This window comes from Macrotis lagotis, chromosome 1, assembly GCF_037893015.1.
Source record: "Macrotis lagotis isolate mMagLag1 chromosome 1, bilby.v1.9.chrom.fasta, whole genome shotgun sequence".
In the NCBI taxonomy this organism is placed as follows: domain Eukaryota; kingdom Metazoa; phylum Chordata; class Mammalia; order Peramelemorphia; family Peramelidae; genus Macrotis; species Macrotis lagotis.
In genome coordinates, this window is record NC_133658.1 from 510,011,486 (window position 1) to 510,133,637 (window position 122,152).

The 122,152-nt window shown below is 35.3% G+C and overlaps 1 long non-coding RNA gene across 1 annotated transcript; it reads left to right on the top strand.

Annotated features, from left to right (window-relative positions):
- The first annotated feature begins 46,818 nt into the window (after positions 1-46,818).
- On the top strand, positions 46,819-121,427 carry LOC141506923 (uncharacterized). The gene is made up of 3 exons (XR_012474017.1): positions 46,819-46,894; positions 48,414-48,524; positions 117,428-121,427. It is a non-coding gene; the product is annotated as an uncharacterized LOC141506923 (long non-coding RNA).
- Positions 121,428-122,152: the final 725 nt, after the last annotated feature.

Here is a 122,152-nt window from a genome sequence, read left to right on the forward strand (position 1 = left end):
GAAATCAGGACACAATACTTCAAAACCAAAAGAATGAAAAATTTAGAAGAAAATATGAAACATCTCATTGAAAAAAACAACAAATATGGAAAACAGATTTAGGAAATATAATTTAAAAATTATTGAAATACCTGAAAGTCATGACCAGGAAAAGAGCTTTGAAATCACTTTCAAAGAATTGCTACAGGAAAATTCCCAATATCCTAAAAGCAGAGGGCAAAATAGAAATGGAGAGAATCCACTGATCTCCCTGAGAAAGAGATCCAAAAAAGAACAACCCCCATGAATATTATAGCCAAATTCCAGAACTCCCAAGGCAAAGAGAAAATATTACAAGTAGCCAGAAGGACACAATTCAAATATCATGGAGCTACAGTCAGGATCACACAGGACTTAGCAGCAACTACATGAAAAGCTCATAGGGCTTGGAATATAATATTTCAGAAGGCAAAAAGAGCTTAGAATGCAACCAAGAATCAACTACCCAGCAAGACTGAATGTCCTCTTCCAGGGAAATAGATGGACTTTCAATGGACCAGGGGGAATTTCAAATGTTCCTTTTGGAATAGCCAGAGCTGAACAGAAGGTTTGCTCTTCAAATACAGGACTCAGGTGAAGCATAGAGAGTGGAGGAGAAGGGGAAAATATGAGGGACTTAATGATGATGAACTACATGTATTCCTGTATAGAAAAATGATACTGATAATACTCATATGAACCTCATTTAATAAAGAAGGTAGAAGGAGCTTTTATAGAAGAAGCACAAGAGAAAGCTGAATTTGAAGATATATTGTGGTGTAAAAATGGAGTAAATAGATAAAAGAGAAATGTAATGGGAGAAAGAAAAAGCAGAGGAGGAATAGGCTAAGATATTTCATATAATAAGATTTTTCTTTATTACAATGAGCTATTGCAATGATATGGAAGAGGGAAGGCAAGGGGGAATGAGGGAATCTTTGCTCTCATCAGAGGTGGCTAGGAGAGGAAACAGCATATATACTCAATGGGGTATAGACATCTAGAGTAAGGAGAGAAGGGAGATAGGGGGAAGGGGGGGATATTAGTGATGGAGGAGAGGATGGACCACAGCGGGGAGAGTGGTCAGATATAACACATTTTCTTTTTTACTTCTTGCAAAGGGCTGGGATTGGATGTACCATTCAGGATCATAGGGCCGGGTGGATTCTGGGCCTAAGGGGTGGTATGTGGGCTTGTTGTTGTTGTTGTTATTTTGCAGGGAGGTTTCAGGGCAAATGGGGCTGGATGGCCTGCCTGGGGCCACACAGCTGGGTGATTGTTGGGTTTCTGGGGCCAGATTTGGGCCCAGGTGCTCCTGGCTCAAGGGCCAGTGCTCTGTCTGCCACCTGGCCACCCTTATTATTATTATTATTATTATTATTATTATTATTATTATTATCATTATCATTATTACTATTTTATTTTATTTTGGTTCCTTTTTTTGGTTTTGGCAGGGCAATGGCATTGGGGTGAATTGCATGGAGTCATACAGCTGGGTGATTGTGGGGTGTCTGAGGCCGGATTTAGGCTCAAGTGCTCCTGGCTCCAGGGCCGGTGCTCCATCCACTGCGCCACCTGGCCATACCTACAGTTGTTGTTATTATTATTACTATTATTTTTGTTGTTGTTGCTATTATTATTATCATCATCATTATTATTATCATTATTATCATCATTATTATTTTAGTTTTAATTTTTGTCTCTCCCCTTTACTTTATCACTCATGCGGGTCTATACTTTTTTGAGGGAGGGAGTATTATGTTTACTCTTAAACAAGAATATTTTAGTAATGTATAAAAAACATTATTTGTACAAAATAAGAATAAATAAATAAATAATTTTTAAAAGTCCACTATAAAGATCTATTGTGATAACAGAACTCTTCAAGGCACAAACTTAAGAAAAGAGAATGACTCCAAAAGATCTCAAAGCAGGTCCTCAAAGAAAATCAAAGATTGGATACAAGTTCTACCAGAATTTCCAGAAGAAATAAAGGAAGATTTAGTAAAAAATTGAAAATTTATTTATAAATAAAATAAGAATACTAGATTAAAAAATTGTGGAAAATGAGAGTTATTAAAGAAAGACTTGAAATTAATTGCTTATCACAAATGATAATTAATTTTATCCAAGCAACAGAATCCTTGAAAATTAGAATGAAAAGAACAGAAGTTAATGTTTCCATTAGAAAGTAAAAATAAGGGTGGCTAGGTTGCGCAGTAGATAGAGCACCAGCCCTGGAGTCAGGAGTACCTGAGTTCAAATCCAGCCTCAAACACATAATAATTACCTAGCTGTGTGGCCTTGGGCAAGCCACTTAACCCCATTGCCTTACAAAAAACTAAAAAAAACAAAAGTAAAAATATTAAAATGATAACAAAAGATTGGAAATAAAGAATTTAAGTTAGCTCATATAAAAAATAACTGACCTGGAAATCATATCATAGAGAAATAATTTCAGAATCATTACATTACCTTAAAGCTATGACCAAAAAAGAGGAACCTAGTTCCTTATTTCAAGAAATCACAAAAAGGAAATTGCTCAGATTTTTATAAGCAGAGGGCAAAATGAGTATACTCTCATCACCTCAAAATGAAATCTCAAATCTCAAAATGAAAATTTCCCAAGAAAGAAGTCTCAAAAAGAAAATTTCCATAGTTAAATTCCCCAGATAGTCAAAATTCAGAGTTTTGGTTATAGAAATATATACTATAGACAATAAGAAAAAAATAATTCAAGAAATAGAGGGCCATAATCAAGATGCTGTAAGACTAGGTAATTAGAATATAAGAAGAAAAATATCTTAGAATATAAATATTATAATCAAGAATAATTTATCATGCAAGATCAAGTATAATCCTTCAGTGAAGAAATGGACTTTTATTGTAATCAAGGATTTTTAAGCACTATAGACCAGAAACTTTGAAATGCAAGTAACAGAAAGCAAGAGCCCTCTATAAAAAGCAAATATAATTGAATAAGAGGAAGGTACTAAATGATGATGAAGTGATTACATTCTTTTTTTTGTTTTTTTGAGGTTTTTCGCAAAACCGTGGGGTTAAGTGGCTTGCCCAAGGTCCCGTAGCTAGGTAATTATTAAGTGCCTGAGGCTGGATTTGAACTCAGGTATCCTGACTTCAGGGCGGGTGCTCTATCCACTGCGCCACCTAGCCACCCCAAGTGATTACATTCTAATGAGGAAACAGAAACATATCCCTTTCAGAACCCTAAGGTCTTCAAGAGTCATAGAGAAAGCCAAACAAAATAAGGTCTGACTCTGGACAAAGGATAGTTCAAAGAAGGAAAAGCACATTTTTTCCATTTCAGATCTCTAGTGTTGGTCAGAGTTCTTTTCTACCATCTTCTTTGTGGGGTTTTTGCAGGAACTTGGGTTTTTGGGATTTTTTACAAGGCAATAGGGTTAAGTGACTTGCCCAAGATCACACAGCTAGGTAATTATTAAGTGCTTGAGGTGAGATTTCAACTCAGGTTCTCCTGACTCTAGGGCTGGTGTTTAGTCCACTGTGCCACTGGTTGCCCCTCACCATCTTCTTTGTTAAAATGAAGGACAAAGAGAAAAGAAAGTAAAAAAGAATATGGTTGTGGGAACACTATAACAATCATAACAATGAACATGACTAGGATGAATTCAACATTAAAACTGAAGATGGTAGCAAAATGGATTAAAAATCAGAATCCAGCAATATACTGTTTACAAGAAATAATTGAAATAGAAAAAATTCATTAAGATTAAGATTAAGAACTGAACTAGAATATATAGAACTTAAACAACATCAAAGTCAAAGCAGTAATCATGATTTCATGTAATTCAATAGACAATTAAAAGAGATAAAGGGGAACTGTATTTATTGTTGAAAGTACTATAAGAATGAAATATCGATAATTAATTTTCATGAAGTACATCTCATAACTCATATTCCCTTTCATAGCTAAACAAATTAGCAAAAAAGATAAAAATACACATTTGAATATTTTATAACATCAGAGCTTTGATTCTATGATATATACAAGTGAACTAGATTTAAGTAAGGGAGGGGTTGGACAGAACAAAGTCACCAGCCTCACTCTTCTCCTTAAGCTTAAAAGGTCTCCCACTGCATCCAGAACTATCTCCAGTAGTCATGATCATCATCTGGGCATTAAACCCAGATAACCCCAGAGGAGAAAGTGAGGCAGAAGAAAAAAGATTTTCCACATACAATATAAACAGCACATTAGAAAGATGTGTAACTAAGAAAGGAGGTGAGTTGAGTGCAAAGAATAACTAATGGAAAGCTCCTGTACTTTACTGGAACTTTTGTATTGTTAAGATGTCCATAGGAAGGTCCTGAACATGTTTATTGGAGCCTTTGAAGACCTAGAAAAAAAATTATACAGTAAAAGAGGATATAGATAGTCTATACCATTGTAAGAATACCTTAAATAGATCACAGATTCCATCAAAGTATTAAAATATCAAAGAATAATCAAAGATAATTTTACCTAGTATTTAGTGCTTTAACATTTACAATTAACAGCACAATTGGGGCGGCTAGGTGGCGTAGTGGTGGGGCGGCTAGGTGGCGTAGTGGTGGGGCAGCTAGGTGGCATAGTGGATAGAGCACTGGCCTTGGAGTCAGGAGTACCTGGGTTCAAATCCAGTCTCAGACACTTAATAATTACCTAGCTGTGTGGCCCTGGGCAAGCCACTTAACCCCGTTTGCCTTGCAAAAATCTTAAAAAAAAAAATGCAGCACAATTATAATCATTCTTTTTATTATCATAACAACACTTCAAGGCAGGCGTTATAATCATCTCTATTTTACTGATGAAGAAATTGAGGTAGACAGAAGTTAAGTGACTTGCTCAGGATCACACAGCTAGAAAGCATGTAAAAATGGATTTGAGCCCATATCTTTTTTAATTAATTAATTTATTGATTGATTTTTCCAACTACATGCAAAGATAGTTTTCAACATTCATTTTTTCTGTAAAGTTTGAAGTTCCACATTTTTCTCCTTTCCTTCTTTCCCTCCTCTCTTCCCTTGACAGAGAGTAAACAGATATAAATTAAAAGGTACACCTATGTTAATATATTTTCATAGTAATCATATTGTGAAAGAAGTAGAACAAAAGGGAAAAAACCTGAGAGGAAAAAAATCATAAAGAATAAAACAAATTTTAAAAATTAAAAACTGTATACTTTGTTCTGCATTCAGACTCTCCATAGTTTCTTCTCTGTATGTGTTTGATATATCCCTTTACAAGTGCTTTAGAATTATCTTTGATCATTATACTGCTGAGAAGAGCTATGTCCATCATAGTTGATTATCACACAATGTTGCTGTTAATGTGTACAATGTTCTTCTGGTTCTGCTAATTTCCTATCAGTTCATGCAAGTCTTTCCAGGTTTTTCTGAAGTCAAACTGCTCATGATTTCTGATAGAATAATAATACTCCATCACAATCATTCACCACAATTTATTCAGCCATTCCTCAATTGATGGGCATCTCCTCAATTTCCAATTCTTTGCCAATACAAAAAGAGCTGCTATGAATATTTTTGTACATGTGGGTCTTTCCCCCTTTTTCATGATCACTTTAGGTTACAGACCTAGTAGTGGTGTTGCTTGGTATACAGTTTTATTGCCTTTTAGTCATATGACCACAGATCTTCTTGACTCCAGTTCTGGTGCTCTATCTTCTGTACCACCATAAACAAGGAATGATACAGAATGGAGTATTCATATAGAATAAGTTGTGACATGATACCCATTATTTGAAAATATAATAGGGTCATACACATTGCTAAAATGTTTAGGTTTTATCATGATCCAGTTCATGTTTCTGACATATGACAACTGTCCATACTATAACCTATTGTAACTGGCAAATTCACTCTGGGACCCCAGGGTTGTATCCTTTGTTTTAGAAGTGTGTCAATGAAAGGCAGGAAGAGTGAACTAGAGTGTGTAAATTTTGTAAAAGCTGACACAGGATAAAAGATCAAACCTTTCTTGACTGATCAGGGATGCAAAATGATGGCAGATCACCTATCCTCTCTGCTGAGTCATCAGTGGGTGTCATAGGGAAGGGAGAGAATGGGAAAGGAGCTGATGAGTGACTATGCAGTGACAATAGGTGGGCTGAGATTGCTCTGAGGCATATTGGCAGGGAGCTACCTAATAAGATGCCCTCAGAAACCCTTTTTTCCTTTCCTCTCTATTACTGGGAAGCTTACTTTATGGAAGGCAGTACATATTACCCATTTATCTGTCCTGAGAGAACATGAAGGAGTAAGATAGAGAGTCAAGGGGATCTAAGAACCCTCCAGGGTGGATTATTTTGCAGCCTGCAATTGTGAGTCTGGAAAGGAAAGAGAATAAAAGGGATCCATTCACCTGGCTATGTTACTTGAGCCTGAATCTAAAAGCCTATCCCTTTTTCTATGATTATTAGTGTTTATGTTATATAAAGCTGCTATAAAACCATGATCATATATTATGGTCTGTGTTTAAGTTCTTAAGTGTGGGATTTGAAACTGAGAGAAAATTTACATGAGGAGCAAAGAAGTCTCTCTGTTTCCCCTTTGAAGACTGGTTAAGGGTAGGACTCTATACACCAAAACATGTTTAGATCATATCACCTGGACATTGTGAATGACAAGGTAGAAAAATTGAAAGGAAATGAGTCCTAGTTGAGTGGAGAGGTATGGGGGAGCAGTTGGTAAAGTTATAGTCCCTTCCAACCTTGCCTCAAGTGTAGGAGAATACTTCTGGTTCATGTATCCTCAAGGTCCCAAGCTCTTGAATGAGGTAAAGGAATGATAGTGCTAATGGATCCAGCAGGGACATACCATTCCTTTATCAAAAGAACCTTTAACATGCATATCCTTGCATGCATATGCACTCATCTGCCCCTACATGCACACATCCACACATATATGCTCATACACATGCACACATACACACAGGCATCTCATTTACAAATATTATTCAAGTTCCACCACGTTTCTATTACCTCATTCCTTTTGCATAATACCTTTTTCTTTTCCTTTCACATTTTTGGCAGCTGGATCTGGTTATGCTACTGTATAGTATACAATACTAGGAAATGCCAACCCATGAATTAAACTCTTATGAGGCAGTACAATAAACTTCCCTGTGTAAGAACTCTGGACATTTTTTTGAACAAAGGATGTCATTTTTAACCCAATGTTTAACTCAAAGAAATAAATCTCTAATAACAAAATTTCAGATGTTATGAGTGATGATATTTTAGAGTAAGTGGGACCCAAAGAATTGTATCAGAAAGGGGTTTCACTGTACATTGTTTTGGGATTTTTTTCTAGCTCAGTTTTTAATGTTGTCCTTTTCCTTCTTTTTAATCTCTTAGCAATATCTATGCCATTCTGTTTGTACTCTGACCATTATCTTTCTTCTCCTAACATTGGAATGTTAGACTCTGGTTCTAGGATAATGAGCTCTTTCCTTACCTTTCCTCAGATCAAGGTTCTCCATCACTTCCCAGCTGACTCTACACCATGTCATTGAATGTATACATATCTCACTTTCCATCTTCCCCTTAAAGTTCTATTATTCTTTTATTTAAGAGGAGTGCTTACAGAAGAGTTCATAGATAAGCAATACATGTTATTATTATTTAGCTTTGTCCAACTCTTCATGATCCTGTAGACTATTTTGTGCAGGTGATTTTCTTGGTAAAGATATTAGAAGAGTTTACTATTTCCTCCTCTAAGTCATTTTACTGATGAGGAAGCTTGAGGCCAACAAAGTTAAGTGATTTGATGAGGTTCATATGGCTAGTAAGTGTCTGCAAACAGATTTGAACTCACTTCTTCCCAACTCCAGGTCTAGAGCTCTATCTATCCATTAAGTCACCTGACTCCTGGGCAAACAGAGGTTAAGTAAATTGCCCAAGGTAAGTATATATTATTGTTGAATAAAAAAATTTTTTGCAAGGCAATGAGGTTAATGACTGCCTAAGGTCATACAGCTAGATAATTATTAAGTGTCAGAGGTCAGATTTGAACTCAGGTCCTCCTGACTCCAGAGCCAGTGCTGTATCCACTGTGCCACCTAGCTGCCCCAATAAAAATATTTTTGAACAAGATTTATCACATTACTACTGTTAGAGGCCCCCAAAGTATAATGTTAAGAATCTATTATCTGACTTACTCAGATTTAAATACTTATGCATATAATGGCCAAGTAGTGTGTTTATAAGAATTATATTTGAATAGGATAGAGAATTTTATTGATCCAATATTGATCCAATTGATCCAATAATCCAATATAATGATGAACAACTTTTATAATCTATAGGTATATATAAGATACATTTTTAAAATACTAAGATGTATATATTCAAGTAAAAATTTTCTTTGAAGCTAATAATGTTTGGAAGTGACACACATTAAATCAATGGCATGGTTGCTCCAAACATGTTTGCAACTACTCTTGGAGCATGCCACATTTAAAAAATATTCTCTCTTATAGTAATTTTTCATCCTTTAAGGATGTGTTCACTTTTGGAAACAAGCAGCAAGGATACAAAACCATTTCTGAGGACCAAATTAAACAATATTTTTTTATCAAAAACTGAATGTGACTATAAGACTGTCTTGTGCAGCTGATGAATCAATTGTGAAATTTATCAGATAGATAGATAGATAGATAGATAGATAACACATTTATCTTATGAAATGAGAGTCTGGTATACAAGATATTTAGGGAATGAACACAAGAGTAAATAGAGAATATTCATTCTTTGATGGATTAGTGATCAAAAGATATGAAAAAATTTTTTCTGAAATTATATTTCCATAGTAATTTTACCTTCATATTAAGATCATACAGCCTTGTGGAGTATATTATTATATATAGTGTAAGATGCTGATTTAGAACTGTTTCCTGTCACAATGTTTTCCAGTATTCCCATCAGCTTTTTTCAAATAGGGAATTCTAGTAGTTTATATTATTGGTTTATAAGTAACACTGCTCAAGGGCTTCCTTGAAATTCATAATTTCATAAGTTAAGTAATGGGGCTGGACAATTATTCTCAGGCTTAAAGGTACTTTGTGGATTCAACTCCTAAAACTATTCTTTACAAGCCCTGAGTAGCACACTTACTTTCTTTTTCTATTTTTATGATATGATATTTTATTTTTCCAATTACATGTTATGAAAATTTTTCAACATTCATTCACATGCATTTTCATGTTGCACAATTTTATTCCATCCTCCCTTCCTACCCCCTTTCCTTAGCAGAGAACAATCTGATGAACATGTATACTACATGTACATTTGTGCTTAAGATGTTTATATATGTCATTTTCTATATGAGGAACTAGGATTAAGATGAAAAGAAAGAAAACCATAGGATAGGAAGGAAAAACAAGAGAATTTTTTTTAAATGAACATAGTATTCACTCAGATTCTGTAGTTGTTTTTGTGTTTTGTTTTGTTTTCTTCATCTGGATGTGGATGACTTTGTCCCTGTCAGGTCTCCCAGGATTGTCCTAGCTCTCTGAATTGCTGCATCCATCAAGGTTGATCAATTCACAATGTTGTTAATGTGTACACTGTTCTGGTTTTGCTCCGTTCATTCAACATCGGTTCCTGTAATTCTTTCCGTGCTTCTCTAGCATTTGATTATTCATGGTTTCTCATAAAACAATAGTACTCCATAACATTCATATAGCATAACTTGTTCAATAATTTGTCAAATGATGGGCATACCCTCAATTTCAATTCTTTCTAAAACAAAAAGAACTGCTTGTGAATATTTGGGAATATGTGGAATTTTCCCCATTTTTATGATTTCTTCTGGATATAGTCCTAGTATTGGTATTGTTGGATCAAAATGTATCTCAATTTTATTGCACTTTGGACATAGTTCCATAATGCGCTCCAGAATGGTTGTAGTTCACAACTCCACCAACAAAACATTAATGTCCAATCCTCCTGTAACCTTTCTAATGTTGATCATTTTCCCTTTTTTGTCATCTTAGCCTGTCAGATAAGTGTGAAGTGGTAACTCATACTTGTTTTAATTTGCATTTTTCTTATCAGTATTGATTTGGATCATTTTTTCATGTGACTCTACATGACTTTAATTCATTTATTTGAAAACTGCCTGTTTATATCCTTTGACTATTTATCAACTGGGACTTTTAACCTTGTAAATTTGATTCAACTCTCATATATTTTAGAGTAAGACCTTTATCAAAACTTTTAGTTGTGAAAATTGTTTCCCAGCTTTCTGTTTTTCCATCTAATCTTGACAGCATTGGTTTTGTTAGTGCAAAACGTTTTAATTTAATATAGTCAAAAATTATCCATTTTGCAATTAACAATGTGCACTATTTCTTATTTGGTCATAGATTTCTCCTCTTTCAATAGATCTGACAAATAGAGTACTTTTTGATCTGTTAGTTAGCCTATGATATTGCCCTTTATGTCTAAATCTTGTGCTCATTTTGACCTTATTTTGGTATAGAATGAAAGGTGTGGGTTTATGCCTAGCTTCTGCCATACTATTTCTCATACTATTTCCCAACAATTTTTGTCAAATATTGAGCTCTTATCCCAAAAACTAATGTCTTTGGGTTTGTCAAACAATAGATTACTATAACCATTTACTAGTTATTTCTTTTGTACCTATTCTAATCCATTGATCCATTACTCTGTGTCTTTACTAGTACCAGGCACTTTTGATGACTGACGTTTTATAGTATAGTTTTAGATCTGGTACAAGGAGGCCATCTTTCTTTGTATATTTTTTCATCAATTCTCTTAATATTGTTGATCTTTTGTGGCTTCAAATGAATTTTCTTGCTATATTTTCTAGATCAGAAAAAATAGTTTTTGGTAGTTTGATTGGAATGACATTAAGTAAGTAATTTAATTTGGGTAGAATTGTCAATCTAACCATGGGCAATTGACATTTTTCCAATTGTTTAAGTCTGACTTTATATGTGTGAAAAGTGTTTTGTAATTGTATTCATACAGTTTCTGGGTTTGTCTTGGGAGGTAGATTTCCAAGTATTTTATGTTGTCTGCAGTTACTTTAAGTGAAATTTCTCTAGCTCATGCCCTTGGGCTTTGTTGTTCACATATAGAAATGCTGATGATTTATGTGGATTTATTTTATATCCTGCTACTTTGCTGAAGTTGTTGTTTCAAGTAGATACTTTTAAGGTGATTTTCTAGGGTTCTTTAAGTATTTGATCATATCATCTGCAAAGAGTGAAAGTTTTGTTTCTTCATTGCCAATTTTAATTCCTTCAATTTCTTTTTCTTCATTTATGGCTAAAGCTAACATTTCACATACTATTCTGAACAGTAATGGTGATAATGGGTTTCCTTATTTTACCCCTGATCTTATTAGAAATGTTTTTATTTTATTCCCTTTGTATATAATTTTTTTATTTATTTAGATAGATATTGCTTATTATTTTAAGGAAAGCTCTATTGATTCCTATACTCTCTAGGATAGAGAATAGAATAGGAAAGGATTTGTATTTTGTCAAAGGTTTTTTCAGTATTGAGTATTATTCAGTATTGAGATAATCATGAGGTTTCTGTTAGTTTTGTTATTGATGTGTTTAATTATGTTGACTTTTTTCCCAATATTGAACCAACCCTGCCTACCTGGTATAAATCCTACCTGACCATGGTATAATGTCTTTGCTAAAGTTTTATTTAAGATTTTTACATCAATATACATTAAGGAGATTGGTCTATAATTGTCTTTGTTTTGACTCTTCCTGGTTTAGGTATCAGTACCTTATTGGTGTCATAAAAGGAATTTGGAAGAACTCCTCCTATTTTTAAAAATAATTTATGTAGGGGCAGCTTGGTGGTGCTGTGGATAGAGCACTAGGTGTGGAGTCAGGAGGACCTGAGTTCAAATCCAGCCTCAGACACTTAATAATTGCCTAGTTGTGTGATCTTGGGCAAGTCAATTAACCCATTGCCTTAAATAAATAAAAAAAAAATTTAAATAATTTATGTAAAATTGGAATTAATTGTTTCTTTAATGTTTGGTAGAATTCACTTATAAATCCATCTGGAACTGGAGTTTTTGTTAGGGAGTTTATTGATGTTTTCTTCAATTTCTTTTTCTGAAATAGGATTATTAAAGTGGTTTATCTCCTCTTCTGTTAATCTGGGTACTTTCTGTTTTTGTAAATATTCATCCATTTCATTAAGGATGTAATTTTATTAGCATACAATTGGGCAAAATAGCTCTGAATTATCTCTTTAATTTCTTCATCATTGGTGTGAGTTCACCTTTTTCATTTTTGAAACTGGTAATTTGGTATTCTTTTTTTTTAAATCAGATTAACCACAAGTTTAACTATTTTATTGATTGTTTTCATTAAACTAACTCTTAAGTTTATTTATTAGATCATTGTTTTTTTGTTTTCAATTTTATTAATCTCTCCTTTAATTTTCAGAATTTCTAATTTGATATTTAATTGGGGATTTTTAATTTGTTCTTTTTCTAGCTTTTTAAAGTGTATTCCCAATTCATCGATCTCTTCTTTCTCTATTTTATTCATATAAGCATTTAGAGATTTAAAATTTCCCCTAAAAACTATTTAATTGCATCCCATAAATCTTGCTATGATGTCTCATTGTCATTTTCTTGAATGAAATGATTATTTCTATGATTTGTTGTTTTATCCACTCTTTGTTTAAAATTAAGTTATTTAGTTTCCAATTAATTTGGGGGTTATCTTTCTATTGCCCTTTATTGCATGTAACTTTTATTGCATCATGATCTAAAAAGTATGCATTTAAGACTTACTTTTTTTGAGTGTAAAATTTTATGCGATCAATTTTGATATAGGTGCCATGTACTGCAGAGAACAAGAAATATTCTTTTCTATCCATTCAGTTTTCTCCAGAGGTCTATCATATCTAAGTTTTCTAAGATTTTATTCACTTTCTTAACTTCCCTCTTATTTATTTTGTGGTTGGCTTTATATAATCCTAAGAAAGGGTGGTTGAGGTCCCCCATTATTAAAGTTTGCTACCTGTATCTCCTTGTTCAGTTTCTTCTCTAAGAATTTAGATGCTACATCACTTGGTGCCTATATGTTTAATAATGATGTAGCTTTTTTGCCTATGGTTCCTTTTAAGAAGATGTAGTTTCCATCCTTATCCCTTTTAATGCAATCTATTTTTGCTTTTACTTTGTCTGAAATCAGTATAGCTATTCCTGATTTTTTTAGTTCCAATGAGCATAATATATTTTGCTCGAACCTTTTAACTTTGCCCTGTGTGTATCTCTCTGTTTCAAATATGTTTATTGTAAACAATATATTGTAGGATTCTGGTTTTTAATCCATTCTGCTATCTGCTTTTGTTTTATGGGAGAGTTCTTTCATTTCATATTTACATTTAAGATGACTAATTCTGTGTTTCCCTCCATGCTGTCTCTGACCCCATTTTACTTTTTTCTTTCCTTTCCTCTTATTCCTCCTCACCAATATTTGCTTCCTTTCCCCTTTAACTTTTCTTTAAAATTTAAAATTTAAGTTTGCTTTCACTTTTATATTCTCTTCACCCCCACCTCACTTCTCTGTGGGGTTGGATAGATTTTTAAACCCAATTGGGCATATATGTTATCCCCTTTCCAAGCCAAATCTATTGAGTAGGATTTACTCATATTCACACCCTCCTCTTTTCCCTATACTATAATAGGCTGTGTCTCTTTACGTGAAATTGTTTTTCCACTAATGCCTAACCTTCTCCTAGTATTGTTCTTTTTATGTTGGTACTGTTTTAACCCTGTTTTGTATTTACATCCCCTTTATCAAAATATATTCATTTTATCTGACCTGATAGAAGTACTACTCTCAAAAGTTTATTGATTGCTTACTTGCTAGATTGATAAGCAGCATTACTTCATAGTCATTAAGTGCCCTCCCCTCTTCTGTCTCACTAGAAATAACATCTCAAGGGTGATGAATCACATCAAATTATAATTACTTCATACATTACCCCCTTTTCTTGTACCCTCCATGGACACACAATTCTCATGAGCCAAAGCTTCATACAAGACCAAATCATTTCATGAACCATTTTAGCCAAAGCATCAAGCAAAGCAAAATCTCTTCATGATGTTTTCATGTCTAGTCTCTTTAAATATACTCTATACCTCCATCTCTATAATACTCCAACCACAGCCCTACAACCCTCCCCAACCAAAGTATCAGGTATACTCTCTCCCAGTGTCCCTTTGGCACCCTAACCAACTAAAACCCTTGAAAAATAAAGTATGAATTAATACAAGATCACTTTCTAATTTGTTTATGTCTAAGCATTCTAAGTATGCTCCCACCCTCAACCCCATTGTACTACAAACCTCTAGGTATCCAGTAAGGAAGTCACTTCTGATTTGATTATATAGAGAGTTTCTAAGTACTCTAAGTACACTGGGACAACCTGAAAGTTTCTTTTTAGAACTTTTGAATTGATTGTAAGGCATGGGAGACACTGGCATAGGACCAACCAGTATAGGGTGCTCTCATCAGAGAAAGTGCTGAGTTCTTTGAAGAAGGTAGAGTTAAAGTAGTTCAAAGGAAAGGATGCATAAGTTTAGAGTAAACATCCCAGGTGTTCACTGCCACTATTTGTACCTGACCTGTAGTAAAGCATTCTGAGCTCCAATTGGTCTGATCAGCCACAGTTGGATGCATTGTAATTTGTCTCAACATAGTGATGACATTTTGGGCTTCTTTCATAACAAAGGACAAGAACCAACCATACCCATACCCTCTAAATCCAATCTCTTCAACCATATTCAACCCTTTAACTATCTTAAGAAAAATACAAATCTCAAGAATTACAAGTGTTATCTTCCCTTGTAGGGTTGTATACAATTTAATGTTCTTGATTAACTTTTTCCCCCTTTCTGTTTACCTTTCTTTGTATCTCTTAAGTCTTATATTCCACAGGGTCATAAATTCTTGGTTGTAATCCAAGGTCCTTTGCCCTCCAAAATACCATATTCTAGGCTCCCTGACCCTTATCAGTTAAAGCTGATAAACCCTGTATAATTCTGATTGTGATTCCTTTGTATTTAAATTGCATCTTTTTTTTGGCTGCTTGCAGTATTTTCTCCTTTATTTGAGAATTCTGGAATTAGGCTATGATAGTCCTTGAAGGTTTTAACCTGTGGTCTCTTTCTGGAGGTGCTCTGCATATTCTTTCAAGCACTATTTTGTCTTCTTCATCCAGTATATTGGGATAGTTTTCTGTGATAATTTCCTGAAAGAAAATTTCCAGACTGTTTTTCTTAATCTAGGTTTTCTGGTAGAGCAATAATGCATAAATTATCTCTCCTGGATCTATTTTTCAGATTGTTTGCTTTTCCTAAAAGGTAATTCACATTTTCTCCATTTTTTCAGCCTTTTGACTTAATGTGATTGAACCTTTATGTCTCATTAGTTTTTATTTACTCAATTCTAATTTTTAAGGTTTTACTTTCCTTAGTTAGTTTTTGTATTTCCTTTCGCTTAATATTACTTTTTCCTGAATTGCATTCTCTTTCCAGTTGGTCAAGTTGAGTTTTAGATGAGTTGCATTCCTTTTCCAGTTGGTTGATTTTACTTTTTAAAGAGTTACATTCTCTTTCCAGTTGATTATTTTTACATTTAAAGTAACTGATTTCTTTGGTCAGTTTTTCGTAATTTTCCCACATGGCTCTCATTTCTTTTTTCCATTTTTCTTCTTCCTCTCTTCTTTGATTTTTAAATTCATTTTTAAGTTCCTCCAAGAGGTTTTGGATTTGAATCCAATTCCAAGACTTCTTTGAGACTTCCCATTTAAGTAATTTGTCATTTTTCTTCTTCTGGGATGGCATTTTTATTATCTCTATCTGCACAGTAGCTTTCTATGGTTAGCACTTATTTAAACTTTTTTTTTTGCTCATTTTGATTGTTAAGCTCTGCTCCTGGGGTATAGGAAGCATGGTCCTGAATTTTTTGTTCTGGGCCTGGGGTCTAATCCCTGACTTATTACTTGCCTATGCAGTCCAGGCATCATTGCCTTTTCAAAGGTTTGTTTCTTCCTTTATGTCCAGGATCAGCCTATGCTGTAGTTTGTTTCCAACCCAGTCCTCTCTTTTGCCACAGTGTTCCCAGGGCTCAGACTTTGTCTGGGGTTAGGATCCTTACTGCTGGTTTGCTATCTAGCTGTTATGACCTGTGCTGCATGGTATTTGGCTTCCCCGCCCCCATCTAGCTGAACTTGTCTTCCCCTTTTCCCTTGAAGAGACAGACCTTCACATGTTGTCTTCAGTTGAAACTTATTTAGATTTTTTCATGACATCTGTAGCTTTAATGTGTAGAAGCTTCATTTAATGTTGTATAAGGAAAAGCTCTGAGAGCCTGCTAGCTTCATCTTGGCTCCACCTGAGTATATCTACACTTACTTTTAATAGTCAGCCAGTAGACACAATTAACTTCAAATTAACTTGAAACAAAATAATTTATTAATTTATGAGGATAATTCCTTAAACAAGTTGAGAGGTTTTATAGTGCTTTGATTATTACATGAAAGCAGAAGATGCCACATAGGAAATATCTTTTGATTGACTGAAAGAATTAGACATGCCTTTTTTTAAGCTTTTGCAAGGCAAATGGGGTTAAGTGGCTTGCCCAAGGCCATACAGCTAGTTAATTATTAAGTATCTGAGACCAGATTGGAACCCAGGTACTCCTGACTCTAGGGACGGTGCTTTATCCACTACGCAACCTAGCCACCCCTAGACATGCCTTTTAAAAGATCAATTCATCTAGTTTTGTGTGTGTGTGTGTGTGTGTGTGTGTGTGTGTGTGTGTGATTAGGAAGTGTGAATACAAACTTATAGTACATTTCTAATACTATTATCTCTGGGACTGAAGGATATTGATATCCTTTCTATTTCATGGTGTCCTCATGCTGCTTCTTCCTAAGCATAATGTCTCTGTTGGGCATGTCACTCACCAGAACGATTCTCAAATTCACCAATAATTTTCTTTTGAATCTACAGTCATCTTGCTTATCAAATACCAGAGGTCATGATCCTGGTTACTGCTTCTGGCCTGAATTTCAGTCTATCCATCTATCTATCTATCTATCTATCTATCTATCTATCTATCTATCTATCTATCTATCTATCTATCTATCTATCTACCTATCTATCTATCTATCTATCTTCTCTACCTGTCTTTCTCTCCTTCCCTTTCTCCTTCCTGATGTTTGTTTTTTAAGGGTCACAAGGGTTGTAATCCATTGTTAGTCAGTCAATAGTAAATTTTTCACCCTACTTCAATCAAGGAAGAATCTTTCACACTTTGGAAAGGGGAAAAGACTTATCCTTACACTTCTTTTGACACATTAGCATTTCCTAAATCATGTCAATTATTTGCTCTTACTTTCTATGAGACCCAAGGTGAGAACTCCCCTCATCTACATACATAATTTCGGCCTACTATGTTTGCTTCTGGGTATTGTTTATCTAGTCTTTTCCATCACAAAAATGAGGTTTCTGAAAGTAATCATCAAGAATATATTGGAGAAGAAGAGAGAACATGTAAAAAATTAGTACGATATTCTCTTTTATCATTGCATGGCATGCTGTTCAAGTAATGAAATGTACTCTTCATGGACATATTTAATGTGGATTATATATTTTTCTTCTTTTTTGCTATAATTGCAAAATAATGCAAAATAATGCAAAATAATCTATATTCTCTATGCAAATGCTTATGTGTGTATGTGTGTATAATCTTCCTAAACACAATCAATTCACTTCACATGCCCACTTCAATGGGCATGCAATTATGTGCAATGTCCTATGCTAAAGTCCCAGATAAAAAGCTAATATTTTTTAAACTGTCCCTGACCCTAAGGAATCCACATTCTACTGCTGAAAGCAATGATATGACAGTGAAAAAAGTAATGAATTCGTAATCAAAAGGTAAGGGTTCAAATCTATGCCTGGCTTCATACTACATGTATGTCTGTAGACAAACTATTTAATTATCATTTAAGGGCTTTATTTCTCATCTGCAAAATGAGTGAATTGGACCAGATGGTCTCTCATATTTCTTTTGGCTCTAAATCTGATTCTATACTATATTGCATTCCTTAAACAAGTTGAGAGGTTTATAGTGCTTTGACTATTGCACAAAGGCAGATGATGCCACATAGGAAATATCTTTTGACTGACTGAAAGAATTAGACATGCCTTTTAAAAGATCAATTCATCTAGTTGTCAACTTAAACAAGGGGTAAATGAGTAAATCAGAGGAAGAACTTTATTCCTAGTCCCCCTCATTAGATACAGACTTCCCCCAAGACTGAATCTGGTCAAAATCATACATTTAGCTACAGAGCATGGAGTGACAGAAATATGCCAGCTCCTGGTAAATCCAACAGTTACCTAAAGTTAGACTAGCATGATAGTCAGATAATGTTCTTCTTTCCTCGCTTTCTCTTTCACCAATTGTAAGCTGGAGTGCTTTCTTCCCTTTAAACTTTCCATCATTTCCACTTCAGTAAACTATTTCTATATATTAGTGGGCATTCAGAAGCTTCCTGAACACAATAGAATTTGCCTTCATTCCTTCCATCACATTTTGAAGCATCCAATTATCATTAAGGCAAGTCAAGAAATTATTTTTTCTGCTTTGAGAGAGAGACAGAAAGATTTGATTTTAACAGATGTCTAGCTAAGTTTTAGTCTAAGAATCATCACTATTATATAAGACTCCCTGTCATGCTTGTGATCTGTTTTCTGAATTTTTCATTAATTTAATATTAGACATGCCTTTTAAAAGATCAATTCATCTAGTTGTCAACTTAAACAAGGGGTAAATAAGTAAATCAGAGGAAGAACTTTATTCCTAGTCCCCCTCATTAGATACAGACTTCCCCCCAAGACTGAATCTGGTCAAAATCACACATTTAGCTACAGAGCATGGAGTGACAGAAATATGCCAGCTCCTGGTAAATCCTGTCCAGATAATCTGTAGCATGCTTTGATGCAGAGCCATAACTAGCAATTCTTAACACCCCAAAAAACAATTTCTCTATGGGAGGAAGTGTAGAGATTTTTCAACCAAACATCAGCCAGGAGCACTCTCTAGGATAGGGTGTCACTATAGCTATTTAAATAACTTATTATTTAATATGTCTTTTAAAAAGGGGCAATATGTATTAATGGTATGTAGAAAATGTTCAGCTAATGTTCAACCTATGTACCAATCTTTCAAATAATATTTATATCTATATATGTATAATATACAAATTTAATGTATATTTGCACATATATCAATTTATCTAGCAAAACTTATCTTATTTGAGCATGTTATCTATATTGTTGTTCTTTGTCCTTCATTTTCAAAGAGGACCAGTCACATCATGGATGACGTCTTGACTTGTGTATGAATTGAATCAGTAAGGCAAAGTTGCACAAAATCATTAGCCTTACTCTCTCTTCCAGAGTAATCAAAATCCAATGGCCAAATAAAAGTTAAGACAACTGTGGACAGCCCAAGATTCAGTAGATGATCTTGGAATCTTTAATGTCTCATCAAGTTTTAAGTCCTCCACATCACCTCCTTCAGTTTCCTTCATGATGAACCAATTTTTCATCATCTTGTCCATTGGGGGAAAATCTTCACGTACTTGGGGTAGACACATCCCTAACTCACTGACTAACTCACCTCCACTGTTTCTTCCTACTCTATTCTTTGATAAATATGTGGTCAATCTCCTCTCCAAAACTAATCTCACTATGTTTTTTTTTCTTTTTTCTTTTTTTTGCAAGGCAATGGGGTTAAGTGGCTTGCCCAAGGCCACAAAGCTAGGTAATTATTAAGTGTCTGAGGCAGAATTTGAACTCAGGTATTCCTGACTCCAGGGCCAGTGTTCTATCCATTGCTCCACCTAGCCACCCGGAACTATGTTTCTTTAATTACATCCTATATTCCCTGGTGGACTACCTCCTCAACCATCACTTTTCTATCAATCCTTTGCACCTAAATTTCCGACATCATAACTCATTTAAAACTGCTTTCACCAAAGTTAACCAGTAATCTTTTAATGGTCAGAGTCTGTGACTTTTTTTTCAATCATCAGTCGTCTTGACCTTTGCAGATACTAGCTAGCCATATGACTCTAAGCAAATCATTTAAACCTCTGTCTGCCTCAGACTCTTGTATTATATGGAGATAATAATAGGACCTCCTTCTGTATTTGGTCTGATGCTCCTTCCCTCTGACTCCAATACCTATTCAATCTCTCCACTGGGCCTGGGAACAGTTGGTTCACATCTTTGGGGCAGTTCAGTCCCAGGGAGTTCAGCACAAGGACTTGGTTGGGTTGGGGACTCACTAGATGCCTTTCTGTTATACACCCCTAACACTGCCTCACTCCAGGTCTGAACCTTTTGACTAAAGGATGGAAGGAATAAAAGTCATTGTTGAGACAACTGTATAGCACCTTGCACATGGAAACACCTATATAAATGGTATCTATTATTATTAGCATTACTGTTTGCCATTATTATTTGTCATTGTTGACTGATTTTGCCTCTTGCATAGTTTTTCCTCTCTGGAATTTTATGACACTACTCTATCTCGGTGTTCCTTCTATTCCTTAATCCTTTTTGTTAGGTCATCTTATGCCCACCAGCAGTAGTGTATCCTAAGACTCTGTCCTGGAGTCTATCCCCTTCTCTTTTCTCTCTATACTCTCTCACTTAGTGATCTCTCTTCAATTGTCATAAGTTCAGTTTCCATTTCAATTCAAACAAAGTCCACTCCTTATCCCTCAATTCTCTCCTGAATTCTAGTTCCCATATCACCATCTCCTCTTGGACATTTTTGAACTGAATGCCCTGTTTTGTTGTCGCTGAATCAACTCTTCATGACCCTATTTGGGGTTTTCTTAGCAAGGATGCTTGAATGATTCACCTTTTCCTTCTCTAATTCATTTTATACATGAGGAAACTGAGTAGCTGATTTACACAGCTAGTAAGTTGTCTGAGGCCAGATTTCAGCTCAGAAAGCTGAATGTTCCTGACTCTAGTCTGATACTCTATCCACTATGCCATGTAACCCTTCAAAATGTTCTATTGGCACCCTTAAACTCAACATTTTCAAAGCATACTTCATTATCATCCCACCACAATTCATAAAACCATCCTTCTTCCAAATTTCCTATTTGCTTTGTGGATACTACCATCCTTCCAATTGTTCAAGGTCAAAACCTTGCTGTCAGAGACTCAATTTTACTCATTCTGCATATCTAATCAGTTGCCAAATCTTCAGTTTCTACATCTCTTCTTTCTTGGTACTTTTCACATTTAACAAATATTTTATTCATTCATTCTACTTACCTAATCCCCACCCTAGTTCATAACCTCATCATCTCTTTACTATTTTCCTGTGATAGCTTATTTAATTTTAATTTATTTCTTCTCATTTTAAGCCATTCCCCTAAAGTGATTTGATAAAATTCAAGTCTGACTATGTCACTTTCCTATTCAATAAACTCCAATGATCTCCTGTTGCCTTTATTATCAAATATAAGCTCCTCTAATTAGTTTTAAAATTTCTTTATAATCTGACTCATCAACCTTATTATACATAGCTTCCTTTTTCTAACTCAACAGTCCAGCCAAACTGGTCTATTTGCTGTTATTTTAAATACAATACTATATCTCACAATGTTGTTTCTTTACACAGGCTGCCTCCCATGACTGTGAAGCATTCCTTCTTTATTTTCACCTTTTAGAATCATGTTTCTTTAAAAATTCTGCTAAAGTAAGATGTTCTTCATTAAACCTTTCCTGATCACTCAAGGTTCTAATGCCTTACCTTTTCCAAAATTTATACTTGCATTAATTTTATTTTTTTATTTTTTTTTTTGCAAGGCAAAGTGACTTGCCCAAGGCCACACAAGCTAGGTAATTATTAAGTGTCTGAGGACGGATTTGAACTCAGGTACTCCTGACTCCAGGGCCGGTGCTCTATCCACTGGGCAATAGCCAATAGCCACCCCTATTTTAAAAAATTTTTATTTTTATTATATTTCCCGATTATATGTAAAAAAATTGCATTTATTAGTTCTCTCTTGAAGCATTTTTTTTTTATCATTTTCTTGGTCAGAGTAGCTAAGTATTTCACAATTGACTATTCATACAATATTGCTTTTGCTGTGATCAGTGTTCTCCTGGTTCTGCTCACTTCACTTTGCATGAGTTCATATGAGTCTTCCCAAGTTTTCCTGAAATCATCCTGCTCAGCATTTCTTACAGCACAATAATATTCCATCACAATCATATACCACAACTTCAGTCATTCTCCAATTGATGGGCACCCTCTCAATTTCCAATTTTTTGACACCACAAAAAGAGTTGCTATTAATATTTTTGTACAATTAGGTCCTTTTTCCTTTTCTTTCATCTCTTTTGTATATATACTTGGTAGTGTCATTGCTGTACCGGGGCAATCATAATTTTATAACCCTTTGGATATGGTTCCAAATTGTTCTCCAGAACTCCCTTAACAATACTGTTTTTTATTTGTTTGTTGAATGATTTCAGTTGTGTCTTAGTCTTCATGACCAGGTTTGGGGGTTTTCATGGCAAAGATACTGGAGTGGTTAGTCATTCCCTGCTTTAGTTCTTTTTACAAAAGAGGAACTGAGGCATCTGTCATTTTCCTTTTCTGAAATGTTGGCCGATCTGATAGGTATGAGGTGATTTCTCAGAGTTGTTTTAATTTGCATTTCTCTAATCAATAGTGATTTAGAACATTTTTTTCATGTGACTATTAAGAGCTTTGATTTCTTCTTCTGAAAAACTGCCTGTTGAGAATGGTCCTTATATTTTATGAATCTGGATCAGAGCCCTTTATATTTAAGAAATGAGACTTTTTTCAGAGAAATTTAGTGCAAAATTTTTTGTTTCTTTTTTCTTTACAATTTTGTCTCCATTGATTATGTTTATGCAAAAGCTTTTAATTTCATGTAATTAAACTTATCTATTTTATTTCACATAATCCTCTCTATCTCTTGCTTGCTCATAAATTTCTCCCTGGTCCATAGATCTGACAGGTACATTTTTCTATGCTCCCTTGATTTTCTTATCAGCCTTTATGTCTAAATCATTTATCTATTTTGACCTTAACTTAATATATGGTGTAAGGTACTGGTCTTTCCTGAATTTCTTCCAAACTACTTTTCAATTCTCCCAGTAATTTTTTAAAGTTTTTACCCCAAAAACTTGGATTTGAGGTTTATCTAAAACTAGATTATTATAGTCATTTACTACTGCATATTATGTACCTAATCTATTTCATTGATTAAACATTCTATTTCAAAGTCAATATCAGGTTGTTTTGATTATTACTACTTTGTAATATAGTTTGAAAACTAGAACTGCTAAACATTTTTTTCATTGATTCTCTTGAAATTCTTGACATTTTGTGTTGAGCCCTAGTTCTGACATCATATGTTCAGTCCCTTTCTGGATTCCCTTATCTTTCCCAGGCAAGTGTTGGAGGGGTGAGAGACAAGGTTGGGAAGTTCTCCAAGTTCTCCAAGGTCTCCATTTATTGAACCAAACACTAGTGCTTAATATCCTTCCCAGTCCCTAATCCACTCCCACTCCCATGGCACTTAGTAAAACACTTAGTGCTCAAGGACACCAGTTGATGATAGTTTACAGTGCTCCCACATACAACAGTCCCTAGCAATTTTGTTCTTCTGAAATTTTTTTTATAAATTTTCTAGTTCCACATATCAATTCTTTGGCAGTTTGATTGGTATGGTGGGGGGGGAATTAAATTAAACTAGGTAGAATTGTTATTTTTATCATATTTGCTTAGTCTGCCCATGAGAAATTAATATTTCTACAGTAGTTTAGATCTGACTTTATTTGAATAAAAAAAATGTTTATAATTGTGTTCAATTTAATCCCTGGAGTTGCCTTAAGGTGGATTTCCAAAGATAATAATATATAGTCTGGTTATCTTAAAATGAATTTTGATTTCTCTCTTGCTACTGGGTTTTGTTGGTAGTATAGAGAAAGGCTAAAGATTTATGGGATTTATATCCTGCAACTTTGCCAAAATTAATTGTTTCAACTAGTTAGTTGATACTAGTTAGTTGATATTTAGTTGATAGTCTAGAATTTTTTAAGCACATATCATATCATCTGCTAAGAATGATAGTTTCATTTCTTCTTTGCCTATTTTTATTCCTTCAATTTCTTTTTCTTGTCATTGATATTATTAGCATTTCATATTAATAATGCTGCTAATCATGGATATCCCTGTTACACTTTTGATCTTATTGGGAAGAATTCAGGTTTATCCCCATTACAGAGAATCTTGCTCTTGGTTTTAGATAAATACTATCATTTTAAAAAAGGTTCCATTATGGTTATGCTTTCTGCTGTTTTTTTTTTAATAGTAATGGGTATTGTATTTTTCAAAGACTTCTTCTGCATTTATTGTTTATAATAGTTATTTTTGTTATTTTTATTGATATGTTCAATTATGCTCATAGTTTTCCTAATAGTGAACCAATCCTACAATTCTACTATAAATCCCAACTGTCATAGTGTATGACCTTTGTGATATATTGCTATAATTTACTTGCTAGTATTTTATTTAAATTTTTTGCATCAATATTCATTAAGAAAATCTGTCAATAATTTTTTCTCTGTTTTTTGCTCTCCCTAATTTAGGTAATCTAGGTTTTCAAAACCATATTTGGCAGGACTTCTTTACCTAATTTTTCACATAGGTTATATGGCATTAGTATTAATTTTTCCTTAAGTGTTTATTAGAATTCACTTATAAATTCACTTGGTTGTGGTTTTCTTAGGGAGTTTATTGATACCTTATTCAATTTATTTTTCAAAGGCTGCATTCTTAAAGTATTTTATTTTCTCTTCTATTAATTAGTTTAGTAAATATTCATCCATTTCACTTAGATTGTAAGTTTTTCTGGTATATTATTGTACAAAATAACTCATAATAATTGTTTTAGTTTCATCTTCAATGGTGCATTCACCCAATTAAATTTTTAGAATTGTATTTTGGTTTTCTTCTTAAAAAACATTTAGCCAATAATTTATTTATGTTATTATTTTCTTCATAAAATCAGTTCCCAGTTTTATTAGTTCAAAGTTTTTTTTTAAACTTTCAATTTTATTAATCTCTCCTTTGATTTTCAGTATTTTATTTTGGTGTTTAATTGAGGATTCTTAATTGTTTTATTCTCACTTTTTTTTGGTTCATGCCCAATTTATTGATTTGATATTTTTCTCTTTTATTGGTATATACACTTATATAAAATTTTCCCTTAGTACTGCTTTGGCTGCATACCACAAATGTTTTTAATTGTCTCATTTTGTCATTATTATTATTATTATTATTATTATTATTATTATTATTAAAGATTTTTTTGTTTATAGGACTTGATCTTTGATAATTCATTCTTAAGGATTAGATAATTTACTTTTCAATTAATTTTTTTAGAGTTTTTTTGCAAGGCAATGGGGTTAAGTGGCTTGCCCAAGGCCAAACAGCCAAGTAATTATTAAGTGTCTGAGGCTGGATTTGAACTCAGGTACCCCTGACTCCAGGGTCTGTGCTCTATCCACTGTGCCACCTAGCTGCCCCACCAATTAAATTTTTAATCTATACTTCAAAGGCCTTTATTGAAAGTAATATTTATTATAAATTAGTATGAGAAATATAGGAAAGCAAGATCAGAAAAAGCCAAGATTGAATGCAATCCAAGAGGGAAAAGAATAGCTCTAGTACAAATAGGAGAAGAAGATTTTAAATGCTGTGGGCAAATATTAATAAAAAATTTATGAGAAGGAAAAGTTACAGAAGAAAGTATTTTCACAACTAGAAGCAGAACCCAGAAGGAGTGAGGGTGGGAAGACTGCACCACACCTACAAGAGGACCTGACAGAATTGACAACTATAAGAGGACCTGACAGAATTGAAGCAGGAAATTAAAAAAAAAAAAAGAGTCTGAGAAAGCAGGGGGGGGGGTGGTTATGGAGAAAGAATGAATAGTTTAGAACAGAAAATGAAAAATTTTGTCTTTTAGCAGATTCCAGGAAAATCAGAATAGATTGATTAAACTCAATGGTTCTAAGAGAAAAGAACTATTATAGCAAAATCAAAAAATTGAAAATATAGGAAAAGAAAACAATTTACTAGAAAACCAGACTGAGGAGAGATCATTTAAGAAACATCAAAAATCCCTAAAACCATGATTTTAAAAAGCCTAGATACTATATTTCAAGAAATTAGAAATAAAAACTGACCCATTTATTTTAGAACCAGAGGGCAAAGTAAAAATAGCATGAATCCACTTTATAAAAGAAATCCCACTGTGAAAACTTCTAGAAATGTCATAGGCAAAAAAACTTAAAGGCAAAAGAAAAAAAGTATTGTAAGAAGGTAGAATGTACTAATTCAAGTACCAAGTAATTGTGGTCAGGATTATACCGAACCTGACAGCTATTTAAACACCCCTCTTATGACTTATTTGTACTCATATTTGAAGCTGGGTTTCCAGGGGGTAACTGCTACCTGGAATACTAGAGGTAACATGTAGGGCCTCTATTCCTAATAATATTGCTCATAAGTCCTCACCAGTGTACCTTCCATTAAAAATCATCTAATAGACAATTAGTTTTTGAGAAAAGCATTTAATAAATCAAAATTATTTGGTATAAAACATTCCACTCCAAAGCATAGAAAACAATCTTCCATAAATATGCATAGATCAATGAAAATAATAGGTTCAGAATGAGTGTACAATGGTAGCAAAGGATGTATAGGATACATATGTTGCAAATGGCAACTCACAGCTGCTGATACCTAAACCTGGAAGGGAAAGGAAGGGGGAGGAAGCCTAAAAATCTTCTCATACTGCCCAAGAGCAATGTTCTCTCAGAAATCTGGTTTTTCCTCTCCTCTTACCTCCAGCTTTTGCATGATAAATTAAAACTAGAATTCTTTCATGGACATACTTACCCAAAGGTAAGTAATTCTACCAATGACATTAGGTTTTCTGCATGGTGTCATTAGTCTCCATTGATTGACCAAAGTTCTATAATCCTTTCTATTAATTACAATCTCTTTCATATATTATGGTAGGAAAATTCCAATACACATAATTTATACTTTGTGATCATGTTTTTACCGCCATTAATTTGCTAGTTGATTCTCTGACTTTTCTCAATTTGGGTTTTCCATGATAACATTGACTTGGGGATGGAATGCCCCTAACTCTCTCACATTTTAAAGGATGTGATATTATAAAAGGAAAAGTTACAACTTAGAATAATTTTCCCTTCAAAATTGAATGTATTCCTACCAGAGGAAAAGGGACCTCTAATGAAAGAGAATTTTAATGTAAATACTAGAGCTGAGTGTGCACTTTGAAATGTAAATATAGGAGTGTAGAGAAACCTAGAAAAGATAAACACATTTGAGCAACTGGAAGGTGTTAAGCAATGATGAAGTGTGTATAATTTAATAGGAAGAGAAGAAACAAGTATCTCTTAAGAATCCTAATGACTACAAGAATCATAAACGTAATTTAAAAAGATAAATAGAGGGATTAGAGGAGATTTTGTTATGTTTTGATGGTCTTGAGAGGAAAGAAAAGGATATGATGAAGGAATTCACTTGTTGAGAACAACAAAATAGAGGACTTACTATCTCTTCCAAATAGAGTCACAAAAAATACTATATAAAAAATGAGTAATAGAGATGACAGAGTGGGCATTGCAAGAATCTCATTATTATACATTAGACAAATAGAAGTTGAACACAAGTATATATACATATATATGTATATATGTATGTATGCACAGTTTGGTGTAGTAATACATTAAAGTTTACAGTGAAATAGGCAAATATTGAGAAAAGAGAGTGTTAGGGTTTAAGAGAGAGAATAAAGTCAAGGAGGAAATAAACACAAGTGAAACAAACTTCATTTTTTTGAGAGTACATCCTAAGGGAGGCTTAAAAGGAAAGAAAAGACAAAAATTAGTTACTTAAGTTTAGGCAAGGTAAGAAAGGAAGGGTAGTAGATACAGCAAAACCATTTAACTTTAGTGGGTCACTAATATTGACAATATTTCTTCTCTTCCATTAATTTCTTTTCTGTAAAAGGGTGAAGGACAAAAGTGGTATATGATAGAGCAAAATATACAATTAGCAATCACAGACATAACCAAGATTTTTTCCCCCAATGCTTGTGATTTCTCAGAACTTCCCAAAATAGAAGTGATGCACAAGAAATAACGAAATTGTAGCTATCTCCTCAGGTTAAGAACTCTAAAGAGCTCTAATGAGGTAATAAATAACCTGATGAATTAATAGCAGAGAAGTCTTATCCAAATTCCTAAAGTGCTCAATCAGCACTTCTTTCTCCACCAACCTCCACACTCTAGCAGGGCAGCAAAATAGGACTTAGGAGCTTCTGCTCAGATCTTCAGCAATCTCTAATGAAGGATATGAACCTATGAATTTCAAAGAGAGTATAGGCTCATAGAATGATATTATTAAAGGACTGAATAGGGAATTAAGAATCATAGCCTAAACAAAAGAAATATTTCTCAAAACAGAAAGACTTTGATCTATTGTGGTGAATCTCTCTGAACTAAAAATAAAAGGGAAAACAATTGATTGGAAATACAAATTCAGAGAAGTGATGGACAATCTGGAAGAAGAGAAACAAAATATAATAATGTCAAAAAAGGCTTGATGGCCATACAAGCAAAACATATTGAATATAAAACACTATGTATAATGACAACTCAAGAATTATTGGTCTTCCAGAAGAATGTTGCAAGTCAAAAAATCTAAAAACCTTAATGCAGATAGGAAAACTGCCCAAAACTTCTGATTATAGAAAAGAAAGTGTCAATCAAAAGAATTCATAGATAGAATATGGAAAATAAAACAAAATTAAATTAGTTTTTTAAGAACCTCTGCTGCAAATTTCAAGATATAGAATAATTAAACTTAACAATTTGTTGATAAATAATAAATCTTGCAAGAAACTAGGAGAAAGACCATCAAGTATAAAGAAAGGAAATTAAAATAACAGATTATTCTATATCTACCAGCTATCAAGGAAGAAATGGAATTAGATATTCTGAAGAGCAAAGGAGTTCAAGGTGCAATCCAAGGTGATAAATCTTGAAAATATGGGTCTAATTATCAATGAAAAGGATGGATAATCAATAAGAGAGAAGCATTTGAAGCATTACTACCAAAAGAAGATACTGGGGATTATTTGCTTGAAAGCAACAGAAATAAAAGATAAATGCAACATCCAAGCAAAGCACAAATAATGAAATAAATTACCCCTGAAAAAAGTGGAAGACTAGAAAGAGAAATACATATATATACATACAAAAGAACAATAGGAGCACTAAAATTATTTTCTAAAAGTAGATATGAAGATAAATATTGGAATCAAAAGTTAAATAGAAATGATGACATGACCTGTGAAGAGTCATTTGAGTTGAAGAGTAATTCATCCATCACTAACACAATGCCCTATAAGTGAACTTTGTGATAATCCTCAGGGGAAAAGGACTTTGAGACCATGCACCTTCAGAGCATAGATGGCTTTGTTCACATTTGTGCTAAATATGTACCCCACTACCATTCCCATGGATTCTTGTTGTATTTTGGATGAAATACTTTGTAACTACATTTTTCCTATGCCATGTCAGTATTGGGTTTTTTGCTAGAAAAAAACAGAAAATTTAAGTATACTGACTGATTTTTAAGGGAAAGCACACCAGTAAGAGTTTATGATCTAATGTGCCAGGAGAAATGTTATGCATGGGATGACTCCTCAAACATTGAAAAAAATAATACTATTCCTCTGGGGATTCAAGTTACTAATGGCAATGTGATTTGAAGTCCAATACACCAAAAAATATTTGTTTTTAAAACAGGCACATAATGGTGGAGCTATGAATCTCCATTCCAATCTGGAGAATAATTTGGAAATATACTAAGAAATTGATAACAATGAACATACATTCTGATCAAAAAATACAAAGTAAAATAAACATAAAGAAAATGATATACATGGTAACCATAACTTGTCTGTAAAGAATAACAAAAGAAGAAACTTTATTCTGTTAAATTATAACAACCAGGTTTTATCCCAACAAAGCAATATGAGAAGGCAGATCTCATTCGTTTTTGCAAAAATGATGCATTAGAATAATGCAGATAATATTGGAAATGGTTGCTGTGTTCATGTGTTTTACTAAATTTTATTCATTGTATTAAAGTTTACAAGTACTGAATTTACTAAATTTTTTTCTTTTCTTTTTTAAACAAGAGATGATGGTCTGGGAAGGTGAAGGGATATATTTGAAAATTCAGATGATGTAGAAACAGAACATCTCATTAAAAGATTTTTTAAAATGTGTGTAGAGGGAGACAGAGCCAAGATGGCATCAGGAAAGGACCTTCTCTCAGTTGCTCTGTAGCAAACTTATAAACTAAGGACTCTAACTACATTTCTGAGAGACAGAACCCACAGAGGGATCCAGTAAGGCAATTCTCCAATGCAAGGGTAACCTGGAAAAGAGCGGAAAGGCTCAGCTCCACAGGATCAGAGGGGTGGCCCACCAGAGGGGTGACTCACCAGAGTAAGGAGCTTCAGCCTCCTGGAGGCAACCCCAGGGATCTGGGAGCTGTGGCTCACAGCAGCTCACACCACAGGGAGCACCAAGCACAACTTGGGCAAGCAGGGGACCTCTGCCAGAGTGAGCACGTGAAGCCCAGCCTTCAGGGCACACAGCAAGCAGCATGGCCATGGCAGCCCAGATCCAGGAACCAGAAGCAGGTGGAGCCAGTAAGCAGGAGCCCCCAGGGAAGGAGCACCCTGAGCCTAGGGAGGGAGGTGGAGAGAGACTACTGAGATCTGTCCTCTGTCCCTGGAACAGGACTCTGGGGTTCTGACCACATTCAGATCCTGAATGCAGTCTAGGCCGCCCATAGAGCAGCAGCCCCCCCCCCCACCTCAGCCCCATGGCAGACCAGGAGGGAAGACAAAGCCTCACACACTCAAAAGCTCAGGAAGCACCCCAAAACCAGGCACAGGCTGGAGAAATGATTAAGCAGAGAAAAAAAAAGAGAGGAACACCATTGAGAAATACTTTGCCTGTGATCTCAAGAAGGATCAAAACACTCAGCTCCCGCATATAAAAACCCCAAGAAAAACAGAAATTGGGATCAGGCTATGACAGAGCTCAAAAAACTCTTTGAAAAATCAAGTGAAGGAGATAGAAGAAAAACTGGGAAAAGAAATGAGAGAGATGCAGGAAAAACAAGAAAAAGAAGTCAGCTGCTTAGTCAAGGAGATCCAAGAAAATGCTGAAGAAAACAACATGTTAAAAACCAGTTTAGGTCAAATGGACAAAACAATTCAAAAAGTTATTGAGGAGAAGAATGCTTTAAAAAGCAGAATTGGTCAGATGGAAAAGGAGATAAGAAAGCTCTCTGAGGAAAACAAATCCTTCAGACAAAGAATAGAACTCAGTGGGGCAGCTAGGTGGCATAGTGGATAAAGCACCGGCCTTGGAGTCAGGAGTACCTGGGTTCAAATCCAGTCTCAGACACTTCATAATTACCTAGCTGTGTGTCCTTGGGCAAGCCACTTAACCCCATTTGCCTTGCAAAAACCTAAAAAATAATAGAACTTAGGGAGACTGCTGATTTTATGAGAAACCAGGACTCAATACTTCAAAACCAAAAGAATGAAAAATTAGAAGAAAATGTGAAACATCTCATTGAAAAAACAACCTATATGGAAAACAGATTTGGGAAAGATAATTTAAAAATTATTGGAATACCTGAAAGTCATGACCAGGAAAAGAGCTTTGACATGATTTTCAAAGAATTATTACAGGGGGCAGCTAGGTGGCACAGTAGATAGAGCTCTGGCCCTGGAGTCAGGAGTACCTGAGTACAAATCCAGCCTCAGACACTTATAATTACCTAGCTGTGTGGCCTTGGGCAAGCCACTTAATGACATTTACCTTCCAAAAACCTAAAACAAAAAGCATTATTACAGGAAAATTGCCCTGATATCCTAGAAGCAGAGGGCAAAATAGAAATGGAGAGAATCCACCAATCTCCCCGAGAAAGAGATCCAAAAAAAAACAACAACCCCCAGTAATATTATAGCCAAGTTCCAGAACTCCCAAGTCAAAGAGAAAATATTACAAGCAGCCAGAAGGACACAGTTCAAATATTGTGGAGCTGCAGTCAGGATAACACAGGATTTAGCAGCAACTACATAAAAAGCTTGTAGGGCTTGGAATATAATATTTCAGAAGGCAAAAGAGCTTATAATGCAACCAAAAATCAACTGCCCAGCAAAACTGAACATCTTCTTCCAGGGAAAAAGATGGACTTTCAATGAACCAGGGGAATTTCAAATGTTCCTGTTGGAATGGCCAGAGCTGAACAGGAGGTATGATCTTCAAATACAGGACTCAGGTGAAGCATAGAGAGTGGAGGAGAAGGGGAAAATATGAGGGACTTAATGATGATGAACTACATGTTTTCCTGTATAGAAAAATGATACTGAAAATACTCATATGAACCTTCTCATTTAATAGAGCAGGTAGAAGGAGCTTTTATAGATGAAGCACAGGAGAAAGCTGAATTTGAAGATAAAATATGGTGTAAAAATGGAGTCAATAGAAAAAAGGGAAATGTAATGGAAGAAAGAAAAAAGGAGAGGAGGAATAGGCTAAGATATTTCATATAATAAGATTTTTCTTTATTACAATAAGCTATTGCAATGATATGGAAGGGGAGAAAGCAAGGGGGATTGGGGGAATCTTTGCTCTCATCAGAGGTGGCTAGGAGAGGAAACAGCATATATACTCAATGGGGTATAGACATCTAGAGTAAGAAGGAGAGAAGGGGGACAGGGGGAAGGGGGGGGGAATGTGAGTGATGGAGGAGAGGATGGACCCTGGGGGAAGAGTGGTCAGATATAACACATTTTCTTTTTTACTTCTTGCAAGGGGCTGGAATTGGATGGCCTGCCAGGACCATAGGGCCTGGTGGATGCTAGATCAGGGGTGGTATGTGAGTTCGGGGCCTCTTGGCCCCAGGGCCGGGGATCTGTCTGCTGCACCACTCAGCTACCCTATAGCAGAGTCAAAGTGAAAGGAGAGAGAAAATATAGTACATGATAGTAGAGAAATACAAAAGGAGAGAGTTGCGATCAGCAATGGCAATGGTGGAAAAATATGGAAGTAACTTTTGTGATGGACTTATCTTAAAGAATGTGGTCCACCTGAGACAGAGCTGGTGGTGTTGGAACACAGACTGAAACACATTTTGTTATTATTATTATTATTTTCAGAGTGGGGGTGTTGCAGGACAAATGGGATTGGATGGCCTGCCTGGGCCCACACACCTGGGTGATTGTTGGGTGTCTGAGGCCGGATTTGGACTTGGGTGCTCCTGGCTCAAGGGCCAGTGATCTGTCTGCCACTCAGCCACCCCTACTATTATTATTACTATTTCATTTTATTTTGGGTCTTTTTTTTCGTTGTTGTAGGGCAATGGGGTTGGGGAGGCTTGCATGGGGTCACATAGCTGGGTGATTGTTGGGTGTCTGGGGCCAGATTTGGACTTGGCTGCTCCAGGCTCCAGGGCTGGTGCTCCGTCCACTGTGCCACCTGGCCATTCCTCCTCCTCCTACTACTACTATTACTATTATTACTATTATTATTTTAATTTTAATTTTTTCTCTCCCCTTTACTTTATTGCTTATGTGGGTCTACATTTTCTTGGGGGGAGGGGGTATTATGTTTACTCTTAAGAATATTTTAGTAATGTATAAAAAAACTATTTGTACAAAATAAGAATAAATAAAAGACTGACAGATTGCTTTCCGTGGCGGGGTGGGGGGAAGGAAGTAAGATTTGGAAAAATTGTAAAACTCAAATAAAATCTTTAATAAATAAGAAAATACAAAATAAAAAATAAAAAAATGCATGTAGATAAGCAAGCATAAGTTTACCAGACTTGTCATGCCAGTCCTTTAAACCATGGTATATCAATCCAAATACCATTATCAGTTATTCAATTTCCAAATCTCTCTTTTTCTTCTAAAGCTCTTGCCTTCAATCTGCAGAAGTGGATAAAACACTATCTAAGCCATTACAATCTTTGGTTCATTGTCCAAACCTTCAAAAATCTTAGTAATTCTTTCTAAACTTTTAGCAATATCATTTTTGCCATATGAAAGCCTGCAAGTGAGTAGTAGCAATCTGATTTAACAAGCCTTAGGAGTTTCTCTGTCTTATCTCATGTATATATCTTGAGAAGATTGCAGATTACTCAGTCATCTGTAGCTTCTTCTCTGTATGTCCTTTGCCAGATGATCCTTCAAATTCTGCCTAAGTTCAAGTCAAGCAAAAAGAATTTGTGGTAGGTTGGGAGCAAGGACATTGTGCTGCATTTTCTGGCTTAATAGCAGTACTTTGCACTATCATATAACATTGCTTGGAGAAAGTAAGGAAGTTCTAGATGGCATAATGGATAGAGTACTGTGTTTGGAATCAGAAAGACTTGAATTCAAACCTGTGACTCTAGGCCATTCACTTAAACTGCTATTTGACTCAGTTTCCCCCTTTGTAAAATGGGAATAATAATAGCATCTGGCTCCCAAAGTTGTGAAGACTAAATGATATAATAAATTATAAAGTACTTAATATATCATCTGGAAACTAGTAATAATTATTATTAGTAAACTATTTAAAAATTAGCTAGCTAGTTAATTAGTGGTATGTACTTATTGCATTTAGATAAAGGTTTAGGTAACATAATTTCATAGGACAAGACTCATTATATGATTCAATTAGAATACAAAAAGATCTAGACAAGTTACAATGTTGGGATGACTCTAACAAGTTGAAATCTAATAAGGAAGCATGAACATGTCTACAATGTGGATGAAAATTTCACATATAGAAGAAGGGGAGGCATGGATAGACAGTTCATCTGGACAAAAAAAAATCTGGAGTTTGTAATACCATTAAGCTAATGCAAACATAGGCAGAATTAAAAGAGGCATAAAGTCTAACTCTAGGAAGTAATAGTCTTGAATAGTCTTCCTTGGTCAGTTCACTTTTGGAAGATTATGTTCAGTTCTAGGCAACATCTTTAGGGAAGGACAATGCTAACTTGGAGGGGATAGAGAGAGGGGTGATGAAGAAGGTGAAGAGGCTCAACATGGTGCCATGCAAGAATTGGTTAAAGGAATTAGAAATATTTTGCTTGATGAAGAGAAAATTTAGGAGGGGGAAGAATACTAGGGGCTTTCAAGTGGGAAAATGATTAAATTTGTTTTTGCCCAGAACATAAATTAGGGAAAATGGGTACAGATTAAAGAGTAGAGGACTTAGATTTTATATAAAGAAAAACTTCTGCCCCATTAGAGCTATGGAATGTGGAATTTCATTAGAGTTAGTGAATGTATAATGTGCTGCATTTTGTGGAAGTGGACTACCCTCTGAACAGAGATCTTTAGCAAAGGCTAAAGAAACATATCTAGTATCTTATAAAACAGCATCCTGTTCGGGAATGGGCTATGCTTGTCTCTGGGCAATCTAATGAGATTCTCTGAATTCTTTTGTTCTAAAAATAACTATGAAAGCAATGGAGAACTAATTTTGGGGGATGGTATGAGAATCGTTATATACTTCTTGTTCTTTGATATATCTGTGTGAGCTAGATTGACTCAATATAACAGAATTGGCATGAAGATCCCAATCCATTTCTTCTCTTGGATGGGAATTTGAGGACAAATTCCTAAGGTTTTTTTCTTCCTAATCCTTAGCACAGTGGAGTCAACCTGAGAGTGAAATATGTCCTTTCAAAGCATCACTGTACTATTTAAAGTTGTATTTAGGTTATAATAATGCAAATTTCCATATACATTTTTAAAAGTTGAGTTGAAATGATGATGACTAATAGTCCACATTACATTAACTTTCCATGTGTGAAAATATATTTTTTATGACTTTTTGTCACTTTTATCATTAAAAAAAAGAAAATCATGGGGTGACTCATAATTACAGTTGGCAAATGCAAAAGACTTACTGGAAGCAAAAGATCACATAGAATTATAGAATACTAGAATTTTTACAAATGATTTTAGAATCTAGAAGTATCATATTGATGCAATATATAGAGCATTTTCCTTGGAATCAGGAAGACCTGAGTTCAAATACATCCTCATATGCTTGCTAGTTGTATGACTGGTTAAGTAACCATTATATTATTCTATTACCTCATCTATAAAATGAGGATAATAATCATACCTTCCTTCTCGGACTGTTGCATGGATTAAATAAAACACTTTTGTGAATCACTTTGGAAACCTTAAAGCATTATACAAATGCTAGTTAATGATTTTAAAATAAATTATTTTTACTTCAAATTTTTTTCAATTACATGTAAACATTTTTGACTTTTAAAACAAATTTGAGTTCCAAATTTTCTTTCTCCCTTTCAACCTTTCTCCATCCTTGAGAAAGCAAGCAATGTGATGGGGGTTATATATGGTACAGTCATACAAAATATATTTCAACATTAGCCATGGGACAAAAGAAAACAGATTAAAATAAGAAAGAAAAAGAAAGTTTTTAAAAAGTATGTTTTGATCTGAGTTCAAACTCCATCAGTTCTTTCTCTGGAGGAAGACAGATATTGTATATATATTGCTGAGAATAGCTAAGTTATTAAGAGTTGATCATCATACAACATTGCTGTTACTGTATTCTGTTTTTTTAGTTCTGCTCACTTCACTCTGCAACAGTTCATGTAAATGTTTCCAGGTTTTTCTGAGCATCCTGTTCATCATTTCTTATAACACAATAGTATTCCATCACAATCAATAATATGACTTATTCTGCCTTTCCCCTCAATTTCCAATTCTTTGCCACCACAAAATAAGATCCTTGTCCCCTTTTAAAACAATCTTTTTGGGATAGTTGGAAATTAATGCTATCTATTGTTGTTATAATTTAATTCAGTTCCTTCATTTTACAGATAGGGAAATTGAGGACAAGAAATGAATTCATTTTCCTAAGTGATGTTAATAGTTAGTTATTGGCAGAAACAAGCCTAAATTCTAGATCTCTTGACTCTCAGTCTAGGTCACAGTCTTCATCATGCTGGCTCAAGTTTCTTAGGTCATTAACAATAATTGATGTTATAGAAATGGGTTCAAAGATAATGTTCAAAGATGGAATAATGGTGTATGAGGATATATTAACCATGAAGATTGCTCAAGGTAAGGGTTATTTTTAGTTTATGGTTTTAGATATTTTTAATATTGTCAAATTCTTTTCAATAAAACAAATATTACACACTCATCCCCACCACAAACATACCACATCCCAGTGTCACATAAGTGCAAATATTTGTTCTATGCACTTCTATAGGCTCTTTACAAAAATGCTAAACACAGGGATTATCTGAAGAGGCTGAATTCTTGTTGTTTTTGCTCTGCATCTCACGTGTAACCTTCACCTAGTTGGGAAGAATGGAGAAAAAGAAGAGAATACAATACTCTCTTCAATCTGACTTGAGACAAGATCTAAAAGCTATTTTTTCTCATGTTTTTAATATGTATTTAGACATTATTTACTCATAGCCTGCCAAAAGCCATTTAATTACTATAACAATTATGTTTACTTGGTTATATTTATAGAAATTGGTAGTTAGGGGCCAAGCTCTAGGGTGAGAGCCCAGTTGACATTATGTCATATAAATTTGTGGTGGACCCAGGCAATATAGTTTGTTATTTTTTTTTTTCTATCTTCATTTGGTGATATGTATTTAGGAGTAAAGGCAGCAGATGATGGGAGGGATCCAAGGTTATCCATAATGATATGAGAAGGGGGCAAGGGAATCAAGAGAAGAGGAAAGCATAAAGTTGAACTGGTTCACCAAGGAATAAACTCACAAAGGGAGACTGGCTGGTGTGACCTGGTTAATAACTGAGCAGTCAAAGGACTGAAGGCCCCTTGTGTGGATGAAGAGCAAAATTTTAGAGTTTATAAATATGGAGCTTGGTGATGGCAAGATCAAGACTACAACATTCTTTTTATGTGGTTGAGGTGAGTTGGAGGAGTCAATCAGGGAAAATGACTAAATTGATAAAAATGGACATTTAGAATGTTTGAAAGAGTATAAATATATTTTGTTGACACCCTCCCATGTAGAAGGACAGTAGTAGGAAAATAAAGAAAGATCATTCTTAAGAATATTGTGGGGACTCTTAAATTACAAGGATAAAGTAAGATAAAAAACAAGAATGTCTGGAAAAACAATTCCAAAAGGAAGAAATTATTACAAAATTATCTGAGAGTCAATGAAACTATGCTTAATATGAAGAGATTAGCATTCAGTTTCAATCCTGATGTGACTCTCAATCAATTTTTTTTTTTATTAAATGTCTATATCTGAACATAGGAAGCTCTCATAAGCCTTTAAAGATATTTGCAGTCAATGGAGCACAATACTTCCATTTTTTTTCTAAGTTCTAAATTGAGTAAATAATTAGGTTAGTCTTGAAAATGAATGGAGATTAATAAAGACTTAGTAACAGTGGCAATGTTGAATCACTCTACCTTCTGAATATCAGTAAAAAATTCTCAGCAGGTTAGGAACTTATATAGGGCATACATTGCAATGTTTGGTCCCTGGAGTATATAATCTTTGACAGTGAAGATATTTAAAAACTATTTAGATTTGCTCTTTTCTAAGATGAAATGTCTATGGGATCACTGGTGATATTGTTAATCTACCTTTGTCCAGATTAGAAAAAGATCTGCTCTTTAAAGAAACAGAACAAAGTTTAAAAAAAATTCCTTTTGTTTTTAAAATAGTTAATACTCAACAACTCCTTTCCCTTTACAAAGAACATTCCTCAAAATCAGTTAAGCAAAAATATCATAGCATCATGGTGACTGATGGCTCATCACTTTCCATTTCTTGATTATTAGCAGAAAGATAAAGGTAAGTTTTAACTATAAGAATATGGTGTTCATGTTGTTGAGTTATTTCAGTTATAATCAACTCTCCCATTATAGTTTCACTATTTCTCTCTATAATTTAATATTCCTATTAAGAATGTAGATGCTCTGCATGAATATGTATAACATTTATATATAACACATATAACATGAATATATATATATATAACATTTAATCTTATTTTTTACTATTATATGTCTGAGATCACAATTTTTACCCTCGATCTTTGAGTTCAACTGAATACTAGATTTTGCACCAAACTTTTATTTTAAATCTGTATGAATCATTCTTCTGTTTCTTATAAACAACATTTTGTTATGTTATCTCTTCTGTCAATGGATGTTTATCCATTTCCATGATTTTTAATATTAATTATGTATTTTCCTCCATCCTTTCCTCTTATTCAGTTTTCCTTTCTCTTTTCTCCCATTCTTATCTTTACAATAAAGATAGTGAAAGAGGAACATCCTTAATGTTGTGTTGTGTACAATCATTTCTCAGTCACATCCAACTCTCCGTGACCCCCACCCTTCACATGCATTAGGGATTTTCTTGGCAAAGATATTGGAATGGATTGCCATTTCCTTCTCCAATTCATTTACAAGTCAGAAAACTGAGGAAAACAGGTTTAAGTGACTTGCCCAGGGTCACACAACTAGTAAATACCTAAGGCTAGATTTGAATTCAGGAAGATGAATTTTCCTAACTCCAGGCCTGGCACTCTATTTGCTGTGCCATTACTAGTGAATTGTAATTGAATTAATCTCTTGGAATTTGCTTTTTCTCTTTTCTTTTCTCATTGTCTTGACCCTGGTTCTTTCATTCTTTCCTTATAGTCTCCCCCCCCCCCCTTCAAAATCCAATCCACCTTCCAATGTTGGAGTTTCTTTTGCTTATGACTTGTTCCTCACTGATCTTACCTTCCTTTTTAAAACTATTCTCTTTTTTATTTCCAATTATTTCCTTGCTAAGCTTAATGCAATTCTATGGCAAATGTGTGTTTTTTGTGTGTTTGTGTGTGCGTGTGTGTGTACTTGTTCCAGTTCAGATGAAAGTAAAGTTCACATAATGCCTGTTCCTTTCACCCCTTCCTCCACATTTGTATATTTTTTATCTTGTAAACTTTGTTTATGTGGTAGTTCTTTCTTCTTTTCCTTCTTCCCTGGCCTATCTGTCTTTTCCATAGTCTCTTAAAACCATCAGGGATAAGTCAAATCATCTTCTTTGCACAAAACTTATAAATTATATACAAATATATACCTATAGATATTAGATGTTTTGTCTTTTAAAATTTCTTTTGTCTCATATCTGATTACACATGTTTTGGTTATTTTCTTTTATTTTAAAAATGCTGTGGCTATATTTAGATTGCCTTTCCACTCAAAAATTATATGGAATATGGTATAAGATGCTGGTCTAAATCTAATTTTTGCTGGATGAATTTCTAGGTTTTTGATTTTTTTTAGGGTTTTTTTTTTTTTGCAAGGCAAATGGGGTTAAGTGGCTTGCCCAAGGCCACACAGCTAGGTAATTATTAAGTGTCTGAGACCGGATTTGAACCCAGGTACTCCTGACTCCAAGGCCGGTGCTTTATCCACTACACCACCTAGCCGCCCCTGTTTTTGATTTTTTGTAGAGTTTTTTTTTTTAAACTTCTTATTAAGGAATTCCTTCTTGAATAGTAAGTGTTCCTGATTAAGTGAACCCAAGATGACTGTGTAAACTTATTTCTAAATCTTGCTTATCTTGTCTAAATGAGTTAAATCTGGGTCACCTCTTTGCTTATGCTTAATAAATTTTATTGACCTCTACTTTGTTAATTAGTTTCAATACTTATAGACAATTTTATTTTATGATTTTCTGAAATATGATGTTTAGTCTTCCCTTTTCATCATGTCTTTTTCATAAAGAAGAAAATCATTAGACTGTCCCATTCAGGTTTGCTGAAAAGAATAGTTGTCTTTGTAGAAACTTCTCTCATTCTTCCAAATATGCTATTTCCTGAAATATTTTTGAGCTGAATTCTCCAATCAAATTTTTAGCATTTTCACTGCTTTATTATTAAAATAATTTTTTGTTCTGTTCACTTTTCCAAACCATCAAGTTTTCCTTTGAACTTTTCTTGAAGAACTTTAATTTCCCCTATCTCTTCCTTCAATTCTTTTTATTATTACAACCACCAATTCTCACTATGGTGGTCCACTGCCTTATGATGGTCAAGTTAGGTATTCTTAATGTCAAAATCCTTGTAAGTAGCACTCTCAATAACCCATAACTAGAAATCACAACACAATAGAAAAAGAAGATAGATTCCCTGAATCCAAAGACAACTGAATTATCATAGACTTCATTTTATAGGTTCTTTACCTGTTAGGAGATTTATTAGATATTTTTTTTTTTTGCTAAAATGAAATAAAATCACCTTTGGCTTAATCTTTCCTCCTTTTTTTGTTCTCTAAGTCACCAAAATGGAATGAAATAATTCAAGTTTATGTACTCTGAACATATAAACCCCACTCAGAGACACACCATTTTCACCCTTTGAATACAAAGATAATGCCAGACAAAGAGTTTTTACTAAACAATGCCAGAATATCTCTTTTATTTAAAGGACTCTGAATTATGTTGTTCCTTACCATCAGGACAATAAAAGATCAGAGTACAGGGAGTAGTAAACTCTATGTTTAAATCTTCATTTTAAAGATGAAATGGTTGGAGAAAATAGAGAAGTTTGGTTGTTTGTTCAGCTTCTTAGACACAGTTCCTTTCATCCAGAGGCAATGTTTAAATGTTCTCCTTCCTCCCTTCTTCTGTTCTTTGCTGCCTAACCACCTCCCTACTTCCAGTGGCTTTTTTCTCTACCTGTTAAAAAAATGCTGTTGTTATTTTTTTAAATCATGCTATTAGTTAAAATAAGTCAAAATTTAAAAAATCCCCAAATTCTTGGCTATTATTAAAAATATTTACTCCTTAAGGCCTTCAATACTAGTCCTGGAGGAGAAGTTGGAAGGGAAAAAGAATGGATAAATTATTATACCAGCCTTTTCATTTCATCTGTGGGTTTTTATATCATTCTATTCTCTTTTCTGAAGTTCTAGGTGTAAGTATTACTAAATTAATCTCTTCTTTTGAAGGTTTCCTTTTGTATCCTTTTAACCTTTAAGAACTTTTCCCCTCACATTAGACACTTGACAATGAATATTTTTTGGCTTTCTAATTTCTTTGGCTTTCCTCCTCCTAACATATTCTTTTCCCTCTCCTTCATTGACTGTTTTGAAATGAAAGAAAACTGGATTTAGATAAAACCCAGTCATCTTCCCTTATCTTTTGAGCATTTATTTTTACAAATTATAGACACTCAAATTTTTTAAACGCCTAGTGATATTTTTCCCTGTTAAAACATTACCTGGAAAAGTATTCTTTACCTTCTGGTTGTTAAGTTAGATTGAATCTTAATGAAAATATCAGAGAAGATTAATAACAAACGAAGAAGATGGAGGTCAGCAGGCTATTGGAGTATAATTTCACTGTCCAGTGTAAATAGTTTGGAAGACCATAGATTTAGTCCTAGAATGGATCTAGGATATTATCCAATTTAACCCTCTCACTTTAAGATGAGGAAAATGATGTGAAAATGATGTGGCTTGCATCACAGAAATAGTTAGTGATGGAAATAGCATTTGAACCGAAATCCTCCTGACTTCACACTTTGCTTTTATTGTCCCATGGTCCCACTAGTTATCTCAAGAATAAGTGTTTAGTAATATAAGAAAAATGAACCATTCTTCTGGGGGGGGGAACAGTTGTTCCTTCTTTGTTATAATTATCTTTCTCACTGTTTTGAGAAATTGTTTGATAGATTAGTTACATAGTAGCTCATTAGATAAGGCAGCTAATTAGGCAATATTTTAAAGTGTTTCAAATCTATATATATATAAAAAGTAAGTCAAAGGTCAGTTTATACTGACTATAATAACGAATACACATCTTGAAAGACAAGACAGCTGTTATTAGGCATTCTTTCTTGTTAAAATTTTATGTTTAAATATAATCAAAATCTAAAGTCTGAAATTAAATTCATCTGAGGACATTTACTTGAGTCAAAAAATAATTTTTAAAATGATTATTACTATTTGGCTTGCACATAATTGATGTTCAATATATGAACAAGAAATGAAAATAATAAGAAATATGAACAAAACACTACATTCAAGGATTATTTTTATGCCTGACTATCAAAAGGAGAAAAAATTAAGTATATCTAAGAAATCAAAAGTATTATTTAGCCTTTGACCAATGGTTGAAGAAGAAGCAGAGAGCACTCAGTTATTGGTAATGAACATCCTTTTTTAGTGATTGCTTTTTTTGCTTTTAAATTTCTTCATTAAGAATGTACAGTTTGTATCTTCGTCCTGAAAAATAGTTGTACACATTTCATAAGTAATTTTAATGAACTATTTACAATTTAAATTAATATTTGCTAATGTACAAGACAATGAAGTAACTAAGAGTAGGATTTAGTTTGATGAAAATTTTTTCTTTAAAGTTCCGTTTTCAAGTGTCAAGTTAAACATTTGTTAATCACTAGTTAGTGTAAATATTTCCATCCGGTGGAACGGCTACAATTATTTTTCATACCTCATTTTACAATAAGGATAACCTTTGGATAGGACCTTAAATTTTATTTGAAAGAAAATTACAAAGAAAACCGTAATGGTAGAAAAATAATGAAGCAAATATTACTAAGTGAATAAAAAAATGCAAAAGTTTTTCTTGGGTGTTAAAAAGCTACAGTTCTATGTCAAGTCTAAAAACCAAAAGAATGACCCTAAAGTGGGGGAGGGGCATGGGCAGATCTATTTTTTTTTTCAAAATGGCTACATCAGTTAATGATTCCTATTAAAATGAAATGTTGGAACTATGGCAAGGAGCACGCACGAAGGCTTTAGTATCTCAAAGCCATGGTTCCAAAGTCAATATTCTTTTTAAAAATCACTAAAATACACTTAACCCCCCCACCCTAATTAAAATAATTATAATGCATTTCAAGTAACATATTTGTAAGATCTGTTTCTGCAAAACACAGCTGTTCTGTTATTTATATTTTGCGAGTTAAAGAAATAAAATCGTGGTTCCAACAATGTATATTTTAAGGAAAACTTTTTAGAAACCTTAATCTCCCATAGGAGTCGAATTTAAAATCTCCTTAACCCTCAACCGCAAAATTGAAAATTGACCAAAAAAAAAAAATACAAATGCACCTCAGAATTGCTCCTGGCATGTTTAAAAAATGGAACAGATCATTCGTTTAGCACCGCCACGGAAGAGAGGCAGAAACTTGTGCAGGAAGGGGGTGCTGATTTCTCTACCCTCATCATCACCATCATCACCATCATCACCACCATCTCCATCATCACCATCAGCAGCAGCAGTATACCCCCCCCCCCCTTTTCTTCTCCAAGGATGCACTCTTTGCCTTCCAATCAAAAGGAGGCAGAGCCGACCTTCAATTTATTTGAGACTAAGGAAGGCTGGTCTGGAGCGAGGACGAGGGCACGGCGGAGAAAGGGAGGCGAGAGCCAAGGCTGGGTGGGGCGCACAGCTGAGTGGGCGGGCGGGCGGGCTCGCGGGCGGGCTGCCGAGTGGTTGGTGGGCTCTGAATATTCTGCTACAAAGGAGGAGGGAGGGAGGCGGTGGGTGGAGCAGGGCGGAAGCCCTGACAGGTGGGCCAGACGGCGTGTGCACGCTGCCGGGTGGGGGTGGGGGCGGGGAGTGGCGAGGGGCCGCGGCGCCAGCCCGCGCCGCGCCGCCCCGGGCATGCCGGCCGCGCGGGCTTCCCCTCCGGCCCGGGGCAGGGCAGCGCGCGCCTCGGCCGCCTCCTCGCTAGGAAGACGGGCTAGGTGCCGGCGGCGACGGGCGCGGAGGCTCGCTGTAGGCTAGGTGACGGCGGGCAGCAGCCGCCCGTAAGGTAGCTCCCTACTCGGGCGGAGGAGGGGAGGAGGAGGAGGAGGCTGCAGGAGCGCTCGCGGCTTCACCACCCGCAACTCCGGGCGCGGCGCGGCGCTTGGGCTGCGGGCAGAGGGGCGCCTGCCCGGGCATCCTCCGGCCGCGGCTGCCCCTGGCCCCGAGTGCAGCGGCCGAGGAGGGGCGCGCTGCCCGGGCTGCGGCGGGAGGAGGCGGCGGCCGGAGCGGGGCGCCGGCCCGCCGGGCGCAGGTGGGCTGCGCTCGGGCGCAGGGACGGCGGCGCCTCCTGGCCGGGCTCCGGCAGGCACGCAGATACTTACTTTCCTGCCCCCCTCCTTCCTTCCTTCCCCTTCCTTCTTCCCTTCCCATCCTTTCTTTGCTTCCTTCTTTCCTTTTATTTTTCCATCTTTTCTTTCCCTCCTCCCCTTTCTTCCTTTTTTCCTCCCTTTCTTCCTTCTTTCCTTTTATCTTTCCTTCCCTCCTTGCCTTCCTTCTTTCCTTCCTTCCCTCTTTCCTTCTTTCCCTCCCTCCTTCCTTCCTTCTTTCTTTCTTTCCTTTCTTCCTTCTTTCCTTTTATCTTTCCTTCCTCCCTTCTTTCCTTCCTTTCTTCCTTCTTTCCCTCCTTTCTTCCTTCTTTCCTTCCTTCCTTTCTTCCTTTTTTCTTTTCCTCTTTCCTTTCTTCTTTCTTTCCTTCCTTTCTTCTTTCTTTCCTTCCTCTTTTCCTTCCTTCCTCCCTTCTTTCCTTTTATCTTTCCTTCCTTCTTTCTTTTCCTCCTTCCCTTCCTTCTTTCCTTCCTTCCCTCCTTCCTTCTTTCCCTCCTTCCTTCCTTCTTTCTTTCCTTTCTTCCTTCTTTCCTTTTATCTTTCCTTCCTCCCTTCTTTCCGTCCTTTCTTCCTTCTTTCCTTTTATCTTTCCTTCCTCCCTTCTTTCCGTCCTTTCTTCCTTCTTTCCCTCCTTTCTTCCTTCTTTCCTTCCTTTTCTTTTATCTTTCCTTCCACCCTTCTTTCCCTTTCTTCCTTCTTTCCTCCTTTTCTTTTATCTTTCCTTCCTCCCTTCTTTCCCTCCTTTCTTCCTTCTTTCCTTCCTTCCTTTCTTCCTTCCTTCTTTTCTCCTTTTCTTTTATCTTTCCTTCCTCCCTTCTTTCCCTCCTTTCTTCCTTCTTTCCTTCCTTTCTTCCATCTTCCTTCCTTTTTTCTTTTCCTCCTTCGCTTCCTTCTGCCCTCCCTCCCCTCCTTCTTTCCTTCCTTCCATCTTCCTTGCTTCCTTTCATCCTTCCCTCCCCGCTCCCTCCCTCGCCCCCTCCCCCGGTGCGGTGTGCGCGCGGGCAGGTGTCGCGGCGGAGGTAGGGAGGTGTGGGGAGGAAGACTCCACGGAGAAACGCGCCTCCCCGGCTCTGCAAGGCTAGCGGGGCAGCCCGGCCCTGGCCGCCGGCCCTCCCGGCCCTGGCCGCTGTTCTTCCTCCCCCGACTCCCCGGATTTGAAGCGCCTCGGGGGCAGCAGTTCGGAAACATGAAGTTTGGGGTGGCGGCTGGCCCGCTCCCCGCCCACACCGGCGGCCAGCAGCAGCAGGAGCAGCAGGAGCAGCAGGAGCAGCAGCACCCGCAGCCGCAGCCGCCGCCTCCGGAGCCCCGCGCCGCAGCCAGGCGGAGGAGCGCTCTGCTGCTGGGAGGCCGCCTCGGGCCGCTCTGTGAATGCTCGGGGGAGGCCACCTGTGCTCACTTCTCCTGGTAGGCTTCCTACTGATTGACTGATCGATTGAAGGCGATGCTTTTGTACCTGTAGGTAGTTTTGGACTATCGGGAACTAATTTTGAGTGTGGAAAGAAGTAGGGAGTGGTGCGGAGGGGGAGGATTTATTGTAAACATTTCTCTATTGCGCCCTAAAAATCTGATATATTTCAAAAGAGCAAATTGTTAAAAGGGGGACGTCATCCCTAGTGGTGATAAAAATGCTGCCTTTCCAACTTGAGCCGCTTAGTTTTGATGGTACTAAGTGCAGTTTACATTGATACCTGTGTAACCTGCAACTTCTTAGGTGACTCCTTTAAGAAGTAACAGTTTATGGACTAAAGCTCACAGACCTGGAGTAGAATTGCAGATCGGTGGCCTTCCTGTGTCATTGCTTGAGAGGAGCAATTAGACATGTGCGGCAATACTCTCCTTACGACAAATAGACTAAATAATGTGGAACATGTCTTTGTTTACCTGGCAGTTGCTTCTCATTTTTATAAATTTACCTATAGCCCAATTCTCTAATAGAATGGAACACGCCTGTACTAAAATAGAATAAGACCACAGAAATGGTTAATTTACATGGTTTAGTGACATTGTTTGGGTGTTGGGGAAAATTTTATGGTATTGGCTGGAATTAGTTAACAGCTATTTAAAATGAATTTGTTAATCATGGATGAATGTTTTCAATTTTTATGAGAAAAAATATTTTAAATAATCAATTAAATAATTTTAAATATCTATAAATATCTATCAATTAAATAATTTTAAATAATCAATTAAATTAAAACTTCATTTTAAGTTAAATTGTGAAATACCTTAAAATTCAAGTGCAACCATGCTCTGTAAAGACACAATTCTTGACGTAGTTATTTTTAAAATACCCAATTACTAATATATGTCATATTAGGAGGCTGAATATATCTTTTTCCATTATGTCTAATTGAGCATTTTAATAAGCCAGCCTTCCTTTTTGAGCATAAAGTCACTTAATCTCTGTCTGCCTGAGCTTCCTCCTTGTATGATGAGGATCATAAATAGTGCAGATATCACAGGGTTTGTTGTCAGGATCAAATGAGTTATTTATAAAGCATTAAGGTGGTACAATGGATAGAGAACCAGGCCTGGAGTCAAAAAGACTCATCTTCCTAATTTCAAATCTGGTCTCAGGCAGTTTACTATTGTGTGACCATGGGCAAGTCACTGAACCCTGTCTGGCCTCAGTTCCTCCTCTATAAAATGAGCTAGAGAAGGAAATGACAAACCATGCCAGTATCTTTGCCAAGAAAACCCCAAATGGGGTCACGAAAAGTCAGACATGACTGAATAATGACTGAACAACAACGTTCAGTAGTTGGCACATAAAGGCTCTTAATAAATTCTCATTCCCATGCCTCCTTGGCCTAAAGGTCATATAAATGGGAAATTTAATATCAGATCAGTTATTTTGCTATTTGCTCTGTAAAAGAAGGATTCTAAAGGCATAATACTTTTTTCTTCTTCTAAACGACTACAGGTGGCACTATTGAAACCAAGAGTAAGAAAGAGTTGCTAGAAGTTAACAGAAAAATCAAAGAAAATAAGAGTAAAGAAAGATGATTAAGCACAGAAACCTGATTACCCACAGGTATGTAAAACAATTAAACCAATCATCTATGATCTTATAATTGCCTTTCTACTATTATGAACATATTCTGTTTTATCAAAGTTTTAAAAGTTCATTGTTCTGACATTGTTTAAAGAAGTATGAATAGTACAGTGAAACCTAATTTGCAGTATTCTCAGATGATGAATAAGGCTCTTGTCATAGTCTAGTGATTATTTAAACTAAAAAAATCACAATACACATAAGCACACAAAATCACAATAGCACTAAATTTCTTGGTCCCTTGCATAATTGAAGTGCATTGTTTCTTTGGCATAATAATATATTCTCTCTAATTGAAATTCTGTTTCCTTTAATGAAAATAGCTTTATATTTATAGTGGCCAATTTTTCAATATTAGGAATCAATCAATTTTAGTTAACATTTATTAAGCTACTATTTACCAGGCACTGTGCTAAGCATTGGGAATACAAAGAGACAAAAAAGTGTCCCTGCCCTCAAAGAGCTTAAAAGGGAAACAATATACAAACAAATAAATTCAAAGCAGACTTACATACATGATAAATAGGACATAATTAACAAAAAGGAAGGCAATATAATTAAGAGAATTTGGGGATGACTTTCTATGGAAGATAGGACTTACATTTGGTACATATAGGAATGAGTACTATTTGGAAAACAATGGGGAATTGTGCCTTAAAATATTTCTCAATATGCAAAACTTCATTGTAAATATTTTCTAAAATGGAAAACAATTTGAATAATTGATAATAGAACATTTTCAACAAAATGGAGAAAATTGGTACTGATGATCTGCTGGTAGCTATTTTTAATAAAAATGCAAACTTTTTGTGTAACAAAGTTGATTCAAATAAACTGACTCTATAAAGACAATTTCCCTTAAACAAGTTTTTATCTTCTTTCTTCTCTTGCATATTTTTCCTCATATGTCTTTTCTCCAAGCTCAAAAACAGACATTCATTGGCTTTCATCCTACTTGGATCTTCCTAATTAAGCAAGAAGGGAATAGGAAATAAGCATTTTTCTAGCCCCTACTATATTCAGGCCCTGTGCTAAGAGACAAATATAGAAATAGGATGCATTGAATTTTAAAAATTTAATAGAATTTACATTTTTGTGGGTGTGACAAAAAGTACAATCGTCAGATGTAACTATTTTATCACCATTCAAGTGAACTGACATTAGTCATAATCAAAATTCATGTATTCATATTCTAACATCTTCTATAGTCACAGTTGGGAAGAGCCCTGGGATTAGAGTCAGAAGCCCTTGCTTCTAAACTTGATTGTCTACTACTTTTCCAAGTGTCTTGGTGGGTTCATTTCATCCCTGTTAATTGTACTTAAAATGAGTCATCTGGACACCTATTTGTAATAGTTTCAAAAATATAAATTATATTCACAGTGAAAACTTATCAGAGGAAAAAAAAAATTTTTCTTTCTGTCCTAATAGTAAAGGATAATTTATTTTTCTAGGAAGACAAACAGAAATAATCTATCTTTTATGTCAAAAAGGGGGATAGAGTGAACTGAGAACTTATTTGAATATTGAATTATATAAATGGTATATAGTGGGAAACTATTAGGTGCTTTAGAATACATATATATATGTATATGTATGTATATATATATATAAAGAAATTTGTTGTTGCTTCTTGTTTCTTACCAAAATTTGAACTATTTAGGAGTACCAAATTATATAAATATTTAGTAATATATATTTGAAATACCAAAAAAATATGAAAACCTATTTCAAATAAGTTAATTGAACCCCAGATATGTAATAGTATTTACCTCTGAGATTGGGGTACAGTTGAAGGTAGGTTGTACAAGGAAGACTTTCCAGACTTTGAATCAAATTCTGAGTTTTGCACTGAAAATTTCCAACTGTTTTCATTGAAACTACCTAGTAGCTATTTTCCCAATGCCAACTGTGCCTATCTTCCCATATCATCAAATACTTGACTCCCCCCCCCCCCCCCCCCCCCCAGAGTTGAGAGAAACTCGGAGAAAAGCCAGAAATGGAATCATGGTGCAAGTGAAACTTGAGTGGGATTAATAATTAGGTGTCTGATTATCCTACATTTTACCCTTTTCCTGTTCATAGTAGATATGGTATCCAGAATTGTTGACTTGACTTAATTCTCCCTGAGACTAATTCAGTTTTAGCCTATCCCCTGAAGTACGAAATTAGATAAGATTGGATCCAGGTCTTGCCACTGATCAGAGAAATCCAGTGCAGTCCAGCCTGGTTGAAAGGACTTCTTGGGGTGGGTGGGGGGAATTAAGACCTTATATCCTTATAGCTTGGATCAGGTAAAACTGACCCTAGGATCTCTCTGTTGTCCCCAAAGATCTTGTATAGCCTCAGTCTCTTTAGGACCCTTGAAATCAAGAATGTTGGTAGTAACTCCAACACTACACTGTCTTAGGGTTCAATATTGGAGCAAAAATGAAGGACTCAAAAGTCATTGAATAGTTAACAGAAGATTTATTTTTGCCCTGATCACAACAAGAATATGCAACAAGGATACAGTGACCCTTAGCTTCTCCACAGGGAAAATTCTTCTCTACAGGGGAGAATTTGGTGGAAGACTCAGTAACTTACATGGTTTTCAGAAATCCACTATGTCTGATGACTGGACTCCATGTGGCTAGAACTTTTTATGACCTTAGATGACCAGGAGGCTGTATCAGAGGAACTGGGGTCAATTGGGTCTCAAGGGAAGCTGGCTTCCATCATAAGGGATGATGGAGAGATGATTGGCTGATTTCCTTTGACTACAGAGTAGAGAAATGATCCTTCTAGTATGGTATGCCCAGAGTCAGGGAGAGAGGAAGAAAAGAATGTGATCATTGTCTGCCTCCTTCTCTTTCTCTTTTTTCTCTCTTTTTCTTGATCCCCTCCCCCCCCAAATCTGCCACTTGGATATACCTGTGAATACTCATTAAGCAACAGGGACTTTCCTCCTGTGGGAAATCCCAACTCTCTTCTTCAGGGCAAGGAGGAACCTTTTGATATTAATTCCATTGAACAAATATTTGTTGAGTATCTATTCTGGTTAAGAGTATTGTTTTAAGGAAAGGGGGGGGACTGGGAGGAGTAGAAGAAAGTATGTAAAACTTTAAATCCAACTTGGGTGTTCTCATTTAGTCATCATTGTCTCTTGCTTCTCATCCATCCAATCGTTGTCAGGGCCTGCCAATGTCACCTTTGCAGCATCCCTTTGATATTTTCCCTTCTATTCTCTGGTGCAGACCTCATCACCTCCCACCTGAATTGTTGCAATAGTTTTGGTAGGGCTGCCTGCCTCAAGTCTCTCCTTTTTCCAGTTCATCTCCTATTCAGCCACCAAAGTAATTTTCCTAAAGTGCAAATCTGATCATACCACCCCCTCCTCAATTATCTCCCCTCAGTAAATACTGGTGCTTCCAAAATCACTTATAGAATCCTCTGTTTGGCATTGAAAGTCTTTTATAACTGACTTCCTCCTACCTCTTTGGTATTGTTATACCTTGTTTTCCAACATACTCTTATATATAGTGACACTGAGCTCCTGGCTGTTCCACAAACAAGACGCTATATTTCTCAACTCTACTCTCGGACATCCCCTAATGTCTGGAATGCTTTCCCTCTTCTGCTCTGACTACTAATTTTCCAGACTCCCTTTAAGTGCCAACAAAAACCCCATCTTCTAAAGGAAGTCTTTCCCAACTCTTTAATTCTAGTCTCTTCCCTCTCTTGATTATTTCCTCTTTATCTTGTATATAAATTATTTGTATATATTTGCTTGTTGTTTTCCCTGTCAGACTGGGTGCTTCTTGAAAGCAGGGACCATATTTTTGTATATCTCTTTATTGACAGGTTTTTTAATCTTTTTATTTTTTCAGTGCTCAGCACAATTCTGGTACATAGTAGGCCCTTAATGTTCATTGACTGATTATCTCTTCCTCATCTCAGAGCTGCCTTGTGGGTTTTGTGAGAGGTTGTGATTTACCCAGGACCACATACTCATCATCATCAAGACTCAAACTCAAGAACCCAGACTTGAACCCAAGTCTTCCTGACCAAGGCTGACTTTCTTTCATTACTCTGCCTCTCATTCCTAAAAATTCAGTTTAAAACATTATTTTAAAAACCTACTTATCTTTATTATGTACATGTTGCTTTTTTTTTTTAAGTTTTTGCAAGGCAAATGGGGTTAAGTGGCTTGCCCAAGGCCACACAGCTAGGTAATTTATTAAGTGTCTGAGACCGGATTTGAACCCAGGTACTCCTGACTTCAAGGCCAAGGCCAGTGTTTTATCCACTATGCCACCTAGCCGCCCTGTTGCTTCTTTTTTTGAAAGGAAGTCTTCCTTTGGTTCTGATAAAAATGGGACAGTTCTTAATTAAATTGGTTCTAAAATAAAATCTTATTTGCTTAAAGTAATAACATAAAAAAGAGAGGAAGAGAGAAAGGAGAGAGGCAGAGAGAGAAAGAGAAAGAGAGAAAGAATGAGAGGGAGGAGAGAGTAAGAGAAAACGAAGAGGAAGAGAGGAAAAAGAAAGCAAGAGTTGAGAGAAAAAAGGAAAGGAAGGGAGAAAGAAAGGAAAAGAGAAAGGAGAGGGAAGAGAAGAGAAGAGAAAATGGAAGAGAGGAGAGATGAGTGGAAAGAGGAAGAGAGAGAAAGGAAGAAAGGTGAGAGGGAGAGAGAACGAAAGAGGGAGGAGAGAAATAGAGAGGAAGATAGAGAAGGAAGAAGAGAAAGAGATCACCTGCCCTTCATTGGTAGCTGGCTAACTAAAGGGAATGTCCTTGACTTGTTGCTCTGATAAAAATGGATATGCAGTGTGGCATAGAATGAATAGAACAATGTTGGAACACTTGGGTTAGAGATACTAGTTATGTGACCAAGTTCACAACTCCCCTGAACCTGCTTCTTCATCTATAAAAACTGAGCTGATATTTGCACATTTTGTTTGGGGAATGCACTTTGTATGGTATAAATGTCAGCAATTGTTAATGATAATAAAACAAAAACTGGGGGGGGGGGGGGTTCCTTAACTAGGAAAGGAGATGGAGAAAGGGACTGCAAGTTTGTCAGCAAGTTGCTAAGCCTTTGAGTAAAGAAGAAATGACTGTGTTACACTATGTCACATCAGATTTAACAGGAGACCAAAGTTGTAAGCTACATTAGTCTTCAGAACAGTAGAAAATGATCACATGTTGACATTTTCCTATTTTAGGAAGTTAAAATGGTAAAGGTCTAAGAGCACATATTCTAAATGAATAAATTCAAAATGATAAGGAACTTATTATTATTAATAATAATAATAATTTGGCTTTTGCATGGCAATGAGATTACGTGACTTGCCCAAGATTACACTGCTAGATAATTATTAAGTATCTGAGGCCAAACTTGACCTCAGGTCCTCCTGACTCCAGGCCCGGTGCTCTAGCCACTGAACTACCTAGCTGTCCCTGAGTCTATATTATTCAGCTAGAGATCAGTTGTTACCCTTAACTTTGAAAGTCAGTTCTGTGTAATGATTTTTTTCACCTGTAACAGTTCCCATGCTGTCATCAGGATTTAATCCTTAAGTTCATCTTGATAGTGCAGTCATTCCATCATTGGCATTCTTATTAATATTGTATGGTTACTAGGGCTTAAGATACAATTCTTGGCGCTGACCTTCAAGAAACACTGAATGTGGAGTGTCTTATTTGCCCAGATGAGGACAGTGGGTCTTTTAGAGCATTAGGTCATATAATTTAATAATAATTCTCATGTATAATTTAATTAGGATAATTATGCATAAGGATACACACACACATATACATATATAAGAATTATAATCGTATTTGCAAAGTACTTTACAAATACCTCATTTGATCCTCATAGCAATGCTGGAAGATAGATGCTATTCTTATTCTAATTTTACAAATGAGAAAACTGAGGCAGAGATTGGATGATTTACCCAGAGTCACATAGCTAGGAAGTTTCTAAGTTTTGCTTAGAACTCTGGTCTTCCTGCTTCCAGGTCTAGCCACCTAGAAACTTCTAACAGACAGTATATTCTTTTGAATAATACAAGAAATTTATTAAATAATAAAAATGGCAACCACTGCCACTAATTTTGACCCTTGGGACCTGAGAGATCATGTTCACAGGGGCAGAGCCATAACTTGTAAGGGGTTAGAAAAGCTTTTCATCAGGGTGAACATCTGAGTTGGGAGCAAACTTCTTTCACTCCCTACAGTTTTGACCTTTATAATTTAAGACAATGTATTATAATAGAAAAAGAAAGAAGGAAGGATGGAAAGAAATAAGCACCTAGAGTATAGACATTGTACTACACATTTTACAAATCTCTTATTTGATTCTATTATTATTCCCATTTTACAGATGAAGAAACTGAGTCAGGTGAAGTGACTTGTCTAGAGTCTCACAAAGAGTCAGTGGTTTGAGTCTGGATTTGAACTCAGGACTTCCTGACTCTAGCCCCAAATGCTCTACCCTGTGCTACTAGCTGTCTCTTATAACATTATGGGAACCAGAGCTAGCTTTTTCTTTCTTTATTCTTCTTTTTGAAAACTAGACCCCCACATATACGGTGAATAGGTTAGGAGAAAGATATCCATTGGAAACTAGTGAGATGATTTAGGAGAATGATGGGGTTAGGGACTCACAATGCTTTACCTTTTTTTCTTTTTAATTTTTTTTTTTTTTTGTGAAGCAATGGAGTTAAGTGACTTGCCCAAAGTCACACACCTAGGAAGTATTGTGTTCATTGATTGATTGTCTGTTCCTTATCTCAGAACTGCCTTGTGTTGTGAGAGGTTGTGCTCTATCCACTGTGCCACTTAGTTGCCCCCTCCCATGATACTTGCTAAGGAAAATGATTGAGTATAGGAAAGGATTTCCATTTTCTTTTCTCTCATGAGACTTCTTAATAGCTTTTAAATCTGAAAATATATATGCATAATATTTAATATTTAAATACTAAAGAAAAACTTGAACAGAATGCAAGTTTTCCATTTTTAAAGTATTATCTTTAAAAAAATGTTTTTCTACTGAATTCTCTGAGTGCTTTTCTTTTTTTTAAAAAATCCAATCTATAACGACAGGAGTGGGGCAGGAATTGATAGAGGGAAAAGAGTCTTAATTTTCCCATTGTAAGACCCTTGGCAGAATTTGGAAATTGGGCATGCTAATGCATCTTGAAAGACAATTTTTTGAATATTATTAGAAATAATTAAGTGTTCTCCTAGGTGTTGTGCCAAATGAGATAATACCCAGAATTTGACCCCCAAAGGACATGGATATTGTCTGTGATCTCATTAAATAATAGTCACATAAGAACTTTCATGGGATTTCTTCATAAGTGAAAGAAAACTGGTGGTTTGGTTTTTAAAATGAGAATCTGGAAAAATCACTAAAAATGTGTGAACAAAGAGTCATGTAAAGAAACTGGCTTTTTTAGATGATGTGATTTTTATCATTCCCAGATTGATAACCTAGCTCCAACCAAATATTTAAGTTAAGGAATAATGGAACATTAAAGTAATATACCTCTTGGAATTCTTGTTCTGTTTATAGTTGATATTTGTAATGTAAACAACATTTTTTTTGGTTTGCCAAATTAAAAGGTTAAACCTTTCGCTGGGAGGTCTATTACTACATTAGACTACTTTTTTTTTCTGCACTGATGCTATTCAAACAATTCTCAGTGGTAAATAATTATGTAATAATTATAGGGATAGACTGGGTCTTTAATTTCATTGGTATGAGAAGATCCCACTTGAAGAAACTTGTATCACCAAAGTCAGTACCTTCTTTACATCCTAGGCCTTGGGGTTGAGAGACTAACAGACTGCCCCAGGATTGTAAAGCCTCAACATGTGACAGGTATTGTTAGAACTCTTCAGTAGACTATGCTAGCTATATCATGAATTACTTAAAAGAAGATATATTTTCATTCATATCACCTGAAGAACTTTTGTTCAGTTCCCCCAAAGGAATGCCATTTAGTTTAAGATATTCTATTGTACATTTTTATATTTACTTTAATAAGAATTGCTCTATTTTATTAATGTATACTATAAGGCTGGCCTTTACAGGAGAGCAGATCCCTGCAAAGTGATTTTTTTCTTTTCCTATTGTATGTTCATTAGAAATTCAATTGTTTACTTATAAAGGAATATAGGACTCAATAGGTAGAAGACAGGAACTTTTCCATAAGTTTAATATTAAGTCAGTCAAGAAACCAGCTATGTCGCTAGCAAAAGACAGTCCCTGCCCTTGGGGAGCTTACAATTGAATGGGAGGCAACATGCAAACAAATATATACAAACAATCTACATTTAGGATAAAAAAAAAGGAAATGATTAAAAGAGGGAAGGCCCTAGAATTAAAAGGACTAGGGAGGCTTCCTATAAAAATAAGATTTTAATTAGAACTTAAAGGAAACCCAGGAACTCAGAAGGCAGAGCAGAGGAGGCAGCCCATGGGGAAAGCCAGAAAAAAATGTGAGGTGGAGTGTTTTGTGGATAAGTACTACAAAATTTGTGTCTTTGAGTGTCTAAAAAGGCCTCTCATAATTTAACTTGGTATAAGATACATAAACTGCCTTCAGTTTAACAACATGCAATATTTTCCATTGCCTAATCTGCTGTTCTTAGGGATTCTTCTCTTTAAGCATTAACAATATATTCAACTTCATGAAAAAGTAAATTTTAATAGCATGCACTTGCTGATTCATTGTGATATGTCCAAAATGGGGAGGATGAGAACACCTTGATAACGTGGTTCCCTTTACAATACTGTTCCTAAATCCTTTCTTTGCATCATATGATGGCTTGTATCCTAAAGTTTTAACTTGAATAGTTATTGTGTAGGTAGACCTTGGCAACGCATCGACCTTTAAGTTCATTTTCTATTTCTTCTATAACATAATGATCTATGGTTCCATTTCTAAATGTTTTCTTCATATTTTGTGTGAATAATTTGTTCCAGAGAATCCAAGTCATATTAGCAAGACATTTCCTATGCCAATTGTATATTTAGAAATGAGAGAATAGGAAGCTTAATATTTTAAAATGTGAAGCACTTAGAAGTAGTTATTCTTTTTGTTTGAATTTTTAGTTCAATTTCTATTCAAGATGAATAGATATGAAAAATAAGCACTCGGTAATATTAAAACACTGTATTAGTCAAGAAAACTCTGAGCTTTGGATCCCTCAAATATAAAATGAAGATTATATGATCACAGATTCAGAGTTAGAAGGGATTTGAGAAGTCATGTAGTCTATACCCCTCATTTTTACAAATGAGGAAACTGAGGCACAGCATAGTTATGTGACTTGCCCAAAGTCACATGTGGGATCTGTGGGATTTTAACCCTAATCCTTTGATTTCAAATCCTGAATTCTTTTTCCTATACCACATTGATTAAAGTTCCTTTCAGTTCTAAGATTTTGATTACTCTTATTTTAGGAGATTCATAATTAGTTAAAATATACAATGTTGCATTAAATTAAAAGAATAAAATATATTGTTAATTTACCTTAAGCGTTATGTGTATAGTGATACTATGTATAAAATGTATTATTGACTTAAGAAACCAAAGAGGGAGTATTTTTTGTAAAAATTATTGATTTAAATGGAGATCTCCCTAATTAAATTCAGCTGTTCCTGAGAAATCAATCCACAGGTCTATATTAAATACTCACTTTTTTGCTGGTTGAGATAGCAGGGATACAGATAGAGTGTGAAACAGTATTTACTTACAAGGGGTATATAGTCTTTTTTCTTCTGGTTTTTGTGAGGCAAGGGGGTTAAAGTGACTTACCCAAGTTCATGCAATTAGTAAATATCAAATGTCTGAGCTCAAATTTGAAGGCAGGTCCTTCTGAATTCAGGCCTATTGTTCTATCCACTGTGCCACCTAGCTACCAGGGGGCTTACATCCAAGTGATGAAGACAAATACAGTTCTTGCTCTACATAAATTTGCATCACAAAATTTCGACTTTATATAATTCTGAAAGAAATCTAAATGAGAATTCTGACAGAGGATATGATTGAACTGTTAGCTGCAAAGATTGCGGAGGAAGATAGTGAAGCTTCAGAACCCAAGGCTGAACCAACAAAGATTCACAGCAAAACAGATAACAGAAGCAGTTTATCATTTGAGTGATTTTTATTTTTGCATTGGAAAAAATGGATCCAAATAATTAAATTTTTAAAAAAAAATTCAAAAGTTAGTTGAGGTTGTTAACACTTTCCATCCTCAGATAGACAAAAGGAAAAAAAAGAGCCACTGTCCATATATGGTCTCTCAATAGCTTCATATAAAATGTTGCGCAGCCAACCACCAGTTGACCAGGTGATAAAAGACAGGTGCGGTGGGTGAGGAAGGACTAATACAATGCACAGCTTAACTTTTCTAAATAATACTGTGCATATTTTATCATTGACTTTATCTTTCATTTAATAACTGTCTGTTATCATGGTATAACATTTAATATGTCCGCATTTAATACATTTTATGAATGTTGTAAAAGTACTATTTTGGGTGGGTAGTTGGATGGTACAGTGATGAGAGCACTGGGTTTAGCATCAGAAAGACTCCTCTTCCAGAATTCAAATCCTGCCTCAGACAATTTTTTTAACTATGTGACTTTGGGCAAGTCTCTTAACCCTGTTTGCCCCAGTTTCCTCATCTGTATAATTAGCTGTGGAACAAAAGAGCAAAACCATTCTAGTATCTTTGCCCAAAAAGCCTCAGATGGAGTCACAAAAAATTGGACAGGACTGAAAAGTGATGCAACAACAAAATTATTTTGTATATTCCTTTGTTATGTGGGCAAAGTGAAGTGAGTGGGCCAGGGGAAATTCATATTACATTTAAAGGGTCCACTTATATAAAGTGAGAACAGTCTGTGTAAATATTTACTGAATCCACATATAGAAAGAGCAAAATATAAATAATTATAAAAAATTAAATACAAATTATTTTGGGAGGGGAGGGCATTAGTATTTATAGGATCAGGAAAAGTTTTGTGTAAATTGTGGTGTTGGAGTCATAATTGGAGTTTAGTGACAAAGTGATGCATTCCAGGTCAGTTTGTCTGGATCTCAGAATATAGGAAGGGGAGTTACATATAGTCAAGCAAGGTTGGCACTAGATTGCGAAAGAGCTGTAAAAGTTAAAGAACAGAGTTATTCTATTATCTTAAATGCAATTGAGATCCAAGAGTTGGTTGTCCTGATGAGTCTGTGCTTAAGCAAAATCATGTTGACATCAGTGTAGAGGATGTGGTGAGAGATGTGAAGTGGAGACGCTACTTGAGAGACTATTGCAAAAATCTAGGCAGGAGGTGATGAGGGCCTTGAACTGAATTGTGTGAGAGGAGAGGAGGAATTTTTGGATGCTTGAGAAAGAAAGAGGGGAAAGGAAGGAAGGAAGACAAGAAAGGAAGAAATGAAGGAAGGAAAGGAGGAAGGGAAGATGAAGAATAGATTTGAATTTTACAAGTGTTTATTTTGAGGTTTGGAGCCAAAGTTCTTAAAAGGGTGATGCGGGGGCCTTTGGGGGGGGGGGAAAGGCAATAGAATTAAGTGACTTGCCCAGGGTCATACATCTAGGTCTGAGGTCAAATTTGAACTCAGGTTCACCTGACTTCGGGGCTGGTGCTCTATCCACTGTGTCACCTGGTTGCCCATGAGGGGATTATCTTTCACGGTAAACCACTTAGACCAATGACTTTTTTTGGTTTTTGTTTTTTTTAGAGAGTACAAGCTTTAACATTTATGAAATATCACGTATGCCTTTGTGATAGTGGACAGAAATGTTTGAAGAGATTTAGAATTGTTTATTTTCTCCTATCCCTGATTAGTATTAATATATATATGCATGTGAGATATCATATATATATATATATATATGATATCTCACATGCACAGTACATACAGCATTGAATCTAGAGATCCCACCCTCAGCCCTTTAGCAGCTTTGGGACCCTAGCTAAGTCACTTAACCTTCATTTGCCTTAGTATCCTAATCTGTAAAATGGGAATAATAATAGCACCTAAATCCCAAGGTTTTTATGAGGATAAAGTTAAAAAATATTTATAAAACACCTTGCAAACTCTAAAGCACTATATAAATAGTAGCTTTATTTTTATCATTTTAGAAATTAACATTAAGCTCCGCTATAGTCTTAGATTACATATTAGTGTTTTAAAAACAATTCCAGATTTTAAGAGGTATCAGCTAGTTAGAACCTGAAATCAGGAAGATCCGAGTTCAAATTCTGACTCATAAAACTTATTAGCTTTGTAACCTTAGGCAAATCACTTAGCCTCTGTCTTAGTTTCCTTGTCCGCATAAAGTAGGTAATAATAGCATCTATTTCCCAGGATTGTTGTGAGGATCATTTTAAAGTGACTTAAAATAGATTCTACATAAATGTTAAATGTCATCATCATCATTTCATCTTATAGCTCTGATTTGCATTCTAAAAACCTTATATAGTCATAATTGAGACCTGGCTATGGTCTCACATACTGGGTAGTAGGATTCCTTGGACAGATTTTAAATTTTGGGATATAGGGGGATTGAGAAACTAATAGGTTTAAGATGAGTGTCTTAAAGCTATAATATATTTTATACTTCTGCCACCTTTATTTTTTTTACTTCAAATTACTGCCCTCCCCTCTAACCCTAGTATAATTCCATACTGTTATAAAATGCCTGTTTACTTCTCCACTCTATGAGAAATAAAATCATTTAGAAATTCAAGTTCTATTTAGGTAAGTAATTAATTAAAATGCATTTCACTCTATTCCCTCTTTAAATGAAATTCTCAACCATTATGATTGCTTATAATTAAGCTTAGAAATTTGAAGGGGACTGTTAACATTACTCTTATCCCTTCCCAAATCATGAATTCTATCTACAGTATCTCTGGCAGCTGGTCATTTAGTCTTAGTTTGAAGATCTCCAGTTATTGGGAACTCACTATGTCTTGATATAATACAACTCATTCTATCTCTAGAAAGCTCTAGAATTTTTTAAGAGAGCCAGCCTTGAAGTCAGTAAGACTTGTGTTCGCACTCTGCTTGTGTGAGAACACAACCAAGTCACTTAAACTCTTGTTTTCATCAACTCTTTAAGGCAATAGATGCTCTCATCAAAGGAAGTTTGCTTACTTGGAAATTCCTATTCCAGTAAAAGCACATTTCCTTTGGGGGGGGGGGGGGCTAGGTACTCCAATGAAGTATCCCAATTACTGGACCTAGAATTGGAAAGAATGAGTTCAATGTCAGCCTCAGACTATTACTGTGTGACTCTAAGCACTTATCCTCTGTTTGCCTCAGTTTCCTCATGTAAAATGGGGAGGATAATAATCCCTTACCTTACAGGGTTGGATGGTGGATGATAATATTTGTAAAGCACTTTATAAACCTTCAAATATTATCTCAGTTCTAGCAGCTCTTATTAACCCTATCTAGAATTTTAGTAGGAATTCACTTTAAGCTCTGGTCCTATAATTTGAACCACTCCCCCTTACTTCTTTGAAAAATTGGAACTACTTTTTACCTTCCTCCTGTTTGTTTTCCCTAGCAGCTTCTACTTTATTTTTAAAGTAATTTTATTAAATTATTTATTAAATATTTATTTTTCATTTTTCTAGTTCTATATTGAATGGAGTTCAGAGAAAGACACTGCTGGGACAAATTGCTATCCCACTCATCTACTTTTGTGGTTAATGTTCTGATTATGGTGCAGATGGACAAAATGATTATGTTTTATGGTTAGATAAAGAAATAGGGAAGTAGAGGTAATCTTTTGCAAACTTAGTGAAAGTATTTTTAAGGCAACCTCAGTAAGCCAACACCAACAACATCTGAATTTCTTTAGGAATCTCAAATTCAGTATGTCCAAAATGGAATTTATTGTCTTCCCACCTAAACTCTTTCATAACTTTCTACTTCTACCAGGACCACTGGCTTACTTCTGGTCATCCAGTTATATAAGAGGGTTTCTGTTTTTTTTAATTAGATTTTTATTGATTTCTTTTATTTTTATATTGTCTTAATTTCCTCTTGTGCCTTTCTATTCACTAGGTACTGTATTTTGAAAGCTTTCTATTTCATGTTTCAGAATTTATGAATCTATATCATGGTTACATCTATTAAATACAGTTTTAAATTTTCATGGTCATTGGTAATTTTGATTTAACTGTTTAACTTACCTATTCAGTAGGTAATAACTTTTTGTATCCTGCAGTGATAGTTGAATTCCATAATGTTCTGGCGTAATCTTATTGATGAATACAGGGCTATTTATCTTTCTCTAATTTCCAGTAGCAATCTCCTGATCATTTTTGATCATTTTTGATCTTTTTTGACTACATGAATCTGTTGATTTCTATAAACAAATCTGAGCAACTCAGTCATTTTTTCACATCTGTTGACTTAGAAGAATCTCTTAGTTCCAGGATCTTGGTTGATTTCATCTGGAGGTAATCCAGTATTGATTACAGTCAATAAATCTAATGACATATACTAGTTGTTCTGTGAATTTGTATATGTTCCAAAAATATTTTTCCATCAGTTTTTAATCTAATTATTATGTAATTTGAGCACATCTATTAATCTTCCTTTTTTTTTTAGCATGGAAGTAGTTATTTTTCTTTTAGCCCTGAAGTGATTACTTTTTGTTAATATTATAGCAGATTTGTTTGGAGACTTTCTAAATTCATTACCATTTTTTTAATGTTCCTAAAGGGATGCCTTCAGTTCAGTAATAAAAAATTGCATAAATTATTGTAAGTGTATTCTTCTCACTCAACATTGATTTTAGGATGCCAGTAAATTTCTTGACCTACATAGCAAATTTCCTTCTTCTTGATTTGTCACTTTGATGTGTCTCACCAAGAGAAAGGTTTGCCTTATCTCCTAGCTCTATTTGAGCTTAGAATTTGAATTCATGTCTTCAGGTCTGTTTTCCTTGTCATACATTAAGAGTTTTTATAGTAATTGAGCCCAAATGGCATTTTCATATCATTGAAGAAAATATTTATGGAATGAAATTTTTAGTGTAGAATTTTTTTATCTATTTTATTTTATTTTTTGTGAAACTATATCATTTGCTTATCCATGTGTAGGAAGTGATTAGTATGATGTTGTGATTCAACTCTCTCTATGATTTAGAATCTTAATCAGTTCCCTTTGGGAAAGATAATGATAAGCTTTAATGCTAGGCAGAACCATACCAGGCTTAAAAAATATCATATATAGTAATTGTTCTTGGTGTTTCTATGTAAGCATCAAGTGCTCACTATATTTAGTTCTTTTAAATATTTTTAAATATGTGAATAAGCCATAAGAGTAGATTAGTCAAAAGCTTCATTATAATAAAGGTGATATAAAGGTTATGGCACTTTTAGATGATTTGTTCAATAATTATAGAATCATTAATGAGTCGTTCTTTAAACCATAGAGATTTTTTGGTCCTTGTTGCTTTTTTAGTTTATATTTTTGCAGATATTCTAGAATTTTGGGGTAACAAGATATGACTGCTTTATATGCAGTAGATATATAGTTCATTATTGGTCTATATTTGGAGGAGTCCTTGGTATTGTCAGTTTTTGGTACTTGGGTGTATGATGACTTTTATTAGGAAAGGTGGAATCAGATTTGTGTCTGAGAGGAAGATAGTGAAGTACTTGCTAATAATTCACCAGGCTTTATAAAGAGATTTAGTCAATAATTATGAATCTTCTTAGGGTCTGCCACTTTTGCCAGAAAAAAATCTTATTTTAGTCATCTTTCTTAATGGAACTGTGCTGTCATTCATCATGTTAATAGAACTCAAGCTTCCATTGTGTGGGACTTCTTGTGAACTCTCTATATGACCAGAAATTTTCTATATCCTCCTATGAAAGTTCTCGCTCTGATTTCTTTGCTTCTCAAACCTTCTTAGTAAGGTTTTTGATAGATATTTATTTATTTATTTTGTTCTTTGCATTACTTTATATTCCTTAGCTTTTTAGTTTTTATTTATAATTATTGATTAAGGATGTCTAGAATTTCATTTTCAATTTGTATTTTTACTTTCTGGATTCTGTTCTAGATTTTTTTTTCCTTGCCACCTTGATCCCATGAAATCTCTGGGGGGGGGGGGAAAGAATTACTTCTAATGGGAGTACCTTTCCCCCCCAACCCTAATAGGACAGCAAAAATTATAGAACTGATAATAAATAGCTCTTAAATGAACTGGAAGACACCAAGCACAATCCTTCTGGTTAAGGTAGAGAGAGGCCATGAAGACTATCTCAGAACCCTACAGTCTGTCCTGTGACTGTGTTCTCCAGCCCCAACTGATCTACTTATATATCCTAAGGACCCTGGATCTTTTTACCCTGCTATATTCATATGACATATGAATTTTCATATGTGCTGCTTCCCCAATTAGAGCGTGAATATCTTTGAGGAGAGGTACATTTTTTGTCTATATCTCCAGGCCTTAATATTATACTTGTGAGCACTTCATAATTATTTTTCTTTAATTCTGTATTATAGCCAATGAAATTCTACATTAATCTCTTAAGACACCTTTTCCAACCTATGCCCCAATATCTCTTCTCCTTTCTTTCTCTTTGAAATTGACTCTTGTCATCAGAATTTCCTTCCTGAGGCTTCTTATCTAAATTTAACCAATTTTCTTTTCAAAATCTCTTGGGATTCTAGATATTCTAGGTTTGAGCTCTTTTTACTTGATATTTAGGGGACTGTCAGACTGCGTTTGCTCTTTGTTTTATTTTTTAAAAAATTTTAAGGCCTTTTAAGGCTGTCATCATTCTTAATTTGCCAGCCAGTTCTTCCTGTTTACTTAAAATAAGATCCAGATGGATTCTTCCTTTCCAGCCTTCTTATACATTGTTTATTTTATGGTAAAGCCATAGTGATCAACACATACATGCCAAGGAACTTAAAAGTCATATATGACAGCGATGTTCTTGACAACATTGTGATTGTGATGTACTTTAAATAAAGCAGTTTTCCATGTAAATATCAAATGTCACATTGGGATCATTACATTTGTCTCTTTTTATATATATTTAAAATATGTGAATGAGCCATATGTGCATTTAGTCAAAAATTTAATGATGAAAAAAATAAATTTCCTGACACATTGGAGTGGCTTGTTTCATAATTCCTGAATCATATTGAATTGTTCTTTAAAACCCCAGAGATTTTTTGGGGTGATGTTTGTTTGATTTCCATTTCTGTGGCTTTATATTGGCTATCTCTTCCTTCTCTACTTCTCTTCATATAAGCCCCTGGATTGCTTCAAAATTCAACTCAAAAATTAGTTTTTTTTCCTGTGGACCTTTCCCTTCTTGGAGATTGCTTTCCATCTACTCTGAGTGTAGATAACATCCCTACTTTTGTGTGTTATCTATTTTTTAGAACATAAACTCTTTGAGGGAAGGGACTGTGTCCAAACTCTTAGTACAATGATCTGTTAAATAATACCCTTTAATAAATGTTAATTAATTCTTAAAAGTGAAATTATTAGTGAGTCAAATTAAGAATTTATAACTGCTCTAATTTTAATAGATAAATACCTCTTCTTAGATATCTGATTAATTCAACTCTCCCAACACAACCACGTCTTGCCTCTGTGTAAGCTTTGTGATCTTTTTCTGAAATTTCTCTAATAGTTTCACCTGTAGTCTCCATGACTTCTCAATGCTGCCCCCCTCTCTTTTTCATTTCTTTGCTTTCATACAAATGTTGATTACCTTTTTCCCCTTCCTAACGTTTATGCATTTCCACACATCAGTGTGTTATGCTACTATTCCACTTCCAGTTGTGTATTGAGTTGCCATTGGGAGAAGACAAATATTTGGAGGCCCAGAATTAAGGATGTCCTAAAGTCTAGATCATTTCATGAAAATAATTTCTTAATGCATTGCTTTTTTCTCCAAAGGAAAGGGAATATTAAAATATAATTAAGCAAAAATAACAATAGGGGATAATGATAGTGACTTGACAAATCAGGACCTAAGGGTATCAAAAATCAAAATGTGATTGTTTAATTATAAAAGGTTAGCCAACCCTCTCTTAAATCTCTAATCATCCAAAGATAAAATTTCTTAAAGAAAAACATTGTCAATAATCTTATCAATTGTATAGACAAAAGTAATGAAACTTGGAGAGATATGAATGTCACCTGTTACTTTGTTAATATGTAATTTCATCTAGTTTTTTAAAATGCTTTCCAAAAAACTTTTTTGGTTTATAAAATGAAATATACTTTAAAAGGCTCTTTTTGAAAAAAGTGTCTTCAGACACCTATAAAAATCATTTGAATATTCTTCCAAGGTTGTAGTTCTAGATAGATTATAGACTGATAGATTTAGAACTGAAAGAAGCCTTTGAAGTCATCTAGTTCAGTCCTCTTGTTTTGCAGATGAAGGAAATAAATGGACACAAATTTAATAAATTGCAAATGGTCACATGGTTTGTAAATGGTGGAAAGCAGGTTTGAATTTGATTTTCTGACTCCAGCTCCACAATCCTGCCATTTTATTCTCCTTTCTGAACAATAAAGTGATCCTCTGATTATTAATATCAAATTAGACAACCTAAGTCCATTTTTTTTGTCATCTAACTATTCCAATGGCTAGAGTGTTGGACCTAGAGTCAAGAAGACCTAAGTCCAGATCCAGTCATAGATACTTACTAGCTATGTGACCCCGGAACAACTCAACCTCTCTTTGCTTCTGATTCCTCACATGGAAAAAAGGAATAAAATCAGCATACTTTATAGAGTGATTGTGAGGATTAAATAAACTAATAAAACCATGTTATATAAATGTTTATTCTTTCCCTTTCCTTCTTTTCTCCTGCTCAAAATGTGCTGGCCAGAGGAGGTATTTGGTCCTTTCATGGAGAAAGTCCAACACAAAGTCCAAATTGAAGAGGGATTCCCTATTGATGTTGATGTCCTCCAGAACATCATATCTTTGTATGACATTGTGTGAATTTCATCAAACTTTGGGATGTTGCTTTAGTCTACTCTAACTATCCACAGTAAAATAAATGGATGAGAAATGTCTACCATCCTGACTTTGACATATAGTTGAATTAATGACACATAGAGACTTCAAGTACAAATGGTCAAGTTCTCTGTGGTTGGTCATCATTTGTCATTGTCTGAAACACTTGCCCATAGTTATACAGATAGAATGTGTCAGAGGCAGCACCTGATTCTAAAAATGAGTCTGTCCAATGTTCTCTAAACTCTTTTTTATCATATGCCTATTCAAATATGTGGTCTATTATTACTATCACAGTTATAGCTTAAGTTGATTAAATAATTGTGATGTCAAGTAATTTGTGTTTGTTTTAGAAAAGATATATTTTTAAGGAATTTCTAAAATAAGGTAAATTGATTAAATATTAACTGACAGCCTTTTTTAGTCTTTGTCTTTTTAGAGTTAGTTAAACAATAATATTCAATTCATTCAGTTCTTGAATGCATAGAAAATGCATGACTATGGATATTAATGACATTTAAGGCAGTGGTTCTGTCGAGAAGTATTATGTTCTGTGAGAAGAATTATAGGACAAAAAGCAACCTCTATTTAACTGCTAGTGTTGGTTTCATACATAGGTGTTAGCAAAAAAGTAATGAGAGAAAAAGTATACTTCCCTCTGTTTAAAAAACAAGGTTTTTCTGTGGCACCTCATGATTTATAAGGGCTCTGTAGTAGGAGGGAAGGGTATTATTTGGACCATTTATAAACAGCTTATTAACCATGAGGTACATTGAGCAATTATAATTCTGTCTTTTGATGGGCTCTCCTATAGTATGTATTTATACCAGATTCATTTAAAAGGGAAAGAAAAACCAAGATTAACTAACTGTTCTGACTGAATTGACAATTTTGCCATTTGATAGGAAAAATCAAAAAACCAACTTCTCTCTTGAGTGTTTCCTATAGTAATTTTTGAGACTATGTAAGGTTCATAGACAGTAGGATAACGTTTGAAGGGAAATTTGGATCTGATTTCTTAAATATGTATTTGCCTCTAAATTTGGCACAAATCTGAATACTTGGTATTATAATATGGAAACGGAAAAATTGGTGAATCAGATGCAGACATACTAATTTTAGAAAAAGACTTCACATTAATTGAGAATTTCCTATCAGGTCCTGTATTAAGCTCTGAAAAATAAGATAAAAGGCAAAAAAGACTGATCCCTCCCTTCTCATATAGCTAATAGTGAGGGAGAGAACACTGAACAATTATGTACAAATAAAATATCTGCAGGATAAATTGTAGATAATTAATATGGGGAAAGTACCAGCTTTAAAGGAGATTGGGGAAGGTTTATAGAAGGTCGGGATTTTATGTGGGACTTGAAAGAAGCCAAGAGAACCAGAAGATAGTCTTGAGAAGAGGGGCAGCCAGTAAAATGGTCTCTGTGATTGCCAGCAGGAAGACCAACGTCATTGGATCAAAGAGTACATTGTGGGGGAGCTGATAAGGTAGAAGTAAACTAGAAAAGTTGAAAGGGGTCAAAATATGAGACTTTGAAAACCTAACAGAAAAGTTCCCGTTTGATCCCATCAGTGTTAAGGAGGTAATGGGGGGTGGTGATAGAATCTACACTTTAGGAAGACCAGTTTGACAGTTGAGTGGAAGGAAGATGGACTGGAGTGGGGAGAGTTCGAGAGAGGGCTATCAGCCAGCAGGGTATTGCAGTTAGTACAAGTATGAGGTGATCAGAATCAGAGTGGGGGATGCATCAGAGACACATACAAGAGATGTTATAGAAGTAAGATCTAAGGGACTTGGCAAACAGATTAGATATGGGAGTTGAGAAAAATTGAGGAGGTGAGGATGCTATTATGTAATGGTTGTGAGCTTCGGGTGACTGGGAGCATGGTGGGGGTTTTGATAGTTAATCGGGAAGTTAAGAAAGAGATGGGGAGAGATTTGAGGAAAAGATAAATGAGTTCAGGTTTGGGACACATTGAGTTTAAGAGGTCTAAGAAGCATTTAGTTTCAAATGTTCAAAAGTCAGTTGGAGACATCATTCTGGCGGTTGGGAGAGAACTGCAGAAGTAGATCTAAGAACGGAAGAGATAACCAAGCAAGAAAAAAAGAGAGGATGACTCAGGACAGAGTTCTGGGGAATTCTCATGGTCAACAAGTAACCTATGAAGATCCAGTAAAGGAGACCAAGAAAAAAAAAAACAGTAAGAGGGGTATGAGGAAAGCCAGAATAGATTAGTGTCATGGAAGCTTAATGACTACACAGAGGTCAAAAAGGATGAGGATTAACAAAAATTCATGGCCTCTGGCAAGTGCAAGATCATCATCAGTGGTTTAGAGAGAGCAGTTTCAATTGAATGATAAAGTTGGGATTCAGATTGTAGAGAATTAAAAGATAAAGAGGGACGGAAATGGAAGCATTGATTGTGGAAGGTCTTGTCAAGCTATTTAGCTATACAAGGAAGGAGAGATATCAGAGGATAATTCTCAAAATGGACAGATAAAATGAAGATTTTTTTAAAATAAACAAGGCATGAACATGTTTGCATGAAGTAAGATTAAAGTTGTAGACAGGGAGAGATTAAAGGAAAATGGGTCAGTCAGGATGATAGAGGGAATAGTCTACTGGAGAAGACTTGTGCATATGGAAGGATTTGGCAAAGAGAGGGACCATCTCTTTATTTAAAAAGTAAACTGATTGAGGATTGATGTGCAATGAGGTAGGAAGATGAGGGAACTTAGTGAAGAGCCTCAATTTTTTCAGTGAAATATGAGTGAATGTAAGGGGAAGAGGAATCTTGGAAGGCTCAAGGAGGTTGGAAAGATCTAGAAAATCTACTGCAGGGATTGAGAGAATTTGTTAAATAGGGAGGTATAAAAATATTGCCTTGCCTCAATGAGGACACAATTGAGATTATGGAACATACATTTTTAGTGGACCTGGTCATTTGGTCATGCAAAGTTTAGTGATTTGATCTATAACATTTTTAGCAGTATGTGAATTGGAATAATGCAATGGATTTAGAAGTGATGGAAAGAAGCGAAGATTGGTGATAGAATAAAGGGACAAATAACACTTGAGAAGAGAATTGTATAATGGAACTTATTTGCCAGTGAATCAAGATGAGAAAATGAGGAGAGTGTAACCAATTCAAGGGTGATAGTCTGGAAAAGAACTGAAGGGATGAGGGATTGGATGTACCACTGAAGACAAAGTACAGGTTTTAGGATTGCAGGGCAGAGGGAAAAGTGCAGTGATTATAAATTGTGACCAGATAAGATTAAATTTAATATATATTAGTTCTAATATCCACTAGAACTTCAGTATCTATGGTGTAGATTTGCTATGGAGGTGAAATGAGTAGATATTGAGATGATTAAATCATCTCAATTATTAAGTCATCTTGGATGATGAACATATGAATGCCTAATGTCAATTCTACCCTTTAGTGATTAGTATTCCAGTACTTGAGCTTTAGTCATGAGCAAATGAACACATTGTAGAACACTTCATTTTATGAGCCTTGCCTTGGCTTTTCATAAAACTCATCATATCATACCTAAAAGCTGTCAGTATGTTATGGCTGGATCTGAGCCCTGTTCAAGCTTCAATTTTCTTATGAAATGAGTATCATTGTCAAAGAGTTAAAAAGTTTATTTAGCCCAAACATAGCGACAGTATGCAATAGGGTTATAATGGCACACAGCTTCTATAGCTGATCCTTCCCCTCTTACCTCCTCCCATGTAGAAATTCCTCTACGTCAGCATGGCAGGATGTGGTGACTTTCATGGTCCTCAGACATTCACCAAGTTGGAGGGGCCCCAACTCTCTGTGGCTGGGACTTGTTATGCCCTTAGGTGATTAGCAAGCTGTATCAAGGGAGACAAGGGTCAACTAGATCCCTGGGTCAGTTTGTGATCTTTTAGGAAAAACTAATCCTGTTGGAGGGGTTGGGTAGATACTGGTCCTAACACATTGTCCCTTCACTCTAATTTCTTTTTAAAGTTCATCCCTCCTTCTAGTCAAATAGATTAGCACTTTTACAGTTAACCTTGACTATTTTTCCCCTCTCTCACCACTTCCCCTGTACCATAACCAATCAATTGCCAAATCTGTTGATTCTGCCCTTTACAATATCACCCTCCCATCCTTTCCCCCTTTATTTTTGTTTACAGGGAATCAACTAGTTCATACCCTCATCATTTCTCACTAAGATGATTTCTTTTTATAATTTAATTTAATTTATTTATTTTGAATTTTACAATTTTCCCCCTAATCTCACTTCCATCCCCACTCAGTTCCCCACAGATGGAAGTCTGTTAGTCTTTACATGTTAGTCTTTACATGTTTCTATGGTATACATTGATCCAAATTGAATGTGACAAGAGAGAAATCATATCCTTGAGGGGAAAAAATGATGTATAAGAGACAGCAAAATTGTGTTGTAAGATATCATTTTTTCTTTTTAAATTAAGGATAACAAGTCTTTGATCTTTGTTCAAACCCCACAATTCTTTCTCTGAATACAGATGGTATTCTCCATCACAAATACTCTAAAATTGTGCCTGATTGTTGCCCTGATAGAATGAGCAAGTCCATTGAAGTTGATCATCACCCCCATGTTGCTGTTAGGGTGTACAATGTTTTTCTGGTTCTGCTCATCTTGCTCAGCATCAGTTCATACAAATCCTTCCAGGTTTCCCTGGATTTCCATCCCTCCTGGTTTCTAATAGAACAATAGTGTTCCATAGCATACATATACCACAATTTGTTCAGTCATTCCCTAATTGATGGACATTCACTCAATTTCCAATTCTTTGCCACCACAAACAGAGCTGCTATGAATATTTTTGTACAAGTGACATTTTTGCCCTTTTCCCCTAGTAATTCACCAGGATGATTTCAATAGACTTTAAGTTGGTCTTCCTGCTTCCAGTTTTCAATATTCCTAAAACCATGTTACTTCCAAAGATATAGATTCCTCTGTTTAGCATTTAAAACCTCAAAAACTGGCCACAACCTCCCTTTCTAGGTTCATGCTTTTGTGTGTTCCAGACAGATAGCACATATTCCTGAATGTGACACTCCATCTCCTGCCTGTGTACCTTTATACAAGCCTAGGTTGTGCTTCTTGTTCACTATCCTTCCCCTCTTAGAATCCCTAGTCTCCACACCAGACCTTTGTAGATTTTTCTCTGTTCTTCCCAACCCTTCCATATTTCCTGATCCTTCCAGCTGTAAGTACTCCAGTTTTGTACTATTTTAAATTGCTTTGTAGTTATTTGTATTTATTTACATACACATATATATGTATTTGTATAGATGCATGCACATATATGTATTACATTTATTGTATATTTGTTGTTGTTTAGTTGTTTTTTTTCTTTTTTAATTTTCTTGGCAAAGGTGGTAGAGTGGCTTCCTCATTTCCTTCTCTCACTCATTTTATAGATGAGAAAACTGAGGCAAACAGGGTGAAGTGACTTTCCCAGGGTCACATAATAAGTGTCTTAGGCCAGATTTGAACTTAGTTAAGTTGAATCTTCCTGACTCCAGACCCAGCATTCTGTCCATGGTACCACCTAGCTGCCCTCTTAAGTGTATACACACACATACATACATACATACACACACACACACACACACACACACACACACACACACACACACACACACACACACATATATATATATGTATATTTAAATGTATGCATATTTTACTTCTTTCTCTCTTCCACACATCAGATATTATAAGTAACTTGAGGGCGGACTTTTTTGTCTAATCTCTATCACCTGGAACTATGCCCTGAATATTTGTTGACTTGAATACTGATCAATAAGACTAGGAATAGTAAAAAGCTAACACTTTATATATAGTTAAATGCTGTTTTGAGGACTTTATAATTAATCTGCCTTTGTCCTCACAACCACTCTGTGAAATGGTGATATTATGATACCCATTTGTTAGCTGAAAAAACTGAGGCTGACAGGTTAAATGATTGGCCCACGATTCCACATACAGTAAGCCTAGGAGGCTGGATTTGAAATCACATCCTCCTGATTGCAGACCCAATGTTTTTGCCACTGCAACAATTTCCTATATGAAGAGAGGAAGGCTTCCTAAAAGAGCTGGTATATAACACAGCAGCCCAAAAGGCTGCCAAAATGATTTTCACAAAGTACAGTTCTGAGCATGGGCTTCCCCCCTCCTCATTAAACTTCAGTGGCTCCCTGTTAACTTAAAGGAACAATTAAAAATTCCTCTATTGGGCATGCAAAGCCTTTAACAAAACTTTACTATGGCTAAGCCTGCCTTTCCATCCAGTTACACTGGCCTTCTTGCAGTTCCTCATCCACCATTTCCCACCTCCATGCCTTTGTTTTGCCTGCCAGTACCTTCCTCTTCTGTCTCCATCTCACATTATTTTTGTCTATTATACAAAAAAAGCAGCTTATGATGTGGGTGGTAGGGAGCTGGCCCATAGCCAAGAATACTTGGATTTTCAATTAGATTATAGATTTAGAGTCACAAGAGAAGTTTAAAGGTTGTCAAGCTAAACTCTTTCCCTCTTCCCATTTTTTTAGATGATAAAACTGAAACACACATGCACACACTCATTTGACTTGTCCAGATTATTTAACCAGTAAGATCTGAGGCAGGATTTGAATCCAGGTCCCTGTGATTTCCAAGTCTGCCTTGTCTGCCTTTGAACCATCCTGCCTGTGTGACCCTGGATAAATCCTTTAACTTTGAAGTACTGGTAACGGTTTTCCAAGAGAACATGCCAACCTTCCTCAGTTGAGGCTTCCTGAATTAACTGAATCTTAAGCCTGGTCCTTATCAGCAAGTCTAGGGACTGTGTTTCACTTTTGCCTTTGTAACAGCTCCTAATACAGTGCCTCCCACAGAATAGGCTCTTGTTGATGGATTTCAAAAATGCTATTGAATTTCTGGTCTTGCATTTCCTACCTTGTAAGCCAATATCAGTCTCTGTTTTCATCTGCTAAGACTCACCATCAGTGCATAAAGCATTACTTGAAACACCCCCCCCAAAAAAAAAGAACAATTTGCACTTTGAATCTAAGTATAAAACAGGTAATTCTTGAATTTATTAAAGCTTATTTCTTGCTTTGGTCTTTTGTGGGAACTTATTTATACTTTAAATAAACATGTGAGAGGAACATTTCTCTAGGCTATCAGATTATCTACTTGTGCCTTGGAATTCTTAAAGTGTGATGTGAATGTGAGCTATTAGGTTATTTAACTGGAATGAGATAATGGATATTCCTTTGGTGTCTCTACATAGAAAGAGTGAAGGCAATATAAAAATAAATAGTTTTATCTTTTTTAAAGTTATTTGGTTTTATATGTTTAAATCGATCACATGCAAATAATTTAGCTACTGACTGTTAAAACAAATAGTAGTATTTTGGGTTGTAATCTTGAAGATTGAATTATAAACATCTTTGAGAGTTGGGTAGGTGCAGGACCTAGTGTCAGGAAGACCTGAGTTCTAATCCAGACTCAGATATTTACTTGCTTTGTGATACTGGGAAAGTCACTAAAGCCTGTTTGCCTCAGTTTCCTTATCTGAAAAATCAGCTGGAAAAGGAAATGACAAATCACTCTAGTCTATTTGCCAGGAAAACTCCAAAAAAAGTCACAGAATCAGACGTGATGAAAAACAACAAAAAAAAGTTGGAACAACTCTATGGCTTATTTAATCTTTTTTGTGTACTGTCTTTCAAATGATTGAAATTTGAAATTGCCATCCATCAATACTTGAATGTTGTACATTTAATTTTAATTTCTCATTTTCTTTTGGAGATGATCACATTTAAGTGAAAAATTGTAGTTAACTCTGGGAAGCTTCCATGGTAAACTATTTCCTATCATAGCTTACAAAGCAAGGAAAGTGAACTGCCCAGTGCATTTTTACCCTAAAGGGTGACGCATCCCTTAGAATAAGAAAACCCATCATATACTATAAATGATGTTTCATTAGATTAGGAAAAGTTGCCATTCTTTACTGCTTTTGATAAAGAATTCCCCCTCTCTTATCAACTAATTCTCTGCCCTTTACAGTGAAGCAATAAATGAACTAATAGTGGAAAAAATGTGCATTTTATTTTTTTTTTGGAGGGAGGAGGGGTTAGGGTAGTTAGCCTCAATTTTAAAATCTAGTGAATGATCAGTGACATTTTATCATTTTATTCCATATAGTTTGTAGGATCATAAATTAGAGCTGGAACGGACCTCTAAAGATCTAGTACAACTCTCCCATTTTATAGTTAGAGAAGCAAAAACAGTTAAGTTACTTGTCCACAGAAACATACTAAGTTCCAGAACTAGAATTTGAACTTGGGTTCCCCGTACTAACTTTTTTCCTATCCTGTTCTGCTGCTTTTTGCAATAATATTGCAATTCAAAAATAAGATGAATAGTTGAGATTAATATGTAGCTATATTATTGGTCCCTGTTAGCATCAAGACTTTAACAATGAAAGCTGCATGAGCGAGTCAAAAATCAAATTGTAACCCAGACACAAGAGTATTATTGCAAAAAAGGATTTTCATGAGGGGAGTTGAGTCCAGTTCCCTTAAATGGCTTTATTTTCCACGTGAGTTACTGCTAGACAAAAAAAAAAAAATGTAATAATAAAGTTAAGAGAGCCACAGATATTCCTTAGACTCAAAATACAGGCAGCCAAATTCATATGCAAAGACTGCTTTCAACTAATCAACAGACTTTAAGTTTTACTCAGAATCCAAATAAAAGTACCTTTGTTAATTTTGTAGCTAACAATTATCAAGAGTGGAAACTACCAGGGACGATGATGATAAGCGGTTCAGTCGCCTGAGGCAGGCAATTGTGTGTTTAATAGCCACAACACGGGCTCTGGGAACAACTTAAAACAATCTTTCTGTAGTACAGCTTTTACTAGTCGAGATGTGCTATTCATAGGAATAGACAGATTGGGGATAGAGTCAGCCTAGATGACACTTTGGGAATGTTTAAAAGTATGCTTTTCAGCTGAATGCTCCTGTAATTTACAGATATATTCATCTCTAAATGTCGCCAAAGAGCCTGGTAATCCTGACAGTTTGCAAAAGGGAGTTATGTGGTTGCTATGTGCAAAACCCTGGACCCAGCTAGTGGGAAATAATATCAGGGTGGGAAAGTATTGCTATGGAAACAAAGTATTTTATTTAAGAGAGAGAGAGAGTTGGATAACTAAGTAAGAATCCCTGGAACTTGGGTAGGAATGTATTTTGCATAAAATAAGACAGAATGTAGCAGTCATACTCCTACTAAATTTTTCTTTTTCTTACTGAAGTACCCTTTTCTTTTATGAATTATTTTCTCAGAATTTGAAAAAAAATCAGTGTTCTTATTTCCTAAAAAAAAAAAGAATACATTTAAAAATAAGTATTAACTGGGATAGTCATAGAATGAATTCTCAGAGAAACTGATTATATAAGTAAAAATATAATTCTGTTGTTTAACCTTTACTACAAATTGATCTTCTTAAAACACAGGTCTGACCATGTCATCTCCCCTGCCCCAAACATTCAGACAACTCCATTGTCTTCTTAACATTTTCAAAATAGAATATAACATCTTCTGGTGTTAAAAACCCCAGGTAACCTGGCTTCCCCACTCCCTTCCCCTGCCTCCTTTCCATGTCTTTTTTTTTAAAATATAAGATTCTCACAACAGATCTAATTGTGGTCAAGGTGGTGGCAGTTATTAAAGGTGACTAGTTTATGCAGCCTCTTAAATTACTTTAAATATATCAGAGGGTACTAAGGTGGGCTAAGAGGTGGCATCATACCAATAAGTTAATAAGAATAGAGGGATTAAGACAAAGGTTGTTCATCCCTGGAGGACCAATGACATCAGGAGGGTGATATCTTGATTTGCCAGCCAGTTGTATTTAAGTGAGGCAGGACTTTGCAGAGGCATCTGAGTTCAGTGGCAAGACAATAGGACTGAAGATGGCCCTGGATTCAGAGAGACCTCAGTCTTTATAAGTTAAGGTCTTTCCCAGGTTGTTTTATCTGAGGCAACACCCATTCAAGTGAATCAGTGATGTAAGGCTAGATAAGAAATGAGGCAAAAGGTGGTCTAGTTTGTCTGCTCAAAAAATATATGTGAGAGGGGAAGACTCTCTGGGTTCCTGGCTGAAAAAGAAGCAAATACTATTTACACTTACTCTATCAAAACCTAAACAATGGCCTAGTGAGACTTGGGCTGGGACCAATTTGGGGCCAATTGGTAAGAGCTAGAGTAATTTGAATATAAGTCATAGTTAAGTAGCCTTGGGATTCATCCAAATCTGATTTTTCCAGAGCTATATTTCAAGTTACTTGAAATATAGCAGAGGCACTAGTGCTAAGGTGGGATGAAAAATGGCATCATACCAATAAATTGATCCAAGATTGATTGTTAGTATAATTTTTTTTAACAAGGCAGTGGGATTAAGTGACTTGCCCAAGGTCACACAGCTAAGTAATTATTGTATATCTGAGGTCGGATTTGAACTCAGGTCCATCTGACTCCAGGGCTGGTGCTCTATCCACTGCGCCACCTCGTCTACCCAAGTCTTTTGTTTTTAATTATTTAATTCTGAGTTCAAGAAAAATCTGAACATTTCCTATATAAAAAATATAAAGAAGCATTGTATATGAGATAGTGAATCTATTTCATAGCTAGAAATATATGAGATAACATTTTTTTTTAATTAAAGGTAATAGTCTTTGGTCTTTGTTCAAATTCCACAATTCTTTCTCAGGATACAGATGGCATTCTCCATTGCAGATAGCCCAAAATGTCCCTGATTGTTGCCCTGCTGGAATGAGAAAGTCCATTAAGGTTGTTAATCACTCCCATGTTGCTGTTAGGGTGTACAATGTTCTTCCGGTTCTGCTCATCTCACTCAGCATCAGTTCGTGCAGATCTTTCCAGGCTTCCCAAAATTCCTATCCCTCCTGGTTTCCAATAGAACAATAGTGTTCCATCACATACATATACCTCAGTTTATTAAGCCATTACCCATTCATAGACATTCACTCAATTTCCAATTCTGCATAAAAGAAAGTATATTCCTTTCTATCCCCATTCAATTTCCTCCATAAGTCTATCATGTCTAACAATCTATTTACATCCTTAACTACCTTCTTGTTTATTGTATTGATTAGATTTATCTAAATCTGAGAGCAGGAGGTTGAGGTCTCCCACTAGTATTGTTTTGCTGTCTATGTCTTCCTGTAGCTCCTTCAACTTCTCTAAGAATTTGGATGCTATGCCATTGGGTGCATACATATTTAGTATTGAAATCACTTTATTGTCTATGGTGCCTTTTAGGAGGATAATTTCCTTCCTTGTCCCTTTTAATGCTGTCTATTTTTGGAGCTGCTTTGTCTGAAATAAGGATTGCTACCCCTACTTTTTTTACTTCAGCTGAACCAAATATATTTTGTTCTAGCCTTTTACCTTTACTCAGTATGTATCTCTGCTTCAAGTGAATTTCTTGTAAGCAGAATATTGTAGGATTCTGGATTTTAATCCACTCTGCTGTTTGCTTATGTTTTAAGGGAGAGTTCATCCCATTTACATTTAAAGTTATAATTACTAACTCTTTATTGCTCTCCATGTTATCTTCCCTCTGTTTGTATTTCCCCCTTTTTCCCCTTTATCTATATTCCCCAGTATTTTGTTTCTGAATGCAGCCACCTTCAGTGTATTTGTCCACCTATAGCCAACTCTGTTCCCCTTATTTTTCCCCTTTCCCTTTTCCCCTTCTTCCTTCCCTTCCTTCTGTTGGTTCCTTCCCCCTTTCCTCCCCCCTCCCCTTTTCCCCTTTTCCCCTTTTAACACTTTAAAGGTAAGACAAGTTTCTTAACTGTTTGTATGAATATTAATTTTAAGCCAATCTGATGTGAGAGTAAGATTCAGGCAGTTCTCACCTCCTCCCCTTTTCCCCTCTATTGCAATAAGTCCTTCGTACTTCTTCATGTAATGAGCTTTACCTCATTCAATCTCTTCCATCCTGCAATCTCTTTACTGTCCTCCTTTTTAAGGAGGTGTTGTTTTTAAATCAATCTATCAGAGTCATAGAAAGGTCATGAGTGTCCATCACTTCTGGCTAAGTGTATTCTCTCTAGTATAATTACAGTTATTGAGAGTTATTAGAGTCTTTCTCCCAGGTAGGGATATAGCCAGTTGCATCTTATTGGACAGTAGTTTCTTGAATAAGTCATGAGTGTCCATCCCTTCTGGCTAATTAAATTCTTTCTATTAGAGTTACAATTCTCTAGAGTTATAAAGTCTTTCTCCCAATTAGGGTTATAGCCAGTTTCATCTTATTTGATAAGTTTTTTATTTTATTCTTTTCTTCCCCCCACTTTTTTAAAACCTTTTCATGTGTGTCTCTTGAGCTTCCTGTTTAAAGTTCAGATTTTCTATTAAGCTTTTGTCTTTTCATCAGGAAAAGTTGGAAATCTCCTATTTCATTAAATTTCCATCTTTTGCCCTGGAAGAGAAGGCTCAGTTTTTCTGAATAATGGATTCATGGCTGCATTCCAAGCTCCCTTGCTTTTCAGAATATTGCCTTCCAGGCCCTTTGATCCCTTAATGTAGATGCTGCCAGGTCCTGTGTAATCCTTAATGTAACTCCTTGGTATCTAAATTGGTTCTTTCTGGGTGCTTGCAGGATTTTTTCTTCTATCTGATAGTTCTGGAATTTGGCTACAATATTCCTTGGTGTTTTCATTTTGGGATCCCTTTCTGGAGGTAATCGATGCATTCTTTCTAAAACTATTTTGCGCTCTAGTTCCACGATATAAGGGCAGTTTTCTATCACTAAATCCTGTAGTAATTGTGTTTGGGCTTTTTTTTCTCTTCAGTGTTTTCAGGAAGACAAATAATTTTTAGGTTATCTCTCCTTGATCTATTCTTGAGGTCAGTGGTTTTGCTGATGAATGAAGTATTTTATATTTTCTTCTATTTTTTCAGTTTTTTTTGTTTTGTTTCACAGATTCTTGTTGTCTCTCTTTTTTTTTAGGGAAGAATTTTCTTCATTTACCTTTTACAACTCCTTTTCTAATTGGTCAATTCTATTTTTTTAAGAGTTTTCCATTTGACCAATTGAGGTTTCGAGAGAATTATTTTCTTTTTACATTTGACCAATTGTATTTTCCAAGGCTTTGTTTTCTTGTTACAAGGTGTTAGGTTTCTTTTCCCAGATTTTCCAAATTTTCCACTGATTTGTAAACTCCTTCCTGATTTCTTCAATGAGGTCTTTCTGTGCTGGAGATCAAATCATATTCTCCTCAGAGGTTCTGTGTCTGTCTGAGTTAGGGCCTTTACCTTCTAGTAAGTTTTCTGTGGACCCTCCTTTCACTGACCTTCCTTAATTTCCCTAAGATCTTGTGTTTGGGGAAGGGGCTGATTCACAGAGTTTTGATGCTGGGATCTCTAGAGGCTTTATTCACTGGGTTTAGTAACTCAATGTGGACCAGCCAGTAAGGGGCACTAGAAGCTGTGTTCACAGAGTGTAATGTCTCCAGCTGGCCAGTATGGGAGTTAGAGGCTTTGCTCATTGAGTGTAATGTCTCCTCCTGGCCAGTAGGGGTGCTAGTGGTTGGGACTTACCTTCTAGCCCTTTCAGTAAGCCCCAGACCATCAGTCTCACTGCCATGCCTCCACTCCCTGGTTGTTCCCACAGTTCCCACAGTGAAAAACCCCAGGGCTGATCTCAGGCTAGTCGGCTCTCCCTGCTCCCCCACTGGCTGTCTGCTCTCTGTGCTCCACGCACCCACAATCCCCGAAGACAGACCCAGTGGTAGGTGTTCTTCTGCTAGCTTCTCTTTTTGGGGGATTTTGTTGATTGGATTTTTGTTTAATATTGTTGTTTAATATTATATATTGTTTAATATAGGTTGTTTAATATTATATATGAGGGAAGATCAAGAGACCTTAGCACAAGGCCTGGCTTCTCTCCACCATCTTGGCTGGAAGACTGTTCCTTAGCCTTTTTAACAAAACTAGAAATATGTTATATCTATCTGCTGTGCAATATTTACATGTTAGTACATGAAAATAAGGAGGCCAAAAAGATTTCTAGTCAACTTTTAGAGTAATTTTGATGTTTTGAAGTTAATTCTTTCAGTTACTTTTTTTTTTTAGTTTTTGCAAGGCAGTGGGATTAAGTGACTTGCCCAAGGCCACAAACTAGGTAATTATTAAGTGTCTGAGGCCATATCTGAACTCAGGTCCTCCTGACTGCGCCACCTAGCTATCCCTCAGTTACTAACTTAAAAGATGGTTTGAATATTTCTAGTCTACGTTTCAGTTAATTGCTTAAATTAATTATGAATGTTTGATTAGAAAATTATACCCCAAAGAATTATACCCCAAAGATACATTCTTGATATTTAAGGTACTATCAATTAAAGCAGTTAGCTTAAACATCTACAATAAAAGTTTAAAGTAAAATGACTAAAGCAAGGTGTTTCATGGCATATTCATGAAGATTTATTGGGTCAGGCTGCTACTAGGTTGGTTCTGAGCCAGTTGATACTTAGGTATTACATTTGAATACCTGATTTGCACAGGGGACCCTCCAGTTCTACCAATTTAAGGATATGTTAAAACTATTGATATTTCTCCCACAACCTGGATATCATTTTTCAAGTTCACAATTCTATTTAAATTTGCATTTGTAATGGGAGGTGTATTTTTATCTTAACTGAACTTAATATAATAATAGAAATTTTTTTTCCTTCTTTCTATTCCATTTCACAGACCCTGAGATTAAAGAGGGTATCTCCCTGCAAGAGATCCTGGTTACAGAGGCCTGGATGTTACTTCAGGTTTACCTAAACATGTCTAAAGCCATAAAGCCTGAAGTAATCCACAGTCAGATCCCTGTTTCTAAACTCCCCTTCTGACACTATCTCTTATTTGTAAGAAGGCTGTTAGGGAAACTGGAACATAGAATTGTAACCCAAAGATGGATCAAAAACTCCATTCAGAAGTTATAATTTATTGATCACATGTTCTTTCTGACCAGTTTGTTAGTTCTTTATTACTTCAAGTTTAAATTTATCATTTTCACTCAATAAACTTTTATGAAGGCATTTTGCTAAGAGCTGGAGATATCAATCTGAGACAAAAGACAGTCTGCTCTCAAGGAGTTTACAATCTATCTCTGGTTTTCTGTTTGTTCTTGCTTTGACAAGTCATTCTGGCCATTGGGTCATGTATAAGACATATATATGTATGTGTGTGTATCTTTTTCCCAGTAAAAGATTAAAGAGAAGTTCTCAACTCTTTGACTAAGTATCTAACCCTTCTTAGTCACTTGATTAACCTAACAAAAAAATTCATTATTCTGAAAAGATGACAAGTCATAAGGGGTGAATGGAACTTTTTCACTACGGGAAGAACAAATGACAAATTTTAAGTACGTGAAGGGATCTGAGTTGTGTGTTAATTCAATTAAGCTAACATCTTATTGGCAGCCAGATGGTGCAGAGGAGAGAGTACTAGGTCTGGCATCTGGAGGATCAGAGTTCAAATTCAGTTGCAGACACTTTCTAGCTGTATGACCCTGTATGACAACTGAGGAACTGAAGGAAACAAGGTTAAAGCTGGGAGAAATGGCAAACCACTCTAGTATCTTTGCCAAGAAAACTCAGGTCACTGAGTCAGAAATGACTTAATATTAGGGCAGCTAGGTGGTACAATGGATAGAGCACCGGCCCTGGAATCAGGAGGACTCGAATTCAAATTTAGCCTCAGACACTTAATAATTACCTAGCTGTGTAACCTTGGGCAAGTCACTTAACCCCATTGCCTTGCAAAAAAACCCCAAAACCAAAAACAAATGCCTATGATGTGTTTCAATGTAATCTGTGATATAAAAGTCAATGAATGAGGGATCCAGATGTAAACCAAGGAAGGAAGTAAACAAATATTAACATTGTGACTCAGACGTTTCACTAATAATAATCTCTTAACAAATGTTATCTTCACAACAGCCCTTGGAAGGTGACTGAAAAAAAGGTTAAATGACTTACCTGGAGTCATTCAGCTAGTGTCTGAGGCTGGATTTGAACTCCAGTCTTCCTGGTTCCTGACTCCCCCAGCTGCCTCAACATTCCAAATTCTGGGGCTTACAGAGATTGAATTAGTCTTATGAGTGTGTTTTTCTCTTCTTATCTTTGGCTTCTTTCTTGCACAGGTCATATTTCAGCCTCCATTGATATTTGTTAAAAGATCCTCAGTTTCCATGTAAGGACCTAAGATAAAAATGTATATCAAGTAAAAGCTAGTCCCCCCCTTTTTTTCTTCACTCCAATGAAAATGTTGAAAAGGAAGACAATAAATTAGTGCTTTGCAAATATCTCACCTAGTTGAACTCAAAATGACCAATAAACAATTGATAGGATTTTTCTTTTTCTCTTGTTAATCACCTACCTCAGTAAATAGGGGCTTGATGCATATTTGTGGTTGCTAGAAAGGAGGCACCAAATCTGCAGCTTTCTATACTACCTGCTCTTTGGCACTTATGCCAGCCTGCAAATTATCATGTTCTTGCTGCCTTGCTTTCTTAGGAACTGAGGTGCATGGGCCCAGTCCCCAAGGATTTCTCTGAATTATTTTAAAGTTACCTATTAAAAAAAAACACAGCTATTTCCATCTGAAATCTATTCCTGATCTTCAGTGTTCAGCCTATCAAAATGATGTTGCTATCTTGCTATACTTAAAATAAAATCCTTTTATTTTTCTTTGGCTTGAGTTTTGCCTTGGGAATCATAGTGAAAGCCCAAATGAAGAAATTTCCTTTCAACCCATTTCCCATGTGAATTCATAAAGACAGAGATTATAGTTGTCATGTCTGATGTCATGGTCAAGCAAAGACCAATTAGTAGGACTGCTTGGAGCATGGAAGATTCAGGTATCAAAGAACCTAACTCCTAGGAGCAGGTTTTCTGTAGGAAAAAAATCAGAGAGGCATTTCTGAGGAGCCTGTATGGTACATTGGAGAAAGCACTGGGACCAGGGTTAGGGGACCTGAGTTTCAATCCTAGCTTCCAGACTTAATACCATTTTGACTTGAGAAAGTTACTTGAAGCCTCTTCTTCATCTAAAAAAGAAGGGGGTTAGACTAGATGACTTCTAAATCTGTGATCCTTTGAATGAACCACTCTCCTGGAATCTAGCTTCCTTTAAAGAAGCCTACTGTGATGTGGGACAACAAATTCTCGTAAGAGACTTAGGTTCTAAATTCTTTGGGTAAAGGAAAAAATTGATAGTCAAAATTACCTTAAAAACTCCCTTGAGTCATCTGTAAAGTACAATTGTACTTGAGTTTCTTTTAAACTGGAGTTCTTAAATTGAGCTGTGAATTTTTTTTAAATTTATTTATTTGGTTTTTTTAAAGGCAGTGGGGTTAAGTGACTTGCCCAAGGTCACACAACTAGGTAATCTGAATCCAGATTTGAATTCAGGTCCTCCTCACTCCAGGGCCAATGCTCTATCTACTACACCACCTAGCTGCCTCCAAACTGTGAATTTTCTTAATTCAGTAATTGAATTTCAATGTAATTAATTTCCATTGTAATTTATTGCATTTTATGCATTAAAAACTATTATTCTAGGTGTCCATAGACAACAGTCAAAGAGTCCATGACACAACAAAAGTTTGATTTAAAAAAAACACTTTTTTTCTTTCAAAGTAGGCAATCCTATCTGACAATAGAAAACAGATGTTGCTATGGAAACAATTGAATGTAAATTTAATTTTCACTATATTTAACTAAACTTTTCTTTTTTTTAAGGGTTTTCTTTTTAGTTTTTTTGCAAGGCAATGGGGTTAAGTGACTTGCCCAAGGCCACACAGCTAGGTAATATTAAGTGTCTGAGGTCAGATTTGAACTCAACTACTCCTGACTCCAGGGCCAGTGCTCTAGCCACTACACCACCTAGCTGCCCCTAACTAAACTTTTTAATAGAAACAGAACCAGGACTTGTCCTCTAGTAAAATAAAGTAAAAACAGGTAAAATGATTTAGATGGCAAGAAAAAAAAAATCACTCTTCAGACAGGCTTCACAACTGAGTGTGATGATATTAGAGAGTGACTGATTCCTCCTTTGGGCTCTACCACAGCTAGGTGGCACAGTGGATAAAGCCCTGAGGCTAGAGTCAAGAAGAACTGAGTTCAAATACAGTCTCCTTACTAGCTTTGTGACCCTGAGCAAGTCACTGAACTGCTGTTTGCCTTAGTTTTCTAACTATCAAGAAGAGACAATAACAACACTCACCTTAAGAGTTGTTGTGAGGATCAAATGAGATAATATTTAAAGCTCTCAGCATAGTGCCATAGATTCTATATAAATGATTATTTCCTCTACCCCTCCCATAAGACAAGAGCAAGTGCTACATCAAAGCTTACTTGGCAGGCAGGGTGCTTCTGGCTAGCAGAAATCTTAGAAAGGAGATTGGCTAGGGTTGTCTCATTGGTGAACTCTGACAGTCTCTTAACTTTGGAATTGATTGTTCAGCATAGGAGACACTGGCACAGGACCACCTAGCATGGTGTGCCCTCATCAGTGAGGGGACTGTACTCTATGAAGAGGCAGAACTGAAGCAGCTCAAAGGAAAGGTGAGATGTGCAAGTTCAGGGTAACCAACCAGCCACAGTTAGACAAGAGTACCTTGTCGCTAACAAAGTGATGTCATTTTGATCTTCTGCAGTAATGCTGAACAAGAATAAATATGATGACTATTATCATATTTTGATATTGAAGATTCATACTTGGCTGGATACATAAGAAGAGGCGTCTGGGACTCTTGAGCAAACAGAGCAGGTTCACATCTCCCTCTCCTTGCATAGAAGGAGGGGAGAGGCAACTAGACAGAGAAAATGGAGTCAGTCAACTTAGAAGAACTGAGTTTGATTCCTGCCTCAATCACTGTCACCCTGTGTCAGAAAAAATCACTTCATCTCTCTCAGCCTCAGTTTACTCATCTGTAAAATGGAAGGGTTGGCCTTGATATCCCCTATAGGTCCCTTTCAGTTGTAAATCTATGATTCTATGATCCTATTTAAATTGCTCTTTCTCTCAAATAATAAACCTACTATATTCCAGACACTGATGAAGACAAAAATAAAGCAATTCCTCTTCTAAAGGAACTTATAATCTAGCTGGTAGAAACAACATATACATCTTACAAAGAAATATAAGGAGTTTACAGCTTTCCAGACACTGGGATGAAGAGACAAAAGTGAAATAATCCCTCCTTCAAGGGTTTTATAATCTAGTGATAGAGACAGCATCTAAAATATACCCTATATGGGTATATTTTGGGGTTTTTTTTGGCTTCTTGTTTTTTTTTGTGGGGAAGACACTGGCAGTTGAGATCAGAAAAGGCTTCATGTAGAAGTTGGAAAGAATTGGAAAACACATCTTTGTGAGTTCACTTCCCTATTTTGAAAGTTGTTAGTTAATCTATTTGCTTCTTCTACCATCAAAGATTCACACACATTTGCATTTCATGAATTCCTGTGGCAAAAAAGTTCATCACCTGGAAACCAAACTTTGGGTACTATTTGAGGACTGCCAGTGAATTTGACAAAAATACATGTTTTTCTATAGGGAGAAGTAGAAAACAGACTGGGAGATTGTTTGGGACCAGATCATAAAGGGCTTGGCTGCTGGGTCAAAGGATTTGTGCTTTCCACCCCCCAAGAAACACTAAAAGATAACATTTCTTTTTATTTTCTCTTTCCCCTAATACTTGTCCAGTTTTTTTTTCTTTTAGTGCCAAGTGGTGCTGACAAATATGTTTAGTCTTTGAAGGTTCTATTCAGAAGGAGTCATAAATCTTTCAGGTTTATGTTTGTCAACAATTTGTTTGATTTTATATTTTTTATTTTCATATATCTTTCTGAGAGAGGAACCTTTAAGTTTCCTATTAACTACTTCATTGTGAGCTATATAGTTACACAGTTCACTTAGTTTTAAAAAGTAATTCAGATGCGATGAAGTTTGTTACATGAGTTTAGTATTGATATTGGTTTGTTGTCTTTGGTTTTATTAAGCATAAGTAGTTATTTCCATGTTTAGTTATTGACATGATGAATTTTCCTTTTTAGTCTGATATGATTATAGTTTGCTTTTTATATTTATCTTTTATATAGAACATTTGTTCCTGTCTTAGTTTTATTCTATACTTCTTCACTTTTTAGATGTACTATTTGCTTTTTTTCCCCAAGGCAATGGGGTTAAGTGGCTTTCCCAAGTCCACACAGCTAGGTAATTATTAAGTGTCTCAGGTCAGATTTGAACTCAGGTACTCCTGACTCCAAGGCCAGTGCTCTATCCACTGCGCGACCTAGCCTCCCCCAAGATGTACTATTTGTAAATAGCAGATTTAGTTGGTATACTCTTTCATGTTATTAGATTAGATTTCATGCTATTAGTCTATTAATGCTATGGAGTTGGGTATTGATTGATTTTCATATCCTTTCTTTTTGTCAATACATTGCCCTGTGATTAACTTGAATTAATTTGCAACTTGTTAGTTACCATAAGTTCTATTTCCATGCTCCCTTTTGCCTTCTGTTTCTTTAATTTGGGGGGGGGGGGGAGTTTTCCTAATTTAATTGATTTCTTTTATTTAGCTATATATCACTTTCTTTGATCCTTATTATCCTCTTCTCAGTTCAAAATATTCACTTTTCTCCAACTTCTTTTTGTTTTCTTTTTATTGTATCTTGTTCTAAGAAGCTTTCTTTGATTCATTATCTAACTTTTCTCTTCTAGCATATTATGATTTCTTTTCTCGGATTCTAATGTTATATACCCTTATTTCAGCTTGTGAAAGAAATAATGTTGGATAGAAGCAATATGAAGTGGTAGAGTTGCTCTGGGGCAGTCCTACTCTTTCTTCTCCATGATCCTTTTCTCTGGGACCATGTTCCCCCAACCTTTCTTGGTGCTGGCTAGCTACCTTCTCAGCCAAAATGTTGTACATTCCGAGAAAAGGTGGCCTTCAACTTCTTCCCATATGAAACTTGTATGCCATTATTTTGCATATATTTATATTTATTTGCTTTAGTTTTAGGCAATATATATTTTTATTTTGTATCTATAGACATTTTCATGAGGATGGAAGCTCCTTGTGGATAATGTTTATTTTTACTTTTATTCAAAGTATCTAGCACAAAGGCACTAAATAAACACAGATTGATTGATTGATTAATGAAATTCCCTACCTGCAGTTGCTGGCATATACTTTGCCTGTGGGAGTACTCTTCACTCCCAGCATTGGGTTGAGATCTGGCTTTAGTCCCAAACTGAATCTCTCCTTTCCAGTCCACTACCTCCTTTCACCCTCCTTCTTTGCAATTGTTATTTTTGTTGTTCAGTCATTTCAGTTAAGTTTGACTCGTGTGAATCCATTTTAAGATTTTCTTGAGAAAGATATGGAAATGGTTTGTCATTTCCTTCTCCAGCTCCTTTTACAGATGAGCAAACTGAGACAAACAGGGTTCAGTGACTTTCCCAGGGTCACACATCTAGTGAGTGTCTGAGGTCAGATTTGAAGGCCCCAAGCTTTATCCATTGGTCACTTAGCTGCCACTCTGTAATTAGATCTTGTAAAAGAGCATTGATTCAATTATAAAAAAGAGCCATGAGGTTAATCAGGTTAGCAAACATTTTGTTACCTTTTAGTTTTTTTAGTTTTCTTTACCAGCTCTATACCCCCTGTGTATTTATGTATTATGCTGCTTAGAAGATGCCCTTAAAACTGTCTGCTCTTAATTTCCCCCAAAATTCACTTATATATATTCCTTTTTGTTTTTTTAATTATTATTTTATTATATCCAGCTCTTGAAAGAGAAACATTGAAGTCTCCTACAACCATAACATTTAATATTCCTCTAAAATGTGTGAAGTGGGGAGGGGGATATATGTATTGAAGTTATTTATTCATTTAGAATTTTTGTAATAATACCAAATTGCTTATCAGTATTCTTTTCTAGTTCTTGTCATGTAGAGGTAGCATGGTATAAGATAGCTTGACTTGGGGCCAAAAAGATGAGTTTTCAAATTTTTCCTCTGATGCGTAATCGTTAAGGTAACCTTTGTTGTACCTTGGGCAAGAATTCTAACCTCTCAGAAATATAAGCAACTTTCAAATCCTGTAAATTGGAGAGAAAGTGCCAATCTGCATCGTTTGGGGGAAGAGTCCCTCATTGAAAACTCCTTCCAGAATGGATTTACAGATCTGGTTCCTATCTTTTCCAAAAAAAAATCCTTTTTCTAGTAGTGTGTATTCTTAATTTAATAAACATAAGACTTTCTCTGCAAATTTGCTTCTAAGTCTTATTTATTGTTTTAGTCTCTTTTTTTATTGTAGTAACAGACTTATTTTTGATAATGACTTTGTTACATAATTGGAACTTTGGTAATACTGAGCACCTTTTGCCATTATATCGCTTGATATTCTTTTCTTTTATTATTCCATTTGAATATTACTTTGTCTGCATCTTTGAAATTGCCCTGTGATAAACTGATTGGTGTATATATTGGGCAGTACTGTCACTTTTACCATTTTTATCATCCAATTATATCAGCAAATGCTTCAGTCTTGCTTAAGTATTTGGTAATTTCATTCCTGTGCTTTGAATGTAAATGTATTTTGTTGAAAATTTTCTGTGATTTGACATAATTGTGATTTTTATTATTTATGTAACTCATTGTTATTTTTTCAACATTGAAACATCCTTCCATTCTTGACGTGAATTTATAATTCATCACAATGAATATTTGAGAGGAGATATTAAATGCTCTCTTTGATTAGATTTTTTTCATAAATATTCCTTAGTGATAATCCCTCATAGTTTGTTTGAGAATTATATTTGTTTCATTAAAGGCATTTTTAATAGTTCTTCTCTGTTTTAAAGAAGAGTTGATGGGACAGCTAGGTTGCACAGTGGATAGAGCACTGGCCCTGGAGTCAGGAGTACCTGAGTTCAAATCCGGCCTCAGGCAGTTAGTAATTACCTAGCTATGTGGCCTTAAAAAAAAAGAAGAGTTAATGTACTAGGATCTACCTGTATGAAGAGGTTTTTTTGGCTTTGTTTTTTGCAAGGTGATGGGGTTATGTGACTTGCCCAAGGTCACACAGTTAAGTAATTATTAAGTGTCTGAAGTCAGATTTGAACTCAGGTCCTCCTCACTCCAGGACTGGTGTTCTCTATCCATTGTGCCACCTAGCTGCCCCCTCTATGAAGAGTTTTGCTTGGTGTAATCAGGTGGCACAATGAAGAGAGTGCTGGACTGGAAATGGCTCAAATCCAACTTCAGACACTAACTGTATGATCCTGGGCAAGTCACTTTTAACTGTTTGCCTCAGTTCCTCATCTGTTAAAAAAAATTAATTGGACAAGGAAATGGTGAATCACTCCAATATCTCTGCCAAGAAATCACTAAATGCTGTCATAAATAGTCAGACATGTCTGAAAAATGATTCAATAACAAGTGTTTTATAGAATTCACTGATAGACAAATTTGCCTGAACTAGAATTTTTCTTTGATTTTATAATTAATAATAACAATAAATGTAATAAACATAATAAAGCCATAATGGCTTGGTCAGGTTTTTCCTAAGATCAGGTTGTTTAAATTGTCCTTGTTCTCACTTTAGTGATTGTATGGGTTTATACAGATAGATCCATTTTGATTGCTTTAAATTTATTTCTATATGATTATGAGACTTCTTACAATTTTATTTATTTTTATTTGATATGAATTCCACAATCTCTTATCTTGGTATAGGTTCTTAAATTTTTTTTTATCAAATTACTTAATGGTGGATAATTTCTTTTAGTCTTTTCCTACTAAAATTTCGGTTTCGGTTACCAGCTAATCATTAGCTTTTTTTGTTTTACTTTATTTTTGTGTTACCATTTATTTTTGCAATTTCTTTATGCATATTTTGATTTTTAATTTATTCAGTTTTTATCTTTTAAAAATGATTCACTGAAGACTTTTCATGTCTTACAATAAATGGACAGAGATACAATTTCCTCTGCAATGGCTGCATCAGATATATTTTGGCATATTTTCTCTGTTAATCTCTTTAGTATAAAATTTGTAGTTTTTATGATTTGTTCTATGATCCAATCAATTGTTTAGAATATTATTATTCTGTATTTAGTTCTGCATCAGATTTTCATCAGATTTCTCGTGTTAATTTGAATTTTTATTGTGTAATTAAAAAGAATATTTTAGATAATAAATTTAAAAATATATATTCTTGCATTTGAGTTTTTATGTTCTAGCATATGGCTTTAAGTATTGTGTGATGTTGAGAAAGAAATACAATTTTTCTTTTATCTTATTTAAAATGAACATGTATATATATATATATATATAGATATAGATATAGATATATATATATATATATGAGAACTAGAAAATCAGTGGCATTCATGCTCAATTCCATATATAAAAGGGATAGGATTAGGAACTGAACCTTTGATTTCATTATTGCAGAGAATTTCCAGCAAGAGAATCCTACCAATTCAGGTCATTTCCTTCCCTGTAATTTCAAATTTGAGAGTTACTTGGAGCAGTGATATCAAACTCAAATAGAAAAAGTTCCCCATTTATGCATATTAATTTGAAAACCACAAATTATTATTATTATTATGTTATATTTTTATTTTATTAAATAGTTTCCAGTTACATTTTCATCTAGTTTGGTTATTACATTAGGGGAGTTTTGTAGGATGACATGAATTTGATACCTTTGCCTTAGAGCATTGAAAAATAAAGAAACTTCTGAAGTTACATGGCCAATTTCACAGGTAGGACACATACCCTTCTCCATGGTTGGATTTTTGTCCACTATATTGTACTGCCTTACTTCTTATACAGAGAGATCCAGAAGCAGAGGTTAGGGATATGAAAATGGGACTTAAATTAGATAATGTTTTATATGTGTGTATATGCACACATATGCATTTAACAGATGTATATATATAACTTGTATAATTATATTATATATATATATATACACATACACATATATGTATTCTAATATATAATGTGATAGAATCAACAATGTCCTACTTGTCTCTACTTCTGATAGTCCTTTTGTCCTCTTTTGAGTATTCCCTATTTCATGATTTACCCTTTATTTTCCTTATTATTTTTTGGTATCATTTCATTCCTGTAATTTCTTCTCCTCTACCAAATAAAAGCCTAGCCATAAAAAATAAGTACAGTTAACTGAATCAAATATATAGTTTTGAAAAAGATGTCTAATTCTACATTGTTAGTTACCTCTCCAACAAGAAGTAAGAGGCATATCCCTCATCTTTAGTCTCCTGAGGATGATTCCACAATGTTTGGTTGTGCATTATATGACATTCTTAAGCCTTTCAGAATAGTTTTCCTTTATAATACTGTGGTCATTTTATAAATACTTCTCACTCTGCTTACTTGATTCTGTATTGGTTCGTACTGCTTTTTCTTAATCTGTTCTTTCTGACATTTCTTATAGTACAATAATATTCCTTTGCATTCATAGAGTTTGTTCATCCATGCCTCAGTTCATGTGCACGTACTTTGTTTCTACTTCTTTGCTATAATTAAAAAGTGATACTGTATTTTTAGAAGCAACTAATGGCTCAGGGGATAGAACCCTGGGCTTGGAGTAAGGAAGACCTGAGTGCAAATGCAGCTTCAGACACATCCCATCTCTGGGCAAGTCACTTAACCTCAGATTGACTGACAAAACAGATTCAATAGAGAAGGAAATGGCAAACCATTCTAGTGTCTTTGCCAAGGAAACCTAAAATGGAGGCATGAAGGGTCATAAGATATGACAGAAATAATTGAACAGTATCAAAGTAATTTTTTTTACAAGTGAATGAATACATTTTGTCTGTATAATTTCTTTGGGATTGTCAGTGGTCAAAAAGTATGTGCATAATTTAGATAGATTTTCTATATAATTTTGAAATTGCTTTTGTGATTCTAGGACCAATTCACAATTCTGTCAACAGTTCCATAGAGTGTCTGTTCTCACATAACCCCTCAAACAGTTGGCATTTTCATCTTTTGTCAACTTTGCCAGTCTGGTTGACTAGTATGAGGTGAAACCGCCATTATTTTAATTTGTATTTTTTTATGATTGTTGATAGATTAGATTTCTTCTCTTGAAAACAGATCATTTATATCCTTTGATCCTTTACTGGCTCTTGCTCTTAAATATTTCAATCAATTTCCTATATATTGTGGCTGTCAGACCTTTATAAGAGGAATTGCTGCAAAGATTTATTTTTACATGTTAATTCTTTTCCTTTTAATTTTTTTTTTTTAGGTTTTTCAAGGCAATGGGGTTAAGTGGCTTGCCCAAGGCCACACAGCTAGATAATTATTAAGTGTCTGAGGCTGTACTTGAACTCAGGTACTCCTGACTCCAGGGCCGGTGCTCTATCCATTGCACCACCTGGCCACCCCTTTCCTTTTAATTCTAACTGAATTTTTTTTGCTAAACTTCATGAAAATTATCTATTTTATCTTATATAGTATTTGATTCCCCTGTGAAAGGTGTTATCTTCCATTTTTTTCTAATTTGTTTGTGATAGTTTTTTTTTAGATTTATATATCTGCTTGTAGCCTATTTAACTGTTTCTAATTTCTCTCACAGTGCCTTTCAACTTGACCAGAAGTTTTTGCAGATAGAGAATCCATAGCTTAGAAATTTGTATATTTAGTTTTATTGAATGCCATGTTACTATAGTCAGTTGATTCTGGATATTGTATCCATTATCTTTTCTACTGATAAGTTTTTCAGTCAGTCCAAATAGTTACTATGATTTACTGCTTTGTAGTACAGTTTGAGATGTGGTAGTAGCAACCCCCCTTAAATCTTCCTACTTATATAAATTTACTTCCCTTAACATTCTTGTTCTCCTTTTTCTTTTCTTTTCTTTAGTTCTATAAAGTAATTATTGGGTAATCTGCTTGGTATAGTACTAAATCTGTAAACCAGTTTGCTAATTCTTATCTATTTTTGCCCTTTTTTAAAAATAAAGTGTTTTATAGTTATATCCATATGATTCCCTTGTGTGCCTTGGGAAGCTGACTCTCAGATATTTTGTAGAAATTGGATTTTAATGTCTTTCTATCTCTTTCTGCTAAGGATAGTTCATGATATTTGGAAGGTCTAATAGTGTTTTTGGTGATTTTATTTTTAGCATTGCTGTCTAAGTAAATCATCATATCTAGAAACTAATTATTTTGTTTCCCTTTTGCCTTTGTTTATTCCCTTAGTTGATTTTTTCTTGTAATATTGCCCTAGCTACTATTTCTGCAGTTACATCAAATAATAGCAGTTGCATTATCCTTGATTTTACTGTAAAGACCTAACATTTTTTTTTTTTTTTATGGATAGTGCCAGCTTTTAGTTTTAGATAAGTATTATTCATTGTATTAGGGGAAGTTCTGTTTATATCTCTTGATCAACTGAAATAATTGTTATAAGAAAATTAGCACAGGGTCTTGGACATGATAAGCACCATATAAAAGTTAGCTATTATCATTGTATAATCATGCAATTTTTATTAGTTTTCTTACTAATATGTTGTATAATTTTATAATTGTTCTATGTTGAATCAATCCTCTATTCCTGATATAAATTCAACATAGTCACAGTATCTGAACTTTATAGTGTGAAGTTGTTCACTCTTTGATATCTTTAATTTAATACAATATTTATCAGAAATATTGGTCTATCTTTTTTTCCCCCTCTGACTGAATCTCTCTATTTTAGGAATCAGATTCACATTTTTCAGAAATAAATGAGAAGGGAGGTGGGTAGTGTGGTTAATGAATTTAGGGAGAACTATTTTCTAAAAATGTGTTAATCTTTGAAAGGGAAAAGAAATAGGGAATGGATACTTGATCTTATCATCCCTTCAGATAGGGTTTATAAGTATCATAGATGGCACAGTGGATTGATAGCTCTGGAGTCAAGAGGAACTAAGTTCAAATTTGGTCTTAGACATTGATATATACTAGCAAGTCACTTAACCTCCAAAAACAAACAACAGCAACAAAAAATAACTATCATGAAAACTTAGTTAAGAACTAAGAATAGAAAAAAATTGAAGAAAAGAAGATAGCATAGTTGACAAATAACTTTTCAGAGGGGAATATGATCAGGGACTCAAGAAGAGAGATTGAATTTGAGAGGAGCCTATTGTAGCATTATTGATTAGTGGCCTACTCATCTTAAATTGTATTGCCTCAGTAATTGAACCACATCCTCTTGGTAGCTTTTATATAATGTATGTTGTTATTATTGAAGAAGAGTCTCAATTTGTTGATGCCATTTCTGGGTAATTTAAACTTGAGAGTGTCTTATGTATTCATTTGATTTGCACTGTGCCTTCTTTTCCCAATACTTATGGAAGATTTTCTTGAATGAGTTCTTGAAATGGAGTTTTCAAGGAGTTTAATTGGTAATATTTTGTAGGGGGGGAAGGCAACCATTCCAAATTTTCTTAATTGAGATTTATTCAGTATTCATTGGTTTTTGATTTGTAAAGACATCAAGTGTTTTTGCTACCTTTTGTGTTTATTTCTGATGGTATGGAGAGGGGGGATGATTATATCTCTACATTCCGTTTCTGCCTTTCTCTTTTTCAGAGTATTATTATTGCTTTATTAATATTTTCTTATCAAAGTTGTAAATGTAACCATTTACATGGTTTGTTCAAATTAGAGATATTTTAATTTTTCTGCATCTTTTAATTCTTTTACTTGTTAAAAAAAGATGTGATTTGTTTCTTATTTCTGGAGGCCTCATTTTTTATTAGTGTAGTATTCTTTCTTTTGGAGATTTCCATCACCTTTTTTTGCTGTTCTATTTATTCATTTCATTAGAGCACCCCCCCCTTTTTAATTTATCGCTTTTGTTTTTCTGTGATTTTCCATGTGAAGAGATCATTGTTCTCGTTCATTCTCTCTCTCACTCTCTCTCTCTCTCTCTCTCTCTCTCTCTTTTCTTTTATTAAATACCTTTTTTTGGTTATTTTAAGATGAAGCAACTTGCTTAAGATCATGTAAATAATATCATTTTTTGGAGTCCAAATCCTCACATTAGAAATCTTTTCTTTTCCCCATGTTCTTTTTCATCTTGGTCCATGGACTGCTTTCCTTGGATCTCAAAGAAGGCTAAATTCTTTGCTTTCCTAATTTGCTTCAATTTCTAGTGTAGGCTGTTTCCCATACCAGGCTACCAGACTTCTTTGTCTTCATTGGTCCCTGGCTTCTACCAAACCAATTCATACTTCTTCTTCTTCTCTGTCATTAGCTCAGAAGCTTGACTTTCCTTTTTATTTACAAGTTGACTGTCATCCAGAGCCACATTATTTCCTGTAGAGTAGTTCCCAAAAGACCCTTTGTTTATTTCATAACAGCTGCTCTAGTCCATATGTATATAATCTGTATGAAATATATATATATATAATATATATGTGTGTGTGTATGCTTACATGTGGATGCACTTTATAATAACTTTTGACTGTTTCAGTTTTACAAAATATTTCATGTACGTTGTCTCAGTTCAAAGCTCTGCCCACCCCCCAGCAACCTTGTGAGGCAAGCCCTAGAAGTGTTATTCATTTTACAGATGAGGAAACTGAGCCTGAGAGAGGTTTAGCAAAAACCTTGCCTGTAAATCATATCTAATAGGAATCTTAAGGCAAAAATCTACTTTAAGCTTTAGTCTACCATTCAGAGATAGAAATTTACACTCTCAAAAATCATTATTTTTGTGAGAATGTTCTGTGGATACAATGTTAAAAATGAGAAGTTGGAATGATTTTACCACAGAAAATTACAACTTTATAGTTGATTTTTATAGAGTTAATGGTACTGTTGCAATAATGGCATTGATAGAAGCAATTTTGTTAGCCATTCTCCTTTAAAAGGGATGTTTTACCTAGAATCCATTGAAGGGAGCCTTGGATAGATTTAGAAGGGTCTTGGTTCTAGGGTGGGACAAAAGATCTTTATTTTTGCTGACCACTGATTGAAATTTAGTATTATTTTCAGTTATTTAAAAAGATTGTTAATTTTTTGGAGGGAGGAAGGGATGGGAAATTCATCAAAACACTTTTATCAGTGAGTTTTCAAGTAAGGGATATTTACATAATCACTTTTCTTGGAACAAGAAAATTTCAATTTGTCTTCATTAATTTTTTTGAAAAGAATTCCCAAAACATTGGATATGGCCACACTTAAATGAGTATAAAAATAAACAGAAACATTTTAAATTATTTAAATTATTTTATTAAATTATTGGAGATTTCCTTCACCTTTTTTTGCTGTTCTATTTATTCATTTCATTATTCTGTTATTCTGCTCAATTGTTGAACATAATCCATACTTGATAGGAAATGATCTCACAATTGTTTAGCAAAATGGTAGAGCAATATGGCAGATTATAAATTATTTTAGTATTCATTATTTATGCTCTCCTCTCCCAAATTAGGATTATAAAACCATAGGTCTTCATGCTGAGAGAAACCAAAGTGGGAATCTTTTCCTTCCTCCTGATTTTATAAAGAGCAAACTGAGACTCAGGGAAGTCATGACTTAACCCATGGTCACATAGTTAATAAACATTATAGGTGAATATTTGATTTTGTTTGTTTTATATTTGCTTATCTGTATATACGTTAGTTGTTTCCTGGAGTTATCTTTTAAGCTAATTAGAATAATTTGTTTTAAATGAAACCATATTAACATGTTCCAACTACATTATAGATAATAAAAGTCACAATGGAGGGAAAAGATGGTTATCTAAATGACTTATTTCTAAAGCAACTTGTTCTTGTAAATAAATCCAAAAAAATTAAAGACTGAGAGACTTTTTAAAACTAGTCATTACTTCTTGAAGGAAGGATATTGGCAATGAAATAAATTATATTAGTGCTCTTTTCTATTTCAGGATAAAGTAGTTTCCCTAGGCAAATGGGCGTGTTGCTCATTGCCTTCCACTATTCATTTCAAGTAGTAAACTATATGAATTTCAGCACAAAAAACTTTATTCTGAGAATATTAAAAATATTTTTTATATCAGAGAATATTAAAATGAGTTGCACAGGCAATAACTTTAAAACACAAGGAGTATGAATGCTATTTGCCATGTAAATTGGTGGTGTTTGAGGGACAAATTGTAATGGCATTTTACAATGTAAGGAGTGTTGAATGATATTTGCCTTGTAAAATTATGAGTGAATTATAATGTCAGTAGCAAAAAATGGCAAGTGAGTTTTAATTAGTAGAAGGAATACCTTTACTTATGGTTAGTACATTCCAGTATGCTACCAAAAAAACTGGCTAGGAGGCTTTAACTAACAGGTAACATCCTTACTTTGACATTGAGTTCTTCTAGGTCATGAAGTACAATGTATAGATCACCTTATGTTCCCATCCTTCCCCATTATCCTTTAAAACCCAATTTAAGCACCTTTTCTGATTCTTTCCCTATTTCAGACATTAAATAATATTGTTTGTATCTCTCTTATGCATTATAATATATTATTTTTACACATACATCATTATCTCTTCCTTATTAGACAAAACAATAATAGCATAATTAGGGATTTAAAGGTTACAAAGAATTTTCCTCACAACAAAATAAATCTGTGAACTATTTAATATAGTATCATCATCCCTACTTAATCATCATCCCTATTTAATATAGTATCATCATCAGGTGATGAAACAGATGTAAAAGGTTTAAGTGACTTGCTCATAAATGTACAACTTGCCAGATTGGAACCAAGGAGTCCTGAAGCCAAGTCCTGCAGTTTTACAGCCCATGAGGTAGGAGAGTTTTGTTGTTGTTGTTGTTTGTATATTTTATTATAATTTTTTTATGACTCATGGAGTAGGAGGGTTTTTTTGGTTGCTGTGTGTCTCTGTCTCTGTTTGTGTCTTCTCCCTCTTTTTCCTCTTAGAGCTTGATACAATGTTCTCCACACAGTAGGTGCCTCATTGAATAGTCATTCTATTTTATTTATTGAATTTATGAACGCATACCATCCTCTTTGTGTTATCAGTTAGTATTGTCTCACTTAATGTACCATAATATTGTCACCCCTTGACTTTTTGATCATTCTCTCCTCATTTTACAAATGAGAAAACTGAGGCAGATAGATTTGCCCATAATCCTACCTCTAATAAGAGAATTGGACTAGATTTAAACTCAGGTCTGTCTTACTTTGAGGTACAACTTCCTCTCTTAGCTGCCACTTCATGAGGAACATAATGCTTGGGCTGGTTCTTGAAGGAATAATTGGACACGTATGGAGTGGACAAAGGGAATACATCTCAGTCTGAAAGGAAACATCATGGGCAGAGATGGGAAAGGACAGAGCATGTTCAAGAAAGATCAGATAGTCCAATTAGCTATAACATAGGGTAGGTGAAAAGACATGGGAACAGAAGACTGAAAAGATAGGGGTAGACCATATCTTTTTTATGGGGAGGTAATTGACAAGTGTAGAGAACTTGAATGTGAAGTTGAGTCTTTTGGACTTTATCTGGTAGTTAATGGGAAGTTGTGGATGATTTTTGAGCAAATGAGTAGCACAGAGTAATACTCTAGTAAATTTACTATGATAGCAATGTGTTAGATATATCCAGGGGATATAGAGTCATAGTAACCTTGCAGGAGCGATGTTGTAATGTTCTGGTAATGAGAACTTGGAAGTGTGGTGTAAGTAGGAATCAAGAAAAAGAGATGGATGTGTATCTAGTGGCGAAAACAGATACATCAAGAGGAGGGGAAGCTGTTTCTTTGGGGGGGGCGTAAGGGGTATTTGGATATATAGAAGTTGAGGTACAAATGGATATATAAATGAATCAACAGAAAGTGTGAGTCTGGAATTTGGAAGCATCATAAAGACTAGAGACACATTTGAGAGTCATCAACATGAAGGTGGCAGTTGATTTCATTTAACTGCTTTACTGAGAAAATTAAGGCCATCTGTCTTAAGTTCCCCTTCTTCCTTACTCTATACAATAATAGTTTTCTTCATTATCCCCTTTCTTCTCTTCCTTTACTCCTGTCTCTGAAGAGTTGATTTTTTTTTCCAAGGCACATCCAGACGTTTAGATCCCATGCTGCCTGGGTCGTGTCAGAATCAACTAAACTGTGATGACTGCAATGCATTCTGTAATTTCTGATTTGTGGTTGCTATATGCTTTTATAATGCATATAAGAATGTGATGCCCCTTAACATTTGTAATATTAAAAATTCCTCTTTTCCTTTTGGATAAATTAATGTTACTTGCTAAGAAATATATCAAAGGATATCTGCAACTGCTTAAGCAAAGGCCTGGGTGGTTATAATATAGATAAAAGAACTGTAATTCTTATTAAAGATATATTTTTCCTGCTTATCTTTACAAATTTAACTATTTTGCTTTTATACCCCTGACTGCTAAGAAGCTCAATCCCCATTTCAACAATTAAAATTTCATAGTTAATGCTCTTCTCTGTCCAAATGGACTAATTTTTTTATAAAATCCTAGTTTGGTAAAAGATTTATAAAAATAAAAGATTTATACCTCCTAACCAGAAATAAGAAAGATGAGTGTTCTCTCCTCTTGCTTGGCATCTCATCGATCTAATCTTTTGCCCTTGAGTTCTTTGGAACAAGAAACTGAAACATCACTGATGTGAAGTAGAAATGGTATCTTTTCTATATAGAATAGGAAAGGTGAGCCCTTCTTTGATGTTACCATCATTACCACCATCCTTTTATAATGCTATGACTTCTATAAGCCATGTAGAAGTTGGTTTTCTCCCTTGTGGACTGATATGAAACCAGGACGTATATTCCTGTTTTGATTAGATGGCTGGTAGAGATACTAATTCAGAACTTAAGACTCCAGTATTCTTTGCTGACTGCAAAGAATATCTTTGGATAAACTTCATTAAGATAAATAATTTAATTGTCAAGTATTCTTTTCTCTCAGGTATAGTTTATTAGCATGTTATGGTATTACTCATTTAGAGAATAATTGCTGCTAAATAGAGGAAATAATATGGACAAGAAAATCTGGTCAATTCCCCTTTTCAGTTTTTCTAGTAGAACCAAATGGAACATTTAAAGACTGCACCTCAATCGTTCCTTCTCTTTCTTTCAACTTAAATATTATTCACTCACTTCTTCTTGTTTAACTATAAACATTCCCAAACTTCCTCCTAACCTTTTTTTTAAAAAAATCATTTGATTCTGGTAGCCCCTCAGCCAATCTTCTAGAAGTGGTCATCTAATACCTCCATTTCTTTCTTTATTATTTTAATTTTATTTCCAATTTCATGTAAAGACAATTTTCAACATTCATTTTTTTGTAAGATGTTAGGTTCCATATTTTTCTTCCTTTCTCCCTTCCTTCCCCTTCCCCATAATAGCAAGTAATCTGATATAGATTATACATGTAAATTCATGTTAAATGTATTTCCATATTAGTCATGTTCTTAAAGAAGAATCAGAACAAAAAAAGGAAAAAAATCAGAAGAAAAAATAGACAACAAATTTCAAAAAATGAAAATTATATATTTTAATCTGCTTTCAGTCTTCCTAGTTCCTTCTCTGGATGTGAATGTCATTTTCCATCAAAAATCTTTCAGAATTGTCTTTGATCATTGCAATTCTGAGAAGAGCTATGTCTTTCAAAGTTGATCATCATATAATATTGCTGTTAAGGCTTATGATGATATCCTGATTTTCTGATTTTATTCAGCATCAGTTCATCTAAGTTTTTCCAGGTTTTTCTGATACCTGCTTGCCCATCACATTCATATGCAACAATTTGTTCAGTCAGTCTCCAATTGATGAGCATCCCCTCAACTTCCAGTTCTTTGCCACCACCAAAAAAAGAGCCATTATAAATATTTTTGCACCAGGTGGATCCATTTTCCCTTTTAATGATTTCCATGAGCTATAACCCTAGCAATATTGCCTCCATTTCTTAACCTTCAATTCCCTTATCAGTCTGTTGGGATCTAGTTTCTGATCTCACTGTTTATTGGAAATTGTTCCATGCCAAGTTATCGATGTTGCTACATCCAATTATCTTTTCTCAGAGATCATTCCTCATGATCTCTCTAACAGCTTTTGACCACTGACTACCCACCACTCCTCCTGGTCATTCAGCTGTCTTGGCTTCTAGTTTTTGCCCATTTCTTCTTGGTCTAGATGATTCTTAAATATTTATTATATGCAGACCTAATCTCTCCCCCAATCTCCAGGCCTATATTACCTACTTAATATTGGCCATTTTTGGACACTTGGATTCCAGATCTCCATATATTGTACAGAATGTTCAACTCCTGAATTGGAATTCTATCTGAGAGATTTATTAACTGTATAACCCTGGGCAAGTCTCTTTACCTCCATCGGGCTCAAGTCTCCCTGTCTGTAAAATGAGATTAATATAGTGTGGTGCAAGTTAGAAATAGGGCTAGAGAGTGGACTGTTATTTTAATTCATATAGCTCCCAAATGAGGAAACTCCCAATACCCATGCAGGTCAGTACCTTCTCTGCAACTAATAATCTTAGAGCACCTTGTGTGTCTTAGGCAGAACTTGGGCTCAGGTTTAATTGATATTATGCATTATATCAGAAGTCTCAAACTTTTCCCAAGCAGCCACAAAACTCTAGAGTACAACCCAAACCAAATGAAAATGTAACCTAGAGATATTTAACAAAATAAATAAAAACAATACAATATAGATAATGCTAATTTTCAATGCTTTACCATTCCTATTTGGAACCACTCCATTATAAGATGTTTCCTTGTGCAAAATAATTGAATCAAAATAATAGAATTAAATTTATTTACTTAATAAATGTTATAGTTTTTATCTTTAAAAACTTAATATGCAAAACTGCTTTTGCTACAGTTACCTATTTTGCAAGATTTGGCAGTGGGTTGACAAGATTTTAACCCATATTCTTCAATTCTTGATCATGAAACTATAGTTGTTTTGCATTTGTTATCAAGTGTCTTTGAAAAATAATACTTTTCCAAGTCTTGCCTTGATTGTAGCCCATAGGTACTCAATTCAGTAGGGCGAGTTTTAAATTCATTCAGTAGGGTGACTTACCGAGCCACCAAAGGATGTTCATTTCTATCTCTCAAATAACATTTTTTAACATCTTATGACATGTGGCATGATGAAAGATCAAGTTGCCATAGCCAGTTTCCATTCAGGAATTTTAATACTTTTAAACCAATTCTGTTTGTTGGTATATCAATATATCTAGCAGAACTCATCATTATTTCAATCGGGTTAATCTCAGTGTATTGGAAATTTTAAAAAATTGATAACATTTTTGAGGTGGTATCAGCTCTTTTGAACTTCTTTGGACAGTGATCTTTGTATAGCCTTGAACCTTTGCATAAATAAGCATTTTTGTCTAATTATTTGTCATTTCTTAGCATTGGTTTTTCATTTTCAACTACATTTGTTGTGGTGTGGCCAAGATAAATTCTCTCCTTCCCTCCACTTCCTTCCTCACCCTTTGAATAGGCACGAAAGATGATAGTCAATATAAATGAAGTCATGTAAAACATGTATTCATTTTATTAATTTTGTGAATGGGGAAATAAGCAAGAAAAATAAAGGAAAAAATGCTTCAGTTTGCATTGAGTTCATCAGTTTTTCTTTGGAGTTGGATAGCATTTTTCATCAGGAGTCCTTTGGAATTGTCTTAGATCATTATAAAGTCTTTCATAGTTAATCATAATTATAAGATTACTATTACTGTGTATATTGTTCTCCTGGTTCTGCCCATTTCATTCTGTATCAGTTTATCTGTCTTCCCTAATTCCTCTGATATCATCCCCTTTATCATTTCTTATAGCAAAATACTATTTCCTTTACATTCATATACTATAACTTGTTTATCCATTTCCTCAATTTAACAGGCATCTCCTCAATTTCCAACTCTTTGCCATTACAAAAAGAGCTTGTTATAAATATTTTTGGTGTTTATGAATTTTTTTCCTCTTTTTTTACCTCTTTGGGTTATAGTATATGAACATGAAGGAATAATATCGTATTATAAGAAATGTTATAAGAGTGGGAGGCAAAATGGATAATTTTGGTTCCATAATTAGTGCAGCCTAAATTAGAAGGAAAATAGGAAACCAAGAAAAAAAACTCCAGCAAGTTTTTCTGCTAAAAGTCTCATTTCTCAAATCTATAGAAAATGGAACCAAATTTTAAAAATAAGAGTCATTTTCCAGGTCATAAATGATCAAAGGATATGAAGAGGCAGTTTTGAAAAAAAAAAAAAGGAATCAACATTGTCAAGTCAGATAAAAAAGTGCTCTAAATCATTAATAATTAGAGAAATGCAAATTCAAATAATTCAGAGGTTCCACCTCACAGTCATCAGATTGACTAATATATAAGAGAAAAGGAAAATGACAAATACTAAAGGGGATAGGAAAAAATAGATACACTAAGGAACTGTTGGTCTAGTTGTGAACAGGTCCAGTCACTGGGGAGAACAATTTGGAATTATGTTCAAAGAGATATAAAACCTATGTACTCTCTGACTTGCAATACCACTACTACGTCTATATCTCAAAGATATTAAAGAAGGAGGAAATGAACCCATATGAACAAAAATATGTATGGTAGCTCTTTTTGTGGTTGCAAAGAATTGGAAATTGAGGGGATACCCATTAATTGGGAACTGACTGAGAAAATTGTGGTGGAATACTGTTGTGCTATCAGAAATGATGAGCAGGATGATTTTAGAAAAAACTGAACATATCTGAGCAGAATCAGGAGAACATTCTACATAGTAATAGCAATATTTTAAGGATGATTAACTGTGAAAGACTTAACTACTCTTATAAATACAATGATCCAAGACAATACCAAAGGACTCCTGATTAAAACTGCTAACCACCCCAGAGGGAGAACTGATGAAATGAACTCTTTGATTGCAGATAAAAATATATTTTTTACTGTAATTTTCTTGCTTTTTTGGACACATAGCAAATATGGAAATATGTTTTACATGATTTCACATGTACAATTATATCCTATTGCTTATTTTCTCATTGGGTAGAGGAGGGACTGGAGGGAAAAAGAAAATTTATAACTCAAATTTTAAAAAATAATAAAAATTTAAGGGGTTTTTCTCCAAGTACTGGTATGATCCTATAAAGGTTGTTGTTTTTAACATTGGTAAGATTGAATATACTTATTCTCCTAATAAGAGTTCAGCATGTTCATAATATATGATTTTGATTATATGCTGCTTTAATCTTTGTTATGTGACATACTGCTTTAATCTTAAAATTTTTCCATCAAAATTCATTGCAAAAATGGTCCATAATTTTTTTCTCTATTTTTTATTCTCCTTGGTTTAATGATATTAAAGAAGGAATTTGGTAGAACCTTCTTTTTTCAAACAGTTTATATAATATTGGAATGAATTGTTCTTTCAATGTTTAATAGAATTCCCTTGTAAAGCCTTCTGGTTCTGGGTTTTTTTTTCCCCTTAGGCAGCTCAGGTTCTTCTTCTTTTAAAATAGGGTTATTTAAATATTCTAATTTACTCCTCTGCTAATCTGGGCAGTTTGTATTTTTAGTAAACATTTATCCTTTTCACTAGATTGCCAGTTTTATTGGCTTATAGCTTGGAAAAATAATGCCCCAATAATTGCTTTAATTTCATCTTTCTTGAGTGTACATTAACCCTTTCCATTTTTTATACTAGTAATTTGATTTTTCTTCTTTCTTTTTAAAAGTCAAATTAGTCAGTGTTAATCTGTTTTATTATTTTTTTTAAAAACAGCACCTGTTTTATTAGTTATTTTTGCTTTTCAGTATTATTAATCTCCTTCAGTTTTTCAGGATTTCTAATTTTTTTAAATTACTTGCCCAATTTTTTGATCTTTTCCTCTCATTTATTCATATGAACATTTATAGATATACAATTTCCTTTGAGTACTGCTTTGGTCTCATCCTACAAATTTTTGTGTGTTGATTCATTGTTATTATTTTAATGAAATCATTGATTATGTATTTGATTTGTTCTTCCACCCACTCATTCTTTAGGATTAGATTATGTAGTTTGCATTTATTGAATTTAATTTTTATTTCATTATGGTCTGAAAGGGACATATTTAATATTTCTGTTTTTTTCTTGCACTTGTAAAATTTAAATGCCCCAATACACAATCAGTTTTTGGAAAGTGTTATGTACAGATGGAAAATAGGTATGATTCTTTCTTTTCTCACTCAGTATTTTCCAGGGGTTTAAACTTTTCTAAAATTCTGTTCATATCAACTAATGTCTTGTTCATTTTATGGTTAGATTTATCTAGGTCTGACAGAGATCTTTTTAGGTCCTCCATTATTTTAAGTTTTCATGTCTATTTTTCCCCATAGCTCATTTAATTTTATCTTAAAGAATTTACATGTTGTACCATTTTGTGCATATATGTTTAGTACTGATATTAATTCACTGTTTTTGTTACCTTTTTAGCAAACTTTAATTTTCCTGATCATCTCTTTTTAATTGGTCTGTTTTAGCTTTTGCTTTGTTGGAGATGATAATTATCATCCTTGCCTTTGTTATTTTAGCTGACACATAAAGCATTTTGTTCTTAACCCTTATTTTAACTCTGTGTCTTTTTGTTTGAATTATGCCTCTTATAAATAACATTTTCTTGCATTCTGGTTTTTAATACATTCTGCTTTCTTATTCTGTTTTTTAGGAACTCATCCTGTTCAAATTCTCAGTTATCTTGAGTCAATTTAATTGAAATGAGGTTCACACATGGCTTGTTCCCCTCCAATCCATTTTCTCTTTCATTATAAATAATTTCCTCCATTATTCCTCCTCTTGCCATCATTTCCTAGTATATCACCTTTCTCACCCTTTTTTCTAGTGCATCACTTTTTTAAACTCACCATTTCATTTATACACACACACACACACACATACACACACACACACACACACACACACACATCTTATCTTAGAAATTATATGTATTATCTCCCCATATAGGTATGTAAAGAATTTCTACTTAATGACTATTCCTTATGAGTTCTCCTTCATTTTTACCTCTTTATGCTTCTCTTGAGTGTTGTATTTAAAAGTCATATTTTTTAATTCAACTCTAGTCTTTTGAACAGAAATGTTTGAAGGCGCCTTATTTCTTTAAGTTTCCATTTTCCCCCAGTAGGATTATGCTGATTAGCTGCATAGATTATTCTTGGCTCTAATCCTAGTTCTTTGCCTTTTTGAAATATCACATTTTGTTTTGGAATTTCTTTCAGGAGGTGACTGATGAATTCTTTTAGTTTCTATTTTGCTCTCTGGATCTAAAATATCTAGACAATTTTCCTTTCTAACTTCTTGAAGGATAATATATAGAGTCTTTTTATCATGGATTTCATGATCCCAATATATTTCTTATTTATTTGTTTTAACATTCATTTTTAATAGTTTAGTTCTCAATTCTTTACCTCCCTCCCACCTCTTTCCCTTATCCATTGAGAAGTCTAATAATATTTGTCAAATAATTCTTAAATGATTTCACAGTTTATTTTTGAAGACAATTGCTTTTCCTATGAGATTTCACATTTTCTTCTACTTTTTTATATTCTTTTAACTTTGTTTAATGTTTCTTGATTTTCATGTTTCACTTCTCATTTATAAATTCTCATTTATAAGGAATTATTTTCTTATCGACCCTGCATTCCTGGGATAAATCCTATTTGATCATAATGTATTATCATAGGGTAACTTTTGTAATCGTTTTGCTAAGATTTGATTTAAGATTTTTGCATCTATATTCATCAGGGAGATAGGTCTGTAATTTTCTTACTCTGTTTTAATGCTTCCTGGTGTTAGTAGCAGCACCATATTGGTGTCATATTAAGAGTCAGACAAGTGTTCCATCTTGACCTATTTTTCTAAAGAGTTTATATAGAATTGGAACCAATTGTTCCATAATTGTTTGATAGAATTCATTTGTGAATTCATCTAGTCCTAGAGATTTTTTCTTAGGGAGTTCAATAATGGCTTGTTGAATTTCATTTTCTGAGATAGGGTTATTTAGGTTTTAAATTTCCTCTTCATTTAATTTGGACAACTTATATTTTTGTAAATGTCTATTTCACTTAGATGTCAAATTTATTGGCATGGAGTTGAGCAAAATAATTTTGAATTATTACTTTAATTTCCTCCTCATTGGTGGTGAATTCACCTTTTTCATTTATAATACTAGCAATTTGGTTTTTTCTTTTTTTTGAATCAAATTCACCAGAGGTTTATAAATTTTATTGGTTTTTTTCATAAAATCAGCCCTTAGTTTTATTTATTAGTTCAATAGTTTTCTTGCTTTTGATTTTATTTCTCCTTTAATTTTTAGTATTTCTAATTTGGTATTTAATTGTGGATTTTTAATTTGTTCTTTCTCTAATTTGTTTTAGTTGCAAACTTAGTTCATTGATTTCTTCTTTCCCTAATTTATTCATGTAAGTATTTAAAGATATAATATGTCCGAGGGGCGGCTAGGTGGCACAGTGGATAAAGCACTGGCCCTGGAGTCAGGAGTACCTGGGTTCAAATCCGGTCCCAGACACTTAATAATTACCTAGCTGTGTGGCCTTGGGCAAGCCACTTAACCCCATTGCCTTGAAAAAAAACCTAAAAAGAAAAAGATATGATATATCCCCTGACAGTCGCCTTGAGTATATCCCATAGGTTTTGGTATATTGTTTCATTATTGTCATTATCTAGGAAGAAATAATTCTTTCTATAATTTGTTGTTTGATCCAATCATTCTTTAAAATGAGGTTATTCAGTTTCCAATTAGTTCCGGATTTTATCTCCCTGATCCAATTTGTATATTTTTTTAATTGCATTATGATCTGAGAAAGATGTGCTCACTATTTCTGCCTTTCTGCAATTGATTATTAGGTTTTTATGCCCTAGTACATGGTCAATTTTTGTGTAAGTGACATGTACTACAGAAAGAAAAAGTATATTCCTTTCTATCCCCATTCAATTCCCTCCATAAGTCTATTATATCTAGGTTTTCTAACAATTTATTTACCTCCTTAACATCTTTCTTGTTTGTTTTATGATTAGATTTACTTAAATCTGAGAGCAAGAGGTTGAGGTCTTCCAGTAGTAGTGTTTTGCTGTCTATGTCTTCCTGTAGCTCTTTCAACTTCTCCTCTAAGAATTTAGATGTTATGCCATTGGGTGCATATATATTTAGTATTGAAAGTATTTTATTGTCTATGGTACTTTTTAGGAGGATATAGTTTCCTTCCTTATAATGCTATCTATTTTTGCAGCTGCTTTGTCTAAGATAAGGATTGCTTCCCCTGCTTTTTTCACTTCAGCTGAAGCAACATATATTTTGCTACAACCTTTTACCTTTACTCTGTATGTATCTCTCTGCTTCAAATGAGTTTCTTGTAAGCAGCATATTGTAGGATTCTGGTTTTTACTCTACTCTGCTATTTGCTTAGATTTTTTTTTAGTTTTTTTTTTTTTTTGCAAGGCAATGGGGTTAAGGCCACACAGCTAGGTAATTATTAAGTGTCTGAGGTTGGATTTGAACTGAGATACTCCTGACTCCAGGGCCAGTACTCTATCCACTGAGCCACCTAGCCCCCTCGCTTACATTTTAAGGGAGAATTCATCCCATTTATATTCAAAGTTATAATTACTAATTGTTTATTGCCCTTCATGTTATCTTCCCTTTGTTTGGATTTTTCCTCGTTTTTCCCTTTATCCATATTCCCCAGTGCTTTGTTTCTGAATACCACCACCTTCAGTGTGTTTGCCCTCCTATGTCAACCCCCTCCCCTTGCTTTCCCCTTTTTGCCCTTCCCTTCCATCTGTTAGTTCCCCCTTTTTTCCCCTGCCTGTCCCTCCCTCCCCTTCTTGGCCCCAGGACCAGGGATCTGTCTTGCTGAGTCAGTCAACGACCCTACAGCAGAGTCAGAGTGAAAGGAGAGAGGAAAAATAGTACATGGTAGTGGAGAAATAAGAAAGGAGGGAGTTGCGATCAGCAATGGCAACGTTGGAAAAATATGGAAGTAACTTTTGTGATAGACTTATCATAAAGAATGTGATCCACCCATGACAGAGTTGTTGGAGTTGGAACAAAGACTGAAGCACATTTTTTACTATTATTATTTGGGGGAGGGTGCAGGGCAAATGGGGCTGGGTGGCCTGCCTGGGGCCACATAGCAGGGTGATCTTTGGGTGTCTGAGGCCGGATTTGGACCCTGGTGCTCCTGGCTCAGAGGCCAATGCTCTGTCTGCCACCCAGCCACCCTTACTATGATTACTATTTTATTTTATTTTGGGTCTTTTTTTTCCCCTTCTTTTTGGTTTTTGCAGGGCAGTGGGGATCGGATGGCTTACATATCACATGGCTGGGTGATTTGTTGGGTCTATGGGGCTGGATGTGGGCTCAGGTGCTCGTGGCTCCAGGGCTGGTGCTTCGACCATTGCTCCACCTGGTCATACCTACAATTATTACTATTATTTTTTTTTATTTTAATTTTTTTTCTCTCCCCTTTACTTTATCGCCCAAGCAAGTCTATATTCATGGGGGGAGGGGTATTTTGTTTACTCTTAAACAAGAATATTTTATTAATGTAAAAAAAACATTTGTACAAAATGAGAATAAAAAAAAGAAAAGAAAAAAAGAAAAAACTTAAATGAGTGTGTATAAGTTAATTTTAAGACACATCTGATGAGAATGAAGATTCAGGTGATTCTTACCTCCTCCCTTCTTACCCTCTATTATAATAGGTCTTTTGTACCTCTTGATGTAATGAGATTTACCTCATTTAATCTCCTCCATCTTTCCATCTTCTTACTGTCTGCCTTTTTAAAGGATGTACTATTTTTAAATCATTCTATCTGGGTCACAGAAAAATTTTGAGTGTCCATCACTTCTGGCTAAGTATTTTCTCTCTCTAATAAAGTTACAATTCTCAAGAGTTGTGAGAATTTTCTCCCAAGTGGTGATATAGCCAGTTTCATCTTATTGGATAGCAGGTTTTTTTTTTCTTTGCCCTTTTTTTTAACCTTTTCGTGTGTCACTTGAGCCTCCTGTTTGATGTCCAGATATTTTATTCAGCTCTGGTCTTTTCATCATGAAATCTTGGAAATCTCCCATTTCATTTTAATATCCATCTTTTTCCCTGGAAGAGAAGGCTCAGCTTTGCTGGGTAGTAGATTCTTGGCTGCATTCCAAGCTCCCTTGCTCTTCGGAATATCTCATTCCAGGCCCTTCACTCCCTTAAAGTTGATGCAGCCAGGTCCTATGTAATCCTTACTATGGCTCCTTGCTATTTAAATTTTTTCTTTCTGGTTGCTTGCAGGATTTTTTCTTTTATCTGATAGTCCTGGAATTTGGCCACAACATCCCTTGGTGTTTTCATTTTAGGATCTCTTTCCAGAGGGGATCGATATCTTCTTTCAATAACTATTTTGCCTTCTTAGTTCCATGATAGCAGGGTAATTTTCCATCACTGAATCCTGTAATATTAGACTTTTTTTCCTCTTCAAGTTTTCAAGAAGGCCTAAAATTCTCAGATTCTCCCTTCTTGACCTGTTCCCGAGGTCAGTGGTTTTGCTGATGAGGTATTTTACATTTTTTCTATTTTTTCGATCTTTTGTTTTTGTTTAACACAATCTTATTGACGCATGAAGCTATTAGTTTCAGCCGATTCCCTTCTTTTTTTAGAGAAGAAGATTTTTCTTCATTTATCGTTTGCAGCTCCTTTTCCAGTTGGTCAATTGTATTTTTGAAGGACTTTTCTATTTGCCCAAATGTATGTTTGAGAGAATCATTTCCTTTTTGCATTTGCCCAATTGAAGATTTCAGAAAATTATTCTCATTTTGTATTTGTCCAATTGTACTTTCCAAGGATTTGTTTTCTTGTTGCATGATGTTAATTTTCTCTTGCATTGTGTTAATTTTCTCTTGAGTTTCTTTTCCCAATTTTTCCAATTGATTTTTTAAACTCCTTTTTGATTTCTTCAAGGAAGTCTTTCTGGGCTGGAGACTAATTCAGATTCTCAGCAATGCTAGATCTCTCTGTGTTAGAATCTAATTCTTGTAAGTATTTCTCCATGGGCTCCCCTTTTTACTGACCTTTCTAATTTTTTCTAGGATCTTGTGTTGGAGGGGAGCTGGCTCTCAGAGGTTTTCTTTTGAAGATCCTAGAGGCTTTGTTCACTTGGTTTAGTGATTCTGAAGGCTCAGACAGTGGAGCGCTCTGGTTGCTTTTTCTGGAGTATTTGAGGCCCTCAGCAGCAGGGCCTGAGTTGACCTTGAATACTATGCTGAGCCCTGGAGGAGGGAGTTAATCCCTGTTGTCCACACCTGAGTCTGAGGGGGTGGGGAGTTGTTCATTGTTTGTTCTGGGCAAAGGGCTCTTCTGAAAGTGTAGTGCTCAGGTCCCCAACCCAGCTGTACTCCAGGTGTGCTGTGAAACTGTGCTGGAACTCCCCCTTCCCGAAGCTCCTCCCCTTCCCGAAGCTTCCCCCCCTTCCTGAAGCCCCTCCTGTCCCCGCAGCCCCTCCCCTCCCCGAAGCTCCTCCCCTCCCCGAAGCTCCTCCCCTTCCCAAAGCTCCTCCCCTTCCCGAAGCTCCCCCCCTTCCCGAAGCCCCACCCCTTCCCCAACCTCCTCCCCTTCCCCAACCGCCCCCCTTCCCGAAGCTCCTCCCCCTTCCCCAAAGCTCCCCCCTCCCCGAAGCTCCTCCCCCTTCCCGAAGCTCCTCCCCTCCCCGAAGCTCCCCCCTTCCCCAACCTCCTCCCCTCCCCGAAGCTCCCCCCCTTCCCCAACCTCCTCCCCTCCCCGAAGCTCCTCCCCTCCCCGAAGCTCCTCCCCTCCCCGAAGCTCCTCCCCCTTCCCGAAGCCCCTCCTCTCCCCGCAGCCCCTCCCCCTGCCTGCCACAGACTCCCTGGCTAAAGCCTTCCCCGGAGGCGGAGGCCGGGCCTCCGCCCCCCGCCCCGGCTCACCCACGCCCCGAGCCAGCCCTTGTTGGTAGGTGTTCTTCCCCGCGCGTTAACAGGCTTCTCTCACGTCGTTTTTGGGGGGAACCAGGGGCTCTTCTCACCGCGCAGTCCTCTCCCCGCCATCTTGGCCGGAAGTCCGGCATCCTTTTCTTCAGTGAGGTTTCGTACCTCATTTACCAAGTCGTTAATTCTCTTTTCACAAGTTTCTTTTAGGGGCCTCATTTCTTTCCCCTACTTTTCTTTCACCACTCTTAATTGGTTTTTAAAATCATTTTTTGCTCTTCTTTAAAAATCTTTTACTCTAGCCTTTCCAAGCATTCTTGTTGCTGCATTCTTTTCCTTGGAGGGGGGGGGTTGCTTATATCATTGTCTTCTCCTGAGCTTCCGTGCACCCCGGGTCAGGGTCTTTGTTGCCGTTTGCTCCTTTTCCATCCCCTCCTTGACTTAGATTCTGGGTTAGTTGTGTGCCCCTTGCATCTGGCCGTGGTGACTGACCGGAGCCTCCTCTATGGCCTCCTGCTGCTTTCACACCTGGATCTGACCCTTGCACTCTTTTGGCACTTCCAATGTTTGTGTGATCCAGGGAGTGATCTGGTCCTCGTCCTCTTCCCAGCTCTGGTTCTTACAACAGAGTCCCCTGCACCCTCGGGATCGTGCCCGCTCCTCTCCTCTCTTGAACCTTGGCCAGGAACTGAGGTACGGGGCAGTGGTGCTGCCACTTGGCACCTGATCTTCCTCCCAGTGCTAGTATGGGGGTTCTTTGGCCCAGGTTCTTTCTGGGCCAGGTATTCATTCCCCTTAACCTTCCTAATTTAGAGCTTCTTTATCACAGCCCATAGCTAGTGTTGCTTCTGATTTTCCCATGCTCCAGGCTGGCCCCAACTCCATTGTCCATAAATCTCTCAGTCTTCCTTCAGCTTCCTTTTGCTGGAAAATGACTCACTGGGACATTTTCTTGACTTTCCTACTTTTAACTCTCTTGTTTTCAGTCATTTTAAAGGGCAGATTTTGAGGGAGGTTTGGAAGTTGTGACTTCCCACCATCATCTTGACTCTGCCTCTTCCCTCGATCACCATTTTCAGTGGGTTTCAAATAAAAATAACCTTAGGACCTCACTATCCTGATATTCTTTTAAATTTCATACTCCACAAGCAAAAATCTCCCTGATTTTTATAGTTTAGTAAAGATATTTATTAGGATGTGAGCTTATCTTCTGTAGGCTCACTGAAAGCATTCTCAGTTTTTTAAGGGACCAGGGAAAAAGAAATATAAGTACCTCTTATTTCCATATAATTTTGGCCTTCTTCACCCAATCTACTGTATTTTGAAAACTTTTCATTCCTTGCGGGTCAGAGATTATGAGTGAATGTCCTAGTGACATCTGTTAAAAATGTTCTTCATTGTACATATTGTGAGATGATCAACTATGATGGATGCAGCTTCCTCTCTCATCAGTTCAGTGATCAAGGACAATCATGAGAGATAACACCATCCACATCCAGAGGGAAAAAGAAAAGCTATGGAGGCTGAATGCAGAGAAAAGCATTCTGTGTTCACATTTTTTTTAAGTTTTTTTCAAGGCAGTGGGGTTAAGTGACTTGCCAAAGATCACACAGCTAGGTAATTATTAATTGTCTGTGGCTGGATTTGAACTCAGGTACTCCTGACTCCAGGGCCGGTGTTCTATCCACTGCACCACCTCGCTGCCCCCTCTATGTTCACTTTTCAAATTTTCTTTTACATTTTCCTGTCTCATGATTTCCCCGCATTAGTTCTAATTCTCTTTCACAGCATGACTAATGTGAAAATATGCTAAACACAATTGTACATGTATAACTTTTAACAGAGTGTTCATTGGGGGAAGGGAGGGTGGTAGAAAAATGTAGAACTCAAAAGCTTGCAAAAGGATGAATACTGAAAACTTCCTTTGCATGCAATTGGAAAAAATGTTTTTAAATGCTGTTTTTTAAGTTTTTATAGAACAATATCCTATCCGGGTCACTATGGGCAATAGTTCAGGCTGTAATAATGGTCTGAGTTCTAATACCATTTCATGGTTAAATTTTCCAGAATATATTAAGGTCTGTAGTTGTAATATGGGAATTTGTTGTCTGACAATATCTGGAGGATGGGGGATGGGACTTTAGGTGTAAAATTCTCTTTACCTAGTCATATCTTACTAGATAGATTTTTGGCAGGTGGTGTTTATTTAGTTATTTATTTATTGCAGCCTATAGGTAGTAACATGCTTGACATTATTATTTCTTTGCATAATTTTATGTTTATAGATGTGTGTATGTGTGTGTATATATTAATCATTAAATATGGGCTCCTTAAAAAGGACCTTTATTTTTCTCTTTGCAATGATCTGGCCCTGAATTACTATCAGAAATCCCTCCTTTTACATAAATAAATTCATAGGACTCAATATTTGTTATTGTTTCTTTATTGATAGCTTACATTCCTAGAAAATCTTTTGATTCTACTCTTGGATTTTCCTTATTCTTTTGATGTGAATGAAGTCCACTTTTGTTTGTCACATTGGACAAAGCCAATCTTTACTATTACTCCGAACTAATGTCTGAAGTATTTGTATAAGTTTTTAACTTGATTGTCCTATGCTTTGAGAATATCTGTATTCCTGTTCATTATAGATGAAGAGGTGTTTATCATTCTTATTATTGCATTTGTATTATGTACTCAGTGTATTAATATTTTTATTGGACTTTTATTGGAAGAATTTCAATATTAATTACAGTATATTAAAGATACAAAAGTGTATCTTAAGACTGATATTGGGGCAGTTAGGTGGCACAGTGAATAGGAGTCAGGAGGTCCTGAGTTCAAATCTGACCTCAGACACTTACTAGCTGTTTGACCTTGGGCAAGTCACTTAACCCCATTGCCTTGCAAAAAAAACCTTTAAAAAAAAAGACTGGTATTACACAGGGATTGCCTTAAAAAGGCTCTTCCCCAAGTGGCCACTAGGTGGCACAGTGGACAGAACACCGGTCCTGGAGTCAGGAGTACCTGAGTTCAAATTGTGGTCCCAGACACTTAATAGTTACCTAACTGTGTGGCTTTGGGCAAGCCACTTAACCCCATTGCCTTGCAAAATTTTTTTTAAATAATGGGGGGGGGGCTCTTCCCATTCAAGTTTAACTTCATAATACCCACAATTCTCTTAAATGTATTTAGCCACAGCCTTCTACCTGATGACTTGAATTCTCCTTGTGAAAAAGATATATATATATATATACATATATATATATGTATATATATATATATATATATCCTGACTAATATATATATCCTGACTAAGATTTATATTTGCTGAGTCCAAGTGCATTTTTATTTCATTGGAGACAAGCAATGTTCAATGTACTTTTAGGTGGATCTGTATAGCTTGATGTCATCCATATACATCATGTAGTTAATAAGATATTTTGGGTTGTTTAATTTGGAAGTCAAATTTCAGTTTCATTTAGGAAAGAACATAATTAATTTAAGGCTAGGGAGAGAGTAGTGAACTCTCCCAGAAAAATGTTACATTTTATATGAATTATTCTATTACTGTGTTGGTGACATGTTTTAAATATAGAATAGTTTTTCACATGGAAATCAAATACTCTGGCGTTCTCACTATACCTTTGTCTGTTTAATTTTGCAGGTGTTATTAAGTCATGAGTGCAGAACTGAGACTTTGTGATAATCAGCCATGGAAGTAGATGTTTTTGGTGCTTTGGGGTAGGTTGTTCAATAATTACTGAACTAATTATAAGTTGTTTCCGTATACTTCTGGGATTTTTTGACAAAGCCTTTATGTTTCTCAAGCAATTTATTGTTTTCTTGGAAGAGGTATAGATTTTTTTTCTCCCCTGATGAAGGGTCTGAAGGTTATGTGTATAAAGTAGATAAACCTCTAATTGGCCTCTGTATTAAGGGGTCATTCCTATTCTCCTCCTTTGTTAATAAGTAGATATGCTGTATCTCCAAAGGATCAATCAGCCTTATATCTGAGAGAATGATGATAAAATACTTTGCTAGTCATTCATGTACTTCTGTGGAGTGTTTGAGCTAATAAGTATAGATTTACAGATTTCCAGTTTTTCAGTGACTAATTAGAGTTTTCATCCCCTTTCTTGGTTGTTCATTATATTAATTGTGCACAATCTTTCTGCTTCTTGTTTGATCTAATTTGCAGTTTCAGGACTTCTTGGGACCCTATAAATGACCAGGAAATTTCCACTTCTTTCTTTGGGAATTTTGTCTTGTCCTTGATTTATTTCTCAAACTTCTTTAGTACATTTTTTGTTCAGTATTGAATTGTTTATTTTTTACTTTGCACTGTTTTGATTCTTTATATTAAACATTGACTTTTCCCTTTAATTTCTGATTTAACAAATCTAGAATTTCTGATATAATTTTGTTTTACATATTTCTTTTCACTTTTTTGATTATTATTGCCTTTAGTTGAACAACATGGCATTCAATTTTATCAACAGTGTACCAGCTAAATATTGTTTCATTCTTTCAGTGACTTAACTTGTTTTTACTTTACTACCTCTCTCAAGTCATCTTTGTTTTAATGTTGTTTGTTGCCTGTCTTGAGAGGTATTTTTGGATAGTTTACCTTTTATTCCTATGAGTCTTACTATGACAGTGGCTGCCACATATAGATTATATTATTTTTATTTGAAATAGAGCCAAGCCAAATGGGAATTCTTCTTTTCCCTCAATCCCACCCCTCTTCCAATATCTCTATTTCTGTTGAGCTTATCATTCTTTTTATTCTGCTAATTTCTCAATTTTGGAGTTTGTCCTTGGCTTTTTCCTCTTCCATATTCCCAATATCTAATCAATTAGACTTAAAATGTTTTCTCTCTAAATATCTCTCCTATCCATCTCCTGTTCATTTCCACAAATTTACAAGTTCAAGGCCCCATGACCTCTCACCTGGACTACTGCAATAGATTCTTGATTGCTTTCTTGCATTCAGCCTCTTTCCTTTGTAATCCCACCATATGACCACTTAAAACACAGATATTATAAAGTTGCTTCATTACTTTGGCCCTCTATTGACTCTATATAGAGAAAATAGAAAAATCTTCAGCTTGGGGACTGAAATTTAATTATATCCCAAAGGACCAAGCACATTGATATGTCTGGTCCTTCTAGTCATCTATAAGATGGTTCTACCTCATCAACTTTATTTAATATTTCTTTCTATTAAAAAAAAAACATTTCAAATTTAGTCTAATTGTTCTCTGATACATGGCCATTCAGTAGTTATGTAGGCGTCTCTCAGGTTTTTGACTTGGACTTTTCTATTTGTCTCCCTCCATACTATTTGTTGGGAAATATAGGTAATGTAAGAACAAATTATCTATGTGAAGAGGTGCCCCTTTTAGATATGGACAATTTTGTTTGGGAGGGAGCAGAAACAAAGACACAGTCCCACCTAGAGAAAGGCTAAAGGATAGAGGATAAAAATAGCCCAGGTGTCCCTATTCCCAGCATCTAATTTGCATATGATTGACATAAGACTTTGAAATTAATAGCTGGAAAACCTTGCTTCCTAAGATTTTGGAATAAATACATGCTGCCTATTTATAGAGAGGATTTAGGGTTTTGGTTTTATCACCATGAAATAGAAATGGGAAATTTCACTGAAGGAGCCCTTATTTGGACCAGGAGGATACCTGAGCTGAAGACTCAGGAAGGATCAGGACTGAAAGCTTAGGAATGCATAGAAAGGTAGAGCTCAGAGCAGAGCTGATGCAAGGAGAGATTTCCATCCAAAGCTTGCAAAACCACTGGCAATGCTGCATGGAAGGTAAAAACCCTTGAGTACCTAGGCAAAGAAGCCAACTTGGAAAAGCTCTAAGATAGCAAGCTCAGGGTTTCTACTTTTACCAAGAGAGCAGCCCAGAAAAGGGCAGAAAAGTATATCCTTCCAGAAGAGAAGGTCCAGAAGTGGAGCCAGCAGAGAAGTGACCCTTCCCCTCAGTGAAAAGTGTTGGTTAGTCCTAGGGTAAGCACAGCTCCACAGTGTGGAGTGAAGAGTTGTCACAAGCCCCTGTCTTTTCTCTGCATTTGTCTCTATAGTATATTTCTGAAGTTCATAGCCCTTCTGTATTCAACATAGGAGTTGGAGTGTTGTATTGTAATAATTCCAGTTTTGCTTTCTAATGTTTCTAATTTAAGAGTTGATGAATTGGGCAATTAAGTAGCAACCAGTTGGTTGAGCACTAGAACTAGAGTCAGGAGGACCTAAATTCAAATCCAACCTCAAGACATTTTCTAGCTATGTGACCTTGGACGAGTCAGTTAATCCTAATTGCCTCTCCAAAAAAAAAATGAAAAAATATTAATGAATTTTAGTATCTGTCCCACTTATTAAATGTGAAACATATTGCCGGGAGCTTAGGAGATTCAGTATACAATAGTAGTAGAGTAGCACACCCAATCCCAAAAGGGTAGATGGGACCTAGACAGTTAGTGACCAGCCACCTTGTAGCAGTGGCTGCTACTTCTGAGAGTTGCCAGACTGCTAAACTGAGTGAAAGTTGAATGATAGACAGAGGTGAGGTGACATACCCATGTTACATCAATGCTTTTTTTTAATTTAAAAAATAAAGTATCTAAATTTAATAGAAAATGAAAAAAGAAAGAAAAGAAAAACAGGCTCTCTCTTTAAGAACTATAGTCCCAGATGAGTTTCCAGGGCAGGTAGGGTTCTCCTAAACGGGATTGAGTATCTGAGGTCTGTTGGAAGTCACCCCCTTATTCTCAGTTGAGAATCAAATATGACCTGGGTAAAAATTTTTCAGCACATAAAGAAATCCATAAATTTCTTGAGTGAATTCCTGCATTATCATGATAGTAAAGATGCTTATTATTATTATTATTATTATTATTATTAGCACTTACACCACACTTTATAGTCTCATCTTATCCTTATAACAACCCTAGAAGGAAAGTGTTATTGCTATCATGCCCATTTTGCAAATGGGGAAACTGAGGCATAAAGAAGTTAAGGGAGACTTGCCCAGTGTCACACAGTTGGTAAATTTCAAAGCTGGATTTGAACTCAGATTATCCTTTCTCTTGGGCAGATAGGTGGCACAGTGGATAGCATTTCCAGACCTGGAGTCATAAGAACTTGCATTCAAATCTAGGCTCTGATATGTAATAAGTGTTTGACCTTGGACAAGTCATTTAACCCTGTTTGCCTCAATTTTTCTCCTCAGTAAAATGAATTGGAGAAGGAAATGGCAAACCACTCCAAGATTTTGCCAAGAAAACTCCAAGAATTGTAAAGGACTGAAATAATTGAACAACAAAATAATAGTGAAAGATGTAGGAGTTCCAACAGGGACTAAGCATTTAAGATTAATTGAAAATTAACCCTTTTTAAGTCCACAGGATGTGACCAGGTAGATTCCCACAAGAGATGCTAAATTTTCAATGCAGAATGACACAGGGTGAAGTCTGTACAGAGAGACCTAATCCTCAATACTAACATTTTCCCCTAGACCTCTGTGCATAATATATACATTTGTTTTTTCCAGTTTCTACCAGTTTCCACCGTATTCCCCTATGTCTGTGTGTGTGTGTGTGTGTGTGTGTGTGTGTGTGTGTGTGTGTGTGTGTGTGTGTGTGTGTATTCCTCCAAATTCTGCCATGCACCCATAGGATAAACCCCAAAGTTTTACAGATCTTGGGTAACTGGAAGTTGAACTAGGTGAGACTGAATTGAGAAAAGGAGTAGGAGAAAGAAAGACCAAGGAATGTCATTCTTTTGAGGTTTCAGTGACAAACTTTTTTAGCTTGACAGTTGCTTTTGAACAGACGGTAGTCTGTGTAGGAGGATGCAAGTTACATGGAAACACTATGCAAATATACTTGTCATTGGGCTAGCAGTTTCTTACACCTGAATGCATTTAGGAAAATGAGATTGGGAACCACAGCTCATCTGCATTATCTAAATTATTGAATGCCAAGAAGCCATGTGACATTTTTGAAACTCAGCTCCATGAGTTTTAGCTTTAAGGTCAAGATATTTCAAATAGAGATTTCATTATGTCTGTATTTTCAAAGAAAATAGACTTGGGCATTGCAACTCTACCCTTTTCTTTAATAATTCTTTTTTTGGGTTTTTTTTGCAAGGCAATGGGGTTAAGTGACTTGCCCAAGGTCACACAGCCAGGTAATTTAATATTGTCTTAGGCTGGATTTGAACTCATGTCCTCCTGACTCCAGGGCTGATGCTTTATCCACTGTGCCACCTAGCTGGCCCTTTAACAGTTCTTGAGGTGGAACTTTGGATATAAATTTTACTTTTTAAAAAGTTGCGTGTGTGTGTGTGTGTGTGTGTGTATAAATATATATG